We start from the raw sequence: 121,896 nt of genomic DNA on the forward strand, positions 1-121,896 counted from the left end.
CAGGCTGGCGCAGGCTTCCTCTGGCTCTCTGTTCTTCAAGGTTGCTAGCCAGGTTCTGAAAGATAAACGACCTTTCACATAAAATACCCTTGGTTAAATCTGAAAGCAATGCCCTTGAAAACCTCTTCCTTCTCTGTGCACGCTTCTCTTTTGAGTCTAGTTTCATCCCTGAGTGACTCCTGGGTCCTCAGACTTGGGAGCGGGAGTCAGGAGTCGTGGTGACCAATTCAGCTCTGCCGGCCAGCCTAATCTCCAGCCATCACCCAGATTCCTCACTATTTTCACTTAAAAAAAAAGTTGTCAGAAAACTTCAAATCCAAAATCTGAAACCCTGCACTTCATAAATTCAAAATGATATTCTATTTTGTAAAAACTATAGCCCCCCTCACTTTTTCTCCAGAACAGGTATAATAAACAAGATAGTTTGGTTGTAATTTTCTCCCTTTCTTACCAATTCAGAGCTCTACTTTGAATTTTCAAAGGGGATGAGTTACTTGGACACAGAGTTATTATAGTGGATAGCAAAATAAAATATCTGAAGGTCAGGGGCTTGACTTTTTGCTTCACTCAGTAACATACAGGGTCAGGCAAAAGTATATTTATGGTTGTTTGTATGAAAAACAAAATAATTAATAAAAATGATACAAGAAAAAACTCTGTGTTGCATGTACTCACAACTATAAACCTCCTTTTCCCCACCCTGAATTTTGGAAGAGCACCAGTAATTGGGATATTTACTTATCAGTAGGGATCTGGACTTCACTTGTTGATATCTGAAATCTATTTGGCTCTTGCAGAGCACTATAACCAAGGTGAGAAAGGCTAGAAACAGTTGTAGAATTACAATTACCAAAGGGAGAAGAGTTCACTGTGGATATTTAACCACACTGGCATTTGGCTACCGAACTCTGGGTCTTTCTTCACAGTTCCTGACACATCCATTTGTAAAGGAGGTTAACAATAGCACCATGCCTACAGCCCCACCCCTGGTTACAGCTAACTAATAATTTCCATGATAAGCTTTATTTTTATGTAATTAAGAATTTAAGATAACAATTCTGTCTATAATGTCTAAGCCCCGAATTTATATTTGGCTTTCTCAAAGAAAGTCGTACCCATTTAACTTTATCTGACAATACAAGAGAAACATGTCTTTAGGAGTACAGATTTTAATTAGTTAGGCCCTTTGCCTTTCTCTGAACCATCAAACCCTGGCCATTGTCAAAGGCAGGGAGCCAGATGAAGTCGAACTGTGGTCAGATACAGGAAGGTGATACCAGGGCTTGCAGCAAGCAGCAGTGCCAATAGTTTGCGTTAGTAATATGCACATTATTTTGACCTATTAACATTTGTCATTGAAATAAAAATTGAGTGATTTAAAAAAATATATCTGGGCAACAATTTTTAGAACTTAGAAGGAAAGTGTATTTTTCACCAGTAACTTTTAGAATTGATCTGATGCTTAGATGTTGACCTTCAAGCTACCTCTCCTAGCCCTGGGGCTTTTGCTGGCATTTCTTGGGTAGACCCTCTTACTAGCCTCCCCTGTGCCCTGGGTCGAGCTGAGCTTCAGCTTGTGGAGCCTTTGTCTAGGGTTGGGTGGATGGCAATCAAACCATACTGCAAGGGGGAAACCATTGCCTTATGGCTCAGCTAAGCTTGTTTTTTAGCATCTTTCAGGAACAAAGATTCTCGTGTCTTAAGTCTGGGAAATCTGCCTTCCACCACCTCTTTGGTGAGAAGAGACCTATGTTGGAAATACTTTCACATCAACACATGTTGACCTATTTCCCTTTACTTACTTAATGGTGGCCCTACATTTAGTGGTGAAACTCCCAGGCTCGGTCACTAAAGGACTCACGAATGCATTTGTTTGGAGTTTTACAAATTTATGGAAATTTAGTGGAAAGTCCAAGAATGGCCTCCAAGCTTGGATTGCTGCTTAATAAAAAAATACTTTAAAAAATTTCTATATGTGTACAACAGCACACGTAAAACCAGAAAGTAGACCCCTCTGGCCCCTGAGGATGCTGTGAAGCCATTTTCTACTAAAGGCAAAGGGTAAGGTCCTGTGTCCACCAATATACAGAGAAATGCTCCCAAATGCCTGGGTTTGATACCACTGGGCAATTTTAATAGTCTTCAACATAGCTGCGCCATTTAATTTATTTACCACTTTCTTGACAGTTGATAGTTTCTGATTTGAAGCTTTAATTTTCTTTGTCCTGCCTCCCCAACTAGAGAGTAAGCACCCTGTAAACAACTCATCTCAGCCTTCCTGCCAAGCCTCATAACACCAAAATCAACTTCCTGAATGAAGAATATGCTATTCTACTACTCAAAAATGTCTTCCTCTACGTCCATGTAGCTCCATCTGTGCATATTCTTTTACATGGAAATTCCCTGGGGGAAGACTGGGTTTGGCCAGTCACTCCTAATGTGAATTACTTTGGTCAGATAAGGGATGCTCCCGGAAAGAGAATGAACTGAGGGAGATGGAAGTAACATTTGAACCTGTGGAACACTGAGAGAGGGTGGCCAGCAGGAAGCCTTGGAAAGGGAATTCTCACTGACTCTGTGACTTGGTTTCTGGCTTTTATGACGTGTTCTAAGCATGAATGGATGATTGGGAGCAAGGGTGGGCAAACTATAGCCCGTCGTCTGTTTTTGTTTGGTTCTCAGGCAAAGGGTAGTTTTTACATTTAAATGGTTGAAAAAAAGGCCAAAGAAAAATACGAATTTGGATTTTTAATTGAATTTATTGGGGTGACATATTAATAAAATTATATAGGTTTCAGATGTACAGTTCTATAATACATCACCTGTATATTGAAAATTACTATTTTCTGACACATGGAAATTATATAAATTGAACTTGCAGTGTCTATAAAAAGTTTTGTTGACACACAGCCATGCTGGTTCACTTACAGAGCAGCAGCGGCTGCTTGCTCGCTGAGATGGCAGAGGGCACCAGCTTCAGTGGGGGCCATGTGGCTTGCAGAGCCAAATATTTATTTCCTGCCCCTTTACAAGCAAAGTCTGTAGACCCCTGATTTAGAGTAAAGGGTTTTTTGTTTGTTTGTTTCTTTTAAGCTTTAGTAATTTTGGACTAACAGCTTTTTACTATTCATAAAATTAGCAAACACTATTTCTTGGTTTTAGAAAAATATTAGCACATACGGTTAGTTACAGAGGTGTTTGTCTCAAAATTGTTAAAACACATGCACGTGTGCGCACACACCACGAGGTGTTAATTGAATTCTGTAGAACCATGTATTGGCATAGAAGTATGTCTTCAGTATGAGCTTTTTGTACAGCATAAACCCACAAAAATGTCCCAATCAAAAATATCTTCAAAGATTCATAAAAACAATTAGACATGTTTACCTGAGTGGTGAAATTCCAAGTAATTTTTTTCTTATTTTTGCTTCTTTCTATTTCCTAAATGGTTTTCAGGGAACAAATACTATTTTTATTTTTTATATATATATGTATGTATATATATTTAAATGTATATATACATGCATATGCATACATATATATTTATATATCTATATATTTATATAGAGATATATATGAAATGAAAAACTGTTGTTCCTCTGATACTAGACATGGATAGGGAAATAGAACAAAAGTATAATACATTAGTTATATTTTCATCCTCCCCTAAGGGAAGAAAAGAGAGATTCCCCTGGGAGACAGTGGAACAAAGGCCTCAAAGGGAAACTGCTTATTGGGGTTGGAAACCAAGCTCACCAGGCACTGGTTAGATCACCTGGAGTGAATTTCTTACTCTCCCTGAGCCTCTGTTTTCCATGTTCTCGAGTGAGGAAAAGAACACCCTCTTAGGACTGTTTCAAGCATTAAATAAGGTAATGCATATAAAACAACTAACAACTCATGTGGTGACAGGCATATAAGCATTAAAAAAACTACCAGTTTCCAGTGTATTTTATGAAGAGTACTTGCTATAAAGATGTTCTGCCTTCTGTAGCAATTTCCTTTGTGGAAAAATAGTCTGTAAATGGGAATGGGTGGAGAGAGGAGCAGAGGAAAGGAGTGAGTGAACAGCAGGGCAGTAAGGGGGTGAGAATGCCAACACCCCGAAGGCCAGGGAAATGGAGTGGTTTGTTCATTGGTTTTGTCCTTTGATCGGGAAACTTCCATTACTACTGAAGTGGCTGGGAACAGCTAGGTGGCTGGGGACAGCTAGATTGCTGGGACAGGGCAGTGGGGTGGGCTGGGCAGAATGTCTGTGTATGTGTGATGGCGCGGATCTTAGAAGGAAATTGTTTCAACAGGTCATAATTTAGTTCAACAGTTTTGAGTGCCTGTTGTATGAAAAGTGCTGGGCATCCCAAGTTGCACGAGATGCACTCAGCTCCAGAGTGAGCTACATCCCCACCGGAGGGGTTAGAGCGATGACTTTGGGGAGAGGCACTGTGTGTCTGTCATACTTTCCAGCTTGGGTAATCAGCTTTCACAGAATGCTTGCACACTAAGGGGTGGCAAGAAGGAAGATTATTACTAAAATACTGTTAAAATAATCATGTTTTGAGGAAGTGGTTAGATATGATTGGGCCAGGATAGTCATTAAAAATTCTAAAGATAAGTTAGGGGACTAGGAACTAAGAGCTTAAGAAGAGGGGAAGAAAAGATTCAATGGCTCTTTGTATGTCTTTCAACAAACACCAAGGAGTAGCCAGCCCTTGGGTAGGATAATGCTACGTATAAACTACAGTATGCCATAATCTCTTTTAACTTGTCCTCCAAGTTTTCCAGGGCACACTGCTCTGAAAGTTCGTTTTTCACCTGTACGCTATCCTAGGTCATCTCCATGTTCATACAGTCCCAACCTCCTAGACGTGCTTACTGTTAACACTGGCTGGTGAATACAGTTCAGTACTTGAGATTATGTCCTTGAAGTGTCAATGGCCTGTGTGAGCTGCCGTCTCAAGCTAGATGAGGGGTAAAATAAAACAGAAACCAACCCAAAACACAACCATTTCCTCATGAAGTTCATTATGTCTCCACCCTGGCCCTACCTTGCCACCATCTAATACATTACACAGTCATTACTTTTTCTATGCTATTTATTTCTATGCTGGTTTCTTTACATCAATTTGCATGTGTTATTTATCCTGATTGTAGAATAGATTTGCATAGGCAGGCCTTTGCTACATCAAGCAAGAGAAGTAAGTCATTTCCTCTTAATGTGTTCATGCCTGAAGTGTTTAGTCTGTATAATAACATTGCTCATGTCTCACCCCAAGACATGTACGTTCTATTTGAATATATGTTCCCTTTCTGAATCTCCAGGATGCAGACAGAACATATATAATGTCATAAAAAGCAATACAGCCCTGGCTGGTGTGGCTCTGTGGATTGAGCATCGGCCTATGAACTGAAAGTTTGCTGGTTCATTTCCCAGGCACAGCACATGCCTGGGTTGCAGGCCAGGCCCACAGCTGGGAGTGTGGCACAGTCGATGTTTCTCTCCCTCTCTTTCTCCTTCCTTCCCCTCTCTCTAAAATAAGTAAATAAATAATATCTTTTTTAAAAAAGGACTCCAGTGAGGTGCCATACTTCCACTGGTAGGAAAGGTACCCTGTTACCCAAGACTACAGAATTTACTTTCTATGGGATCTGAGACAGGGTTCTTTCTATAGCTGGACCCCTCTGTAATTGGAGGTGGTACATGGACCTGGCACTGATTGGTAATGTGATGTGGTTTATTTATAATTTTGGAGACCTATTAAAAAGGGAAGGCACCTAGAATCACAAAAGAATTTATTCATCTATAAAGGGAATTAGAGTGGGTGGGTCAGGAGGAGCTAGAACCTCTCAATCTCAGAACTTGTGTTCTTCCCCTTGCTGAAGCTGGGTACTCTAGGATGATTATTAATGAGCCAGTTCTATGCTGTTGTCAGCAGAGGGTCAGATAAATTGGTCTTAATTGAAAATTGGCACTATAGCCAGAATTGAGATGGGCCAGTTGCCACAGGCTAGGGAAAGTGTGTCTTCTCCAGGGTAGCAGCATAAGGACCATCCTCTGCCACATTCTTGATTTATAGTGAGGTGCCTGGAACTCCTCTGCAGAGGAGTCAGAAATGTGGCATCAGGTTTTCAAGTACCTGGCAACACCTCCTTGGGTTCCTGGCTTGAACAAAGAAGATCCTCCCATTCCACACACACACTCACACATACATATGCAGACTCTCACCCAATCAGTAATGCACATATAGAAATATTCACAAATGCACATATACACATTCACAGCCTTATACACATAAAAAATACACGTGTGCACAGATATAAACACACATGCCCACAAAAACACACACATGCACACACCAGCTGGGTACTGTGCAAACCCTTTCCAAAGAACCATCTCTAGCCCCCCGCCCTCTTCTACTGACTTTGCCCCAATGATATGCTGGTTTTGAGCTAATATCTATTTGACCCTGGCTCTCCTGGGCTCGATCCATGAATTATTCCTGTGCCAACAGCTCTAGGATTCAATCTCTGAAAGGAGTGATGAAAACCAGGAAGGCTGCCACTGGAGGAGTTGGGGAGGACAAAGGCAAGGAATGACTTCCCTTTCTTCATCTATAAAATTGTTGGACCAAATCATCTCTTGTCTCTTCTGGCTCAAAACAAATGATGAAACTATCAATGTCTTGTAGGCACCTTGTGATGGGAGGTGTACTATGCATTCGATTTAAAATGGGGAGGGGGGCCAACTGGGGTGTGGTCGTAACGATCAAAGAAGGAATTGGCGCGATCACGGAAGCGCTGATTCTAATCCTGACAGAGAGACAACAGAGTTCCTCTTTCACTTTCTCTTTAAACCTATTTATTTTTATTTGTTCTACTCTTTTTTATTACCTGATAATACATGGTTATCACAGTATTGTGGAAAACGTAGGTTAAGCCAGCGCCCCCCCGCCCCCGCGCATATGGCCTGGCCATCAGGGACGACCTCTGTTAGCAGGGCGTGTATGCTCTTCCAGACTGTAGATGGTCTGGTGGAGTTTTTTCCCAACAGATTTACTATGTGGATTGTCTTACAACTTGCCGTGTTCCCCTGTTCATCATCATATGTCTTCATGGTCTCCTTATTAAGTGATTTTATAAGAAACAAGTCAGTGACCTTCAAGGGAGGCCTTTTCCCATTTCTGCCAAGCGCCACGCTGTGCTTGTGGTTCCATCAGATTCCTGGTCACGGATCCTGCCTTTTCCCCTCTTACAGTTATAGCACTCACCCGGCAGTGTCTCTGGGCTCCCGCCTGTCTGCTGTGGCCACGTGAAGGAAGCAGAGTCGTCTTACTGTAATTATTTGAGGTTCTGGGCATTTTTCTGTGCATCACATCCAGTAACACGAAACAGAGGAAAACTATTATGCCCCAAACCCAGCTATTTACTCTCTCCCACACAGTGTTTTCTGGGAAAAGGAGACTGCGGTAACCTGGGGAAGGGGTTGGTCACGATCCTCAGATAGGTCCAAGAGCTTGATGTGCACAGAGCTCGCCAGGCTGCCAGCGAGGCCAACCCAAGAACGTGGGAATGTTTGCCTAGTGATTAAAACAGCACAGATGTGTTCAGATTTTTTTCTCATATCCTGGTCCCATCACTTACTATCTCTGGAACTTTGGTTCAGATACTTACTATCTGTACACCTTATTCTACTGATCTAGAAAAATGATGTAGTAAAAATTATAGCTATTTTATGAGATGTTTGTTAAGTCCAAGTGAGAGAACACATGAAAAGTCCTTGACACAGTGCCTGGCATGTAGTAATTCCTGAAGAAATATAAACCTCTGGGTGAGCTTTTTCCTCCCCTTCCTTCTCTAAGAATTCTTCTTGGTGGCTCCACCCCCTTGTGTTTACCCAGAGAGCCACCCTTTCCTGGCTCAGGCAAGCTTGCAATAGATGGGGACCTGCCTGCTGCCCCAGCCTGTCTTTTCCTGAACAGGTGCTCCCTGGGATTTGTCCTCACTCCTTTTTTCTATGAACCTCAGAGCTAGTTATTACAGAGCTTCCTCTTTACCCCAGGCTCAACTGAAGCTTACCTTCAGTCATTCATGTATTCGTCATTCATTCTTTCACTACAGATGCATGCCAGTGCCTGCTATGTGCCAAGCACTGTGATAGGTGCTGGGGTAGAAAGAGACACAGTCCCATCTTTAAAGGAGCCCAGCCTGTTGGGGGTCAGAGATTGGTGACCTGGCTATTACAATGCAGGGTGACAAAGATGTGCACTGGTGAGACGGCACGTCCAGGATGCTTCAAGGAGGGACATGCACACCAGCCTGGCAGTGGTTTCTCTATTTTCTAGATTTCTCTAACTCTCTCTTCCAAACCTCCTATTGATTTTTAATGTCGTCAATTACATTTTTCATTTCTAAGCCACCTTTCGAATTCTGATTCTTCTTTTTTTTTTATAGTGGTTCTTAAAAAGTATTTAGAAATCAGCCAGGAAGGTACTACCTTTGGACCAGGACAGATTATAACAACCTGAGCAGGAAACCTACACATGAACATCCCAGCCTCTCAGGGGCAGATTCACTGTAAGATCTAGGGATGACTGGCCGAGCTAATAAACAGTCGTTCATCCTCTCACTCGTGACATCAGCATTATTATTGTCTACTGTTACAGGTTATGGTTTGGGGTGGTGAGGGGCATGGCCTGAACTTTCAGGGTTTCACTGATGCATGGAAGAAAACAGCACATGAACGATGAATGACAACACCAAGGAGTAAGCTCCACTAACATCGATGTATGGAGTGATCAGAAAACCACTGAGGAAGAAACTGCAAAGAAGAAAGGAAAAATGGTACCATAGAAAAGGTTATTCTATGACTGAGTCTTTAAGGATAAGAGGTAATTTCCCAGGCAGAGAAGGGGCCAAGAAAGTGGCAAAGGGAATAGCATTCCTGGCAGAGAGAAAGGCGTGTATTAAATCAAAGAGGTATTAAAAGGCTTACGGCGTGTTTGAGACTGGTGAGAAGTTCCGTGACTGGAACTTAGAGCTGGCTGAGCAGGGAGGCTGGGGAGAGGCTGCTGGCAGGAGGCGGGGCTCCGGAGAGGCGGATTAGTCTGGATGGCGCAGGGCCTCACCTGTCATGTTGAGGATTAAGACTTTGTGTTTGTGATTCTTAAACACTTAACATGGACCCTTTTGAAAATATGATGAACATGATGGCCCTTCTCACCCCTCACCCCCGGAATGCACAAACATGTGAAGTTTTAGGGCTTAAAGGATCTGAAGCCCATTCCTCTTCCTCGAGCAAGGCAGTGGAGAAGGCCCTGAGAGTTTTAAGCAGGAATGTCACGTTCAGACGGAAAGCTGAGTTCTGGCTCATCCATGTCCTGATGTATGTGGCTATAGCATCACCTCTGGTGCCACCTTCACATCCCCACAGCCCATCCCGGATTTCAGTGGCAGTGGAGGTGGACAGTGCTGTGCACGCCCTGACACATCTCACGTTGGCGGTCACATGCTCCATGGCCTGCACACAGGCTCTGTCCCAGGGCGGCCCCCCACCTAGGGACCAGGGGAGAGGGTGTCAGTGCACAAATGCCCCAGCCTCCCCTTCTCCAGGTCACTCTTTCTCTAACCACTGTCTGTCTTCTAGAAAATTTCAGAATCTGTCTGAAGATAGCTGATATAAGCTGATAGCCCCCATCTCATTCTCTTTTTATATACCATTATTTTTTTTAATCTTTAATCTGAAGTGGCTGTCAAGAGGAAAAAGAGGTTAGTGCTTGTACTAGTTGGCAATTACTAGCAGCACACCTGCTTAAATTTTTTGTACTGAGAGTAAAAAGTTTAAAATATAAATTTTCGAAACAAATTTTAAGTTATTACACCAATTGTGGTGATCACTTTTTTACTTTTTAAAAATTTAATCCTTATTGTATTTTTTTCCCATTCCCTTTACTTCCCTTATACCCCCTCCCTCCAGCAATCACCACACTGTTGTCCATGTGCATGAGTGGTTTTTCTTTTTTGCTTAACCCCTCCACCTCCTAACCTCCCCCTGCATTAGCTATCATCTGCTCTCTATGAGTATGCCTGTTTTGCCTGTTAGTTAAGTTTGTTCATTAGGTTCCACATATGAGTGAAATCATATAGTATTTGCCTGTCTTATTGTTTTCCTCTTTTTTTGTTTTTTCCTTTTCTTCTTCTTCTTCTTCTTCTTCTTCAAGCAAGCCCTTTAACATTTGTTGCAGTACTGGTTTGGTGTTAAACTCCTTCAGCTTTTTCTCATCTGGGGAAGCTCCTTATTTCTCCTTTGGTTTTATTTTTTATTTTTTTTATTTTATTTTAATTGTTGTTGCATGGTGATCACTTTTAAGGTACATAAATGTTGAATCACTTGTTGTACACCTGAAACCAATATAATATTGTTTAACTATAACTAAAAGTAATAAAATAAAATATTGTAAATTTTAAAACAAACATTAAATTGGGGTTAAATATTGAAAGAAATTAGAAACAGAATGGCTAAAGTCCCTAAAGCTAGGATTAAAGATTAAAAAATTTTAAAATCACTTTTAATTAATCAGGTGTAATGCCATGTGCCCAGTGCTCCACTATAACATTATGTCCAAAGGTCAAAATATTCAGAGTATGTGCTGTGATCCTAGTTTATGTAAAAAAGGGAAACAAGTGTCGAGTCCTACTTTTGAAAAAGTGTAACTCCTTCTGGTCCCAGGTTTGAAAATGGTTAAATGTTCTGTAGGACTAGGAGACCAAAGGCCTCCAAGTTAACTCAGGTGTTTATTTTTCAAGTGGTTAATTCTTTTTTTAATTTAAATGTATTGGGGTGACCTTGGTTAATAAGATTATATAGGTTTGACGTGTATATTTCCATGATACATAATGCATTGTGTTCCCACCACCCAAGGTCAAATCATCTTCCATCAGCATGTATTTGGCTCCCTTTGCCCTTTAATTAAGTGCTTAATTCACTGAAAAGAAAATTAGGAAAAACAATGCATGGCTATGACTTCAGCTTTTCGGTCAACCTACGGTTGTGATATTGTATAGATAGAGCCAGGGTTTCAAAATCCATGGACCTGCTTAAATACAGGCATATAACAGAAATTAAATTTAGGGCTTGAAAGTAGGAGAATGTGCCAAGACAAATAAAATTATTGAGAAGAAATCTAGTATTCTTTCTATTGCTTTTTGACTCTGTGATACGAGAAACCCACTTTTTGTGGTCTCTGCACATCTCCAGAGAGTATCACAGCCAGGAATATCTTGGGGGAGGGGGAAAATGGAGAAGGAGGTCAGGGAGGGGCAGAAAGGAAAAAGCAAATGGAACATTTAAAGAAATTTTTTAATTTAAATTTTTTAAAAAGCATTGTTGGATCTTATTTTGTTTTCATAGTTGTTGTTCTGTTTTTCTTTTGTTTTGTCTTATTTTATGAGACTTTTTCATACACATTTATACAATGACTTTGTAAAAAGAACTCCAGCGCCAGAGAGAAAGGCTGCATAAACAAACATCTAATCAGTTTGTGGCAGGGACCCAGTTCCTTTGTTTGTGGCTTTTGAGCACATTGGAATCACGAGGGCGGTGCTGTAAAAGATTGATTCTTTTACTTATAGGAGGGAGGGAGGGTCTCCCTCCTATAGATTCTGTCTTAGTCTTGAGCGTAACTTGGAAATCAGGGCATAGGTGGCAAACACTAGGCCCTGGGCTGAATCCGGCCCTCCACCTTGTTTTATCCAGCCCGGCACCTTGTTTCTACCTGGCGGCAGCACGGAGCTCCTTGCCCCTAGTTATGGAGAAGTTACATTTATACAGTCCTAAAATTACATTCAGTCCTTTGAAGGCAACCTCAAGGCTGATGTGGCCCCTGGAGAAAATGAGTTTGACACCCTTGGCATAGGACATATAGTCAATAATATTGTAATGACCTTGATAGTTATTACAATATTATTGACTGTATATGTGTGAGTACTAGACTTATGTGGATGACTACTTAATAAGTTATAAAATGTCTGTTCACTGGGTTGTACATCTGAAATTAATATAATATTCTATGTCAACTGTAATTGAAAAAATTATTTAAGGTAAAAAAATGTCATCTTTGTGTGTGTTAAATAACTCAGGGAGCACATCAGATTGTAAGTAGTCATGGGATACAAGGGAAAGATGGGTAGGCCAAGTACAAGGAGACTGGAATTCTTGTCTAAACTTGCCAGGTAATGAACTATGTGACCTTGGGCACATTACTTAAATTCTCTGAGGCCTCAGTTTTCTTTTGTAAAATGGGTAATAATAGAAATGCCTACTTTATAGGTCATCATGAAGAATGAAATGAGATAACAGGCACTAAACCTGTGATAACCCATGTAACCTCTAAAGGTTTTGACTTGCTCATCAAGGAATTAGAGAGTTGTCTAGAATGGAGGGCCCCAACCTCCAAGGCCACAGCCCAGTACCGGTCCTGACCTGTTAGCAGTGGGGCTGCACAGCAGGACATGAGCTTGAGTACAATGTGCTGAAATCATCCCCCAACCCCAGCCCATGGAAAAATTGTCTTCCACAAAACTAGTCCCTGGTGCCAAAATGGTTGGGGACTGCTGGTCTAGAAGATCTCTAAGAAGCCTTCAAACTCTAACTTGTGAGGTTAGAGAACTGTACTTTTTAGAAGATTTCTTAGAATTTCTCTGAATATCAAATAAGGTTTTATTGTACCAGGCAACCAGGACAATAACTAAAAAACTCAGAGGAGGTGACTGTCAAATAATTCAATAAAGTGTGATATGCACCATAATGGAGACATACACAAAGTGCTATGAAAGTGCAAAAGTGGATGTAGTAGAGATAGTGATAATGTGGGTCTTGAGAGGGAGGAGAGAACAAGGCACTCAGGCAGAGGGAAGCCCATATGTAAACACTTGGAGGTAGGAAGGAAGAGGAAAGAAGACTGTATGTCCAGTGTGGCTGAGGTGTATGGGGTTGGGGGGAATATAGTGGACATAAAACCTGGGCCGAGACAGTTGAGGGAGGACCATTTTGGCTATAATGAGAATTTTATGATATAATCTTTGAACAAGGGAGTAATATAATCAGATTTGGATTTTAAAATTAACTCTGACAGCAGAGAGGAAGATGATCTGGAGGAAGGGAGGTGAGGTGAGAGGTTATGACAATAATCCAGGCAGTGGTGACAAAGAACACAAAAAAAGGGCGTATTAGAAAGACTGATAGGCCTTAATGACTGTTTGTGTGTGTGGGCATGGGCAAGGAATGAGGAGAGGAGGAATTCAAAGATGTGCGTGACCCAGATAGAACATGCAGGAGGAGCAGGTTGGTGTAAGAAGTGTTCATACACTCAGGGTTTAGATGCAGCATCCAGGAAGAGAGTACAGATTCATAGATATGCGGACCTTTGAGGCCAGAGGAGAGAGATTACAGAATGTGTGTCAGGGATGAAGGGATGGGTGGGTCACTGCTTGTCTCCGAAAACACCAGCAATGTTAGAGGTTTCCACAGCAGCATGTGAGCCAAGGACAGCTTTACCTGTACCAGAGCCCCTGGTGCTGGCTTCTGTCCAATACCCTTGGAGACAGAATTTGAAAGTGTGAGAGATGAGCAAGTCCCTCTTTGCCCTAAGAAAAAGAGCCCTTTGAAAAACTGGTGAAAGCTATGGATGCATTTCCGTCTGATAGACCTACACTGTGGTTTTAGCTTTTCTAGTAGCCATATTTAAAAAATAAATAAAAAGAGGCTAATGGGATTGATTTTAACAATATATTTTATTTAATCTAATACATACAAAATACTACCATTTCAACATTAATCAATATAATAATTATAAATGTAGCATTTTTCATTCTTCATTTTTCATTAATTTTCATTAATCACTCCAAGTCTTCAAATTCCAGGGAAAATTTTACACTTACAACTACATATCTAGCATGTTACTCTGTGTGGCCATAGATGCTTCTCACTCCCCTGCCCTGAAAAACGTGCATCCACATAAAATTTCCTGATAATTTCTGGGGATGGTCATAGCTCCTGAAGCATATAGACTTGGTTAAAAACTCTTTGGGTTTTTGAGACTGATTCTGAAAATAGATGGCTTTCTTCAATATTATTAGGTTTAATTGTAAATATTCTAGTCACATAGGATATGAAGTAATATACATCGCAGAGTGATAGGAATTTATTTTTGCAAATAGAAGAATTAAATAATTTTGTTTTATAATTCTACAGTAAACTGTCTACTCTAAGAGATGGATTTTTATGTTCTCTGTCGGTTGCAGACTTGGTTTATTAACTCTGTGGATATTGTTTCTAGGCCAGACAGAAGCAAGGGGTTCTATACAGTATTTTCCAGGTGGATAATTTTAAACACAGTTATTAATTTAGTGAGCTTTTTTCTTTTTTAAAAAATATTATTTATTTATTTATGAGTTTTTAAAATTGGTTTTGGTGGCTTTCTTTTCCCTTATCATGGTTACATACCTATTTCAAACACATGGCCTGAGGCACTAGTCCCTTTTCAAACGCCTATGTGTTGTTGCTTTAAAGCATCACCCTTATAAAGGGTACTTCTCTCTGAATCTCAGACAGGATTATTTTTAGAGGCAGAATCAAGTTGTATTTGAAAGAATGACCCTTCCTGTAATTGGCCGCGGGATGATTTGGTTGTGGTCTCACGTAATTACAGACCTGTGCCAACGGTCTAAGGGCCAACAGCGTATTCCAAGGCCTCTAAATCAAGGGTAGTTGGTTAATTGATCACAGGTGTTTTCCTGTGTTTACGAATACATGCAGTCTATGAATTATACAAAAATTGGCAAGAAGGAAGGGCCATGCTGCTGAGGAGTTTCTTAGATTTATCAGTTAATTAATCAGGTAGGGTAGGGATTTTGCTACTCTCTTAAGGGAGCTTAGCATTGGGAGTATGAGGAGAGACCTGTACCTTTGAAGGAGAGTTTAAGAGAAAATAGAAGGAAACAGAAAAACTTGAATAAGCTGCTGCTGCTAATAGCTCAGTGTAGCGGCCCAGCCTCTTCTAAATGCTTTGAAGAGTTAAGGCATCTGTGCCTCTGCAAAAAAAAAAAAAAAATGGTGCTAGATTCTAAAATAAAGTAGGCTGCATTGGGGTATTAATTTTAACTTCTAAAACTGTAGATAAAGTACAAGCCACATGATTGGTTGTTCGGATTAGTAACGATAGTTATGTTGAGGCAATGGCCTTGGAAATTATGAAAATGCTGATGAGAAGATCCCTGTATGGGATTTGTTTAAAAATGCATCCTAAACAAATTAACATGACATTACTCTGTGGCATAACATAAAATCCAAAAGAATGTCCCAGTAATTGCCCCCATATAATGTCTATGGCAATTATTCATGGGAATAAAAGCATGGGGGACTGGTTAAATGAAAGTCACCCACAGCAAGTTAGACCACATCATTCTGCCCAAGAAGCTAGGTGGAAAACTGTTTTGCGATTCAGTGCAACAAGCACAGGTGAAAGCCTACAGAAAGACAGGCATTAATGTTAAAAAGATGAAAATGACATAGTTCCTGCCCTCGAGGAGTTTAAATTTGAGAGAAAATAAAAACAAATAGACAATATCAATCAATGTACTAAATGCTATATATGAGTCTTGGTCCAGCCAGTGCATCTGGGAACATACGGTGGAAGGTGTAGCAACTGAGCCCAGTTATGAAAAATTAGTAAGAGTTCATGAAGGCAAGAAAGCTTGGTGTTCAGGGACAGAGAACTAAATGGAGAGTGGATGGGTAGGAGTCTGGAAACAGAGAAGACGAGCTCCAGGGATACTTTTCAAAGATGGGGGAGTCTTAATCTTGCTTATAATTTGAAGGGAAGGATCCAATAGAGATTAGAAATAAAAGCAGGTCTTAGAAGACCTTGGGAAACATAGGTATGAGGGACAGAGTTTGATATGTCGTCCTGAAGAGAGGGATGCCTCAAACTCTGAGCCTGGAGGGAAAGACGACAGACAGGGTAAGGGTGCATGGAGAAAAGCCTGTGAGCGGGTAGGAATTTGAGATATTTGTGCTTTACCACTTCCCATTTTCTGGTGAAATAGGAGTCAAGTTATTAGCTTAAAAGCAATGGTTCTAACCCTTGGCTTTACACTGGAATCACCTGGAGAGCTTTACGAAAATACTTGGATCCACTTACCAGAGAATCTAATGTAATTGGTCTGGGATGCAGCCTAGGCACTGGAATTTTTTAAAGATCCTGAGGTGATTCTAGTGGGTTGCCAAGGTTGAGAGAACTACCGGCTTAAACTAGAGTAAGGGGACTGAAAAAAGTAGTGAAGAGGTTTGAAATAGCTGCTGAGGGGAGTGGAAAAGACAGCTAAGGATGAGCAAAATAAGGTGAGGCAGTCTTAAAGACCAGGTGAGCCTTAACATCCTAAATGTATGACAGCCCAGGTCTGAAAGAGCTGATCCCCCCCTACCGACCCCCCCTCAGCAGTGTTCTACCAGTGAAGGAGGCTGGCTGTGGGACCGGTCCTGAGGTGGGGGTTACACAGGATCAGAGGAACTGAGGTGTGGCGTCATTTCCCTGCAGTCTAGGCTGCGTTTGGAAGGAAGTGAGGCAAGGAGCAGCCCAGTCCAATTCCACCATAATCCTCTATATGGGCCAAAAAACAAACAAGTAAACAAACCATGGCAAGAAGCAAGGAGGCCACATACTCTGACACTTACAAAACTAATTGCTGAATAGCCTAGAGTTAATTGTACATGCCTGCTATAAATACGTATGGCATTACATGTCAAGAACTCATTTTGTGCCTACCCCTTTTTGAAAAATCACCTTTCATGCCCATGAAATAAAAAGCCAGGACAAGGTTTATGATGGGCATGGCTTTCCCATGTGTCATAGGAAGCTTCTCCCAACTCATGGGAGTGCTGTGGGCTAGCCCCCTTATTTTCCATGGGGTGGGAGGCTTTGCTCTTGCTAGGGTAGTGACTTATGATTGAACCAGCTACATGTTTAGAGTGAGTCATTGTTCTGGCAGCATTCCCCGCTCTCCACACACATTTTTGCCTGCCTTTGGAATGTGGGGACACTGGCCTTGTCTATGATCACCTGGCAGAAAAGTGGCTTCCTCAGAGGTTTTACTACCAAACTGCTAGGGGGAAAGTGAGGAACAAGAGAAGGGAAGGAAAGATGGCCGGTGGGTAGAGCAGTGGCAGGGGATATAGAGAGAAGAAAGAGAATGGTGACCAAGAGGAACCAAAAACCTTTCTCCCACCTGCAATATTCCCCAGTATGGGAATCCTGATTGGGTAAAGCTAAATATGGTAGAACAGTATTTCAGCAAGAACACCAACATGAACACACACTTATTATATAAAAAATGTTTAATATAATGTGTTGTATGTTTGATACCTTGGGCAAGGTACCTAAACTCTATGTCTTTAAAAACCTCATAGACTTGTGATAGGAACTAAATGAGTTAATACAGTTGGAACACTTCTAGCACATTATAAGAGCAATAAATGTTAACTGTTATTATTATTTTTATAGAATTATTTTTATTGACATTAGGCAACTCTGAACTTGAGGAACTTAAACTACCTTTTCTAACTTACTTTTCTTCTTTAACCTGCTTTACTCTCTGTAAAAGGAGGATAAAATCATCTGGTCAGCATGTACATAAATTTAAGGGAATTAGAACACTCATGCCCTTTAAACTAAATAAAACATGCAAAGTACAAATTCATTACAATGATGATTCATTCATTCATGAGTATTTTTTTAATGTGTATCATATGCCCGCACTGAACCAGTATATACTGTCCTCATAGAACTTATATTCTGTGGAAGTGAGGCATTTATGTAGCACATTAATAGATTATTATACTATAATAAATATTAAAAATCACAATTGTGGCAAGGATTTTGAAAAGGAAGAACCAGTTGTTATGTTTGAGAATAACAATGGGAACTACATTAGTTTGGGTAAAAAACTTTTCTGAGAATTGATGTTCTGTTAAGACCTCCTTGAGGGTGAAAAGATAATCAATGTCTGGGGAAGGGGCAGGTGGAGAGGGAAAGGGGGAAATCTCCCAGGTGGTTTTACATGCCAAAAAGAAGAAGACAGAGTTTAGGGAGCTAAGGAAAAAGCAGCAGATGTTGACCCATGTTAAGGGATTTTGGACAACAGCATGACTTGCTCATATTCACTTCTTTGAAAGGTCACTGTAAGCAGACTAGAGTGAAGAGAGTCAAATGCGGAAGAAGAGAGACCAGGTGAGAAGTTATTAGTGAGTGGTCTGGCAAAGAAATGAAGGTGACTTGGGAAGACAGGGGTAAATGAGGATGGGAAGAAAAATAGGCAGAGCCAAAATTTATTGTGGAAGTGAAATTCACAGGACTTGGTGATGAGTTGAATGTGAAGTGGGAAGGCTGAGAGTTGTCTGAAACGATTTCCAAATTTCTAGCCTGAGATGCCAGGGAGATGGCATAGCCACTGATAACAATGCAGTCTGTAAGAGGAACAGGTTTGATAGGGAAAATGATGACTTCTCATTTGTTTTCCAAATCATTTAATTGAAATGTAAATTATTTCAATCTATTGCAGTCAGTAATTATTATAATACAATTATAAGTGTATACTTTTTGAAGAACTGACAAAAGTTTCATCAGATGCAGATAAATACATTTACATCATCCAGGAAGTCCAGATGATCCTTGGACTCCCTATGTTTATACAATTTTAAATAATTGGTTGAGGCCAAAATAAATATAATAAATCATCCACTGGTTTAGTACCCCCTGGACTGCTATTTTGGTATCATTTAAATGTAAGGTTATGGCTCTGTGCACAAGACAGAAATTTCTCCTGACAGAAATTCTGTACTAAAACTTTCTGGTCTTGATTCTGTAAAACAAAGAGTTTTGTTGTTTTTATTTTACAACACAAATATTTCACAGTATCTATATGAAGGTTGAGCAATATGAAGGAGCACACACTCTTAGTAAATGCACAGGAGGCCAGGGATCCACGAGTGTCCAACTGCTAAGTAGCCCTCCATGAGCATTTACTGTGCACAACTGTTTATTAAATAGCACAGCTGGGCTTTGTGGTGTGAAGGAGGAGGAAAAGAAGAAGAGAATAACGAAGACAAGAAGGGCAAAGAAGAGGGCAAGGGTAAGGGAGAGAGGGAGGAAGAAGAGAAGGGGGAAGGAGGGAGAAGGGAAAGGAGAAAAAAAAGATAATCTTGACTTTTACTTCTCCTGAATTTGAGGCCAATACATAAAGAAAAAAATACCACTTGAGAGAGCTGTCATAAACATGACAAGAAAGATTTCTTCTCAAATACTCCATTAAACAATCCTCCCTCCCATCACCACCTCACAGAACTTTCCCTAACTACTGATAAAGTGCCAGAGACAGATGGGAGATCAGAGAATATTCCAGACTCAAGGCATAAAGGTTTATAGCTAATGGACAATTTATGACTAGAACCTAGGACACAGGTCAGTCCAGATGTTTGGGGAACTTCGTACTTTGCAACAGCTGGTCCACTGCACCTACCAAAATTACGTCAGCTACTTTGTATACTTTTTGAAACATCTGAAATAATCTCGGCAGCTGGATTGCCATGTGTTTCCTTTAGGGATATAACATAACTCCATGAAAAAAAAGTTAGGAGGTGAAAAGAAAGATGAACTTGAGAAAAAGAGACCAGGCCTTTTCTTATGACAACGCTATTCAAGTTGACCCCAGAGGGATTTCCCCTGTAGTCGAGAGTATCGCCACATCCTTTTCACTTTCACAGGTAACCAGTAAATAGCTATGTGAGGAGGCAGGTTAATTCACCTTGATGGGCCCAGGGTCCCTCAGTTGTAAAGTGAAGTGACTGAACTAAATGGTCTCCCAGAGACTTCCAGGTCTGTCACTTATTTGACTTGGACTCACCTCCCTGGGAACTCCGTGTTCAGACCCCATGGGAATTGGCTTGACCTGCTCTGTGGAGGTCATCCAAACCTGATTTCCACTCAGCTTGTTCTGTGAATTCTACTTTTAAGTTGGCCTGGGAACAGCTTCTCTAAAATTTACAACTAGATGAAATAAACCTAACAAGGGCAGCTAATTAGCATGAACAGAGTTTGCCAGCAATAACTTATGAAGGAAGTTCTGTAAGAATAAAGGAAAATGATTCTCCCCAGACACATGGTTGTGGATAGGGTGCCAGGGTGTAGGGCAGAGGGCTGATTACCAGGTCTTTTTCCCTGAGAAAGATATGATTCCTAAGTGGGAATGAATGAGTCCTTCTGTTTAGGACAAAGTTAGACTCCACTGGTCAGATATTTTCCTGGATCCATTAAAGCAGGGCTTCTGGAACCAGCAGCTTGAGTCATCATCTCTTCCTTCCTTGGGACATCACCCTTCCCAGGGAGCCTTGCCCACTCCACTAGCCTTTCTCTGGCTGAACTTCTCTGCTTTGCTGAGCAGTGGCTGTTCAGCCCCAGCAGGATCGGGCAAGACAGGGTAATGTAAAAGTCTAGGCCACTGCCCACCCCTATGGGCCTCAGCTATTTTCCAAGGGCTCCCATTGAACATGAGTGACCACAGCTGCTACGGGCCAAGGTCCCCCAGCCATCTTACAGGCATATTGTTGGCTGCAAGCTGGCACCAGCCTTAAAGAGCTGGGCAGTGCACTCAAAATTGTCCTCAAGCTCTGACTTCTCTAGAGGCAGTTTACAAGTAGGAAGTAGTAAATTCAGGGAGAAGCTGACTTGCCCAAGTTTGCTGATAGAATCAACTTTGTTTGCTGCAATGGGGCTTTCACATCACCACATTCCAGGGTTGAAGTATAATTACTTTAAACACAGAGTGGCATTTAACCACGCCGCTGTTTATGTGCCCAAATCAGCACTCAGAGGAAACTGCCTTTTAAACTTTAACTTTTTGATGTTGCCTCGACATTGCATGTGACTTTGGCAGGGAAAATAAGCCTGGTTATTTGTGCTTGCTGTATGACTCAGAGGCTCTGAAGTGGTGTGTTGGATCCGGTAGCCTGCCCTCAGCGGAGCCGTCTTGTGCTCTCTGGTCCCGCCTGCTAACCAGCTTCACATGGGGGTGAAGCTTTTCCGCCTTGCTTCCCTGCTTGTTTTTCTCTGATAGTAATGAACTGACACGGTGTGACCCACCAAGGCCAGGCTATTGCCCAATAACACTTCCTTGGCTTCATAGCACATTTGGATGTGATGTTTCACCTAAAGGACAGGCACTCAGGTGATCATGTTAACTAGGCCTGAATGCCCTGTTGCTCCACCCTGTAGGTGGTTTGAGCTGGGTGGGTCTTCATGACAGCTTAAGAGAAAGGACTAAATCTACTGGATTACTTATAGATTCTTGGATCTCTAAATGAAAGAAGATTTCCACACCAAAACAGTGACGCTTCGAAAGATAAAAAAACATACAACAAGAGCCTTCCTTGCAACCCAGTCTAAGTAGGTCAGTGTGATTAACCCGCACTTTAGGATTGGGAAACAGAGATTCTGCCATGTTCAGCCAGGTCAGAAAGGCAATGGAGATTCTAAGACTGGAAAGCCTCCCACCTGGACCCGGCCTGTATGGTCACAGAGGTGAACAGAAATAGGGTGACCATATCATTTATCATGCTAATCAGGACTGTTGTTTTTAGAATGAAAAGGGAGTTATTAAAATTTAAACAAGAGTAATAGGCACAACATCGAACTTTCTGGCAAACCAGGAAGTCATTCTCCAGCTTCATCAGTGGCAGCACATCTGCATGAACCGCGAAGCCAATGAAGCATAAGCTTCACGTCCGTGCTGCGCAGGTCCCTGCAAGTGCTGGGAGTGGCTGGCACTTAGCGTTGTAGGTGTGGAGCGAAAGACAGATTGCAATCAGGAAGCTTTGGGGTTTTTTGTAAGAATCACTGGTAACTCCCCTTAAGACATTTTAGGTAAAGTCCCAAATCTGCAAGGCTTCGGTTACCAGTTGATTTCTCTCCTAAATATTCATTTTTGTATTTAATTTTCCATACATAGTTTGTATTACTTTTTCTTAAAGAGCATTCTTCTCCTCACCCACTAACCCTCACCCAAATTAAGCCTCAGATGCCACAGCTTGTTCTGAGGGCACCTGCTTAGGTGCACAGCCTGGGGAGAGAGGCAAGGGTCAACGTGATTCCAACGGGGTGCAAATCAGGCCACTCTTAGCCTCACCACATTTCTATCAAGGAAATTAGGATAAAATGGTCATAAAGGACAGCTCTAGAGAAGAAAGTCGATCTCCCAGCTGGAGCTGAGGGTCATAGGTGAGAGAAAAAGGGCAGCAGTAGTCCTGACCCTCAACCTTGGTTACAGGAAGAAAAACAGCACAAGATGGTCCATTGTATGTTTATAAGCTTCAGTCCTCTTAGACTTTCCACTGGTAGAGTTATTTCCTGCCCTGGAGCTTCACTCTGAGTCAATCCGTGATCCAGCTTCTGCTGTTGCTGCCCATCCTCCAACTCACACACACTCTGCTCATGTTCCAGGGTGTTTGCTCCTAATCACAGTGCCCTAAGGATTCATGCACACCAGGCTCTGGGAGTCCTCCAATCTAATTTTTTCTCTGCACTGACTCATTTTTTTTTTTGTGGTTTTGTCATTTGATTCTTGGTTTTCTTGGATCTACAATGAAAATATAAATAGTACCTACACCTAAACCCCCGCCCCCCAGGAGATCAAATTTTAAAATCAGCTGACCTCTACGAACCTGTGAAAGCAACACCTTAGGTATGTGGAATGTGAGGAAAGAATAGGTGCTTGTTAAAACAAAACAGCACCAAAATGGTCTTGGTGGAATTCCTGATCATACTCCAAGAAATGAAATGAGAGGCTCTTGTTTTATCACCAGCTGGATACACTGCAGAATCTCTGCCTCAAGGAGTAGTACATTTTGAACCTGTCTGCTGTCATGGTTCCTGACTGTCAATCAAGAAAATGCCCTTTGAAATGGGCTCCTGAATTCCACAGGCCCAACACTCATTCATTAGACTGCGAAAACTAGAACCCCAGCTGGTTACTCGGAAAGCTCTATTTCTGCAAATCACGCAGCCCTCTTTCAGCTCTGTCACCTTTCATATTTTTGCAAAAGTTACACATGTTTCCTCCTGCTTCTGGACATGCTGCTTCTCTGATTAGAATGCTTCTTTACATCTTCTCCACCCCAACTACTCCTTGTTATCATCCTTCAAAGTTTCCCCAGCTCTCGGTTTCCTGAAAGACTTCCTGACCATTGACTGCTGTCCTCGCCCATCACTATAGCACCGCGCTCCTTACCACATCATAGTATTCTGCACTGTACTGTCAAGTTTTATCAACTTATCCATCTCCCTCACTGAACTATAAGCAATCCGAATGTAAGGGCTGTGTTTAGTATGGCTGTAGTACACATTCAACAAATGCTGAGTAAGTGAACAAATGAATGAAAGCAAGAAGGCATTGGAGAGCGCTTCTGAGGCAAGAAATGTGGGTTAGTTGTACTGTGAACATTATTTTGGTGTTTGTCATCATAAAAACTGCAGCCCTCATTGGGAACACCATACAGGCAATACTGATCACAGATTCAAATAAGAGAAATTTCAGGGTCTGGAACCCTTGATTGATAGGCAAAAGGGTAAATTGGACTTTCCAGTTTCTCAACCCTCCCTTTCAGCCTCTTTCATTCCTGGCTTTTCCTATTGTTGCCTTCCTGAAAGCAAGATGAATCTGTAAGGTGATGTGGGATATAAATCCCCTTAATCTGGGGTCCTCTGGGAGGCTCTGCTCAGCCAGTGGGTGCAAGTATCACCCGTTGATGCTTCAGTCCAGCCCCAGAAGCCCAGAGGGATGTTTTTCACTCCTCCTTCTAAACTGTAGCACTGAGATAGCTAAATCTTTTATGCTCAGTAAGTTAGTAAAATGATTTTTTAAGTCTAAATTAGAGCTGAGGGAACATGGGAACATTTCTCTGGAAGGCTAACTTGCCTTCTTAAAACTCACTAAAATAATTGCTCACCCCAGTCTTGCACAAATTAAAAAGTGTATAATTAAACACATTGGAAAATTTTCAAGTTTTCCAGGTAGCAAGAAAATTGTAATTTAAAAATTACACTGTCTCTAGAAACCATGCTTGAATACTATGAAGACAGTTAACATTCTCCTAAAAGAGGTCAACATTGTCATAACTTTTAACAACATTTATGCCCATCCTGTCTCCAGCATAGTATGCTCTAGAAGGGAGTGAAACTGGACAGTTTGAGAGCACTTCCCATAACAAAAAATCAGTATTTTGAACTCTTGGTATCTTACTTCTAACGTTCTGCATATTTAGAATGGGATGAATTTGTGTCTGTTGGGTGTGGGGGTGATTACCTATATATTAGTATACCTTATATCAGAAACTCAGAAGAATTTTGATCATTTCTACTGTTGCATTTTTAGACAATAAATGACTGAATCTGAAAAGGAAACCCAGAAATTCTTATTCCTACGCCTATATTTGTCCCATAGCCCTTCTGGGACTCTCCTTACTTTTTTTTTCCTCATGATGGCAAAAATAGACATACTTCTACCCATGACGGAGAGCCGTACCTGGATAGCTATTTCCTGGACCCTCACTAGAACGTATTTTCTTTAAGGGCATGATGAGGTGCCACTCAAATCTTTTTGCTCCCTAGCATATACCCCATTGCATCCATCATTCTTCAATGCAACTTGTCCATTCCTAGTTCCAGGTCTGTGTAGAATGCTTCCCTCTCTTGCCTGCTTACCCAAGCCATGCCTTCTATCAGGGTCATCCAGGCCTCACTTCATTTGAGGAGGCTTCCCCCATTCTCAACAACAGCCTGTGATCACATCCTTCTCTAAGTTCCCCTAGTACTTATGGTTCTTAAGGGAATCATTGTCCTTAGAATTTAACTCATTCCTCCTTTCCTCTTTACTGAATTATGAGCTCCTGAAGAACAAGGTTTGCATCTTATTTTGGAGGGGTTGTCACATTCCAGGTTCATGTTAGGCATTAAATAGGCAACTGATAAATGTTCATTCAAGCTGCCAAAAACGTCATCTAATTCTCTGTGATTACTCCAAGGTTTGATGAAGAGAAAGATAGCATGATGAAAAGCATGGGAATTTCAAGTCGGACAGAATTTTCTAATCTCCTTTGGTTCTGCTTTTGTTTTTGGTCTCCCTGTATATAGGAATAAACAGGCCTAATTTGCCTAGCTGTCAGGATTAGAAACAATAAATGCTAAATACCAAGTACAGTGCCTTCTCTATAGCAGGCTCTCAATGAGTGGGCATTGTTATTGGTTATGTACCAAGGCCTGGGAAATGATTATTCTATTTTGTATTAGATTGTCAAACAGATTAAAGGGTTTTGAGATTTCTCTTATTGAAGGAAAATAAAACTATTATTTGATCGGATAACTCTAGAGGGGAAATGGGAAGGGTTGCAGCATGTTACAGGCTTGCTTGTGTGACTTTATCTTTGCTTATCATCAGCAGGATCAGGGCTGGGGTTTCCTGCACAGTAAATACAGCAGCAGCCACATCTTCATAATGAAAAGTTTTAGAGCATATTCTTCTGTAAATCATTCATTCCATTCTGCAGGGTTTGTGAGTGTTCTCTACTCTGCTGGCCTGAGGTCAGATGAAGAAGATAAATAATTCTGAGACATACCAAAGAGAGATTTTTAAAGGAATTTGGTACATAATGATTTACCTTGAGTCAAAGGACTAGTTTTAGTCACTTAAAATATGCACATTATGTCCACCATGTGATAATGTTCTTAAGCCATAACCTCTTGTCTTTTCTTCAGTGGAACGAATGCCAAAACCTTTGCATTAAATGTAAACCAAACCAAGTTGCTAGTTAGTTAGTTCTAACCAAAACACAAACAATCCTTTTATTTTCAGCTACTCCAGTGATTTCCAGCAAATGAAGAGTCTGAAATGTTCCGTCTGCCTACAGGACCTATAGCCAGGATTCAGGTGAGTGCCCTATACAAGAAGAGAGTTCTCTTCAAGTCTTATAATAACCTAGGAACAATTTATTCTATAAAGCATTGAGGAGGAGACCCATATGGCCCAAGGACAGAAATCTACAAAGAACCAACTAGTAGACCTATTCTTGAATGAGTCACATGCACTTGAACCCTTGCAGCTTCCCCATTTGTAAAAATGAGGGTGACAATTTTTACATTATCATGAGGTCTATTTAAATACAGAATGTAGTGACTGAGGGTACTGGGTTTGGAGTCAGGAAGACACTGTCTATGTACCACTTGATAGACATCAGAATTGTTTCCAATCTTTGCTATTATAAGTAATGCTGCTATAAAAATGCACATACATCTTTGTGTGGATATATTTTCATTTCCACATGGGTAGATTCCTAAGAGCAAAATTGCTGGGTGGATGGTAGATTTAACTTCTTAAGCAACTGCCCAATTATTTTTCAAAGCAAAAAATATTTTACATTCCCACTGGCAATGATAGAGGGTTCCAGTTTCTCCATGTCTTTGCCAATGCTCACCATTGTCTTTTTAATTATACCCATTCAATCATTCTACATTGACCAGAGTCCACTTACCAACCTGAAATAGTTCCTTTGAGGTCTGCACAAGCAGAAAAGGAATGCTTAGCTGCTATTTCTTGTTTTGGTTTATTAGAATAAGTAAAAATAAATAATAATTACCTAGTACTTAATGTAGGCAGGGGTAGAGGCTTGGTCTTTTCCCTCCAGCTAACTGGCCAGCTGTTCTCCTGCACAACTCCTCCTCCACTCCAGCAAATTAAAGTGGGTCCCTTTAGGAAAAGTCTCTCATGACCCATGAGGTTATTTCAAAGAAAACAAGTAAAGTCAGGGAAGTTGTCTATTTTTTATTGTTTTCTCAAAACAATGAGATTGAGGGATAGGTAATTCAGGTAGAGGAGAAGAGAAAAAAAGTGAAAAACAGCTTTTGTCAACCCTTCACATCCTTGGTATGAGATAAGCACTTTCATGTTTTTCATATCATAAAATTCTCACAATCCTTAAGAAAGTTTTAAAGTCATCATTTCATAGGTGAAGAAGTAAGGCTCAGAGAGGTTAGGGAAATTGCATAAGGTCATGTAGACAGTAAATGAAGCTGAGATTCAAGCCCACATCATCTAGTTCCAAGCCAATCTTTTTAAAAATTTATTTTACTGAGAGGGGAAGGGGGGATAGAAGGAGAGACAGACAGACAGACAGACATCAACTTGTTGTTCTACTTATTTATGCATCATTAGTTGATTCTTGTACCTGACTGGGATCGAACCTGCACCCTTGGTGTATTGGGAGATGCTTTAACTAACTGAGCTACCCAGCCAGGGCCTAAGCCAATTTTATTTCACTATTCTATCTGAGAAGAAATAAACAAAGGAGGAAAATTCTAATGAATGGGGAGGGTGGGGAGTGTTAATGTAAATGTTAACTAATGAGAAAATATAATAAGATTTTATAATGGTCAATTATTATACCAAAATCATACTGCCGACATTTATCTGTGGTCAGGCCTTCTATTATTCCCACACTTCGGTGCCATATGCATATACAAAATTCAAACCCTGGACTAAGAATCAGACTGGCAGCATTAGAAGTAATGATGAGTCATATTTCTGCTTGTTGAGATGGCATTTTGATTTTCTCTCAGCTGAGAAAAAATTGTTCCTTCTGAGTACTTGCCCAGATAGCACAGAGAAAATCCAGACTTTTTTTTTACCACCCAGGGTGAGCAACTGAGAAGTTCCAAAATTAATCTGGTACATTTTTTGAGTAATCATTCTGCTTCCCTTGGGTAAGCGGCATCTTTACTGATGTCATCCCATACACCACCTCCTAGCGTCCCTGCATGGCGGCGGTAATAGCAATGTATAGACAGAGCACAGCATCTATAAAGAGTTAAAGGACATTTGGAGAAACTGTCTCAAAAAAAAAAAGACAACAAAAAATGCCTTTGCAGATCCCAGAGTAGAGGCCTCTGTAATCTCTGTCTTTAGGAATATTTGATCTGTATGTCTCTTACTCCATTCCCCCCCCCCCAAATGTTTATATGGTTATCATGAAAGAAAAAATGATAACTCATGTTTAGGATATCTGGTTTCATGGGAAATGACAATATTTCCCTTTAGTTGTTTTTATATCTTAAAGCATTAAGTTAGAGGTTGTGGTTAAGAGAGATGGGGGATAGGCGATGAGAATATGATTAATATACTGAGAAATTATTTTTTCTCTAACAACAGCCAACACAAATTCTGATAATTGGGGATTTTTGGATTTTTACCAATTAAATCTTCAAATTTTAGGGCTTTAAATTAAATCCTGTCTCTGGCAGTAACTTGTTACTCAGCTTATATTATGTACTTAATAGCACTTATTTTTGAATGGGAATAAAAATACCAGTTTTAAATCACAGATCTAAGAGTGATAGAAAATGGCAAAAGTGATTACAAGGTATTTGCCAGAACAAATTCTTACTGGTGTACTTACTAAAATCAGAATAAATAGCATGCATCAATACACTTCCCAAACTATGTCCCAACAGATATTAATATGTGATGTATGATGGGGGAAAAAACCCAACTTCATAACTTTGGAAAACAGTGAAATTTGTGCAACACCAAAGAGCCTTCAATACTATTAAACGTGTATTATGAGCTTCCAAGAGGGGAATGCTGTATGGGATATTTCCCAAGTTAATTGAAAAGAAAAACTTTTGATCACAGGAATGTTTTGTAACACGTTATGGGGAAAGATGCTCAGAAAATTTGCAGTTGCTTTGGGAGGATGGTTTGTCATCTATACAAAGTTCACGTACCCAGGCAGCTCTTTCCATCTCACTCACATTCTGTCTTTCTTGTATCTCCAGTAAGGACCCAGACTGGTAAGCCCATACAACACAGAAGCATACTGAAAGAGGAATGATACCTATGACCCATTCTAAGTCTGAGTTGCCTTCTCAAAGTCTAAAGGGCCAGCATGATTGAGGGGCCCACTGGTTAATGGTAGTTCCATGTGAAAGGGGAATTCTTTATTAAAAAAAAAAAGCTAAACTAACTTTAAAAAAGAACAAAAACTAACTTGTATAATAACTAAATATAATCTGTGGAGTGTGTTTGGACCTGGATTCCAATAGATCATTTCAGAGTGAGTGGAGAGTTTGAAGGCTAAGGGGTAATTTTTCATTGGCTTAGGTGTGACACTGCTATCTGGTTATATCACAAAATGCCTGTTTTCATTTAAGGATGCACATCGAGTGTTTAGTGTAAAACATCATGATGCTTAGGATCTGCTTCAAATACTTCAAAAAATAGATGAAGCAAATATGGCAAAATATTAATAACTATTCAATCTAAGTAATGGGATATATGGGCATTTTTTAATAATATTTTCCCATAGGTTTGAGTATTTTTATAATGAAAGTTATTTTTAAATGCATTCTTCAGTCCCAAATCTACCAAATCAAACTCTCTGGAGATTGGGTTTGGGAATCTGCTATTGTTTCCCTCTTCCTCTCCCTTGCTCTCTCTTTCTCTTTTTTTTAAAAATCACACTACTGGAGTATTTTAGCTGGAATAACTGAAGTACTAGCTTTCTCTTGCCTGTTATAGCCTTTACACCTTGCCCAGTCTTCATAGCCTGGTATTTGGTTTTTTAGAAAGGCTTGACAAAGCAGTGATGTAGGTGTGAGAGGTAGTTTTAATATAGCAAAAAATCTATTATCCAGATATACAGGATGAGGCTGCAGAGGCAAACTAAAAGCTCAACCATCTCATTAAACAGATAAGTTCATCATGACTTGTTTTTACTGATGAGTTTTGATATTTACTGTTATAATACAAACACAGTTGTACATCTTTGAAGTAAAAACAGAAAAGTGAATAATTAGTTGCCATTAGAAGATAACTAACTATAAATTATAATTAAAAAGCAATACTATATTTCACAAACATTTTAAAGCAAACAATATAGATAACAATATTAATCAATTTCTAATATGTGTACCAAAAAACAAATTACTTCAAATGGCATTATGCATGCTTAGCATAATAAAGTTATGCATTATTCTTCACATACTGAATGACTGCCAACCTTCAAGATCTTTTTTAAAAGTGTCATTGTAACATTTTTATGATAACATTTTTACATGGAAGGTTCACCGAACATGCCTGAGCATCAGGCCTGTAGTTCACATGGTCTGCATAAAGTGGGTCACTAGCATTAGCCATGTCTTAAGCCATAATATGTGTCAAATATGGGCTTGTGAGTTGTTCTGGTTTTCCTAAAATACATTGAACAGAACACATACCTCTTTTTAAAAAATGTTGATCTGATTCCATCTAAAATCATGTGGTACCACAAGCAGTACTCTTAATACATCTTGAAAGACAACCACCTAATTTAAGAGCAGCAAGAATATATCAGATCCTTTGCTAGTAGAAAAGAAAGGAGAAAATTATTCCTAAAGGGAAAGAAGTATGCTGTAATTATACTTGGATGACCCTTACCTAGCATGGTGCCTAAAACACAATAGGCATGCAGTCGACTTCTGTTTTGATAAATGGATAAATGCTTATCTCAGGATTATCTCTATCCCTTATTCTCAAAATCAAGTATTTGTTGATGTAAAGGCTTTAATCAGAGTTCTTAGGCCATGAAAATTAAGTTGTTGAGCCTGATCCCTCTGTAGGAAATGTAAAACTCATGAAACTCAAATACTCTTGGGAAACCCAAACACATTTTTTCATTTACCAATGCCTGTAGTAGAGGCAAGAATAAACTGAGGTAAATTTATTTAGATACATGGGTATTAGCTCTGACATTTCTTAAAACATTGAAAGAGTAAATGGAAATTCTCTCTCATGAATTTGAAGACAGCTTAGTGTGACTGAAAGAAAGCAGACAGAAAGCCTGGACTCGACTCTGGCTCTGCCACTAGCTGTGACTGCTCCGTGTGACCTGGTAGTCACTGAATTCTCTGAGCTTCAGTTTCCTCACTAAAAATGAAATGGTCAGATTAAATTGTCTATAAGTTTCCTTCTAGCTCTAAAATTCTGAGTCTAGTTTCCAGTGATTATTCTCCAGAGGCTCCTGAGCAGTGTTTGAGGTTAAGGTCAGGTCTTTTCCAGTACTGAGCTGGTGTCTGGCATGGCCCTGTGCATGGAACCAATGCCATTCCGAATTGCATGGGCCCAGGGACTGGCGAACAAAATCTTTGGCATATAAGTGAAAGCTCTCGGTTATTCAATTTTTAAACAAACTTATTTTAAATGCTCACACTTTCTTTAATATTTTGGTGAATTTTTTCACAAGGCATCGTATTTTATTGTCAAAAACATTTGGGTTGTGTAAACACCGGGTTGTAGTTGTTCATATGGAAAATAATACAATAATTAATAAATAATAACACAAGAATAAACTGTTGTACTCACAACTATAAACCAACTTTTGCCCCACGCTGCATTCTCTGAAGATAGTTTTTGAGTCCTGGCTTTAGAACTTAGACAGAGATAGATGTGTTAACTAATCTTATTGTGGTAAACATTTTTTGTTTATTATTTTAAAAAAATTTAGCCCTGGCTGGTGTAGCTCAGTGGATTGAGCATGGGCCTGCGAACCAAAGGGTTGCCAGTTCTATTCCCAGTCAGGACACATGCCTGGGTTGCGGGCCAGGTCCCCAGCTGGAGACATGTGAGGGGCAACCACACATTGATATTTCTCTCCTTCTCTTTCTCCTTCCCTTTCCTTCTCTATAAATAAATAAATATCTTTACAAAAGATTTATTGTTATTTTTTCCATTATAATTTCCCTTATACCCCCTGGTCCTTGCAATCACCACACTGTTGTCCATGTTCATGAGTCCTTTTTCCTCAATCCCTCCACTCCCTAATTTCCCCCGACCCTTAGCTGTCATCCTGCTATCAATGAGTCTGTCTCTATTTTGCTTGTGAGTTCAGTTTGTTCATTAGATTCACATATGAATGAAATCATATGGTAAACGTCTTTCTCTTGACTGGCTTATTTCACTTAGCATAATGTTCTCCAGGTTCATCCACACTGTCGCAGAGGGTGAAGTTTTTTCTTTTTTTATGACTGAGTAGTATTCCATTGTGTAAATATCCCATAGTTGTTTTATCCACTCACCTACTGATGGACATTTGGGCTGCTTCCATATCTTGGTGATTGTAAAAAACATTTACTATATGTATCAAATCAATACACAGTACACTTTAACCTTATACGATGTTATCTGTCAATTATATCCCAATAAAGTTGGGCATAAAGAAAGATCTTAGGACAAGAAACTTTTCCGTATTACTCAGTCACCTCATCTTTTCTAAGTAACTACAAATAAATAAATAAATAAATAAATAAATAATGCTACTGGCTTCACGGGTGTGTGGGAGGCACAAAAATTTAATGAAAAAATACTTGCAAGGCACTTAGGAGAGTGCGTCAAACATAGTTAACTACTTAATAAAGCAGCTACATATAATCAAATACATTATCTAGGAAAACATTCTTTTCCTAGTATAAAACACAATAAAAAGGTTAATTTGGTATATATACCTACCTCTTTACTCTGACCTATTTACGTTCCCATTTGCAGAATTAGGTGAGGGCAGCAGGCAGCGGTCATTACCTGACTGCTTCTGTTCACTTCTTCCCCAGAGTTCTATTCAGCTCCAACAGTAACTAAATTGCTTTAATTCATCAAACTTGCCTCGGGTTCACTGTTCTTCTGTCTGGCTATGTGCCGTTGGCCTATTCTAGGCAGCTGTGAAGAAGTAGCCATGTGAAATGCTGACTTGTGTTGAAGATATTTCAGGAAGTCCCTGTACTGTTTTTGTGAAGCAAAAGAGATAATGTTGTGGTTTAAAAACTGCAAAAAAATGTGGTTCAAATACAAATGTCCAATTTTAAGATAAAATCTGGAGGGAAAAGGCCAGAATGTGGCACTTGACACAAGTGCCACATTATAGTTACAAGACACAGTGCTCATTTTCCATGGGTCATGGAGCACAGTATGAATTGTCCCATACCGCTTTGTATACCGTCTTCCTCATTATCCGCAGGTGTTGGTTCTAGGACACCCTGCAGATGCTACATACTATGTCTGCTCAAGTCCCTTACTGAAGTTTTAGGGGAATCATAAGCTAAGCACAGACTTTTCAAATGTCAGAGGGTTGGCACCATTAACCCCGAAGTTGTTCAAGGGTCAACTGTAGCTTTTATGTTATGATTCTGCACCAGAGAAGGATGGCCTGAGGGGAAAGGAGAGCTCCTTCCCCAAAGGGCTAAGAAAGACACGACTGAGGCAACTGTAAGCAAGAAAAGGCCAGATTCAGCCTGAGCTATTTCTCACATTCATATGCATGTTCAATAAATATAACTGTATTTCACATTAAAAATTTCGTTTTTCTTTAAGATGATTAGCAGAAAATTTTATTTATATGACTATTTCTTCTATTTAAGGGCAAGGATAACCTTTTAAATAACAGCCATTAAACCAGGAGCCTTTAAAAACTGTTTTTACTCTATAATTAATGTGTCCCCATTTAATATGTAAATGAATTATGTTAAATATATGTGTCGTTCCTTAATTTTAGAAACATACTTTTGCAGATTTTTTTTTTGGAAGTGTAACACGTAAGAGTGATACCACTGGCTAGAAATAGTTGTGGGGGGAAAAAACTGACATAAAGCAAATGGCATGTTATCAGCACAGAATAGCACAATTAGTAGAAACATTCTGCTCTACCACACACACTTGCAATGCTGTGTCTAAAAAAAATAACTTCCCAAAAGAGAAATGGAGAACATGGAAAACAATTTTTTTCTTGTTAATTAGCATAACAAGTCACAAAAGCTAAAGGGGGTTTATTTTGAAGTAGGATTTACTAATAGTGGGGGCAATCTCAGGTGAGAATAAAGATTAAATTCACAAGGCAAGTTGATATCTTTATATCTTCATGACTGTAATCCACAAATCCAGCTAAAAGTTTTTTTTAAATCATTCCAATTTAATTCATCTCTCCCCAAATCTTCTAAAATATGTTAATGGCTGGCTTTCCTTGAAACTCAAGGACATTTACTTAAGAATTCTCTAAATTGGAAAAGTAATAGGGAACTCTTTGATTTAAGAAATGCAAAGTTTGCCAGATTCTTTCTTGGGTGAGGGGCTGAGTGAGACAGTGTAGTGTCCAATCTCTGGTGTCAGTGGGAGCAGTAATGAGTGAGGTCCCTGCCACCCCACTCAGCCTGGGAGCCTCCAGCTGTGGGTGGTTCTGCATTGTTCAAATTCCTCGTGGAGGCTCTCATGGCTGGCAGCCACTGCTCTGGGAGCCAAAACTGACATAAGAGGAGGCTCTTGTCACATGCTGGATTTTACAACTTGGCTCTAGCAATGATAAACAAAAACATAGAGACTAAAGGCTAAGGTGGTTCCAGGGACTGCCAGTCAGTTCTCCATAAATAACCTGAACTGCCTGACTTTCTCCTTTATGCCATGTGTGTGGCTCAGATGAAATAACTGGATGCTTGAAGGGAAAAAGCTGATTTGCTGACAGATGCAGAGGGATGCAGCAACTTACCTGAGAATGTTGGTCATTCTTCCTTGAGTGTGATCAACATAAAACACAGGCCAGCTTAAGCTGTTAGAGTGGAGTGGGTGTCATCAAGCACTGCCCTATTGATACCTTCTTGACAAATAACCTCATGTAATTCTTTATCATTATTTTTAAACACATCAATCCACTGGAAATGGCTGAGAATTTTGCCTCCAGCCCATCCTGTCCCATATACAAACACAGGTTTGAATCAGTTTGAATGGGCACATATTGTGGATACTTCTCAAAGTACTCTTCTGATACCAGACCCTGCTGCATGAAAACCAGACACTCTGCTAAAAAAGTAGACACATTAATGTCAGATTTAAAAAAAAAACTTTATTACATTTCAGTGTTTCCATTATTTTTATGTGGCTTTTCTATTTTGTTAAGTTATCTCTGCCGTGCTTTCTTTGTAAGAATAAGAATTATGACGGAACCTACCTCACAGGAGGGCTACTATGGTTGAATAAGATACTACACTGAAAACACATGGCACAGTGGCTAAAACAGTTAATGATCAGTAAACAATCAACTGTCATTACTTTAAGCTAAGCACTCTGTATTCCTTGAAACCACTCTTCTGAAGTCATCTGTCATCCATAGAACAAAATAGTGCCTATCCATGCCACCTTGTACTTACCTACTAGATGTCACTTTCCAAAGCCTGGAATAGGTCAGGGCAGTGGGATGACACAGAGGTTTATTAGGCAGCATCTGAAAGGCAAAGCTATGAAATGGGAAGAAAAACTGGGATTGGGTTTACATATCCTATTTGGTCCATATTCCATTTCCTCAATGCTGCCCTTCCACATATTTATGGAAATATTAAGACTGTGACTCACTTATACACAGATTGATGTGGCAGTTTCTGAGACTAGATGCAATAATGTTATTCACAAAGACTGGTAGGCACCATTGCTTTATATTTAGTTGAATAGCTTATTGACCAAATTAATAATCACAGTTTTAGTTACTCCATTCATAACACAGAAAATTAAAAATAAGCAACTCTTCCCTAATTGGAATTGGATGTACTGACATCAATGTCCTATTGTGATAAAAAGAGTACTAATCACATCTTAACACATTCTGCCCCCATCTTTATTCATTGGGAGGACATGGTAGAGTCACAGTACCATTTTTGGGTTTTGAATTAAACATTTCAAAAGTACATTTATCTGGCCTCTTCATTTATATCTTACTTTAGCATAAGCATTAATAGAGCAACTACCCACATGGTCATAACTGGGTTTCAGAATCATTTGGAGAGTTTGTTTCTGTTATTTCAATTTGAGATTCCCCTCTTTATCACCAGTTCTTAAATGGTTCTGATCCGTTTACATATTTGGAAGCAACCATCTAATAAATCAGCTCATAAGTCTAAGTGGAAATCAGGCAATATTTGAAAAAGGTGCCAAATGATGTACTTTTTATAGCTGTTCTTCCTGGGTTTTGCTTTCTTGAGAACTTGTATATATTTGAATACATACATATATATTCTTTATCTTAAGTGCTAGTGATATAAAGAATAATGGAAGTATAAAGATAAAGAAATGGCTTTAGTCAATATGAATGGGATCAATATGATTTATACAAATAATTTTTGATAGTCCTAACAATCCTTTCAAAATTTATTTCTGTATGTTTGGCAGTAGCTTAAAACACACATTGTTTAATGTATTAAATGTATTTCTACTACACTACTTAAAGTAAAATTTAGCAAATTTTTTAAGTAATTATAATTCTCATTCATTGTGAGAGCTAATGACTGGTTATACAGTTGATACTTTATTAACATAACTCTTCTTTAAGACTAATCTTAGTTTGATAAGTTGATTCTTCACTGACTTAGTGAGAAGCTTTAGCATTTATAACTTTTTTCTTTGACTTCACTATAATTTAATTTGTACTGACATAAATGTTGCCATACCTTTGTTGACAAAGAGGGCGTGTTCTACCACATTAGCAATTTTACAGCCAGGGACAGGACTTATACTAATGCAAAAAGTGCTTTTGTCAGATAAAGGAACTATTCTATTTATTCCCACCCCCACCCCCATACAGGAAGACATAAACTGTGCATCAAGCATCTTGGGGCCAAAAAGAGATCCACATAAACTTAAGGGAAGAGTAGATTGAGAAAGTGAGCCCAGTTGCCTCACTTCACAGGTCCCATAGATCCTTCGCCTTCAGCAACTCCTATCAACAGACCTTCAGCAGGTTCAGCCAGGATCCCCAGATGAGATTCTTCCTTCAACCCAACTCATAGGGCACCTCAGTGTGCCAGTCAATTTCTCCCTTTAGATCAGTGGTTCTCAACTAGTGCCAATAACTCTTTGTTATGAGATGCCCTGCACACTAGGATTTTTAGCAGCATCCCAAGACTCTATCCACTAGACATCAGTAGCATTGTGTGGCTCCCACTCCTTCCCCAGCCAGTTGTGACAACAAGCATGTCTCCAGACAGGGCCAAATGTTCCTTTGGGGACAAAAATCACCCTCCCTTTGAGAACCACTAGGTTAGAAGCAGCAAAATATGTGTTTGAAAAGTACCTTGTCTCACAAATATCTTCCCCCTTAAAAATGCTGAAATTCCTTTAATAAGGCTGTGTGTTTTTCTTTCTACAATCATAGATTACAAGGTTTAAAGTATAGGTACCAGTTTGAGGTAACTTTGCTGGGAATACATTTCAGCTAAAGTGAACTAGTCAGTCAATAATGGCAAAGGGCTGGTTTTCAGAACCATTCCAGGTCTGCTCAGATGAAAATGTGTAAGAGCTAAAGCCCAGCTGAAGTAGCTACTTTTCAGAAAGAGAACTAAGGACAAATTTCCAAACCTTGATTACTTTATCTGAAATAATTTATCTGTCTGTCAAACACATACCTGGTACTATTTCAGGGCTGGTGCTAGAGGTAGTGTGAAATGTAGGGTGACTTCAATATTCTGTAGCTACAAAGAAGAGTCTAGGAGATTGCTACATATTGGATATTTAAGAGGGAAACTAGATCATTAGAATTTAAGCTCCAGGATGGGGGATTAGGTCTTGTTTACCTGTGTCCCCAATACCTGGGACACAATAGGTACTTAATAACCATTTGCTAAATGAATAAATAAACGATGGAACAGCCAGTGGGGCTTGGGATACAGAGCTTTGGGAGGAGGAAGTTGACTGAGAAGAGTCAGGAGAGAATGGTCTAAGAGGAAGATACACAGAAGTTTAGAGATGGAGAGGACTAGAGCCCTAGTGAGGAGACCGGAAGAAAGACAGTGTAGGGAGAAAGAGTATGAGGCTGAAGTCAGATTTCCTGATCCACACACCACCACTTACATTCTTGAAGATCTTGAGCATCCGTAAACCAGGAATAACGCCAGTGCCTCCCTCAAAACACTGGTGTGAGGATTCAAAGGGGTAATACTGATAAACTTTAGACCAGCAACCATGAAAGAAGCTAGGATTCAGAGTGGCAGGGCTGGAGCTAATGAGGGTCTTGAAGAGTGCCATAGAAATCTGAACAGTCTTTGCAGTGAAGGGGAAAGGGAGCCAACCAGGCACAAACCTTGGTTGAAGGAGCAACTGTGAGTGAGTGAGTACTCGACTGCTGCAACTGTTGCCTTGGAGATGTGACTAATCAACTGGTTTATTTGATTTTCTTTAGTCGTTATTAGTGACTTTAAAGCAAAATGCAATAAAATGTCCACTGCTTTGACCTGAATTTTGAGATTGTTAAGAAATTATTAGAAGAATATATTCAAAATGGTGAGCCCAGGTATTAAGTGCAAAAGGAAATAAGTGAAGCCGAAAACAGCTAATAAACTGAAAGAACTGAAGGGGTTTGGTGACTGGAAGTCTCAAGGTCAAAAAGCAGCTCTGGAGGGAAAGGTAGAAGGGCTGGATGGGTAGACAGAGCAGTTTCCGGTCCAAGTGTTCTGAGGTAGGGCAGCTCCAGAGGACACAAGGTTCAGCTCAACGTCATGTGGGGGCTGGGGGCCTGGACAAATGGAAGCACGGCTACTGATTTTCCTCTCGATCAATTCAAACCACTCTGTTCCCAAGGGTATTTCATCAAAATGTTTTGTTGGCAAGGAATTCTATAATTGATTAATTGTTCTAGTAAAATCCCTCTAACAATCTTCTTAGTATCTCAAAAGGCTATAGGGTGGGTAGTTAAAGGAGGGGGAAGGCTGAAATAAATAAATAAAATATACATTAAAGAATAGCAATAGATACAGACTGTTGACAATTATATCACATATTTATACTTCAAGCATAAATATTGTATGAACTGGCTGATATATGGTGCCCCATTGAAATGAACCAAAAGTCTTCTTAAGGGATAGACCCTTTCTTGTCATCACCTGGGATATCTGTTCAAGAAACACCTCAAAAAATGTTCATCTTTTCCCATTGTCACCTCCGTCCCTTCTCTCTTTTCCCCACCCCACCCTCAATGCACCTGTGCACATACACTTCTCATCCCTACATATAATTTATGGGATTAATTCATTTAAAAACTATGTACCAGACGCTGTCCTAGATGCTGAGGAACACAGTTAAAGAGATTGGTTCCATGTTCACATGAAGCTAAACTCTAAAGGGAAAGACAGGGAACGTTTGAGATCTGCTTCCTAGCATGAGTTATCAGTTTGGCTCAGATAAACTCTTAGAAAAATTCAAAAAATAAAAAAATAAAAATAAACAAAGGGAGAGACAGTTGACAAACAGGTGAACACATTCAAAAACAATTGCAGAGAGTGAAAAGTGCTATAAAAATAAGAAATGTGATAACATAGTTTATATTGATTTATGTATTATATTAAGCGTATATCTACATAAAATTATCATATAGGTATATATCTCTATTATCCTTTAAGGAATTAGGGTATAAGTGACAAAAATTATCATCCAATCCAATGTAGAACTATTGACTGAACAGAAAATAATGGATTCGCTGATTCCGTATTTCTGCTTAAGAGATTACACAGGATGTTTGGCTCAATCATATAAGAATCACAAATCACAACATTTTTTAAAAGCAAGCAGGGTTAAGGCGGCCTCACCTCCCACCAGCCCCCTGTATATCTTCAAAGCTAGATGTAGAGGGCGCCCACCCAGCACTTCTCCAGGCCTGTCAAAACTAAGCATCTGGGGCTGAGGTCCTTTGACGACAATCTCTGCAGTCCTTGACTTCTAACTCAGACTCCATGGTCTACTTACCAGGGTTCTTTCTTCAAAGAAGTAGAGTGTAAGAATTCTGTTTAGGCTAATCGAATAATATATTAGGCTAATTGAATGATACATTAGGCTACCCTTGAAAAAGAAAAAATGTAACCACTGCCTTGCCTGTAGAAGAATTTCTTAAGATTTTCTGGGATTTGGTTCCACATCAAGTCAAACAGGAGCAAATGTAGATTTTGTTTCTCACCTAGCATCAGGTGAGAGCAAAACAGGGATCTCATGTGGGTGTTCATATTTTTCCCTTTTATCCAAGCAGTTAATATATCCAGCACGACAGGACCTGGTGTTATAACTAAAATCCCAACCACCAGAGAGGGGTGGAGGGTCCCTTTGAGACCCCACCAAAAGAGTCCTATAGCCTCTGTGAACTTCCTGTGAAATTCCAGAACTAGCACTTCTTATTTGCACTTTTATTCATCATTGTTTTTTAAGCAACTAAGAAGTTTAAGTGCATGTTTGTTATGCTTACTATTTACTCAAGGTAACCAAATTAAAACAGAATGAACAGTTTTCATAAACTCTCTTTATAAATGAAACTTTTGTTGTTATTCTCAAGAAAGCCATTAACTGCCAGTCTGTAAGCTTGTATTCCGGAGGATGGACATTCACATCTTTCCCTGTTCTACTTCAGGATATCGCAGGTACAGATGGATAAGATGTCATACAATACTGAAGAGAATTTCAGTGACATCCATGTTACCATTTGTTTGGAAAAGTGACTCCTTCTAGAACATTAGCATCAGATAAAGACAATCAGAGTGTTCCTAAAGCATTACTCAGACTAACCAGTTTATCACCAGATTCCTACTTCCTTTCCTTTCCTGTCTATCTCTGCAAGGAATCTGAGCTGGAAAAACCGCTCTGGGACCTTTGTGGCCCATTGTATAAACACACAAAGGGCAAATGTTCTGAAGTTTTATACTCTCGGCCTTCTACCACTTGCCTGGTCCCTTTTACTAGCCATTTTCTGGTAGGAGGACCCTTCTCCCTGTCCTCCATCTTCTTTCCTATAATGTGAAGCCTCATGCAAAAGGCAGCCGCGTTATTTCCACACTAAATTCCTCACTACATTTTAGTTAACAGCAGTATCCCTCAACCTGGCACTTACCTTTGAGACCATTCTTTTTAGCCCCGAGACCTCAGTGTGCTTCTCCATGCTGGATTATCCCACCTTGCGCAGCTAACTCCTCAGGAGGGCCATTTGGAATTGTCTCTCCTTTTCACAAGTGAAGGGCCAGGCCTGGCCCACCCAGCCCTGTTAAACTTTTTGTCTGGAGTGTTCAAGTAGTCAAGCCCTAGGGGAACTGGAATGTGATGACTGTGGAGACCCTAAAATGAGAGACTGGAAATAAAGTAGCTCTTCAAAGATGTCTGGTAAACTTTTACATGCTGTATTAAAGCCAGACCTTGTCCCGGAAAATCAACTTATCCCATTTTCAAATATTTTCTCAAAATTTGATGGCAAGAAAGCAGAGTTTCGTTTTTTTAACTTTGTGTCCTTAATTTGGGGAAAGATAGATGTTCTGGAGTTAGATTGCTACAGAGTATTAATCCTGTGCTGTGCTGGCTCTACAAAATAATTATTTGTATTCCTGGTTAGGGGCTTGTGGTGCACCACACCATAATAAGACAGCTGGATTAAAGGACTGATAATCAAATCTCCTGACTTTTCTGAAGCATTTAAAATCCCTTTTTGTGTTTTTATTTTGCAGAACACAGTACTATACCAACTGAGAATAATAAAATGTGCACTTTAAATGTTAGGCAATGAAAAACCAGGAGTTCCTCACTGCACTATTAAGTTTCCGCATGCGATTATTTTGTCTTTCAAAGTACTATACATTAGCTACATGGACATTTAAGACCTTAGAACAGGACTTATTTATTTTGATTGCTTTAAAATGCATTTTGTTTTGCTTTTTAAATGAATTTCAGTAATTACCAAAAAGAAAATGAACCTAATTTCTTTATTATGTTCTTCAGCCAAAATGATGCACAGTGTTTAATTTTGGGAAAGTATTCTTTTTTTTTTTTAAGATTTTATTTATTTTTAGAGAGGGAAGGGAGGGAGCTAGAGAGAGAGAGAGAAACATTAATGTGTGGCTGCTGGGGGTTATGGCCTGCCACCCAGGCATGTACCCTGGCTAGGAATCGAACCTGCGATACTTTGGTTCCCAGCCCACGCTCAATCCACTGAGCTACGCCAGCCAGGGAGAAAGTATTCTTTAAAAACCAGTATGTCAAATAACTAACTTCTCTAACTAGAACTTGTATTTCAGCATTAACACATAATCCAAATAACCTTGAATTACATGTAAAAGATGAAAAAGAACTCAAGTTTTTCTTCTAATACACTGAAGTAATTTTAATTCTCAATATACTGTTCTAGTCTTTGGAAAAATACTTGTAAAGGAATGTGAATCATAGCAGTTCACATCTCTTCATTTCCTATATAATTGTGTTCCTTACACCAAAATGCTTACTTACCGCCCACCAAAGGTTAAGCATCTTGAATTACAAAATGAGTTTATGGCCATTGTACTTTAAAATTGCCTCCATGCACTTGCTCATTCTGTGCCTTCTACCTGAAATACCTTAACCCATAGTTCCCATCTGTGTCTCCACTTAGAATAATCTGGGGGTTTTGAAAATATACCCAAACCCAAGCCACATCCCAGACCAATTAACTCACATGCCTAGGATACAGGCATCAAGTTTCTGAAAGTCCCCAGGTGATTCCAATGTAGAGATGAGCTTGAGAACCACCATCTCAACCAACTTTTCCCTAGCACTCTTCTGTTCACCCTTCCCATCTAGCTGACAGGGGATGTCCTATACCCTCCCTGACATTCCTGAACCTTCCCTCTACTTCTCCTGCGTATCTCTACCATACCCAGCATTAAAGGATATTGTAACTGTTTACTTCCAAGCCTGGTCCCTCAAACTACTATGATTCAGGCATATTCTTGTCTTTGAATCCCAGAGTCTAACGCTATACCTAGTGTATGGGTGTATTCAATACATTCATGGAATGAATAACTTCTTAAGAAAACCCAAAGCAAAATTATTGTTATGATAATATTTATATGCTGTGGGAAAAGTAATAGTTTAAGATGTGTTTAGGATGATGTTTCACTGATGGGCATTGTCTCATATTTAGGAAAACATCTCATACCAATGAAAATAAAACACTATCTCAACATCGAAAAAATCAAAATATAACTGATTGCCTACAAAATTACATTCTTTCCCTAATAAGCACAGAAAAACATTTACTATGATAAATATCCAAAATAGCCCATTCTTTCTCAGCTCCACTTTTATCTTAAATAGATTATGTCTTTTCTTTTCTCTCTCTGCCATTGAGTGACAGCTGCCACAGGCACAGTCACAGGTGAAGGATGCAATCAAGGGTTTTCTTTCAGCACCAGCTACCAAATCCTGGCCCCGCTGCCTGGGGGAGGACCTGTGAAAGTGCTAGTGTGTGTTGTTTTCCAAAGCAGTCCTTTCAGAGTTTCATGATACTTCAGGGGTTCATAAAACTGATTTTTAAGAGTTTTAAAGCACTTAATTTACTAAATATTATGTAAGAACCTATGTTTATTGTAACATTCACACTGTTCTACAATTAATTGGGTAATGTCTTTCTCAGGTCCTCCTCTGCTTTCTTGCCTCCATACGATCATTATGATTCAAAAAATATTCACATAATAAATTTTGCTACAATCTAATTCTAGACAATAAACCCAATCTTAAACATATGTTTAAAAAAGCTGTCTAAAAATATTTTGCTACTTGAGTTACCCAATTACTTTATATTGCAGTAATGTTTCACAATCTAACAAAATGTTGTTCTTTATTCACTAGATTGTTATGTACAGAACCTGAAATCAGATTAAGAACTGTTTTCCAAAGTAATATGTTAGTCATTTTTCTAATTTATATTTATATATGAAATGCTCGATTATCTCATTAGACATCAAATTAATTTAAGACTTTCCCAAATAGTGTTCAATATATGCTCATTTTGAATTCATATAACAGATAAATATGAGAAAAAGTTCAATCCTCTACTTTTAAATGCCTGCATTGTAATAAACTGTTAACCAATTTTTAATTTATTCTATTAACTATGACTAATTTTAAAAGCAGTCATTGAAACATAGTTCTTGTCCTTTCCATAATGGAGTTATGATTCTAAATCCTAAGTGCAATATCCTTAGAAACTGCTCTACTTTATCAGAAACAAGCTCTGAATGTATTGTCAATTGTGAAGACAAAAGATCACCGTTCATGAGGCTTGGTTCTAATGTCAGTTTCCAAAATGTAGAAGCTGCGAATGAGACTATTCCAAGTGAGCTTCAGTTGTAATAAACACAAAACTGAATTTCTTTTGCCACGCAAACAGGGCACAGACTGGAATGCTTTAAGCCAGCGATTTTCCACTGGTGTGTCACAAGAGGCATACTGGTGCACTGCATGAGTTTTATAAAATATGCAACTGACTAGTCAGGGGCACTGACTTTTTTTCCTTTAGATTGCAGAGTGAAAAAATAATAGCCAACACACCAACAGCCATCCGGTACAAATGAATCAAAATTATACTCATTGGGGGGGGGGGGGAGGTCAGGGCAGCAAAATAATGACTTCATTTAGTGTGTTGCAGAATTTTAGTAAGTTTATATGTGCCATGAGGTGAAAAAGGCTGAAAAATAGCTGCTTTAAACCAGTAACGGCCAGCCTTACATATTTATGTTTGGATCAAAAGAGCGGGGCAGTTTAAAGTTGGTTTCTATCAGCATGTTTGATTTTTGGATGGTGTCCTTTCTCAGGTCCTCTTCTGCCGCCTTATTTCTCACCCAACTGTCATACCCTGAACGTACAACCCATCACTCCTTTCGCGAGGGGCCCTGTGGGGCTTTACTGCCTCCCACCCTTCTGGCCAGGCATTACAGGCTCAGGAGTCAGCCTAAGACCTAGAAGGGAAAAGCCCAGGAGGTTGGAGCGCCATGGGGCTCTGTGCGTCGCGGGCCAGGGGGCCAGGAAGATCGTCGGTCTCTCTCCCATGGTCTCCAGTTCCTAGGTGCCGGTCACAGTGGCCACAGCCTCACGGGAGAGGAACAGCTCGCCACTTTCCCAGACCCAACAGCTACCGAAGGCAAAAAATCCTCGATTCCAGTGCCTTAAGAATATCTTCCATTGGCTCTTTCCATTATCTGTCTTCCTCTCTCCAGACACCATCTGGATCGGACAAATATAATTTCGGGGGGGGGGGTGGTCACAGCACTAAACTACAGCAGACTGGGGCTGTGTCTACCTGAAGAACTCTAGAGGCAGAGCTAGCGGGGGAGGCTTGGCTTCCTCGGCGGCCCCCCACCCTCCATCCAGAATAAAACTCTCGAGGGCGCGACATCCCGAGTAATGGGTGGGCAGGTGGGTGCGGGACAGGCGGGAAGCTAGGAGTCACGAAGCCTCCTCCGCTGGAAACGCCTTCTCTCTGAGTGGCCTCCCCTTCCCCGTTCCGAATTAGTAAAACGGTGCTCTGGCCAAAGAACCACCCCCAGCCTGCCTGACGGGAGCGTTCCCGGGGAACAGGGGCCGGGAATCGCACAGGGCCACTGGACCGTGAGGGAGAGGCACTGGCAATGTCCCCTCCCGCCTCTCTCTCCTTCGCGCGAGGAAAGGGCCAGATCACAGGGGTCCAAACACAGCGTCTTTCTGCGGCTCGCCTCCCTCCCCTAGGATCCCAGAGGGGTGGTTTCTTTCGCTTTTTCCCGACCCCACCTCGTGGCGCCCCTTCGCGGAACGCTTGGTTGGGTCCGAGGCGGGGCCGGCAGGAGCCGCACGTGAAGTCGCGAGCTCTGCGCTCCGCTCCCGCGGCTCTGTAATCTCCCCCTCCACTGCTGGACGGGGAAGAAGGCGGAGCCTCAGGGGGCTGGGCGGGAGGCGTGGGCGGGGGGCGGGGGGCGGGGCCGACGCGGAGCGCTCCCCTGGCAGTTCAGGCCGGAGAGCTGAGAGGAGCCGGGCGGTCGCGGCGCGAGCAGGAAGCGACGGAGTGCAGATGTGAGTCCAACGCCTGGTGCTCCAGACTTTACTTCGAGGTACGAGGAGGAACCCAGAGTCTTGGGGCCTTCCAGCCCTCCCCCTAGCCCGGCTACTGCGCCCCGGCCGCCCGCTGTGCTCCCTGCCGGCTGGGCGGCGACGGTGGCGGCTGGACCGGGCTTTCAGGGGGTTTTAGGAAAGTCGTGAGCTCCAGCGAAAGCTGTATCCCCTTCTCCGCCTCTTTCTTCGCCTTCTCCTCGCTCCCTCGGCCCTGGGCATCCGGCACCGGGCTGGTAGGCTGCCTCCGGTGAGTCGAAGCTCGCCCACGCTGGGGCGGGAGGACGGGGCCCGGGGGCCCCGGGGCAACCCAGCTGGGCAGGACGGGAGACGCGGAGCTTCGGGGCTGCCTGGGCGGCGAGGGCGGGAGGCCGCCCGGGCTGCTGGCAGAGCCCCTGAGCTCGGCGCGTGGCGCTAGGCTCTCTGGTGGTCCCTGGCGCTCAATTCTGGGGGCGCCTGACCGTCGCGCCCCGCTGCTGTGCCTGGGCGCCAGGGCCAGCCCCTAAGCCCTGCATTCCTGGGTGCGGTGCGTGCCGCCTGTTGTGTGCGCCTTGGGGCCGGGCTGCTGGGCTGTGGGGAAGGGACCCGCGCGCCGCGTCTGCCCCATCGTCCCTGAAAGTGCCTAGTCGGGGGAGTTGGAGATTGAGTTTGAGCTCCGCGGCGCCAGAAGGGGGCCTCGGTGGAATGCTGAGTTGGGGTCGCAGAGTGCAGAATTTGGGTTCCTGGAGGAGCTTGCAGCGCGCAGGCCCGGCCCCAGGCAGAGGAGACCACCAGCCTCAGCTCCAGGATGGCCAGGAACTGTCAGGTGTGGACAGCTTGGGGCCACCAGTGTGAGGTCCACAGGGGTCGTAGCAGCACCTCGAGGCCCGGACGGCATAACCAAATGGTGAGGGCGTCTTCTTAAAGGCATGAATAAATGGAAAGCTGTCAAAATAAGCATATTTTAAAGTTTGAGGGGAAGCTGGCAGATTTTTCAGGCTATGCAATTAGATGTCCAGAGAAACGTTAGCTTCTTAAGCCCTTTTTGTTTTTATTTTTTGGCACAAATCTGTTTTGCCAGTATTTTCCCCAGGAGCTGTGTATTGCCCACAGCAGGGAAAGAAAACTTAAGCAATGTTCTCGGGATGCTTTTGACTTCAAGCCTGTGCTCTCCAGTTTTTTAATTTTTGAATGTGCAGAAAAAGTATGTCTTGCTGGAGTTTCAGTGTATAATTTCGTCTCTTCTTCTCTGGAATCCGGCGATGTTTGTTTATTGGTTTTATAAGCATCTATTTAAATTTAGTTTTTGCAGGAAATACTCCCCGTTGCCACAGGGTGTAGTTTACGGATTAGAAAATACTGCTGGAGAAAGCTGCTAGTGGCTTCATTTTCCAAGAATGTAAGTCATTTCCTTTCTGTGATTTCAGGGAGTTGATATTTCACAGCATCAAAACTTTGTGGGGAAAATTTTCCGTAATACATCTGTCATTAAAAAGGCTTTTTTTGACTTTTTCTTCTTTAGAGCAGCGCATAAATTTAGGTTCAGCAATGTTAAAGGATAAGAAGTTTCTCAGAATCTATAGTGTTTTTAGACCATTGTAGAGAGTAATTTTAACAACCACCAAGACCTACAAACAGCCTGCAGGATGGAGAGTGGGGGAGGGGAGGCGAGAAGCCAGAGGCAGGAAAACAGATGCGTTTGCTGCTGTTCTTTGTAGTATAAAACTTCTATCACTTAATCATTTTCCTTGGATGTGGCTTTGAGAAATAAAAGTATTATGTTAAAAATGAAAATACTCCACAATATGAGACAACTGACATTTGAGATTTCTTTTAGTATGTTTGTAAACATACTGGGTTTATATTTCATAATAAAATGGGCCTTTGGGGTTATTAGATGAGAAGGGTCCTCCAGGAGATACCTACTATCCAGTTATCTGCAGGGTATCTTCTCCAGAAAGCAGACTGACTGTAATATGAACTAACTTTCCCCTCTTGGAATTGCTTATAAGAATGCCTGAGATCAGGCACTTATGGGCCACAGTTATCAGCAGCTCTTGCAGTGCTCAAAACGTTTTAAGAGACAGGAAATATTTCTCTATTTTCACCCCCACCTTTTAGGGGAGCAACAGGGTAAACTACTAGCTTCAGATACATAATTCAAACTGGAAGATTTAAGATGCTCCTCCTAGCTTTACAGGAAAACAATACAGGCCAGGGTAAGATTGCATTTGAAAGCAGAATATTGGTGTTAGGTAATAATTCTTCGCTACAGGTTCTTCAAAAGCTGCATTGGGGGGGTGGCTGTAGAGCTTTTCTAGTTTCTGTACTTTGTTTCCTGTTTCAACTTCACTTATAAAGTTTTTGGCTTTCTGAACCAATGACATAATAGACTGTAGCCTTTTGTGGCAGATGCTTGAAATGGAAGTTTCAAACAGAATTGCTTTTGACTGAGCTGTCAAGTTCAGAGTTTAGTGAAATTGAGTCCTGTCTCACAACTAACTTTTTTGATAAGGGATTCTTTGTAGTTTTCAACTTCTATGTTGCCCATTCTGATTCCTAAGGCTATGGGTTTACAAAAAACCATAAAACCTGCAAACAATTATTTTATTACATGAAAGCCAGTACCAAGAAAAGATTAATTTAGTCCAGATGTAAAAATGTATGTGAATTTTAGATTTGGATGATCTCAACAAGTTTTCCCTTTTGTTGATGAGGCTGCCTGGATTGCAGATGGCATGCACAAATTATCCTTTCGGTGGTGTTCTGAGTTCAGAGCTGAATTTAACGGGCTTTTTCTAAAGTCATTTTAATATTGTTTCAGGCCTTCTAAAGAACAGAAAGTTTTCTGCATTTATGCAGAGATGTGTTTTTCCTACTAATTAAGACAGACCTCATAAATGACCTGGTTTGGTAGATGAAGCCTATTTCGTAAGTGGGGAACGAGGTGTTCAGATATGTGTATCCTTATGGGCAAAGCATTGAAGCTTTGGCTTTCAATTATGCCAATTTCAGCTCTCTTCTTTTAAAGAAAAAATAGTTTTAAGTGTGTTTACAGTCTTTAGTAGAATCCTGTTGGAACACAATTTGTGTTTTCTGATAGAGCATTTGGTAATTGTATAATGATCCTCTGACCTCCTCTTCCCTCAACCAAAAAAAAAAATACACACAACTTATAAATAAGAAAACTCCAGTATTTTTTCTTTTTTTTTTAAGATTTTATTTATTATTTATTTTTAGAGAGGGAAGGGGGAGAGAAAGAGAGAGAGAGAGAGAGAGACATCAATGCATGGTTGCTGGGGGCCATGGCCTGCAACCTAGGCATGTGCCCTGACTGGGAATCGAACCTGCGGTGCCTGGTTCGCAGCCCTAGCTCAATCCACTGAGCTACACCAGCCAGGGCTGTTTTTTTTCTTGATAATTTTTTAAGTTGAATTTATTGGGGTAACATTGGTTAATAAAATCACATAGGTTGCAGATGTGTAATTCTTTCATACATCATCTGTATATTGTGTATTCACCAAAAGTTCAGTATTTTTTCAACCTCCTCCCAACACCAAAGTTATAAAGGGTGTGTGTTGCACACTTAAAATGATATATATTTTAGGAAGTTTTTATATCATTACATAATTATACATTTTGGGAGTTTGATTACATTATGATTGTGTATAAAGCAATTGAGTGTCGGCGGGGATAGGAAGCCTTTAGTGAAAGAATTTTATGAGTGGTGAAATTTCAGTTAAAATGTATCTTTCCTAAAACTCAAACAGGAAAAATGGTATTGTTGGCCTCTGTAGTTAAACTTTGATTTAGGGGTTAGTTTTGAGAGGGCTTTTGAATTGCACATTATCCTGAGGAAGAGGCTTTGGGGACCAGTAAAAATAAGTAGAAATAAGTTAAAGGGGTAATTTGAGAGGAAGGAGGAAGTAGAATACTGGGCATTGAATTGCAAGGAAAATCTAAACTTAGAAGGATGACTATTTAAAACAAGGCTAAAGTAGGGAGAACTTTCTATTTAAAAGTGGGAATTAAAGAATAAGATCTTTTTAGCTGAGAAAAAAGGATTCGAGTTAAGGTGCCCTGTAAGGTCTGTGTACAACATGAAATAGTACTAAGTAATGTTTATCATGGGTATCTTGCCTGCATTTGTGTTGAAATAGTGTTCAGGGACTGGATGCTTATGATGGGGCCCCCCCCACCCCCACCCCACTTACCGTTTCAAAGACTGGAAACATTTTTTTTGTCTTAGCTCTAATGATTCTACAAATATTTAATGAGTCTCCTAGCATTTAGGGGAACTGCAACTGCCCACCCGAATGCACTGGGACCAGAGGACCTCTACAGAAGTAGTTGCTGGAGTTATCACAGTTTTGAGTGAAAACAAGCAAGCCGTACTTCCAGTTATGCTACATGCATTAGTGGTATAATTACTTCTAATGCAAGTTTGTGTACTATCACTTTTTTATGTATTACATGTTGTAAGCTTGCAGTATACCACATTGATCAAGGAGGGATTTTTGAACACTGGAAAGGGGTAAGAAATCACAGATCTGATAGACAGCTGGTTGTATTACCAGAGGAGGAGAAAAAGGTGATGCTGAAACACATGCACAGATGACCCAAAAATGCAGGCCAGAGGAGAAGCAGGGTCTGCTGGTGCTGTCCTGAAGTTGTCTGTAGTACAGCATTTTCTTGAATGCCTTTCCCTACCTGTGTGACCTTACCTAGTGGAGATTGATTTATAAAGCAGGAAACTAGTGGAGATTGGGGCATTATCTAGGTGATTTCATTAATGTGATAATTGGGATAATTCTCACCAAAAGTATCTATTTAGAACCTCAATATTCATTATCCTGGGGTATTTTGAGATGTTTCAAACATCTCAAACATCTTGTCTTGGTACGTACATATTATAGAACTTTGAGCAGCAGTGTTTTACTGGTATATGAAGACGGGGAAAGCAATATTTTATATTAACTAATAGCCACAGTTTCATGTGAAGGGGGAAGTCATAATAAAAGTCAAATTAATGAGGTATCTCACTTGGCTTCTCAGGTGGTTCTCTGTCTAGCTAACATTAAATGAAATGTAATTGTTTCTCTCCTGACATGTGACACCACTTGTGCTGTCCAGTTTTAGTAGACTGCTTTTCTGAGGGGGGAGTGGGGTCCCTATGGCTTAATTTCTTTGAGTGAACTTGTTGAATAATTATATGCAACCAGAAAAATGCACAGATCAGAAGTGTATAACAATAAGTGATCATACTCAGGGAACCAGCATCCAAACCAAGAAACAATGTTGCTAGCCCCCTAGGAGCCTCCCTTCATAGTCAGAATCCCTGCTCCGTGGGCAACCACTATTCCTTTGTTGCCAGTGGTTGGTTTTAACCTGTCCTTAGACTGCATTTAAATAAAATCAAATATGAGCTATAAGTTCTGTTTTGTGTCTTCCTTGTCTAAACATATTGTCATGTCCAAATTGATGCAGGTAGCAGTAGTTCCTTTTTTTTATTTCTGTGAATGAATGTACCCAGTTTATTTATCCATTCTATTGATGGACATTTGGGTAGTTTGGGCCTGATATAGTTGGATGTGACTTGGATGTGAACTTTTGATGGCTCAAGAAAAAAATAAGCACTTTGGAGTTTATTTGGAGTTTGAAGGAAGAATATAGTCTTAAGATTAAAAGAGCAAAAATACTGCGGAAATGTGTGAGAGAAAAATGCAATATCATGAAAACACTACAGGGTCAACTCAATCCACAGAATCCTACTGTTTCAGAAACACAGTTTGGAATATACCAGCCCGATGTGGCCAGATTTCAATCGAGAATTGGGAAGAAGGAAGGGATCTTCAGTGACAGCTAGCCCCATCACTTTTTAGAGGTAGAGGGATTGAGGTCCCTTGAGATTGAGTGACTCATACGGAGTCTTACAGCAGGTGACAGTGCTGAGAGTAGAAGCTGCTTCTGACTCTGTTCAGTCTAGGCTAGTGCCATCTGTGGGCTGAAACCCAGCCCCCTGAGTCCACTGGCCTGGAGGATAGGGTACCCTTTTCTGACTCACACAAAGGTGTCCGGGGGACAGATAGAGTCAGACCTGCCCAGAGAAAATGGAGGTGTAGTCCAGTAAGGCACAGTTTTACTTTCTCAAGCCTGTCCTACCTCTGCCCTTATAGAGAGCCCTTGGGACTTCTCTTTTCCTCTTTTCTCCCTCTCTTGTAGGGCTCTCCAGTGCAACCTTGGTTTATGAGTGCCAAGTAGGTGATATCTTGAGGTCCCTCCTGATTTATTTTTTCATTGGTTGATAAATGATCTAGGATGTGGACATTAATTTCAAAGGCCTGCTTTCTAAGTAGTTTTAAAATAGTTCATTCTGAAGAAAATGTTGCAAAAAAGATACTTTGTTTGCCTCTTCCTGACATTATACCTCCCCACACCTTTACAGCACACTTCCTCCCATATCTTTTCCCCAAGTTATTTTAATTCTTAAATATCCCTGGAAACATCCCGTGTCTACCTAAAACAACAGCAGAATTCTGATGCTGAAGTCTGTGGCAGTCCCCAGGAAGCATTTATTGTAAAACATAGGATTATGTTTTCACTGAGAAAGCTAATAGATAAAGCAATGTGCTTGCAAAGGTAAACTATTGATATGGATAGTGTCTTTCATATTTCCCTAACAAGAAAAAGCATTTTCATATGATATGGTTCAAGAAAAGGCTCAGAATTTCAACCTAGGCTCATTAGAAAGGTTAAAAAAAAAGGGTAAAATCACAGATGTTTTACAAATGGGTAGTAAATATATCCTGCTTGAATGAGATACAGCTTATAACAGCAAAAACTTACCATGTTTAATCTTAGGAAACAAAAAATGTGCTTACTATTGGGCCACAGTTCTGACAAGTTGCTCACTGAAATGACTACAGAAAAGAGTAATGTGCTATGAAGACAACACAGAAGAGAGGCAGTGCAGTACCATGGGAAGAATGAGATCTTTCAGATCGGTCGTCTGGGGTCCACATCCAGGCCCTACTCCAGTGTGGAATGTCGGGGAAGTCACTTACCCTCTCTGAACCTTTTTCCCTTATCTGTTAAATGGAAGTCCAACAGGGTGGTTTGGATAATTGTGTGAAATAGTACAGGTAAAGCAACTAGCATGGTCTGACACATAGTAGAAAAGTAATGTTAGCTCTTATTAAGGCAGACAGAAATGATGTATAGAAGGACTTAAAGTTTTCTTGGACTTCCCTTAGGCTTTTGTTTATAAGCACTTGTTCACAAGATTTTATTCTATAGTGTGGGTCAAAAGTAGGTTTACAGTTGTGAGCACACAAAACACAATTTATTCTTTTATTATTATTTATTTATTTATTATTGGATTATTTTTCACACGAACAACTGTAGACCTACTCTTGCCCCACCATGTATTTTGTTTATTGATGGCAGTAAGTATGCAACAAAACTTAGTATTTCTCAGTGTCAAGTAATGAGCAATCTGTATTGCAGCATCAAGAACAGCTGGCCTATTTCACTGATCACTAATTGATTGAGTTATTTTTCCTAATTCTCTTCTAATTCCTAGCTATCTCAGTCTCCCAGCTTCTGCCTGCTGGATAGTTATTTCTTTCCAGAGGCTAAAAAGTAAATCTACAGATTTAGAAATTCTCTTTATGATGATTAATGTTGTGCAAAGTACTTTTAAAATTAAAGAGTACCAGTGGCTCATGTCTTCTGCTCCTGTGCCCTGCAGAGTTCATGAGTCCTTTTAAAAACAGCCACTATTATTGGTATAAGGCAATTGTTGTTTATTTCTCCCAGCCCCAGCCCCTACCACTGGCACAGTTTATGTAATGTGGGTCAGACCCCTTTATAATTTTCTGTTATGGGGCCTAGAGCTTAAGATTTTAAATCATTCCTTCAAAGGAAATTAATAGCCTGAAAGTTTCAAAGGAAGTGTTTAAGAAAAACAAACTTAAAAACACATTAGAAAGACACATTTACATCTAAACAGAATAATTATAAGCCTAGTCACAATAGGCACAGGATCTTCCAGCACAATCATGATGTAGCATTGTGATCTGTTCATTAAAAGGGGGACTTACCCCAGATAACCTGCTCCCTGTTGTGTGTTGTGTAATACCTTGAACTCTGTAAACTTAATGCTTTAAAAATGTTTACTAAGTCCATCAAAAAACAGGTTTTACATCTTTATGAAGTATCTATGTCTATGTCAAATACTTTGCCTAAGTCCTACCAAAGCATTTTTTTGTCTCGGTGGGAGAACAAAATGCATGTGTGTAGAAGGCATTAGGTGTTTCAGATAAGTACTAAATGGAGCCCTGGTTTTAGGGAGCAGAATCAGTGAGGGTGCTCCTAGCTTCCCTGGGGCTGCTGGATTTGTGTTGGGCCATGGGATCAGGCTGCGAACTTTCTATTTTTCAAGTACAAATGAGCTTTTCTAAGAACAACAGAAGTTCAGGATTTGCTAAACGTCTCAGATATGAAAAATAAACCTATGAAATTGGGATTATTAAATGTTTAATTAAATTTATTTATTCAATGTAATATATACCTGTGTGTACTGTGCCGTAATATACTATGTGCTAGGAAGTGTTATAGGCTCCAGAGATATGCCAGTGAACAAAACAGAGCTTTGCCTTCGTGGAGCTTATAGTCTATTAGAAGGCAAACAGTAAACATAATAAACATTTTGTGGGAGTCCAGGAGGTAGGAAGCGGGAGCATTGGCAATTGGAAGTACAGCAGGTCTTTGACTAATATCATTTTGTTCAATGTCATTTTGGTATAACGTTTATGAGATGCCATAGAAACTTAACTCATTTATATCACTTACCCTATGATAAAGTTGGTTTCATCATGTCTCCTGCTTAAAGTGACAGACAGAACCTATCGATGATGTTAAGTGAGGACTTACTATATAGTGTGGTCAACGATGGCCTCACTGAGATGACTTGAGGGAGGAAGGTAGCCACACAGAGCCACCTGGGAAAGTGTGTTCCAGCAGAGGGACTTCAAAGGCCTCAGGTGAAAGTGTGCCTGGTGTGTTCCAGGAACAGTTAGAAAGCCCACGAAGTAGTAGTAGGTGAGGTCAGTGAGGCTTGGACAGCAGATTGTGTAGGGCCTACGTGGTGGGTTATTTTAAGAACTTTTTTTTTTAATGTTTCCATTTCAATTCTTTCCTTGTTTTTTCATTACATTTTGACTTTTTTTTTTAAGATTTTTATTTATTTATTTTTAGGGAGAGAAGGGAGTGGGGGAGAGAAAGAGAGAGAGAGACATCAATGTGCGGTTGCTGGGGGTTATGGCCTGCAACCCAGGAATGTACCCTGGCTGGGAATCGAACCTGTGACACTTTGGTTCACAAGCCCACGCTCAATCCACTGAGCTACACCAGCCAGGGGGGTTATTTTAAGAACTTTGACAGTTACTCTGGGTGAAATGTGGACTCAGTGGAGAGTTTTGACCAGAGGACTAAGGTGCTTTGACTTTCATTTTAATAGAATCACTGGCTGTGTTGAGACAGAAAAATGGAGCAGGGTGGTCCAAGGTGGAAGCAGGGATACAGCTGTTGCAGTGATGAAATTGAGAGATGCTCATAGCCGTGAAAGAGGGGGTGAGAACTGACCATAATTTACCTTGTAGGTTGAACCAATAGCATTTCCTGGCCAACTGTTTGAGGAGTATGAGAAAGAGATCAGAGGAAGGAGAACATCAAGGCTTTCTGCCTAATTATGGAGTTGCCATAAACAGATCGGGATCTCACTGAGGAGCTGTTTTAACCACGTTATGTTTGCCTTCCAAGTGGAGAAGTTGAACAGATTGTTGGATATAGGAATCTGGAGTTTAAAGAATAGGTCTAGGCTGCAGATATAAATTTGGAAGTCACCAACAGAATTCGGGTGAGGTAACTCAGGGAATGTGTGTAGGCAGAGATAGTAGTAGTCCACACATCAAGCTTTGGGTCATATCAGTATTTGTAGTTTCTGCAGAAAAGATCTCATAAGATAATATCTTAAGCTAAAGAATTAGGCACAGTTTCTACCATAGTCAGTGTAATTAGGTGTTATTTTTAGAAGATGATGTTAATTCTGTTGACCCACACCATGGGAGGAAGGAACTAGGAGCTATTTATCTGTGATGAGATACTTGGGCTGAGCGTGAGGTGCTTCAGGCTTTAGAGGTGAGATGATAAGGTGGAACCAGTAAAGGAAACTGAGAAGGAGCAGCCAGAAGGATAGGAGGGAAACGTCAAGAATACCCTCGAAGTCAGAGTCTCAGTGAAGGGAGAGTGAATCAGTGGTTTCATGGGTTGCTTAGAGGTTGAATTAGGATGAAGACCGAGAGATGCTCATTGGTTTTAGGACCAAAACCTGATTGGAATGGGCTCAAGACAGAATGAAAAGCTTATAAAAGATAATTTTGATTTTCAGTTCAGTTCTTATAAATATTCAATATTGGATGTGAGGACATTTTAATATGTCTGATAGAATGTGGGGTGGGTCTTTGGCATGCTGGGGGCCATGAGGGTCTTCCACAGGCTCTGATAGGGATGAGGAGCCTTTGAGCTTCCCCTGAGTTACTACTGGTAAAGCTCTAGTATGTGGATTATAGTCTGTTTCTTTGAAATAGAAAAAAGTTCTAATGTAGTTTATTTTTTCATTGCATCCCTTTGGATAAGAACTTTATCTTGGAAGCACTGTCACTTTTTTAAGACTTTTCTTGTTTATTTTGTTTTCTAGTCCCACCCATTGATCTTTTATTTGAAAAGGACACAACAGAGCCCCAGTGAGACAAATGGTTTGAGTTGGCTTCTTTTTCCGGAGCCGTGATAGGTTTGAGCTAAGGGACCCTCGCACACACCGTAGTGCCCCACAGGCCTGGAAGCCTTCATTCACAGAGCGGATGGCTCAGGGTTGGGGTTCTCAGAGGCCAGCTAATGAAGTCATAGAAACATTGCTTGTTTAATACTTCTTTTTCACTTTGTTGATGGCTTTCACTGTGAATATTATTTCAAAGTATGAGATTAAGCAATTTTCACAGCTCTGTACTTTATGTCATAATCATGGACCCAGAATTTTCTCTTGTGGGAATTACCTTTGAATTATAATGCTAACTTTCTATAGTACTATCATCAAAACGAATCAACAAGTCTCTGATACTAATTACCTTTTCTTTCCATAAGCTGATTAAAATGCTAACACATAGGCCTTTAATGCTTAAATATTGTTTTTGGATAGTTAAAAGCTTACAGTGATTGTAGAATTAAAACCTTGTTACATGAGTTTGAGTGTTGTTTGGTAATAGAGTACAGTAGTAGTTTTTAGAAAGTTGCCAATTCTGGGAAAATGCTGGAAAGAGCAAGGATTGTTATTTGCAGTGGAGCATGGCGTGTGTTTTTTGAGAAGTGGAGCTCCAGTGATGTGTGTTTCCAGTGGGTTGTGGCATAATTGTGTCAGCATTCTCTTAGGTACTGCTCTGTCAACACTGTTTTATTAGTACCACTTTGAATGTTTTTTCAGCTGAAACTTATAAGTCACTCTACAGTTAGTTAACTGAATGTAATTGGCTTATAACAGAAATATGCAAGGCCAAGGTGAAATAATTTGGCAGGACTAAGCATTTTGCATGGTAAATACTGGAGTGTGTGGAGGCGCAAAACTAAGCAAAATTTGAAATAAATGTTAAGTCTCTTAAGTCTGTGACTACAGGATGAACTCCAGATCTTTCAGTGTGGAATTTAGCACTGCAAACCAAGTTGCAAGCCTGTGGTCCACCAGCAAGGGTGCCTGCAGATGTGTTTTGGTTTTCAACAGTGTTAAAAACATTTATTTGCCAACATTTAAAATTGACATTAAAAATTTTTGACTTTACACCTTCTTTTGAAAAACTGGAAGGTGTGACAGCGATCTTTTGGAGCAACATATACCAGCTTCCTCCTTTATATGGAGCAGGTTCTGCCAGCACCTGTGGTCCCCAGCAGAGATCCTCTTGCCCCCGACATTGAAACCAAGTGGCTGTTGGCATTTTTACCCTGCAGCCTTCACTCCTTTGTTACCTCCCCCTGCAGGCTCATGTTTGCTCTCCTGCGTTGGAGCTACTTGACTTATTTTCCAGTGTCATTGCAAAGCTCCTGAGTCTAGCCCAGTCGCTCTCCCCATTGTCCCGTCAGGCACGTACACACTTAGTCTGGATCATGCTTCCTCTCCTTCCACGGAACTGAGCTGCATATGGCCTGTATCACTTCATTGGAATGTGGCACATGCTCCTTTATACACATCTTTTTGTGTATTTTTTCTAGCTTTCCAACTGTATTATAAATTTCATGAGGGCAATGACTATATCTTATAATTTATGAGTGCCTAGCAAGTTTATTTTAAATTACTAGATTGACTATTGTTTAGGTTTAGCTTCCACTAGATGGTAATCTGTGGTTATAATGATGCTGTAGAAGATTTCAAAACTCAAAAGTCTTGTGTAAAATCCACTTCTGCAGTAGGGTTTCCTCTCTCCCTCCTTCCTTCCCTCATCCTTACCCAAGGATATGTTTATTGATTTTCAAGAGAAAGGAGGGGCAGGGAGAGAGAGAGAGGGAGAGAAGGAGAAAAAAAAACACATCAATGTGAGAGAGAAACGTTGATCAGCTGACTCCCATATGTACCCCGACTGGCAATCAGACTGGTAACCTAGGTAAATCCCCTGATTGGGAATTGAACTGCAACCTTTTGGTGTACAAGATAATGCTCCAACCAACTGAGCCACCCAGCCAGGGCTCAGAGAGGGCTCTCTTAATTTACTGTATCCATTCCTTTGTAGCTTTGTAGTAACATTTATGTAATCTATTCGAGCAGTGATTTTCAACCTTTTTCATCTCACAACACACATAAACTAATTAACAAAATTCTGCAGCACACCAAAAAGTGTATTTTTTGCTGATCTGATAAAAAAGAATAATTTTTTTTCAAAAGATTTTATTTATTTATTTTCAGAGAGGGAAGGGAGGGAGAAAGAGAGAGAGAGAAACATCAATGTGTGGTTTCTGGGGGTCATGGCCTGCAACCCAGGCATGTACCCTGACTGGGAATCGAACCTGCGACACTTTGGTTCGCAGCCCGCGCTCAATCCACTGAGCTACGCCAGCCAGGGCCAGAAAAAATAATTTTGATTCATTCACACTGGATGGTTATCGTTGTGTTGACTATTGTCATTTTTTTAAATTTGACAATGTAAGGGAAAAGACATCAGTTCCCCTGACTAAATAGTCAGATATTGCATGTTTTAAAAATTCTCATTTTGCCCTGACTAATGTGGCTTAGTGGATTGAGCGTCAGCCTGAGAACCAAAAGGTCACTAGTTTGATTCCCGGTCAGGGCACATGCCCGGGTTGCAAGCCAGGTCCGCAGTTGGGAGCCTGCAGGAGGCAACCAGTCGATGTTTTCCTCACACATTGATGTTCTCTCCCTCTCTTTCTCCCTCCCCCCTTCTCTCTAAGAATAAATAAAAAAAATCTTAAAAAAAATCATTGTAGCACAACAGTTGAAAATCACTATATTTGAGTATTCATTTACTAAACACCTCATTTATTGCCAATTCTCTGATTCTGTTATGTAGGTGGGCGAAATTTCCAAATAAATGAGTCACTACTACATACCATTTTATTATTTTAGATATGCTTCTTTCTAATGACTAATACTGTTTTAAATATCTTACGTTTTTTATCATTCATTTGACAAATAGTGTGTACAGAAGACCCTGGAGAAAGTATGAACTTGATAGACATGATGGTACCTGCTTTCCTGAAGCTGTTACCATACTGCTGGAGAGGCGGATGATAATGGGGTATATAATTGTTCAATTTCAAGAAGTATTACTAAAAAGTAGGTGGTGTTCTGAGACCTTATAAAGGAGCACTCTGGTTGGGAGGGGGGTGCTATAGTAGGGAGTATAACATAACTGAATTTCAAACTCCTTGACTTTCTTATAATTCCACAGCAATTTTTAAAATATTCTGAATGTAAAAATCGGCTGTAATCATTGCATTAATGATAAAGAATTATAATTTATAGTTTTAGAGCGGGGGTGTCAAACTCATTTTCATCGGGGCCACATCAGCCTAGTGGTTGCCTTCAAAGGACCGAATGTAATTTTAGGACTGTGTGAATGTAACTACTCCTTAACAGTTAAGGGAGAGCTCAGCACTGCCACTGGGTAGAAACAAGGTGCGGGCCAGATAAAACAAGGTGGAGGTCCGGATTCCATTCATAGGCCTAGTGTTTGCCACCTGTGCTCTAGAGTTTACTATCATTTGCTTGGTACCTGAGTTGCACTCTGTTTAAATAAGTAAACAAAGGGGAAATTGGGCTAGAAATTTCAGATATGGCTAACTTGCAAAACAACTTTTATTTTATGAAATTAATTTTTTCAAGGATGTTTTCAGTATGATTTCTCTTATGGCTCTCAAGTAGGTTATAAAAAGTAAGTTGATTTATTTCTTGAAGAGGAACTAATGGATAGTACTGTTATTTTATACTTCCAAGCCCATGACTGAAAATGATTAGTTCACCAGTCTGATCTTGGAGTGATGTAAATATGGTGTCATAAGAAAACTTTACTCAGCAGTAAAGTTGGCGGCATGTGAGGGAGCCAAAAAACAGTAGAATTTTGTGTGGCTACATATATTTTATCACAACAATCCGAAATGCTCTAAGTAGTTTTTCCAAAGAAAGTAGAACTCTGTACTTAATTAAACCCCTCTAAAGATAGTGGTGGAGTTAATTTTTTGCATAGTTTAGTGTCAAACTGAAACAAAGATCAGCTGTGGTGGTGCCATTTCTGAAAATTCTGTTGAGAAGTTCGTGTTACTTGTAATTATAAAAGGAAATTTAAAAAATTAACATATTAAGTAAGTTTTCAAATAAACTCAATATTTCGAAATGCAATCTTAAGGAAATAAAATAAGAGAACAGTTTTTAAGAAATGTCAAATGTCATGTAGAATTTAAAGCAAATTCCAAAACAAGTTTTTTTAACCTCATATATTTATTCCACTGAGCCCACATTCATTTTAAATCTGCAAAAAGGTTGATTTAAATCTGCAAAAAAAATGCTGAACTAATCATTTGTAATATACTAAATTGTTTTATTGATGCCTAGAGAAATAGAAAGGGAAATTTTCATGAATTTCAGATGTTGAGTAAAACCTAGCAGGAAAAGCTAGTAGAAGTTATTTAATTTATAACATAAAATAATTGCCTTCAGGATTCTTGAATTAGACTTGTGTTTCTGACCAAAAAGTTTTCAGGAAATTTATAATCAGTTTATTATAGATTTAGGATCTAAAATTAATGCATTTTAATGTATGAGGCCTGTGCAGAAAAAGTCTAGCCATTGTTAATATAACGAGAACAGTTTTTATGACATCAGTGTAACCTGGTGGCCAAGAAGAGTGGGTTGGAATGTGTGTGAGTGAACAATGACCACTTCACTGTACTAGTTGGTGGGGTGGTAGATGCCATTGAGTGGGCATGTGTAGCCATCACATTCAAAATGACTGAGCAAGTAGAGCAATGAATCTGTGTCAAATTTTGCATTAAGCTTGAACATTCATCTGCAGAAACTATTCAGATGATTCAGAAGGCTGCAGCTGGGGGCAACTGGTGATTGGCAGGTCCATCATGACAACATGCCTGCTCATGCATCACATCTCCTGCAGAATTTTTTTGCGAAACTTCAAATCTCCCAGGTGACTCAGCCCCTCTACAGCCCAGATTCTGTGCCCTGCAACTTCTGGGTTTTCCCAAAACTAAAAGCACCTTTGAAAGGGAAGAGATTTCAGACAGTCACTGAGATTCAGGAAAATATAACGGGGCAGTTGATGGCAATTAGGAGAACTGTGTGAGGTTCCAAGGTGCCTACTTTGATGGGGACTGAGGTGTCCTTGCTCTATGTACAATGTTTCTTGTATCTTCTGTTTTCTTCAGTAAATGTCTCTGTTTTTCATATTGCATGGCTGGTTATCTTCTAGATGGACTTTGTACAATCTATTTTCTACTTAGGAGGATTTGAAATATATTCTCAATTGCCAAGGGAATGGGCCAGGGTCTCAAATTTTGTTTGGGTTTGGGTAGGCTGGTTAGGAGTCAACTGAATTCCATTTTCTGGTGCTGGAATCTGACATGTTGTAGTGGCGACTCTTGTTTATCTATCTTTTTCTGGTGTGAAGCTATATTGTATGTGTTAACGGAGATCAGTCACACCTTCCCAAGTAGGCAGTAAGCTGTCTGAGGACACACAAAATGTTACATTTCTTCCATAGCTCCTAGGAAACTGTTGGCTCTTGACCTAAGCCCGACAGTATTACAGCTTTATCTTTTCTGACCTGAGGTGGCAGAATCGTCATTTAGAGTTAAACCTAGAGCAAGTCGGAGAGGCACTTGACCCATAAAAAAGTAGCAGAAGTGTGTTTATTAAAACTTATATACCTATCTCCCAAGTCTAACATATAAGTAAAATACAGTTCTTCCCATAACAGTAATATGTATTCAGATTTGCTAGCATAAAAAAAATACATTTTGTTACTTAAATGTTCAAAATGTTATGAAAAATAACAAATTTTGTTCCTTAAACTTTCCAAAGACCCTAATTAGAGATTGGGTTTTAAATATTAACATAGAATGCAGAAATAGAAATTATCTGTGATTTCTTAAAGCAGGAAGGCAAGGGTCTCTTGAAATGCCTTAGTTTGTTGGGGTTTCTTTCCAGCCTGCATAAGAACAGTGTTTCTTGTTTTCTCATGCCATGAGCTTTTGGTTAGTGTAATAATGAAGGTACATGTTTCCTCTGCTGTCCTGGGGTTGATGAAGTTATAAGCTTAATGTATTGCAAACACCTACTTAACCTTTGCCACAGTTTTCTGTCCTTGGCGTGACATCTGGTGTTGTCCACTCCTGTTGTGATCAGGTTGTCCATGAAGAGGTAATCTTAACATGACATGGACCACTGGACCACTGGCTATTTGAGTTGATAGGCTTGGCCCTGTGACCTAGGAATGAGATGATATGGGTTTATAGTGGTCTTGCCTTTATTTCAGATTGGGGTGGGGGAAGACCCACAAGTTGGGATTATTTCTATTTTTTTAATCTTTATTGTATTTTTTTCTGTTACCATTTAGTCCCCTTACACACCCCTCCCCCCAGCAATCACTACACTGTTGTCCATGTCCATGTGTCCTTTTTTGCGGATTATTTCTAAATGAAACTTTTATATTACTGTGCCATCCGTCTCATCTGCTATCACCTTTACCTCCTTTAAGATAGGAGTTTTAGCTTCCCCAGACTTCTCTTTCTCCAGCCTGCTTCTGTTTTCTGTTCTGCTTTGTCTGACCACCTGTGTGTTCTCCATTATTATTTAAAAAAATTCATATGGTATGTTCTATATTAGGATGAAAAGGCTAGTAGAAAAAAAATTACACTTACAAATAGAGATTCTACTCCTTTCTGGTATATTTTGCCCAGATGTGTGTGTATGTGTATTTATGTTTTCCCCCAAGGATATTAATAGCTACTTTGTAAGTACCTTCATGAAATTATTTAAAACTTGCACAAGCCAGGGAGCAGCTTGACCCATAAAACAAACTAAAAACTATATTTATGAAAACCCATGTATATATCTTCCAAGTCTGACATATGAGTGAAATATATAACTTATAAAAGTAGTTAGATTTAATGTAGCCTTGACAAATAAATTTTGTTCAACTGGCTGGGAAGGAGCTGCAGGCAATTACCGCCTGAATCACCCTGAGGCTGGCCTCAGAGGACAGCTTTCTGTCCCCTCTGGCAGGTGCCCGGGCCTAGGTGAGAGCAATGATGAATGGAGGAGTGGGGCAGAACACCCAGATGCCTGGGTGTGATGGCATGGGCTGGACGGAAAGGCCCTGGAGAGAGTGCTGGAGAACAAGAGAAAGCTTTAAGGAAATGATCCAATGGGAGACACGCAAAAACCCAGTAGTATCCATAGCTTGACTGGGCATGGCAGCCACCCTTACCAGGGTCAGAGCCAGCCATGCACACCTGGATCACTGCCCAGGGCTTCACGGTGGCAGCAATCTCTTCACAGCCTGGCTGCATCCTCGACCCTGAGCCCTCCTGCAGCCTGGCCTTGAAACCTCCCTGGAGCTCATTCTCAGCCCCAGGAGCAACCACTTGCTCTACCACTGGACTTACTCCCTCATCTTCCCTCACAAGTCCCTGTGTCAGTGGGGAGGAAGTGGGAAGGAATTTTTTCTCACAAAAAATGTGAGAAATAGACACATTTTTTTCAGGAATCTCAGGTTTGGTTCTGATTGGGTGTTACATACTTCTATTTCTGCCTCACCTTTTCCACTTCCTAGTAAATAAAATCTGATGCATTTAAAATAAATTCTGTTTAAATTTTCAAAAACTGTAAGTAAAGATTGAATTTTGAAGATAACCAGTAGCTTATAAAATAAAACATTTCCCTCAAAGAAACAAGTCAAGATGTCATTGATTAAGGTCCTTTGGTAATTTTTTAAAAATCATATATTTTCAAATGTTTGGTAATGAGAATAATTTAGGTAATCATAGTAATTCCAAATGGTGTTCTTTCAATTCTCTGAGATGCTAAGATGCAAAATGAAATAGGTTTTCATAAATTTGTATACATCTTAATTGGTGAGGTTTTCTGCCTAAATGTAGATAGCAATAGAGCCATACTATATGATTAAGAATTTTAACCATCATTAAGAGTTTAATTTTATAAAAAATCACCATGCAGAAGTTGAATTATAGCTGATATTGGAGTGAGGTCATACATCTTAAAGCCTTTTTAGAAAATGAAAGATACTACTGTGATGAAATATTACTTGAAAGTGCTTTTGTAAATGTGATACCCTGTACGGACATACCTCGAGGTCTTATCACGTATTTGGATAGTCATTATTACTGACAGGAGTCAGCAGGACAAAGAAGAGTGTAGAAACGATCATAGTGTACATGGGCCAGCCACAGCAAGGTCGCTTAACCTAGGCTGCAGATCGTGCGAGGGAGACTCAGACTCTAAAATTAAACATAAATGTGTGTGTGTGCATGGACATATAAATGTTAAACAAGGATATAAGATATTTGTCAGATTATCTAAGAACCATGATTTGTATATATTACCTCTTTCTTAAAAAGCTGGTGAGCATTTATTACCCTCTATTGGATTTTCTTGCCTCATAATAGTTCATATGTGTGTAACATTTTGTAACTTTAAAGGGAATTTAAGAGACATTTTTATTGGATCCTCAAAGTAATAGTCTGTTTTATAGATAAGAAGGTTAAATGACTTGTATGATTTGACACCTTCACCTGACACAGTTTGTGACAAAACCAGAGCATGATACTCCTCTAATTCTGAGGACTGTGCTTTTTTTCCTTGCACCACAGCCACAGCTGCCCTGTTGGTAAAATATTTCTATAGAGTATTTGCACAATATGGTACAATGCTTTGAATTCTTTTTTTTATTCTGCCTTTTTAAGTCTATTTTAGTTTTTGACAGTTGCTAAATCAGCTTTTCAAACAGTCTACTTCCCATGATGATGCATTTGACTTGGCACAAAATTCTAGATCATTAGATTTTATCTGAAAGATATCTGTAAAATTTCACACTGTTAATCCTTTGTTCAGAGCAGCTGTTACCTTGAGAAAGTCTCTTAATTCATAGGCTTGGTTAGTGAAATTAAAATAAAGGTGTTTTGAATGTTTTCACATTATACATTTAAAGATGAAACATTAAATACAGTTAACTTGATTTCTCTTTAGAACTTTATAATTTTTTAATTGGAATAAAGAAGGCTATGAAGTTGTAATAAATTATGCTAGTGTTTTATGGAAGCATATCTACCAGAAGCTTTTATGTAGGAAGTTTTACTTACATATGGATCTTGCAAATGAAACCAAGTTTAGCATGAGAACATCTGCAATTCATTCTTTCATTCAACAATCATTAATGTGCCCAGCTGAACAAGGCATGGATCTGTCCCTCGAGGTCAGAACCTGGTTGATGAGGGGAGATAGACAGACAAATGAACAATTATACCATGGGACAGGTACAGTACTACTTATTTAAAACTTTGCTATTCAGTGTTTTGTTTTTTGTTTTGTTTTTAAGTAAGAATTTTCTCCAGAATTCTTGCTGGGATGATACCTTTGATAAACATGAAAGGCCAACCTTTGTTTTTACTTATGTAGTATCCTTTAAAATTATAGTCTATTTCTAAATCACCATGAATTCTTACATTTTAATTCTTAGGTCTGGTTTAAACTTTCTGAAGCCATGAATTTAGTCAGTTTAGCTGATATTTATCACTTGTGTTTATACCCTGCACATGAAGCAAGGGGGCTTAGGGTAATGTATTAATATATAAGGCACTTTAATGATCATGTAGATTCATTAAAGCTTTTTTGTATCAGTTTTATATAAATTACATACAATATAAATAAAGTTCATAAATTTTAATTAGATAATTTGGTGACTTTTGACAAATGTACATAATCATGTAAGCAGTGTTAGAGTCAAGATACAGAACATGTCACATCAAAAATTTTTTGACAGCCCTGGCTGGTATGGCCAATGGTTTGAGTGCCGGCCTGTGAACCAAAGGGTCACAGGTTTGATTCCCAGTCAGGGCACATGCCTGGGTTGTAGGCCAGGTCTCCAGTTGGGAGCATGCAAGAGGCAACCACACATTGATGTTTCTCTCCCTCTCTTTCTCCCTTCCTTCCCCTCTCCCTAAAAATAAATATAACCTTTTAAAAAAATTTTTTTTAAATTTCTGCAGCCACTTTTTGGACAAACCTCTTCTCCACATTTGATTTCTCCTTTCCCCCTTACAGCCCACTCAATCCCTGACCACCACTGATCCTCAGTTTTGCCTGTTACAGAATTTCATTTAAATAGAATCATATAACATGTAGTCTTTTGTGCCTTGCTTTTGAATCTGGCTTTTTTCCCTTAGCATGGTGCTTTTTTTTTTTCTTTTTCTTTGTATTCATGCATTTTGTGGCATATATCAGTAGTTCCTTTATATTAATGGGTATTCTTCAGTTGTTACTGTTACTTACTCATTTACCTATTATTAGTGGATATTTGGATTGTTTTGAGTTTGAAGATACTATGAATGAAATTACTATGAACATTTATGTTTTAAGTCTTTGGTAGACATACCTTTTCATTTATCCTGAGCAAATACATAAGGATGAGATATCTGAATTATATGATAAATGAATGTTCGACTTCATAAGACCCTGTCAAATTGTTTTCCAAAGTGGCTATATCATAGAACTTTCCCACCAGCAGTGTTTAAGAGTTCTAGTTGCTCCAAACTCTCACGAAGACTTGTTATTACCGGTCTTTTTATTTTAACCACTCTAGTGGGTATGTAATGGTACCTCAGTGTAGTGTTTTGCATTTTCCTAATGTCTGATAATGTTGAGCATAATTTCAAATGATTATTTGCCATTTGTATATCTTCGATGAAGCGACTATTTATTTAAATTTTTCATATTTTTAAGAGAGTTGTCTTCTGTTAGTTGGTCTTAAGAGCTATCTGTGTATTCTGAGTTGGAGTCTTTAATCAGATCAATGTTTTTAAATTTTGTTCTCAGCCCGAGGATTGCAGTGTCATTTTTTCCAGTGAATTTCAAAGAGCAGAATTTTTAATTCTAAAGAAGTCCAAGTTTTTTTTTAATGTTTAATGTTTTCTGTGCCCCGAGAAACCCAATATCACACAAGTCTTCATTAGAGGTTTTCTGTAACTTTTATAGTTTTAATTTTTACATTTAGATCTGTAACTCATTTCAAGTTAATTTTTATGTTAGGGTTGAGGTCAGTTTTTTCCATATGGATATCTAATTGTTCCAGCACCTTTTGTTGCAGGTTTATTCCCTTTCTGTTTTACTTTGGCACTTTTGTCAAAATCAAATGGATATGTGTGGTTCTGTTTCTGGACTTTCTATTCCACTGGCCTATGTATCTGTCTTCAGTACAACATTTTACTATTATGACTACTGTGTGTACTTTTTAGGGTAAGACTGAAAATCAGATAGTGAGTCCTCCAAGTCTGAACTTGAGTAGTGAGAGCAGACATCCTTGCCTTGTTACATTAGGGGGAAACCATTCAGTCTTTCAGCATTAAGTTTAAGGTTTTTCATAAACTGTCATGACTTCCTAGACTTTTAGAGCAAATAATTTCCAAATTGTAGACAGATAACTCCAATTGGAAGATGTGTTTGAAATACTCTATAGAGGAAATTTTAGGAGTTTATCTCCTAATCACCTAGACGTGTCTTGAAGATGAAAACCTAATAGATAACTTAAAACTTGCCAAATCTTTTCTGAAAAAACTTTGTTACCCAGCTTTCCTTTGAAAGTCCATGGCTAGACTCAATGCCATGTTTTCTTAATTTACTCTTCCAAATGTGAAAGTCATGATTGAGAATTGGCACTCCTCTCAATGAGTACTTTTTGAACACTTGAATAGTTTCACCTTTGGTTCCAAGATGATACGATTGCAAGGCAAATGTCAGCAGGATGTAGCCTTTTTTGTGGTGGGAGTCAGGGAGTAAAGTGGCAGTGCTGCACCATTGGCGTTGGGCAGTGGTCCTGCCACAAGGGATGGTCGACCTTGGAATTAGGCTGTTCATCTGATTTCTCCAGGAAAAAAGTCTTTAGGTCAGCCTCTAGACTAGGTGCCTTTCTAGCATGATGAGAGCCACCTAAAAAAGCAGTGCTGAGCAGAGGTAGGGTGGTTTCTGTTTTTTTGTTTGATTGGTTGGTTTGTTTTTAACTCTAACCTTCAAGGTTGAGCTGTGGTTTCATTTTTCATGGAGGATTAACCTTGTTAGCATAGGGTAAGGTGTGATTCTGATTTCCTTCCTCCACACCCTTTAAAAACTAGACTTCAAGTCTCTCTCAAAGCATTAGAAGATGATTACTGTATGAAGGAATGCTCTCTTTTAGCAATATATTGTGTTGGGGGCAGGGGATGGTGTACATCAGAGAACCAGAAAACCCAATGAACAGGTAGGTCAAAAGGAGACAACTAGACTGGGCTGTTCTGTGACTCAGGATTGGATTTTGTTTATGTGACAACTTTGTCTCTAATTTAGAGACAACTTTTGCTGTGAATATTCACAGCAAAACCCCAAAAATGTGTAAATAAGGACTTTTATGGCAATGTAAAGCCTTGTTAGAATGTCTGGAGGAATCTTTTACTTTGAAGTTTGTAGATTGTGCTTTTGATCTTATTTTACTGTAAAGAGTGCCTGCACCCATGAGTGTCACTTCACCCCATTCTGCACATTTGGCACATGCACAGTGTGTGTGTGTGTGTGTGTGTGTGTGTGTGTGTGTGTGTGTGAGAGAGAGAGAGAGAGAGAGAGAGAGAGAGAGAGAAGGTGTGTCCCGCCGCAAATGCTGCTTTTTGGGGTGTGTCCAGCTAACAAAATAATTTCAGCCCATAATTTATGTGTGTGAGGGTAAAAATCGGATTCCTTACACCTCAAAGTCTTTTCCTGGTTTCATAAACTTTTTTCTAACATATAATTTTGCAACTACCAAAGTAGGAGGCAGGTTTTATTAGCATCTGGGTATGTTTACTTTAGTAAATCATTTTAGCATTTTTAAAAATTGATTTTAGAGAAAGGAAGGGGGAGAGAGAAACATTGACTTATTGTTCTATTTATTTATACATTTCACTGATTGACTCTCATATTTGTTCAGACCAGGATCAAACCTGCAGCCCTGGTGTGTGTACAGGGATGATGCTTTAACCATCTGAGCTACCTGGCCAGAGCTAGCATGTTTCTTGACTTTCTATTTAAATACATAAAACATGAACTTCCTGAAAAGAGACTAGATTCAACAAAGTTGTTTCCTACCTGTGGGAATTTTTAAATAGAATTTAGAGAAGAAAAACTCAGGAAGAAATAGCACTTGGTACTGCCTAAAACTGACTGGTATCATCTTGCCAGGTCATTTGCTCAAAGGGTCCTTTTCTTCACCTATAAAATTAAGGGGTTGGACTAGATCATCTCTAAGATCTTATACAGTGGTCAAGTTTTCATTCAATATTACTTTATTACATTATTTTTCTATCTAGTAGTAGATAGGAAGCCAGAAATTAATATATACACATGCCATTGAATAGTAAAAGCTCTTATAAGAATTCATTAACAACACTAGAATATCTAAGGCTTGCTTGCTTACTTTTTTTTTTCTGGTTTCAGGGCCATAGAAACAATTTTGTATAGGCAAAATTATATTTTATAAAGATTATTTTAATGTGTTGCAGTTGATTTTATATTTTTAAGTATCTTTTTAAAGTTTAATCACTATTCTGAGGTTAGTCAGCATTTTCAGCATCAATAACTATGATTTATTTTACTTTTTTCAAATTGTGAAATACACACATAGAAGAATGTTTATAATGTCTATATACATTTTAAATAATAATAGTAATAAAAGGACACCCTTGTATTCACTACCAAGCTTAAGAAAAAAAATATTTCTTTAGCATGTTTGATGCTCCTGCCCATTTCTTAAGACCCCAAACCCCCTGCTGGCACCCCCAGCACCACTACTACAGGTTTGAGGTTAATCATTCCTTTGCCTTTCTTTATAGTCTTTATATACAGGGTCTGGCAAAAGTAACACCGCCTGAATGTGGTTGGTAGGGTAATAATATGGGAATAAAAATTTATGGTTTTAATTTGAACATTTCACCTAAAATGTCATATGGTGTGCTTGAGTGTGTTACAGAATTACATGCTTATGATTTTATAATAAAAAAGGGGACATGATTTGTGCTGGACTGTGTGTGTGTGTGTGTGTGTGTGTGTGTGTGTGTATCCCTAGTTGACATATGGCTTATAGTTGCCTATTTTTGAACTCCTGTTCATATAAAAGAATCATACTGTACCTATATTCTTCTGCAACTTGCTTTCTTTGCTCAGCATTGTTATTGAGACTCATACTTGTTAACGTGTAGCTTGTTAATGTACCATATTTTAATTATATATTCTGTCAGTGGACTTTCACATTTCCAGTCTGTACATCACATCTCATCGTTGTTGTTGTTAAGAACCATTTATAACATAGAAAAATCATTGTGCAATGTTACAAGAAAGCTAGCAACTTTCTAAATGTTTAAATCAATCTTTGTTAAAGGCATTATACTCTCCTTGGAAAAGCATGTTTCATGGAAACATAAGTAAATATTAGTATTTTAGATATTACTACTAGATAATGAGAATTTCACAGCACAATCTTTATCTAGAAAACTGGAGTTTCTATGTTAGAAAGTTGAGTGCAAGTGCCATGAATGAAGGAGTCAAAGATTTCATTGTGGAAATTAGAAGCAGATGCTTCCAAGTTCAGCGATTTTCCCTGAGAACGGCACTTTTGGTTGGCGGTGTTGTGCTAGAAATTCATCTTGGTTGAAATAAATTTTGTTCCTGGTTTCTAAATCTAATATGACTTTTAAATACAGATGCCTGTAAAAAAATACTTTTTCTGGTTTATTTTTATTTAAAAACTATACTATGAATTATATTTATTTTTTATTTTTAAATAATTATGTTTTGTTTTTCAAGTACAGTTGACATACATTATTATATTAGTTTCAGGAGTCCATCCCAGTGATTAGACATTACATAACTTACTAAGTGATCATCCTGATAAATCTCATACCCATCTGACACCATACACTGTTATTAGAATATTATTGACACTATTCCCTGTGCAGTACTTTACATCCTCTTGACTATTTTGTAACAACCAATTTGGACTTCTTAATCCTTTCACATTTTTAACCCATTCTCACCAGCCTCCTTCCCATTTCTTGTTTGGGACTCTGTGCTTCCTGGACTTGTATGTCTATTTCCTTTACCAGGTTAGGAAAGTTTTCTGTCATTTTTTCACATAGGTTTTTAATTCCTTGCTCTCTCTCTTCTCCTTGCACCCCCATGATGCAAATATTGGTACTCTTGAAGGTGTTCCTCGCTTTTTTCTTGATTCTTTTTTTCTTTTTGCTCTTCTACTTGGATGTTTTCTGTTTCCTTATCTTCCAAATGTCTGATTTGATCCTCTCCTTCATCTTTTCCACTGTTGATTCTGTAAAGAGTCTTCATTTCTGACAGGTTCTTTTTTATGTTTCTCCTTTTGTTTTTGTTTCTTGTTTCTTTGTGGAAGTTTTCACTAAGTTCATCTACTTTCCCCATAAGTTTAGGGAGCATCTTTATAGCCAGTGTTTTGAACTCTGCATCTAGTAGATTGTTTGTCTCCATTTTATTTAGCTCTTTTTCTGGAGTTTTCTTTCATTTGGGCATGTTTTTTTGTCTTCTCATTTGGTAGCCTTTCTGTGTTTGTTTCTATATAATAGGTAGAGCTCCTACATATCCCAGACTTGGTAGAATGGACTAATACAGTAGATGTTCTGTAGGTTTCAGTGGCACAGCATCCGCCATGATCCAAGCTGGGTGTTCAAAGTGTACCCCTGTGTGGCCTGTGCACATCCTCCTCTTGTAGTTGAGCCTTGTTTGCTATTGGCACATCAATGGAAAGGATTTACCCCCAGGCCTGTCAGCTGCAAGTACTGGCTGTTACCACCAAGCACTGACCTCTGGCCACTGACTTTGAACCATCATGGAGGATCAGCTATTCGGGGGCTTACCTTATAGAGCAGGGCTTACTTCAGTGAGGTTCTGGTGCTTGCTGAGTTCGGCCCTCGAGTGTGTCATTTGTGGAGGTGGTTGGGTGGTGGTGCTCTAATGTTGGTCTGTAGCTGTCCTCTGGGTGCACTGGCTTTGGGGCCTCTCAGGTTGTGCAGGCTGAGGTCAGTCACTGCCCATGTTCTACCTAGGGTCACACAGTGTAAGCTACAAAGTAGTCCACAGATGGCTGCTACCTGTGCTGGCCTTGGAGGTACCCATGTGAGGCCAAGCTGTGAACCAAGGCCAGCTGTTGTTAGTGCCAGGCGTGGGGCCACTAAGAGAGAGAGGTATGGGGCTTGCTCAGGCCAGAAGCTGCCTGTTTGAGAAATTGTGGGAAAAATATGAAGCAAGAGCCATTTGTATGGAACAGCCACTGGAAATGGCTTGGGTGGGTCTGAAAGTTGGGTGGGGTGGGGCCTCAGGGAATCATCAGGGTGGGGCAAATAGTGTGAGCCAAATTGATGGAGCCTCAGATATGATTCCTGCCTGCCAGCTCTGTGGCTCTTGGAGGGGAGGGCTCATCAAAGGAACAATGGCCTCCACCAGCATTTCTATTTGGAAGAAAGCTGCCCCCCAGCTCTCACCTTGATACCAGACACTTCAGTTCTTTTTTGTATGCTGCTGGTGCCTTTCAGGCTGCTGTTGCCCTAACTCTGCAGCTCAGAGGGAGGAATCCGAGTAAGTCTGTGTGAAGTCTCTTTAGGAGGAACTGCTAGGACTCCAGGAGCCCTCCATCTCCCTCAGCCTCAATCTCTGCTGGTTTTTACAGCCAGAAGTTATACTATTCTCTTCCTGGCACTGGAATCCAGGGCTGGGGGTGCCTGGTATGGGACTGGGACCCCTGGCTCCTCAGGAGGGATCTCTGCAGCTGAGATATCCCTGCAATTTTTATCCGTCTCATGTGAGTGTGGGAGCAGCCCATTGGGTGTATCCACCTACCTACCAGTCTGATGTGGCTAGTTCTTTAATACCCTGGTTGTAGGACTTCCATTCAGCCAGATTTCAGATGGTTCTGCATGATGGTAGTTCTATAGTTGTAATTTTGATGTGATTGTGGGAGGAGGAGAGTTTTGTGTTTACTTACCTGCCATCTTGACCGGAAGCAATTGTCCCACTTTTTTCCCCGTTGTTCTCCCCCGCCCTGCCCACCCCCTGCTCCCACGGTCAATTTTCACCTCATTGTCCATGCCCATGGGTCCTTATATACATGTTTCTTGACTTGGCCCTTCCCCTTCTTTCCCCCATTACCCCCTCCTTCCTCCCCTGTGGTCGCTGTCAGCTTGTTCTTTATTTCCATACCTCTGGTTCTATTTTTTTATTTGTTTGTTGTGTTGATTAGGTGAGATTATATGCCTGGTTTATTTCACTTACTGTAATACTGTCCAAGTTCCATCCATGCTGTAGCAAAAGGTAGGAGTTCCGTCTTTCTGCTGAACTGTATTCCATTCAGTAAATAAACCACTGTTTTTTGACCTACTCATTCACTGATGGCTTAGACTGTTTCCAGTACTTGGCTATTGTACATAATGCTGCTATGAACATTGGAGTGCATAGGTTCTTTGGAATTGGTGTTTCAGGGCTCTTAAGGTATAATCCCAGCAGTGAGATCACTGGATCAAAAGGCAGTTCCAGTTTTAGTTTTCTGAAGAAATTCCATACTGTTTTCCACAGTGGCTGCACCAGTCTGCTTTCCCACCACAGTGCACTAGGGTTTCCTTTTTTTTTTCCACAACCTCCCCAGTACTTGTTGTTTGTTGATTTGTTAACGATGGCCATTCTGACCAGTGTGAAGTGGTATCTCTTTGTGGTTTTAATTTCCATCTATGATGGCTGGTGATGCTGAGCATCCTTTCATATGCCTATGAGCCCTCTATATGTCCTCCGGAAGCAATTTCTTTATATTTATGAGTTTTATCATTGCACGTGCTCTTCTTGTTGTCTACCTAGCATCTCCCCTCATCTCCCAACTTCCTAAAAGTACCCAGGCTTTTGTTTTGATGCCATGTACTTCAGGGAAGTTAATCCCAAGTCCAGCTATGGCTCTAGAGGTGGCCATGTGTGGCTGTAGTTGATCTAACTATTCCCTCCCCCAGCGATGGGCAGTGTGATCTAAGGCACCCAGTCAGGTTGATTATCAGTACTCTTGTTTACCTCCACACTGCGCTTGGTGTACCCACTCTGAGGAATGCCAGCCTTATTTTTTTTAAGATTTTATTTATTTTTAGAGAGAAGGAAGGAAGGGAGAAAGAGAAGGAGGCAAACATTAATGTGCTAGAGATACATTGATCATTGCCTCTTGTAAGCCCCCAACTGGGGACCTGGTCTGCAACCCAGGCATGTGCCCTGACTGGGAATCAGACTGGCGACATTTGGGTTCGCAGGCCAGCACTCAATCCACTGAGCCACACTAGCCAATGTGGTATTAGTTCTGATGCACTGATTTACTAATCTATTCTTGTTGTTAGACTACTTAGATTTTTTTCCCAGTTTTTACTCTGATAGATAGTGATTCAGTGAGTACTTTTGTTCAAAAGTGTGGTTGGCTTTGGTCGAATTATTTCCTCATATATTCCTTAGAAGTCAGATTATTTGATCCTATCCAGTAGGACCAAAAGGTGTGAATGTCTTCATTATTCTTACTACAGGCCATGTCGTATTGGTTGCAGTGATTTACAGTGCTAACTACAGCTTATGCATGCATCGATTTCATTGATTTTTCTCCTCATCTCAATAGAAAGCTCCTTTATCTGTCTTTCTTGTATTTCCCCTTTGCCATAGCCAAGGACTAGCTGTCTAATTTTATTTATTAGAGTATGATAAGCATTATTTGTCACCAACTCAAGTCCACTTGAATTATAAGGTTTTCTTCCCATCCGAGCCCCAAGCTATACCAAATCTCATTGGTTAAATGCAGAAATGAAATGATCTGTTAGCTACTAACTGGAGAAAAATGCCATTTCTCTTAGAACTCAAGATATGATTAATGACAGGATAGATGGATTATGACCACCACATATTACCAAAAAGCAGTTCTTAACACTTGCCTTCCATGATGTGAAGTTAATGTTACTTGGTAGAACGTGAGAAACCTGTTAAATAATCTTAACAGTCTCATTTCAGAGGTGAGAAAAATGGACACAGAGATAAAGAGAGTTGCCCAGGAGCACCCAGGTGGCGGGTGTCGCAGCTGGGGCTCCAGTCTGGGCAGTCTGGCTCTGGAGTGCGCGCTCCGAGGCTGTAGCCCATCTCTCCAAACTCAGCTTTCTGTGGGGTCAGTCACTGCATTGTAAGTGTAGGTATTATTTATAGGTTTACTCAGATACATATTCATACACATTTTATACATGTAAAATATACACATGTTTACATAGTTATCTGCTTATATTACATACAATAGCATGTTACAATAACTATTTCAAGTAACATATGCATCCATTTACAGTTGTGTAGTGTGGTAATGTTACAATCTATGCTGGGTTGCATCTGGTAATTAGCTTAATGATTTCCCCTTACCAAATATATAAAAGAGACCCAAAATTAAAGCTATTTTTACTGAAATTGCTTTAGTTCAAGATTGTCCTTTAAACTGATCAGTGGCCAAATATATATCAAATGTACTTAGCAGTACTTTGTTTGCAAAAATGAGCATTTTTTGGCAGCTATTGTAATTTATTACAAATGAACAACACAGTAAAAGCACATTCAGCACAACTCTGTAATAGCACATTGTGGTCTTTTATAAGACAGGACTGTTCACCATCAAATTAGTATTCAGGATGAGATTTTCTGTTATGAATAATTGCCCTGTACTTTGTTTGCGTTAAAGGAATTTATGCATTTTCCCACAAACCATTTGCTGTGTGTGGTGCTCTTAGAGAGTAGTGGTGTCTGAACAGCAACGTAACCACCTAAATTTTTCAGTTACTCAGATTTTTTTCCACCTTCTAAGTCTTTGGTAATGAAATATATTTATCATAGTGAATATTCTACTTTGTTTTATTTTTTTATATATATATTTTATTTATTTATTTTTTTTAGAGAGGGAAGGGAGGGAGATAGAGAGAGAGAGAGAAACATCAATGTGTGGTTGCTGGGGGTTATGGCCTGCAACCCAGGAATGTACCCTGGCTGGGAATCGAACCTGGGACACTTTGGTTCCCAGCCCGCGCTCAATCCACTGAGCTACGCCAGCCAGGGGTGAATATTCTACTTTGTTTTAGAATAGAGAGAAATTTTAAACCTTAGAGCATTGCTTTTTTCCCCCTAGTAAATACAGTCTTCATAGCCAGTGATAGTAAACTGAATAAATGAATAAGTGGGTCAAGCAGTAAATCAGCTTTTTGTTTGAATAGGCTGTATTAGAGAGGACTTAGTTGCAAGTGGCAGAATTAGCTTAAGAGGGAAAAAATATATTGGCTCACTATATGGGAATTCCCAGGAATGGTTTCTGGCTTCAGACACAGCTAGAAACAACAGTTAAAATGATGTAATTGGGTTTCTTTCTGAGCTTCACTTTCCTCTGTGATGTCTTCCTTCTTCAGGCAAATTCTTACCATGTAAAGATGATTGTCAGCAACTCCAGGTTCACATCATTCGCTCAAATACTGATCCTAAAAGAGGAGCAGCCCTCTCCGTCCCAACATTTGTGTGCCAAATTTCATGGAGGAATCCTGACTTTGCTTGGGTTATGTGTCCGCCCTTTAGACCAAGCACTGTGGCTTGAGAATAGGGTACCTGTTTGGCCAGCCCTGGGTCACATCTTTACCTTTCATCCCCTTTCCACCTGTCCAGAGTAGAGAACACACACTGTGACTGATAGCCGTCTGGAAACCTTGGGGATGGAGAGGGGAACTCTTCAGTGGAAAGATGGTGCCAAGTAAATTAAAACAGGTGTCATCCACATTCCAGCACACGTTTGAACCTGTACACTCATACACACTTTCTATTTTTCATAAATTTCATAAATAAAATTTCAAAGGATTCACCACCTAACATAATGCAACTATTCCATTTACAACACACAGTATATTTTACTTCCTGACCCCAAAGTAGACCTCCCAAAGTCTAGTCCAGTTGCTGCATCTGGCTCTCAGCTCTAGAACTCTAGGTTATATGTATTCTTGTTGATTATTTGTAGACGTGCCTTCTCATGACTGTTATTTTAATGACTCCTCCCTCAACAACCTGATAGCTAGTGTTTTATATCCATTATGTCATTTAATCTTTCCAATATTCCTAGGAGGCCAATATTATAGATTTTACAGATGAAGAATCAGGCTCAGAGATTAGGTTACTTGCCCAAGGATATATAGCAAATATTGTATAATCCAGATTAGAACCCAGGTTTGACTAATTGGGGTGGTTAAGTCTGTCTTCTTGATTAATGTCCTATTCATATTCCCCCTAAACACCTGAGGTTCAGTCAAAGGGGAGGTGATCTTTAGCTTTCGACAGTCCCTTGTTTACTTACTAGAGCAATGGCTGGAATGTAAGATGAGACAGTAACAGAGTCTGATGTTCTTTCCAGAAGGCTTGGTTCCAGAAGGTTCATAGATGTCAATTACTTCATTTGGAGCGGGGAGACAGTAACTGCAAAACAGGCCATAAAGTAGAAAGTGTTCGATTTACTTACTCTAAAGAAACATAATTCTGTGGTTCAAAAAAAATAGCTCTTATGAGCAAATGACCCTTAAGAAGAAAAGGAAATTCTCGTAACACAGAGCATACAGACAAAATGAAAATCAAGTATTAGTTTCCAGGTTAATTTTTTAATTTCGCGGTGCTAGAATCAAAATATAGGCTCTCTAGGAACAAGTGCCTGGTAATAATAGATGTGTACTTATGTGAGAAGTTTGGCAGTACACTACATTAAAAACTCAAGTTTCAAGGAGGCTAATGTTCAAAGCTTTTCTGAAGCCAGAGGCATTAGACATTCAAGAGATTAAAAAATTTAACTTCAAGGTTCAAGCCAGATATCTGAGTTTGGAACTCAATTGATGACTTTTACTTGGGAAATTTGTGTTTAATAACAGTTGTACTGTTACATAAAGTTCTCACTTAACATCATCAATAGATTCTTGGAGACTGCAACTTTAAGCAAAACAATGTATAATGAAACTATTTTTGCATTGGCTAATTGATATAAACAAGAGTTAAATTCCTGCAGCTTATTTCTGGTCATAAAAGCATCACCAAACTTATAAATAAAGATCCAAAACACTTCTAATGTTAAACATTGAAATAAATGTGAGTTATAATACATTGAAGAAAGGTTAATAAAAACAAGTAAGATCATTATTTTCCAAGCCGCTTTTGGAGCCTGTCCTGGCAGCTCAGGGCACAAGGCAGGCACCAGCCATGCGCAGGGTGCCCTTCCATCACAGGGCCGCTCACACTCACTCAGACTGGGACAGTGTGGAATGCCAGTGCACATCTTTGGGATGTGACATAGTCAGAGAAAATCCACGCAAAAAAAACCCTTGGGGAGAATGTCCAAATTTCACACAGACAGTGGCCCCCTGGGAATCAATTTTTTTCCTCTCATCAGTGTGGTAACAAAACATCAAATGAAACATTATTTGAGGATCAGCTGTACTTAAAAAAAACAGCTGGATGGTAAAAAGTAGCCATAATGACTCTATAAAGAAACCTGCAGGGTGTCCCACACTTGGCAACTCTGGGCCACACTGGAAGAAGAGCTATCTTGGCCACACATTAAATACACAAACATGAAAACTGATGACCAAAAAAAGTATATAAGATTTTAAGTAAATTTACTATTTTGTGTTGGGCCACATTTATAACCATCCTGGGCTGCAGGTTGGACACCCCTGCTAGAGAATTGGTTCACAACAGTGGGTGGTTTTGCCTCCAGGAAACATTGGGCAATGTCTGGGGTATTTCGGGTTGCCTTATAATAATCTTCTTATCAAACACCTGTCTTTTCACCTTTTTAGGGTGACACTCTCAAAATTGAAACCTCCCCTTTGCCTCCACTGAAAGTGAGACTGTTATGTGGGTAGGAAATTGCTAGTGACTTCATTTTTTAAAAATAGACTTTTTATTGTAGAATACTTTTAGGTATACAGGAATTGCAAAGGTAGTACAGAGAGTTCCCATGTACCCACGTTCCCCTATTGTTAACTCTTAAACAACTGTGGTACATTTATCACAATTAGTGAACAAATATTGCTGTATTACAGGTGGGGAAAAGTAGGTTTACCATTGTTTGTATGGAAAATAATATACTAACTAATAAATAATAATACAAGAATACACTGTGTTTCATGTACTCGAACTGTAAATCTACTTTTGCCATACCCTGTATATTGAACTAAAGTCCATGCTTTTATTTCAAGGTGACCCAGTTTTAAAGGTTATTTCCAATAATTCCTTTTTTTTCTTTCTCCCACCAAATTATGCTTTAATTATTTTGTTTATTTGTTTGTAGAGAGATAAGGAGGGAGGGAGAAAGAGAGGAAGAGAAACATCAATGTGTGGTTGCCTCTCACGCTTCTCCAACTGGGGACCTGGCCCACAACCCAGGCATGTGCCCTGACTGGGAATTGAACCCAGTGACCTTTTAGTCCACAGGCCAGCGCTCAATCCACTGAGCCACACCAGCCAGGGCTATTTCCAATAATTTCTAAAAAATGGAAATCAGTGTAGAATGTTCACACCAGGTAATGGTTCCTTGATCCTTAAAAGAAATGAAGTAATTTTGTAGCCAGTGGCACTTATCAGGAAATAAGGATTTAAAATAATACGGGTTTAAAATCCAATTGTGGGAATCTTACAGGTTAACTTTTTATGTGTAAGTTGGGTATTAATAAAAATGGCAAGGTGGAGTTTGATCAGTAGTACAGCTGTGTTGTTGTTGCCTAGAAAATATGATATTAAGACATGGTTTGTTCTTTGTAGATAATCCAGCCTAAGATCGCTGGGCAGGAAACAGTCTGCCCTGGAACAGTCTGCCCTGAGTGCCCTGCTGGGACTCAGTTGAAACTTCAGGACACAGAATAAGTAGCCAGGGGATACAAGGCTAATTTCTACAATTCAGATTGGTACCAATTTAGTCTAATTCTTTTTCCCAGGACTGTCCAATTTAAGATTAAATTGTATACTGGAGCATATTTTAGAGAGATATAGTTATTTGCTATTTCAGCTAAACCTTTTAATCAGTTTTAATGCAGTCTTGAGTAAAGTAAAAATTGAATACTATTTCTCTTTTAGGGCTTTTTTAGTTTCCTACATTCAAAGCTTTCTAGAAAAAGCAACAACGAACCATTACTGCTTCTTAAAAACTCTGTTTTTATTAAATTTTCTTCAGTAATCCTCTTTTAGTCTTTTTTTCACTGCATTACTTGAAACATGAAATAAATAAAAATTGTACTCAAATGAAATTTTAAAATTAATGAAGCTTTGGAAACATCCCAAACCTCAGAACATATTTTTCCCTAGGTTTTTTTTTTAATTCTAGAAAGTAGGTCAGTAAAAATATCCTTCTTTAATTGGTTTAATTAGAGATGGAAAATTATAAGAGTAACTGAATTTGAAATGTAGATTTAAATAAGAAAAAACATACTGGGATTAATATCACTTAAATGTTTGAATTTAAATAAGATGCATTTGAGCATAGCTTATCATTTTTGTAAGAGTTGAATAGCAGAGAGGAGGACTGAGTGTTGGAAAATATCGATATATAGGTGAAATTTTGCCATGAAATACAATCTTTGACAAGGAAATCATTTTAGAACTGTGTTTCTTAAATGGTATGCCTAAGTATTTTATTATGCTGGACCTTAATTAATATGTAGTGGGTGGAGGAATATTCTCTGCCCAAGAAAATTTGAGAACTATTAAGTCAAACAAACTCAGAGCCTTTAACATTTTCTAAATGTCTACGAGAGGGCATATTTAGGGTACCCTGTGTCCCCAATTTATTTATCCCTAGATCACCTGGTAACATTTTTCAGGAAGATGTTCTGAGTATATACATATAACCTATTTTAGGAATTTTTACCTTCAAAAATACTGAGGACTTTTTTCCCCAGTTACAGTTATGATGTGATATCATTTACATATGTTGCTTCCCCAATTCTGTACCTTTGTTTTCCCAGTGTGTACTGTGAAGGTGTTACATCCTCACCAGTGCTCAGCACCTTCCTTCCATTAACTAAAGTGTGAATTCCAAACGTGACTGCATATCACAAATAGCTGAGGAGCTTTTTTAAAAGATTGAGGTTCCCAGGCCCTGACCCTAGAGATTCTGATTGAGCAGACGTGTCACTGTGTTCAGTATCTTGTGTTTATTACAAACACCCAAGGGATTCTGGTGCAGTCAACACTGGTCCTGCAGCTGGTGCTTTGAACTGTTGCACTGAAATTGTGCATGTTTTAGGCAGGGGCTTGGACTGGGGCATGGTGAGTTCATAGTCATAGATAACACACGGGTCAACCATCTGTCCTGGAGAGAACTGCAACATTTACCTGCAGTGACCCTTTAGGGTGAAGTGCTGACTATGACCTAATCTGAAACAATTGTTATTATCTTTTAAGAAAAGCAGTGTACTCCTAAGGGAGTTTTTGGTTACCTTCCTGAGGAGGAAATACTGTATGTAAGATTACCATTTGTTTTTACTTAGTTTGAGTAGCTCCCTTGTGGATAGTATATTATTTATATTCAATACTTTAGAAAGAAATAGTAGTTTATATTTACTCATGATGTCATCTAAGAGTATATTCTCTCCCACCCTCCTGCTGTTGACAGATGGGCATTTAACCTTAAGAAACAAATAGGCCAAAATTCTATCTTATTTATGTGAACACCGATAAGAGCTTTTCTATTAAAACTACAGGGTTACAACTCTCTGCTTGGTAAAATAGTTCCATATTCCTGGAAATTCTCCTTTGGGTCCCACTAATATAGGAACACTGTAAATATAACAATATAAAGGAACAATATAAATATTGTTAATGGTTCGAGAGGCAAAGAGTCTTAATATCTTGGTTGAATAACGTATTAGCAGTAAGGTATGAAATAGTAGACATACTTCTCAAAAGTAACAAATATCCACTGTTGTTTTAAAATTACTAAGCAAGGCCTTGCCAATGCAATGAGACATGCAGTGAGACATGAAACAAATAAAAGGTGTAATTATTAAAAGTTGGAGACAGACTTTTCATTTCTTGCAAACAAAATAAAATTAATATGTTTAAAAAACTGATTAGATATCAGAGGTATCCAAAATCCACATTTCTTTTGAATACAAACATGGTTTTGTATATACAGTCTTTTGTTATTCCTATGCATTTTATTGGTTGGTGAAATAACATAGAAAAATTGTTTGCACTGTTGGATTAGAGAATCAGGAGAGAGATCAGTTCCAAAAAACTGAGGGACAAAAGGGTTGTAAGGAGGGTGTAACAACCATGGTAAATGTCCTAGAGACATCCGTTGAAGTGACTCCTGTGGATACTGCTCTCGGTCTGGCAGTCACTGGCATCCTTTGTCTGAGCCTTGTGGGTGACGTGAAGGAAGTGAAAGCCAGACCAAAGTGGTTGAAGAAGGAATGTAATGATAGAGCCAAGACATGTATTTGAGTTTGTAATGGAAGAGGGAAGAGTTGGAGAATTTTGTTATTGTTGCTATTTTGTCATTTTGCTTATTTTCAGAGCCGTGTGTTCTCTCTCGTGTGAGGCTGGCTCTTCTCCTGTGAGCCCTGCAATGCATGGTACCACCTCGAGTGTGAGGGGCACTCATCTTTATGTTTAATTCACGATGGTGAATGAAAGTTTTTAAAATGGTTGTTAGTGAGCAAAGCACAGAATAAATTTCGGAGAGTTCTCATTTCTTCTACTAGGCAGCCCTGGCTCTGAGACGTGCTGTCTCTGTGCCGACGAGAGCAGTTGTGTTGCTGCTCATCCCCCTGTCTCTCCTCACCAATCTCGCCTCCTTCATTCATGGCCTCTTTGGGGTTTTTGGTTTTTTTTTACAGCTATGAAACCTACATAGTGGAACAGCATGATGCTTCTCCTGTAGAGCGTGTGATGAGGAGCAGAGTTTGGCTTTGGAGTTCTCGGAACCAGAGGAATTGCCGAGGACTCGGAGCCCAGTCCTGACCACTAGAGAGCCCACACACAATGAACAAACTGAACTTTCATAACAACAGAGTCATGCAAGACCGCCGGAGTGTGTGTATTTTCCTTCCCAATGATGAGTCTCTGAACATCATCATAAATGTGAGTAGATCCCACTTAAGAAATGTTGAAATAATTGTGTTCCCACCAGTGACCACGTTCAAGTTGTGACTTGATCCATTAAGGGTGAAATTATTACAGAATGAGACCATTAATAATGTTGCAGGTCGGGGTGTTAAAGTAGTCTGCACAGGTATGAACTTTGAGTTATGGCTTAAGCGCTGCTGCCTTCAACATTCTCTTGCCTAGGGTAAAAGTAGAGATTTTTGGTTACTATACTATAGAAAAATAAAAACTTTGCTATTTTTAAATTTTTTATTGAAATACAATTTTTATGGATATATAATATGAATTTGCTTTTTAAATACTTTTGTACTTACCCATGTGAAATGGTAATAATTACTAGCTTTTTAGTGTGTTTTGATCATTGTTTTAATAGTAGCCCAAGTTTAGCTAATTGTAAGAATAGTCTGTGTTTTGAACATTAATCCATTGCTTATGCTTCATGAGTCAACATTAATTCTCTTTAGCTTACCTGAACATTAAGGAATATGACAGTTTTTTAACTTTTAAAACTGAGTTATAATTTATATGCAGCAAAGTATTATATAAGAATCTTAAGTGTGCAGCTCAGCAAATATTTACAAATACATACATCCATGTAATCATCATCCAACTGGAGGTACAGCACATTCCTAGCACCCCAGAGCAATCTTTTGTTTCTCTTCCTAGTTAATAATCTCCACCCAAAGGGTAGCAACTATTCCTACCTCTGTCACCAGAGAGTAGTTTTGCTTGTTTCTGCACTTCACACCTCTGGAAGTATGTGTTATTCTTGTGTTCAGAAAAATAGCTGATGTCCGTAGAGTTGTAGTGTAACAAATAAACTGTAACAAAAACTATTTTATTCATGGCCTATTTTTTTCTTCATTTCTAAATTGGTTTTTAAGCAAATAAATTTACTTCCTGAAAGTGTATTGATAGAATGTTATCTTTCTGCATGTGGGGTAAATTTAGTGTTTTGGTCATTCCAAATTCTCTGTGAGTTTCACTAATAGGGGCTGCTTTAAATGATTTAATCATCAGATAAATATCAAATGTGGAAATTTGGAAATTTTTATAAATAAAATCATGGTAAATATAAGAGCCAAAAATTTATGAGTGACATAAATTGTGACCAAGAGCTTATACCTCTTAACTGAGACTAGAGGGGACATTTTTTTTTGTTTTGGGTTTTTTGTTTTGTTTTGTTTTGTTTTTATCCCCTGGACCATATTTTAAATATCTGTACCCAAAAACCATTGATATTTAGGATCAAATGCTGTTTTTGTTAAAAATTTCCATGTAGAGTATATTTTTAGATAATGTCTTAATTCTTATTCCATACCTCATACTCTATAGCACTTTTTAAAGTTCCCATTTCTCCCAAAGATTAAAGAATGAAACATTTCACAACAGCTAAAATGTAGCCTCAAAAGGTTTATAGTATGCCAATACAAAAAACTCAAGCTTGTTTTCACAGCAGGTAAGACTTCAGAGCCACAGCCTTAGTTAATTGCAGTTTTTAAACAAGAACACTGTACTTACCTGGTAGTTGTTAAAGAGCTTTATCAGTAGGCTGCAAATACTTGATTTTAACTTACAGAATAATAATAATAATTACATGGGATGTATGAAGGAAATGTGCAGCATTATTTGAACACGAGTTACACAAGACAGCATAGTTTATTTTTATGTACAGTTTGTGGTTTAAGAATTCTTATGTTAAAAACTTTTCATCACATTTTATCCCAAGTGCTTTGTATATGACATTTTTAAATACAGTCAAAACTAAGGATTAAAGGTGCCCCAAACTGTATGACATTCTAAGTCTCAAATTTGTAGTATATAGTTTAATTTTATATAACATGTGATACTTTTTCCTTTCTCATTCTGTTTATGTAAGCTTATTTGTAAAGTGGAATTATGGTAATATAGAACTCAAAACCCAAGGTATTTTTAATAAATGAAAAAGATAATGATTTCCTACTGGCGAGTGTAATTTCTCAGTGTTGTTGATGGGTTTGCATTAACACACTTTCCCTAAATTCTTGTATGGCACATTTATTAAATGATCTCATTCTGTAGGTCAGAGAGTAGTCTGTAGTGGTAGAACAGAACAAAAGGAGCCCACAGGGAAATCAGACTCCTAGCTTTCATTCATCAAATATTTACTGAGTGCCTACTATATATCTTGAATATAAAATAAGACACCATTCCAGCTACACTGAGTTCCTGGTGCTCCTAGGAAGCTGAATTTGTGCTACTCTGGCCTTACCTAAAGACCTTTTGCACTTTCCAGCAGATAAGGTGCTTCAGATTAGTTGCCATTTAATAATGAATGTGGAGAAGAGCAGTAAACTTATTTTTCTTAACTCCACTTGTCACTCACCATTCTGAATTTTTGCCTGTTAACTATCAAGGAATCTCAGCATGTTTTTATTTTCTGAATCTGAGTTACATACTAAGGAATGATAAAAAGTTGTTAACTCGGAATTAACTGATTTAGATTTTATAATTATTAAAACTGTAAATTGGCATCACTATCATTAAAGATAGCATTTGCAAGTGATAGTACAAATGAGAGGTGAAATGCCACATATTAGAGAGGTGTTGCACATATTTTAATATACACATATAAAAATGTTATAGTACACAAATGAGCAAAATTGTGAGTTACCACCTTTGGCACTTTAAGCTTTCTGGGTTTTATTTTTTACTTCTACAAAATGAAGAAATTGACTGCTTTGGTCTCTGAAAGTCAATTACAACTCTAAGTTCTAGTGATTCTGAATTCAACAAAGGTAGGCTCAGCACAGTTACAATCCCCCAGAATACTTCATTAAACATTTGATAAGTCTTAAAACTGTCTTTTAAGGACTATTTTATCATTTAACATGTGACTTTTCAGAATAATGTATTCCCAGAGTTTTAAATTAATGTGGTTTTATGATATTTGAATTATATAAGAATTCAGAAAGGGAACCTGGTTTAGGTACCTAAAAGGTACAAGACAATAAAATCATTAATTAAGATAAATAAAAGCTAGGAGTTCATATATCATACAGTATATGAGTATTTTGCTTAGACCATCAAGAGGAAAACATTCCTTATAAAAATGCTGCCAAATTTAAACTTTTGATAACCTGAGTAGGCTGTTTTGAGTTTTCTTCTGAAATATTTATCATGCACCTTGGGTTAAGACTGAGGCCTTGCCTGTGTATCATGAGATTTTTGAGTCTTCTATAAGCTTGCCTTGGTACTTTGTTTCCATGTTGTTGGAATCTGTCCTGGGATCATCATTGTTGAAACACAGCCTCAGATCAGCTCTGCTGTCCTTGCAGCAAACCAACGGTCGTTTCGCTGGTGTCAGCCTGTCCTTTCAAGGCCTCCATTTAGGATGCATTCAGTTGCCCATTGTGGTTCATTGTGTGGACTTGGTTGAATTATTATCTCAAGTTGTGTTTTTTTCCCTCCTCCAGGTTAAAATTCTGTGTCACCAGTTGCTGGTCCAGGTGTGTGACCTGCTCAGGCTAAAGGACTGCCACCTCTTTGGACTCAGTGTGATACAGAGTAAGTCTTATTCTCATCTCTGCTGGACCTAGCCAACTGTCCTAAGGAAATGACATTTTATAGCTGTAACTTAAATCATTATTTTTATTCTAGTATTCATTTTTTAAACTTAACTCTTGTGTATTTTTTACAAGATTTAGAATCTTAGATCATGTATTTATTATAGTTTGAACTTAAAAATTGTTTCCTCTTTAGGAGTCTGGATTTTATGTGTTTGCTTTTCTATGTTTTAATGAACCAAGCTTCAATTTTGTTTTCTTGAACAGAGGGAGCAGCTGGAGCTAGTAGGAAATTACCTTCAATGTTTTGTAATTCAATTTGTTTTATAATTTTTGGCATGAAATGTAGACGTAATAGAACTGACTAATTCAGTTGACTATATAACAGTGATCAATTAATTTACTCTTATTTTCTGTTTTTCCCTTCTTACCCTTCTCTTTTTTCCAGTCAGAATACATGACTTTGAGATGTGAGGTTAGTTTCCTCTGTATACTTTATATGGGGAAGATTTTTAAGTAAAGGACTCATCTCCCCCTAACACTTCAGTTAGAGTTAAGTTCCCAGGGTTTACCTGGGATGGCTATTCCTTATAAGCTTTCTTCTTTCAATTTATATTTTAAAATGTTTCTAATTTAATCTATCTTTGTTCAGTTTTTCAAGAAGAATTTTTTATGAAACATTTTTATGTTTAATACTTGGATATGAGTTATTTTCTACTATTGGAATTGGTTTAAATTTAAAGGCTTATGATATCTTGACTCTGGTTAGTACCATAAAATGCTTAGGTCTGTCAGGTGGAAAAGCATATCACAATTAGCCAGTAAACAAGGCCCTTCTCCAAAATGTGAGCTGTTTCCAGTAGTATTTTCACATGAGACCAGACCAGGGAACACACACCAGGAATCAGTGAATCAACCATTTGCTCTTAAGTTGCTTCCTTTGGGAAGGCAATAAAAACACAAATGCTTACTTAGCTCATCCTTGTATTAGCACATACCTACCTCAGTTGTTCTTTCAGAAAAGAGTCTGGGAGGAAATAAGTTGCCCTATAGATCCTGAGTAAATTCACTTTTACTTTATACTCGAAATTCATTCTTACTACAACTACAGCCAGACTGTTTATCTTTGTTGTTCAAAAGTGAGTCTAATAAAACTAGTTTACAGCTTCCTTAAGTTTCTATTTTTTTTAAATTTTTAATATTTTTTATTTATTTTTAGACAGAGGGGAAGGGAAGAAGGGAGAGAAATATCAATGTGTGGTCGCCTCTCACATGATCCCCTCTGGGGACCCAGCCCGTAACCCAGGCTCATGCCCTGACTGAAAATCGAACCTGTGATCCTTTGGTTCACAAGGCCGGCACTCAGTCCACTGAACCAACCTAGCCAGGGCCTTAAATTTAAAAAGTAAGGGTTTTTAAGATGTTCTTTTTAAAAGAGAGTTTGTAATATGGTGAAAGAACATTGGAATAGAAATCCAATGACCTGGTTCTGATTCTGACTCTACAACTAGCTAGCTGTGTAGCTTTAGATATGTCACTTGACTTCCTCAGTTTCAGTTTCCTCACATGTCAAATGGAAATTACTGTGCCACCCTCTTTGCAAGATTGATGTGTGCTTGAGAATTTGTAAAGAAGAACGCTCCAGTCAAACTGTCAGATGGCAGAGACAGTGGTACTTTAAAAATATGTATGTTCTGTTATGGTGAACAGTCTCAGTTCTCTTCATGATGTTGCTTCTTCACACGGGAACTCAAGCCAAAAACACATCAGATTCAAGGGGAAGGTTGTCTGGTCTTGTCCATTTCATGTTTAATCAGTAGCACATGAGAGATGGGAGGTGGTGTAAATTGGTCTGATAAGTGGGTTGAAGAAGCCTTTTATTGTTCCTCCTGTGGGACTTTTTCTTATCCCTTTCATTCAAATTGGTTGACTTAACATTGTCATTTATAGACAAAGAGTGGCTTTACCCTTCCTCTTTTATGGCATTCTCCAGTCGAACCCCAGCATTTAGTCAGGAGTGACAGCGTGGTCAAATATGTTGTCATTGGGGTGGTCAGACAGACTTTCCTTCCAGAATGAGTACATTTTTATGTATCACTGTCCATGAGCCTGCCCCCTTAGTGAGATTAGAGGAAAAGAAATAAACTTTAAAAAAAATAAAGATTAAAAACTTTGTACAAGATAGGAATGCTGAAGGCTTTTCTTAGGAAATAAATCTTAAAAGATTCTCTTTGGGAAGTCTGAAAATTTTTAATGTTTTTTACTAGCTTGTTTTCACACGTGTAGATCATTTTTACATGGGTTTTTAAGCAGTCTTATTTTCTGTTCATCTTGAACTATTTTGGCATTCATTCTTGTTTTGCATAAGATTCTTCTCCTCTTCCCACAAAATCAATCCCAAAGGCCGTATGAGTAATGGCTTATCATTTTGTCATGCTGTATTTTACATGAACACTTAAGGACTGTTCTTCACAAAGCATGGGTCAGGCTCCTCACTTGAAAATATGCTATTATCATCAGTGTTTTCTAATTTCTTAAATAGCAGTTGAGATGGTGTTTCTGCATTGTTTCATTATTTTGTACTTGTGAGACCAGTTTTCTGTGAGCCAAACAAAAGCACATGTTGATAAAAAGCCCAAGTAACTCCCACAGTGTTGGAAGTTAGACCATAAGCTGTAATGACCCTAGAAACTAAGTAAAAGTAAGAGTAGGAAATTAATATTTCTTCTATTACATGTTTTAATAGTATGTGTTCTGTATTACAAAAGCAAAATAATTCATGAAGAACCTTGTTAATGTCTGGGCCACAGAGCTTATGTCCTAGCATCTTGGTGCATTTTCTCGGTAGTATGTGAATTCAGAGTACATTCACAGATCTTGAGACTTTTTAAAAATCTGTTTCTGTATATATTCTTTTTTTAAAAAATCTAACCTTTTTTATCATCTTGTCTCCTTTTTTGAATTAATGTGCAGATAATGAACATGTGTATATGGAGTTGTCACAAAAGCTTTATAAATATTGTCCAAAAGAATGGAAGAAAGAGGCCAGCAAGGTACGACAATACGAAGTCACTTGGGTGAGATTACATTTATGAGCAAAATTATCTTGATTTTTTAAAGGTTTATTTTAGCTATTATACATTAAAAATACCAGAAACATTTTATACAGCAGAGAAAATGGAAAAGGGAAATGAGTTTTCTAAGTTCTAAAATGTTTCTTTAATGAAATATTAATAGCTTATAGCATATAACTAGATTTTGTACATCTGCTGACATAATGTTGGATAACTTTTCAGTAATCATGAGGTAATGCTTTGAAATTGAGAAGCATGAAAGAAGTACATGTTCCTCTTCCATGGCTATCTAGTTGTCAAGACTAACATTCTTAGTATTATTAGCAATTTTTGAATCTGCTTTTACTACCCTTACATTTGATACTTTGTTATTTTATTGTTCTGGTTGCCTTTCTTTAATAAACATCAATTCTGTCTACATGGGGGAGCACTAGTGTTTTCAGGGTCACCCTAGTACATCAAGAATAAATCCCCAGTGTCTAATCCTAGACCCTCCAATTTGTATTTAAGAATTCATGGAATAAAGTGGAAGGCTACTTCAAAGCTAACTACAAAGTAAGGAGCATGAATGTCTAAATAAACAAACAGCATATTAGAATTTGGTATGTGGAATGTCAGAGGAACAAGAGAACATTTGTAATGAGGAGCAAATGGTCACCACAGGGGACAGAGCTGAGAAAGGAGCTGGAAGGCAGCTAGAAATTTCCACTGGCATTTATTTTTATCTTCCCTTATGTTGTCATTGGCATTATAGTGAATGAGTATCAAATACAGTAAAGATGCTTTTTAACTTCCTGGTTGTGCATGAACCTGGCATCCGTACAGGACAACTGTCTTTCCACTGCAAGGCCACACTCGTGAGAAGTAAATAAAACCTTTCAGTGTTTAAAAAGTATCTTGTAAAGAATGGTATTTTATTACTTTTGAAATCCATTGTTGGCATAACTAACAAGAGCTCGATTTTTCTGTGTCCTTGTTTTAGGGTATAGACCAGTTTGGGCCCCCTATGATCATCCACTTCCGTGTGCAGTACTACGTGGAAAATGGCAGGCTGATCAGGTGTGTGGACAGGGAGGGATTCCAAACCTTCGTTTCCCATAGCACTCATCTTCCAATATTAAATAAACCAAGTAAAGTGCTTATAAAACTGAGTAAAGTACTCATGCTTGTTCATCTCCGCCTGCTAGACTATAAATTCTATGAGAGCAGGAATTTTTTATTTTTTTTTAATCTTTTTACATACACATATCCTCAGGTCCTACAACAGAGGTACAGTGCGCATTCAGTAAATACTTGTTGAGTGAATGACCATGTTAGGCTGTCGATGAAAATGTTAGCAATGTCACTGGCTCATATTTTCTGTGTTCCACATTTTCCATAACACATCATTCACCAAAAAGATACTTCATTCAAGAAAGAACTAGCACTTTTGTGTAGTGTGGAGAAATTGATGACAGAACTGAACTCTCTTCCGGTGGCGGCAGGGGAGTGGGACAGCAGGAAGGACCATCTCCCGTACAAATGCTTGGGTGTTGTTACTCAGTCTGGTCTTCTTTTCACTTTGGGGGTCTTGCTTCTGCTCTTGGCAGTAACTTTAAAGGTAAGATTACACCCATTGGAGTCATCCTGGGAGAATCTTTGATGCAGTTTAGTGAGAGAGGGCAATTGATTCTCTTTTTGGAGGTGGCTGCGTGAACAACACTTTGCTCACGATACAAACTCAGAATTCACTATTTCCAATGCAGGTTTATCAGTTGAAACTTTCAGAGGTGATTTTGTTGGCTGATAGAAAATACTAAAAATGTGAACTTGGTGCTTTACTTATTTATAATTAAACTTTGAGAAACCCCATGTACCCCATGTAAGAGACAAAGATACATTTGGCTAGTATCTTCACTCTTAAAATTTATATCATTGCTGCTTGTACATTAAAATATAAAATATATTAACCCATGCAGAATTTTTTAAAGAGTTGAGAAACTTCTTAGCTATTCCCAGTTTATATAAAATTTTTATTCAGCTTACCTACTAAGTATGGAATGCACTAGAAAGAAAGAAAATATGTTATTTAGCCACTAATTAACCCCCTAGGGCTAATGAATGTTTAATTTATGCCAATACTTCTGCCCTTTTCCCTTGGGATGAACTAGTCCAAACACTGAGTGGTCAGCACTATAAAAAGAATTGCTCCAAAAAGTACCTTGTCCCAAGGGGAAAAAAATTACATAAATGCTTTATTTTTATTCTTTTTGTTTGTTTTTATTGTGCTTCTGTTAAATGCTTTATTTTTAAACCCTTTATACTTAAACATGGTCTTGGTTAAAATAAACCCATATGTTATTATCATCAGCTAATGAGCTGTGAATGTCAGGTAAACATTCAACCTAAATAATAGGGAGGCAAATAAGTGCATTAAATAGACACGTGCATTTCTTTTTTCATTTTTACTTGGATCACAAAGGCGTCCTGTATGCCTCTGACATCTTTTGAAGCTTGACCATGTTTTTCCCAGTCAGCACTTCTTACTCAGCATGTTTAATGGGGACTATACTTATTTCTGACCTCAGCAGATGGTAATGAGCACACTAGTAGTTTTTCCGTTTTTGAGGAGTAGCATGATTGTCATAACATGTGCCTATTAAAACACACCCGTAAAGTAACATACACTTAATAAAAAAAGATTTAAGGTAAGCATTTTTCAGTTTGTTCATTCTGAGAGAGGAAAAAAACACACCATTTATAGTTCATTTTTTTCTGGACAGTCATATAAACAAACATTTTTAAAAGGACCTGAGAGTATTTGTAATGTACTCAGCTGAAAAACAAAAAAGAGTAGCAAAACATTAAAGCCAAGATTGTCCCCTCAGATTTGTCTTTATGTTATGCGTATAGCATTAGTGTAACAAAATTATTTTAATACAACAAATGCTTAGGTTTCTGTTGTCATACTTGTTTCATGAAATGTTTACCATATTAGAGTGGAATGATTCAGACCTTTTTTCTAGTCTCTGAATGAATCATATGTTACAGATCTTAAGAAATGTTACTTTTTTCAGTGAGGGTAGTCTGACTTAGAATGCAGGGAGGCGGCAGCCAGGTGTTCCCTACAGGCGCCCCTTTTTTCAGTGAGTGGGGAGGGAGGGCAGAGGAGGGAACAGAAACAGAAGAGCCCTTGTCAGCAGATGGGTAGCAGGATTTGGGTTCTGTTTACATGCCATTGGATTGTACCATCAAAATGTGCGTTCTGTTTTCTTTTATTTTCCTAGTGACAGAGCAGCAAGATACTATTATTACTGGCACCTGAGAAAACAAGTTCTTCATTCTCAGTGTGTGCTCCGAGAGGAGGCCTATTTCCTGCTGGCAGCCTTTGCCCTGCAGGCTGATCTTGGGAACTTCAAAAGGAATAAACACTATGGAAAATACTTTGAGCCGGAGGCTTACTTCCCATCTTGGGTAGGCACTGTTTTCAAATTCTAGTGTTTTCTCTAGCACGTTCCTAGTTGATTATGCTGCTACTCTTGTTGGCTCAAGAAATGGGAACCCAGATGTTTTATGGCTAGTGAAACCCTTTGTGATGCCTAAATATAAATTTAACACTTGGGAGCATGGTACCCGCAATCTCTTGATATACTCTCAGCTGATAGTTAATGCAGAAGGTGATTGCTGTCCATTCTAAAGATGGTGAAACTTGGAATTTGCCAGCTTTCTTTTGACATTTACATGGCCTTGATCTTCTTCCTTACTCTTCATTTTATCAGCATTTTTCTCCTCCCCAATAAACCCCATTGTAATTTGAAAATATCGTAAGTTGAGACACATTCTACATACCTAACCTACCAAACATCATAGCTTAGCTTTGCCTCCCTTAAACATGCTCAGAACACTTACACCCACCTACAGTTAGGCAAAATCATCCAACACAAAGCATGTTTTATAGTAAAGTGCTGAATATCTCATGTAATTTATTGAGTACTATACTGAAAATGAAAGTCAGAATGGTTGTCTGGGCACCCAGTGTGGACAAACCCAGCAGAAAGCTTGAAAACAGCCTGAAGCATGTTTGAAGCCTTGAACTAAAACAAAAACTGCTGGTAAATCAGTTATTTAACTTCATGGTCCTGTTGCTCACTGCCACTGCCCAGCATCACAAGAGAGGACCGATCATTCAAAATTTGATGTATGGCTTCTACTGAATGGGTATTGCTTTCACACCATCGTAAGTCAAACCATCGTACATCAAATCATCGTAAGTCAGGGCCCCTCTGTGTAAGTAAACTGCGTGTTTTGACCACCGCCTCCTTCACTTCAACAAGGACATTTAGGGTTATTTCAGCATGAACTGTCTCAGCCGTCCTTTCTCTACCTGCCCCTTCTGTACCTGTTCCCATCTTTCTTCCAGGTCTCTGCTCTAACTTCTCTCTCTTCTGTACCTGTAGCCTCTGCTCAGACTAACTCTCCTTCACTCAGAACACACATGACATGTTTGGTTCACACTGCCCTGTCCTCAGGCGAGAAAGAAGGGAAAGAAATACTGCCTCTCCGGCCTTCCGTTCTCAGTAAAGCTTCTGGGAAAAGTAATGTATATTTGATTTTCTAGCTTCTTTACTTCCCACATGTACTCCTCGACCCACTTCCATCTGCCTTTCCCCACCGCCCCACTCATAGTGCTGACCCTGAGGTCACTGATGAACACTTTTCACTTCTTTTCCTGAATTTCTCAGCTGCATCTGACACTTAACCCATCCCAACCTTGGGAGAGTTCATCCAGTAGAATGTTTTTAATAACCACCTCTCCTCTGTGTCCATGAGACAGCTGTTTACCCAAAGGTTTCTCTTCTCAAATTCAAAATGTGCCAAGTGAGATTCATCTTCCCACCACCTCAATTCTGTGTATCCCTACCTCTGAGTTCCTAACTGCAGCTACTGGCACTGCCACCCACTGGTTACCCGGAAACCAGAGTCATTCAGAACTCTCCCTTATCTCATCTTTCTCCCCATCTCATCCAGTCAACCAGCGCATCGTCTTATACAGACACTTGATAACCCGTCACCCAGCTTACAAAGAAAAGTTCTCTTGTATTTTTGTCAACTTCCTAAATGTCTATTGCATCCTTTCCCCGTTGTCGTTCCTCCCATCTCCCAGGTTCTGGCTCTCATCAGCACTGATTCTGCTTCTGACTCAAACCTTCAAAGGCTTCTCCGCCACCTGCAGAGTGAAGCCCAGGCTCCCAAGCATGACTGAGGAGCTTTGCAGGATGTGGTCTCTGCCAGCCTTTCCAGATCCCATTCTGTTGTTCTGCTCCTTGAATTTTGTGCTGTAGCATCACCCAGTAATTCCTGTGTCTCCACACCTGTGGTGGTTCACAGTCTGACTTTCCTTCCTCCGATTCTCTTAGCCTGTGAAGCCCTTCTCCCTGTTTCCCCCAACTACTGTTCATCTTCCACAACTCAGTTCAGGTGTAGTTTTCTGTGATAGACTGTCCAGGTGCCCAGCACCCCTCCTCTGGGCTCGGCAGAACCCTGGGTTTTACATCTTATTTTGCCCGCTCTCTTCCGTACCCACAGCACACTTGGTGTTTCTTGGTATGTTCTTAAGGACAGGCATAAACCTAAGCTTTTCTCTTTCTTCAGCACTTAACAGTATGGTGCTCAATATATGTTTTTATTGACTAATTGACATTTGACAGTGCTTCAGTTATTGGAAGAGAAACTGCAGAAGGTGTCAAGCTGGACCAAAATTAGCCTGTTTTTACATTCCCTAATTATCATCAGGTACTCACTGAACCTTGGTCACTTAAATCAGGGCTTCCCAATCAGTGTGCCATGGCACCTGGGGCACCCAGGTACCAGTGTCCTCAACCCTTTGGATCTGCAAAGCCACTCCTTCACTGCCCTACCAAATACTATTTTCTCCGTGTCCTTTGACCTGAGAAAGGTTGACAAGCACAGATAGAGATGATCTCCATGTAAAAGGCATCTAGAAAGAAAAATCTGTAATTTGAATTCTCAGCAGAACTTGATAATTGGCTGGTAATTTATCATATTTAATTCAGTAGAAACAAATTGTCAGTATTTATAAAAACATTTGAAAACTAAAAATTCTCTAATTTTTTATTCTGATGACTTTAAACACCACTCTTATTTTGTGTAATTCTTTCCTCATTGTATAATCCTTATGAAATCAGGTAGGCCCTTTAACTAATCAACACCTTTTTCTAAGCCAGCAGCTGCTAGTTACTATGTATTTTTGACATCTAAAAGCTCGGGCTACTGGCTGATGAAAATACAGGCACAATGAATTGCAATGAATGTATGAAAGAAATTGTTTTTTTCGTAAGTATTCAAATAGACTGTTCATATCAGGCTGTTAGGCAAAAACCACACATTTCAGAGAATTTCTCACGGTCTCCTGCTTTCTTTGGATTAACATTTAGAACCTCCCACTCTGTGGCTGTAATTTTAGAAGAGTTAAGTAGGATCCAGAACCTGAAGATGTGCTGACAGGAGATGTATTTCATGGTACCAGTAATTTGCGAGTATAAGCAATGATGTGTACAAAAATTTTGCAAGGTTGCATGGTTTTGTTTTTGGCTTGGGGGGGGCGGTGGTTCTTGGTGAGTTTAAAGCCAAGGGAACATATTTTTGCCATTTCTTGTGATTTCTTAGATATGCAGTACTACAGCTAAACTGACTTTGTAGTGTTTGGTATTAGCTGATTCAGCCTAGTAACATAACCAATGGTGAAAACAGAGTAAAAGTAGGAATTTTCTAATAGGCATTAGCTAGTTTATATGACTTATTTTACGTCCTTGTCCTTTCATTATTTGTGGATGAGGGTACTTACATCCCTCCAACACATGCTGCATTGCACACCCATTGTATTCCAACAGGTTGTTTCCAAGAGAGGGAAGGACTACATCCTGAAGCACATTCCAAACATGCACAAAGATCAGTTTGCACTGACAGCTTCTGAGGCTCATCTTAAATATATCAAAGAGGCCGTCCGACTGGATGATGTCGCCGTTCACTACTACAGACTATATAAGGTACAAAGCTGCAGTGCATCTGCAGCTTCTGAGAAGAACTTCCTTCTCCTTCCCAAGAAGCTTTTTTTTTTAATTTCTCACTTCACATTTTAATGAGCTTTTACCAGAGCTTCATGGAGCCCACTGTTTGTCATCATAGGTCAGTCTTGGGGTTGGTGATGCTTTTCCTCTGGCTTGGGATGGAGGCTTCCATGGTTCAATGCTGAGATAACACTGGCTGCAAATTGTGAATCTGGCTTTTCAGTGATAGGAAATAGTTCTTTTTCTCCTTTCCAAATCTGCGTTTCTGCCTAGGGGAGTAACTCTGGCAACTTGTTTAATCAGTAGTTTTTAATGCTCCTCAAAGTGAAGTCATGCCTGCATCGTATCCATTACCGACAAGAGCATCACCGTGTCAGCTGGTGTTTACTGAGCCCTGTGTTTGTGAGGCACACTGTATGTTTATCCTTTTAAAAAAAATCCTCACAGCTCTGTAAGATAGGAACTATAATCTTCAATTTTACAGACGAGGAAACAGACTAAAGACCACAACCCGAGTAAGTGGCAGAGCCAGGATTCAACCAGGGTCTGTTTGCAAACAGCCTGTGTGCTTCCCTCAGCCTCTGATGTTTGCTACCCTCTTTTGTGTCCTGTGTATCCCTAGCCTCATTTCTTCAGAGGTCAAAGGTCACACACCCAAATAACAATTGGGGCCAATCACTCACACTACTGTTGATCATCGTCTGTCTTCTCTTCCCTTATGCCTCCTCCTCCCCACTCCTCTCCTATTTCATTAAGTGTCACATCTTTGGTAAGAACTCTGAAATCCCCACTTAGGAATACAGAGGTATATTCTCAAACCAAATGGGATGAAGTGGTTCAGAGTGTGGTCTGTTGCACCTAACTTCTGGGATTGACTCCCAACTTCACCTTTTATCATGTGACCTTAGGCAAGTTATTTAACCTCTCTGCTTCAGTTTCCCCATAGTTAAATGGGGATGGTAACACCTCTGAGGTTTACTGAAGACCTAAAGGATAATGGATGAAAAGTGCTTCAAGCACTTGTTACCATTGTCATTGTTATGCTTATTATCGCCACTATACCCCTCTTAGTAAGATTAGCATAACTGGAGTTTTGGAGACTGGGATGTAGTTTGGAAATACTGCTGGTGATGATCCTTCCTGGTTCAGAAAACTTACTAAGGGACCAAAGGATGGCATTTTTTTCCTCTCTTTCATGCCCAAGGGGTGTGTTGTTAATGCCCTGTCATCCTTGACAGGCATAATTGAATTCCATAAAATCTTGGCTAAATTCCTAAAGGACTGAGTTGGTATTTTTTTCTTTAAGATATTTTACTTGTGACACTTAATTTATAGGAAAAATGCAAATAAATAACAATTTTAACAGTTAGTTTAGAATTTTAAAATGTATTGGAAGTATCAGTGATGCATTGAAAAGAGTGTGGCTTTGGAATCAAATATCAGTTAGAAACTCTGTATTACCACTGATTATCACTGGGGGCCCCAACCAAATATAATCCTGGGCCATCTATTAAGTGGGAATGACTCCAAAGCTGAGAAAATTCTACGAGATAATGAATCTGAAATAACCAGGTGGTGTGCCTGGTACAGTAGTGATTCTTATTTGATAAGAAAGTTTAGTATTTAAAAAAATTCCTATTAAGAATCATTTGGTGAAGTAGATATCCTCACTTCATCTTTTGTATAAAAATCTGTCAAATTTACTGAAAGTGTAATACCTCTACTTGCTAGAGAAAATTACTCTTGTCTTCTTAAAAGGAGATAATAACAATGGAACTGAGTGGAATGGGGAAACAGATATTGCTGCCTCGTGAGCAGAGTTTTCATTCTTTGGAGAAGTCAAGCGGCAGCTATGAAAACTGCTTCATTTAAGGCCTGGTTATAGGGTTGAAATAAGGTAGATGAAGGACAGGAAACTTTCTGAGAAAAGGAATTCTGTGCTCCTCCTCGAATATTGCACACTCGTACACACACAACCAGCGTTTTTATGAGCACAGTCTCATTTCAAGAAGCAACAGAACAGCCTTGAAAGGATGATTGGCCTAAACTCATAGTGATGGATTGGTTTCTTTTACTGTATGAGCCTTTGTTGGTGTAAAAATATATTGTTGGGGAAAAAACAGCCCAAAAAGCAAAAACAGGCCATGTCTTCTCTTTTCTATGCCTGGTGAGGATACATTTCTCAAAAATATTTTTTTAACCATGTTCATGGGAAAACTGGACAAAAGATAATACATATCTGTACATATTCATTTATTGCTTGTACTGAGAAATCTCATAGCAAAAATAGTTACTTAGTAATTTTATGTATCTTTTATTTTAAACTTTATATTTTATATCCACTTATTACAGATAAGCACTTAAAAGACATGGCCAAATTTCTGAGTGCATTCTTAATTGCCGAATTTTTTTCCTAGATAGTTGTACATTATAGTTTATAGTTTATAGTTTAGCTGATAGAATATATATCATTTTGGCAAGTAATAATTGAACATTTTAAAAATAAGTATTTTTTAAAAAACATGGAATATAAAGCTTTTACAGCTTTTATTACCTGTCCTCATTGGAGACCCTTAAATATTTAGGCTTGCCTCCAATTTTAGCTTCTGAGCTGGAAGTGTACCCAGGTTGAAACATATGAAGTTTAGTGCATCTCACAATTTAACTGTGACATGTTTAAAATGCTAACATTTAAGAAAAGGTTAAGTATAAGGTGGAAGGTAAAAAAAAATGATGCAAAAGCTGCAAAAATAGGCTTATTTACTGGAGTTCTTGAAAACATAAGTATTTAGAATATTGTCAGATATGAAAACAGATTTAACAGTGAAAAACACTTTTAAATCTCAAGGACTTAAAAATACAGAGTATACCATTATTGATTTACCACGTGCTTATGAATTTCTTAAAGCTTATAGAAAACTAGGGATGCAAAGGACGAGCAGAGTTATTTCAAGTCAAACACTTTCCAGTTCTGAAATTTCTTTCTTTTCTTTGGTACTGAATTGTTTATTGTTGAAGAAAAATATACTTTTTTATAAAATTCCTACAGGATAAAAGGGAAATTGAAGCTTCTTTGACCCTTGGATTGACCATGCGGGGAATACAGATTTTCCAGGTTAGTAAATGAGAGAAGTAAGTGTCAAATAGTATCTACTCTTTCTTTTTCTTTATTATTTTTAAATTTTTTTAAATATATTTTATTGATTATGCTATTACAGTTGTCCCATTTTTCCCTCTTTATTCTCCTCTGCCCTGCATCCCCCACTCTCACCCATACTCCTTCCCTCCTTAGTTCATGTCCATGGGTCATACATGTAAGTTCTTTGGCTTCTCCATTTCCCATACTGTTTTTAACTTCCCCTTGTCTATTTTGTACCTACCAATTATGCTTCTTATTCCCTGTACCTTTTCCCCCATCTACTCTGTCTTAATTGACACTGTCCCTGTGTGGTCCTGTGATGGGCTCACCGGTCCATTTGTGGCCATGGATTGTTCATTACTTCTGTTTGTCTACCACAGATGTGGACACTGTGGGATAGACAAAGTGATGCACTCTAAACTTTGTTAGTAGTAACTCCTCTAGAACAGAAAACAAAAAACCAAAGGTTGGCCCATGTTTGTAACTGATAGATGTCCATTTTGTGTGTGACTTAAAATCTACTCTTTTATCCTGGGGCATTTATAACTGTGTAAAGATGACATGAATACAGTACCTGACCAGATGTTTTAACTTCCGTTATACTTTCCGATAAAGCTTATCCCTGGAATAAGTAGGTGGGATGGTGCCATCCCACAGCCATCAACAAGGGGGATAAAATAACCTCTATCTGTGAGCCTAGGAGAATATAAGGATATCTTATATTTAGTGTAGGCAAAATATCCAGCTATGAAGGTCTGAGTACCTTATCTCATCTCTTGAATGCCTGAGTCTTTTGGACTTTTATTTAAAGTTAGGAATAGGCCAAAAGAGGAAAGTTTGCCTTAAAAGGGCCAGTTAATGCAGACACTCACAAACCAGAAGCTACAGAATTACATCACTAATCTTTTAATTACTGTCTGCAGATCTCCAAAGAGAGTTGAAGACCTCTTTCAGATTTTAATTAATGTATTTTAGTTTTCTGGGAGATAAATGGGAGCCATTTTAGTGTCTGTCAGTTTCATCAGTAACTCTATATGCAGTATAATTCTTTCCACAGAATTTAGATGAAGAGAAACAGTTACTTTATGATTTCCCCTGGACAAATGTTGGAAAGTTGGTGTTTGTGGTAAGTTTAAAATTACTGACTAAAATAAATTAGTCACTTGTTTGTTTTTATGGATTTTTGTTGTTACTTGTTTTTTAAAACAATATTATCCCAGACACAAAAGTTAATGTTTTTTAAAAGTTCACAATGAAGATAGCTTTTTTATATTCTTATACATGTACTATATAATCCTTGTCACTCATCAGTGGTGAACCTAAAATTAAACCATCTTATAGCAAAATAAATTACTAATTTTATTTTGTGTGCCTGGTCTTCACCACGCTGCCCTAAGTTATTCTACTTGCAGCAGAAATATAGTGAGAAAAGTACAAGATTGGGTCATTAAATAGAATTACTTTAAAAACGTACAGCTGAAGGATTAGAAAACAGAAAACTAATCCTGGGGTGAGTTACTCTTCATGTGGGGGCTGGCCAGTTCTTTTGGAAGTTACTTCTTTTGAACAAAGGATAAAGAGTGATATAAAAAGATGTTTCTATTAATACCTGATTCATTCAAACTCATTATTATAAAGAAACATCTAGAGTTCTTAACAGGAAAAATACTTTTATTTTTAGAATATTGAGACTAGTATACTTGTTTGTTGGCTAGAGCAAATTCATGATTTTTCCAGCTGTTTCTTTACTTTGTCAGCTATCTACATTTTTTAGTAGGGTTCAAAGAATTACAGTTAATAGTGCGTTTATCCAGCAGTCATTAAAATACATAATTTGTTAAAAAATTATTGAAAAAATACACAAAGAAAGGAGGAAGGTACAAATGGGCTTCTCTCCCGTGTGGAAGATGGTCTGTATAAACAAAGGACTAAATTGCCGGATAGAATTTGGGTACCGATTGCACACTGCTCTGTTAGTCAAGAGACCTGTTCCTGACTTTACAGTACTGTAATTACTTGGGCACAGTTCAATCTGGTTTCACTTTACTCATACATTAAATGGGGTCTGACCTGCCTCCTCCTCAGGGGGTCTCTTTTGTTCCAGCTCTTTGTGAAAGGATCTGAGCTGTTTGAAAATGAGGAAATTATTACCATATTTGCCCCTTTCATATCCCAAATTAAGTAGTAGTAAAATGCATTTATAAAATTGAGTGTTTTACAGGTCCTAGACAAGGGGTTCCTGAATCTAATTCTGCATCAGACTCATCTGAGGAGCTTTTTGAAGACAGATTTTTGTGCCTCATTCTCCTACCCTAGGATATTTTTGCTTCAGTGGCTGTGGGTTGGAAGAGTGGAAATCTAATTTGACAGACTTCCCAGATGAGTCTTCTTGCAGCCAGCCCAGCCCTGATGTTGAGCAAATTACTTAACCTCTCTGTGCCTTAGATTCTTCATTTAAAAATGGGGATATTTAGCTCTCCTCCATAGACTTATTGTGAGGATGAATGAGATAATATCTGCTTAGTGCTCATTAAGTATCAGTTATTACCTTTCTAGCATTGGGATCCACTGGTGGTTTTTTTAAAAGTCCAGAGGTGAAAAATTCCATCCCTGTCTGAGTTACAGAAACCCGTATTGCTTTGTACTGACTCCAAGTTAGAATATGCCTCCCTCTTTGCTGTACTTCTCCCCTCTGGCTGAGAAGAATCATCGAGTCTGGAATATTCCTTTTTGTCATTCTGCTGCACTATTCATTGATGGGAAAGTGAAAGAAATTCATAATATTCCATAACTATAAGGAGCTCTGCCAAACTCTCACCCTTGACCTCAACTTTATGTAAATGATCCTAGACCTAAAGGATGAGATTCTTTATATCTCTCTTGATAGATACTTACTCTGCCTATATCTCTTCTTTCACTTTCCTGTCCCATCCCTCCCACTGTCTCTCTAGCTTCCAACCCCTTTTATCCAGCTAGAGAAGTTTTACATATTTTTCTAAACCCTAAAGAGGTACCCTGTATTTTTCACTATCATAATTCTATTTATTTCCTTCCCAGATTTTATCATAAACTATAATTATTTTATGTGTTAATTTACCATCTGCCCCACTCAAATGTGTCTCCAAGGGGGTATAGGGGCCTTGTCTGTCCTATTCACTGTTATTTTCTCAGTGTCTAGCGCAGTGTTCGGTGCGTGGCAAGTGTTTAACAAGCATCTGAATGTCTTACACTTCCAGAATTTGTTGGAATTGCATTTGATGGTACTGTCAGGATGGACCCTTCTCTTCTCCGTCATGTACGATAAGTGGCCTGACCAGCCAGAGAAACCCAGTCAGTGGTTTCCAGAAGACCCTTGCTAGACCCTAGACCCTTCCCTGAGGGTCTTTCCCAGAGGGTTTTTGGTAATCCTCTGTCTGTGGTGTATTTGATAGGGAACATAGTAATTTATATCTCAGCAAATTTTGAATGGAGCTTTATATGGTTAAGTCGTCACTTAAAGTCATCAGTAGATCCAGTAACTTTAAGCAAAAGGACAGATCATGAAACCTGTTTTACATAGGCTAATTTCCATAAATAAGAGTTAAGTTTCTACAGCAGCTCATCAATGTTATAACAAAGCAACATTATTTGAGGATCCGCTGCACTTCTATTTGAGTCTGTAGTTTTCCTTACTAAATAGAAAATGAAGGAGACCTTGGCAAATCAAAGGCTTTTCTTCCCAATTGTGATTTATGCTTTCCCTCCACAGGGAAAGAAATTTGAGATCTTGCCAGATGGCTTGCCCTCAGCCAGGAAGCTCATATACTACACGGGGTGCCCCATGCGCTCCAGACACCTCCTGCAGCTGCTGAGCAACAGCCACCGCCTCTACATGAATCTACAGCCTGTCCTGCGCCACATCCGGAAGCTGGAGGAAAATGAAGGTATCCCAGGGTCTCAAATGGGGAAGCAAATGATGCCTTTGCCACTCATGACCCCTTACTCTATAGCTGCCATCAGTTGGGGCTTTGGACTCCTGAGGAGTGGGATTTGGGGACTGGGCCTCTCCAGATTTAATGCAGCATTCCTATTCCCATCGCAGCTCTATTTCAGAAGGCAAGGGATAGCCACCAACCATACCTATCCCAAATAGCTGAGGTTATCCCATTCAGTTAGCTAACCCTTGAGCACAATCTCTTTAAATTATCCCACGCTTAGCTTGAAAATCCTTGCAAAAAGCCACCACGTTAGGGTTCATGTCAAGTTTATCTGCATCTCAGAGCTCAGTGTGTACCCTGATCCACCATGGTTCTGTTATCTTCGGGCAATCTGAAATTCCTTCCAATAAGGTGTGCCACAGAAATGTCTCTTGTCTCTCTTATTGACTGCAAGGGAAGCCCCCAAGGCTGCCTTAGGAAGAATGACAAAGGAGAGAGAAATTCTTATTTGAGGATTTTATCAGCCCGTCCTTTGGGGGCTTTGCCAAGACAGAGACAGAATCAAGCGGTCTATTGGGGGCCCCAGAACCCTGGGCCCTGAAAAGGGGACACATGGAGAAGAGGAAGGCAGGGATGGGCACTCTAATAGCAGGCTTCAGCTTTACAATATTAAGCTCATGGTCCACCCTTTACCTTGAGTCATGGCACCCTGGAGTTTGTCCATTTAACACTCCAACTTCTGATCCCCCAAAATACTACTTTGCATATTTTGTTTGGGGTTCTTTTTTTAATGTCTTCAATTTGTTTTGCAAGTTCATGTTGTGCTAATTCTGGGTAATTCAATTGGATTAGTAGATTTTAGGCATTTGTATGACCATTAGGATGCAGATTCATATCTTAGGTCCATGTCTGAAGCAGATTTTGACCTCTCAGTCCCCACCTTTCCTACAGAAACAAGGCAAATTCTCGTAACAAGCAAAAACCCTTACAGAGTTTTGCACATCTGATTGATATGTTTCAAAAGCTGTCTCTGTCTAAATGAGACCCAGTTTGGAGATGTCACTGTAGTGTGAGTAGTGATTAGAGCATGAGTCAGTTCCCACTGTCTGCCACCAAACTGTGTCTTTGGAGAGGATGGGTGAAATTGTCGGGTGCTTTGGCTTCCTCCCTGCCAGACTGCCAGTTCTTCCCTGTGATGACTCATTGTTATAACAAATACGTCTCTCCGATGCTGACATGAATATTAAAGGAATTCAGATGGGACAGAGTGCCAGGGAGGCTTGGGAGAATAGGTAGGTGTCTTATTTAGGTGCAGAGCCCATCATTTGCCAAGTCAGCCTCATTCCTAATTGGTGCCTTGAGAAGTTCATTTATTCGGTCAGCTCTCTGCCAGCAGCATTTTAGTAAATTCTTGTTTAGGTGACTTGAGGGGGTGCTTTTTAGAGCCTGTGAGAAGTGATGAACCATACAGTCTGAGGTAAACTACCAAGCATAGTACCAAGTGCATATATGGGGGCGTACATGTATAGGACAATAAAGGAATGGGTGAAAAAGTTATAAATTGAATTTTTTTATTTGGGCAAGTACAGATAAATTTGGAGGGAACATCTTTTTTTTTTCTTTTTCCAAAGAAATCATACTTAACAACTTCTGTTTAGAGATCCCTCCAGGTCCGAAGAAAACCTGAAATTAAGTTTCGCTGGACCAGCCTTGGTCTAATCCTGTTATCTCACCCACACTGTGGGCTCCGTCTTTTTTGTTTTGTTTTGTTTTGTTTTTTGTTTTTAAGAAAGCCCTTTCTCTGCACTCGCTCAGCAAAACATCACAAAAAGAATCTTGTTTTTCTTAATTAAATTTAATTTAGAGTTAGCTTGTCTGAAATACTTTTTTAGCATTTTATAGTAGAAAATGATCACAGGAATTCTTCCACAGTGTTTAGAAGAGAAGAAATGCCTTTGTCTTTAAAAAAATTTTAACCCAACTTTATTCAGTAGCTAGAGCTTATTCTTAGGTCATCTACCCAGAAGTCATGCCAACTATGTTACATACTAAAATAACGTATGGAAAACTCTGGGGTCTCCGGGCTTTTACCTCAGAGGGAATAAAGGAACACTGACATGTTGACCAGCTGTGTTGTTGGCACTGGTGACTGGTAGGCTGCATTTTGCATTTATTATACTAAATTTCTGAATTACTTCAGCATTTCCCTCAGTTTGTAACTGAATGGTGTGAAACTTCTTAAATGTTTGCAGAGGGTCAGTCAGAAGTGTCCAACCTTTTGGCATCTCTGGGCCACACTGGGAAAAGAAGAGTTGTCTTGGGCCCACACATTAATTACACAAACACTAATGAAAACTGATGAACAAAAAAAAAGGTTTTAAGTAAATTTACGATTTTGTGTAGGGCCGCATTCATAGCCATCCTGGGTCACATGTGTTGGACACCCACGAGTGATGTAGTTCTCACTCGGAAGGAAACAGAGCCAGCCACTGAGGGCTTGTCTGCCAGTGGGTGTGCTAGCGAATGCGGAAGAACCAGGACTGGCTCTAAACCTACCAGAAAGTTAGGACTAAAAGGACTGTAAAGAGGTAGAAAAGCTTTTATTACACCTACAGTTCCCAATTGTCTTAGAATTCCAACACCCTATAGAAACTTTCTTTTCTTTTTTTTTTTTTTCTTACTTCTCCCCCCCTTCACTTGCTACCCTTCCAAGGGTCATATGGCTATCTATTATTTGAAACTATTAAGTAGAAACTGTAGAATTTTGTAAACACTTTTAGCTCTCATCTTCATCTCAACCCCACTTGCCTTCAGAGAATGGGAATCATTAGAATCCAGTCTGGCCCTAAAAAATGGGATGGATGCTCTTTTGTCTCAGTGATGTGTGTGTTGGGCTGTGATGTCCAGTTCTAGTCTGCTTTCTCAGTGGCCACACACACATGCCTTTGTGCTTTAGCCTGACTCCTTAGAATGGACGTGAATGGGCCAGAGCCCAGAAGTGTACCCCTAGCCTGCTCCGAGCATTTTTTCTATTATGCACCCTGAAAAACATAGCCTGTCTTTCTTCTGATGCTCATTCCCTCTCTGGGGAGCCTGTGGCAATTATGCTTCAGAGCTGGATTCAGACATCAACAGTGGACGTGTTTTTTACTTAACTAAGAAACAAGACGATTAAATTCATTATCACCCCCTAAGAATCTAGTTAGTCTACTAGTTAGCAGTTTCTGAGATAATGTCAACTTAACATTCTCCAAATACCCTTTCCATTTTTCATCATTGTTCTAATCTGTTACTTTTATCAGTATTAAAAATATAAGGAAGTTAAACTGTTTTTTTGTTGTTTTCAGTTTCTGACGTGAAGCACACAATGGTATTTTTGTGTCAGTTATAACTTTGTGCATTAGTGTAATAATGGCTAGTTCGGCACTTGATAAAAGGGACTTCCCTGTATAGTGTTTGCATTAAAGAGCAGCACTGGCCTGTTAAAGAACGTCTTTACCAGTCAGAGGCCACATGGTAAACCAGTGGTGATTACTATGTTTTCTAAATAGATGACTGAGCCTCACTAATTCAGCCTAATGGAGAAAAGCAGTCTTCATTAATGAACATCTAAATTTTAGAATTATTTGAAAGAAATTCTCAGAAGACTAGTTTTACTCTACATTGTGTTCGACAGTTAGAACTAAACAAACGATGGGCTCAATTGAACAAATGAAAAAATAAAATCAATGGCAGTTAGCATAATTATATTTATTAAAGTCTCCTGTAGCAGTGCTTCTAAAATTATCTGTGGGGAAAGACAACATTTTTTAAATTTCTAATCTCCTGTGGACCGATACTTTTGCAAAATACAAAATCATATTGGCTGTCATGACAATGTCACATTGCTCTAAAACTTTCTAAATGCTTATTCTCACTTGCTGAACTTATGTCACTGTGGACCAATAACAGATTGCTGACAAGAGGTGGTCGGTCAAGTAGCACTCTTCAACAGTGTTTGAAGCTTTAAAACTCTTTAAGTAGTTTAAGTAGTCCCCTCAAATGTGTTGTCCTGGTTTTTATTCGTTTTGCAGTGTTCTTAAGTGAAGAGCCTATCAGAATTAGGACCACTTTCCAGGCACTAGATTCTGAGTGTGAAATTGTGCTTGTTCTTGGCCTGACGACTCACTTAAGCTCACCAACCGCTCCTTCTGTCTTGGTTGAGTATAATGACGGGTGTTCCTTACCGCACAGAGAAGAAGCAGTACCGGGAATCTTACATCAGCGACAACCTGGACCTTGACATGGACCAGCTGGAAAAGCGCTCCCGGGCCAGCGGGAGCAGTGCAGGCAGCATGAAGCATAAGCGCCTGTCTCGTCACTCCACCGCCAGCCACAGCAGTTCCCACACGTCGGGCATTGAGGCCGACACCAAGCCCCGGGACGTGGGGCCGGAGGACAGCTACTCCGGCAGTGCCATCCACCGCAAGCTGAAGACCTGCAGCTCGATGACCAGCCACGGCAGCTCCCACACCTCAGGGGTAGAAAGCGGTGGCAAGGACCGGCTGGAGGAGGACTCGCAGGACGATGGTAACCTTTCCCTCAGGCCCTCCAAGCCAACAGTGCTGATTCGTCCTCACTGGCTCTCTTCTTTTTCTCGCATAGTGTTTTTTCAAGTATTAGTTCTATAGAATCAATATCTGGAGAACAACTAAGTAGTCATAATAGAGAGTCTTCTTGCCATCTCCCCCAACAGCTTGGTTGAGGTGTTTGTGTTTTACTATGAACAAAACATCCTTGTAGTCACGATCCTTTGCCACCACAGGGCTGAATGGTTGTGGATTCTAAGTTTCAGCAGTTTATATGAAGTGAGTGGAAGTTAGTCCTGTAGCCCCCTGGGTCTTCATTTCTGATTTCCAGATGAAATAAGCATTGGTTCAGACACAGACTAGATTTAACGATAGTGGCATAAATGTTCTGAATTTGTACCAGAAAAAAAGAAAGAAATATATTGGAGCCCAGGCCACTTGCTTAATTAGGATTTCTTAAATACTGCTCATGTCACCGGAATGCTGGGGAGTATAAAGGGTACATGGCACCTGGCTGCCCAACTCTGTGCTAAGGAAGTCAGGGGAGACCTACAGCCCGTATCAGCCACACTTAGCATTTATGTACATCTTTTTTTTATTCTTTTTCTTTCCTAACTAATTGCTATAGCATTCAGGTTCAGGGAAAAGATACTGACTCTGTTAAGGAAAACTACAGAATGTGTATTTGGTTACTGTAGGATTCATGTGGATCTCAGATGAGTCACTGAATGCCTTGAGAGCAGGCAGCTGTGGGCAGTGGGGAGCTTCATGAACTGCTCGTTCTCTCTGTGTCAGCGATCTGCCTTGGCACTAGGCAAGTGGCCCATCGGTCTCAGTTTGCCCTGTCGTTGCAGCATGGCAATACAGCTTTTCTTCTCTCTTAAAGAGGAAACAGTAACTGAGTCAGACTGTGTCGTTTAGAAGACTTATACATAACACGTCAGTCCCATGAGAAAGAGAACAAGTGGCATCTAATTGAGAATTGTTCCCTAGAGTGGACTGTTGTACAGTCTCATTAGCCAATTTATTTTAAAATATGAATGATTACATGGTCTCCCTCAGAATGTGGCTATGAATTATGATGGCCATTTCCCTTCATGTCATAAATGTCCTTTCCTTTTTCTGTGTCAGAAATAGAGATGTTGGTGGATGACCCCAGGGACCTGGAGCAGATGAACGACGAGTCTCTGGAAGTCAGCCCGGACATGTGCATCTACATCACGGAGGACATGCTCCTGTCGCGGAAGCTGAATGGACACTCTGGTGAGCTCGCGGGCAGTTCTCCTTAACTAGCCGGTCGTTCTGGACTGAGAAGCAGGTGCCTCTGAAAATAGAAGGGGTGGGACTGGATCAGAGACAGGACTGGAATTGGAGCCTTTCCAAGTCAGTGTTATCAGCTGTAGGATCGAGTGCCTTCTGTGGAGGGAAGGGAAAGGGGAGAGAAGCTCCCAGGATTGGGAAGTGGCTTCTTCTACCCCTTGCTCTGGACAAAGTTAGGGTTTTCTCTCTTTCTCTTTTGCTTTTAAATGATATTCAGAAAATCATAATACATCTGGAGGGTCCTCTAAGACCCTTTAGGCCAGCCTCCTCCTTTTTCTAGTTGAGAAAACCTGTAGATTAGAGAAGACAAATGCTACATGGCTAGAAAGAGAAGTAGCGTCTCCGGGTTTGTTTGTTTGTTTTGTTTCCCCCCAGCATTATACTAGTACAGGGATCTGGAGGGGAAAGTATCAGAAAAGACAGACATAAAAAGGCACTTTTAAATTTTGCATTTGATCAATTCTTCTAGAAAACATGCATTCACCATACCCCTATTATAGGGTTCTATAATATTACATAATATATATTTCTATCAAATGAAAGATGTTATCTTTAAAAAATAGGAGCAAGATGGGTTTCATTTTTAAACCTCAGTTACTTCTGTGTCTGCCACATGTCATGAATTAGTCTCTATTCTTCAGAGGAATATGCCTTAGGAAGCAGTACTGTTGAAGTGGCCTCGGTGCTCATCATTAGGCCCCTCTGAGCTCTGATGGAGTAAGGGACCCTGTTAGGACCGGAGCGGCTGCCGTCACCCTGTCAGTTCTGGTGGTGAGCCTCTCCGTGCGCACGGGCAGGCAGAGGTGAATAAGGCCAACACCCAGTCCCCACCCTCCTGGCACTTACTCTGCAAGAGCACCAGGAACCTTTTATTACAGAATTCCATCTGTTAGCCTAGCAGAACCTTGACTTTTGGATGCACCACCAGAAACAGACCTGCCAATGGTTGCAGAGAATCACTCTGCCTGACCAACAGAGATTCAGCAGACTGGTGGCTCTGCATATACTTGAGGAGTTCTTACACCCAGTTTCCCCCCCTTTTTTTGCCCATTGCTTTATTGTATTGAATTTTTCCTTACAAATGTATTTAAATATATATTAAATATAAATTTATAATTATATGCACATTATAGATGCACAGACAGCACGCCGTTGCTCGTGTGTGTGTATGTGTGTGTGTGTGTGTGTGTGAATGTGCCTGAAACAATGTCCGCTAAAGTGCCTTTGGGAAGGGGGTATAAGGGAAGCATTTAACACAAGAAGTTATTCCTATAGGTTACTAGCAGTGGCTGAATAAATATCTCATGACAGTTTGTTGGGCGGGGGGTTGTTTGTTTGTTTTTTTAATAAAATGGTAAGGTACTTAAGCCATTTGGCCTTAAGGACCTGCAACTTGACATATTCACTTTCTCCAATTATTTGCGAGAGCTTCCCTTATGCCTCCAGTTGTTGTTGGCAGTTACACCTTCTGAAGCCTTTTGTGGGTGCTTCACTCACATGCCACAGTCTCATGAGACAGTGTCAGCCCTGGATTTGTTTCAAAATATTAGCAGGTTGCCCCTGCGCACCAGGGTGATTGGGACCCTGTTGATCTCAGAGATCTAGAATTGACTCTTCACTGTGGCCTCCCATTTTGGTCTCTGTGACCAGTGAGTGGAACTGACTGCAGAAGAGATGGGCCAGTGTCCCCGTTGGCCCGGAAGAGCTCCCACGAACCACCCATGTTCCACATGCAGGCTCTGCACCTTGTGCTTTTCATGCATGTGCACTTTGATCATCATCAACTCATGGATCAGTGCTGTCACCAGCTCCCTTGTGTAAAAGGAGGAGACTGAGACAGAGGGTGGCTAAAAAACTGGCCAGCACACTCAGCTAATTACTTGTCTGGGCTGAGTTCCAGTCCAGATCCGTGTGACTCCAGAGGCCAGAGCCCTCGCACTCACCCACTGCGCGTGCAGGTGGGACCGGAGCTGGAGGGCTGTGTCACTGTGCCGCTGGGGTTAAATTCAAAGTCACCGTTATGTGGGAAGTGGGAAAACTTTAGGAGCTATCATAAAGAGACTGCTTTACACCTACAGCCTTTGTTTGTACTACTAACCTCGTCATAAATAGATTAATTAGAAGTTCATGTTAGAAAATTGAGGCTCTAAACTCCTTTCTCCACTCAGATCCCACATTCATCTCACCCCCACCCCACGTACTGTAAGATATAAGATAAAATGTGTTCTGTTCTAGTTATCCGCCACCAGAGTCATAGTGAGATTTTCCAATAATGGTTAATATTTGGTCTTTCTTTTTAGTAGTGGTAGACATGTGGCAAGAGGTAGGAACAATATGAAGTCTTCATTTTTTTTTTCTGTTTTGTTTAGGGTTGATTGTGAAAGAAATTGGTTCTTCCACCTCTAGCTCCTCAGAAACAGTCGTAAAACTTCGTGGCCAGAGTACCGATTCTCTTCCACAGGTATGAAAGGAATTGAAAATTTTAAATAGGGACTTAACATTTATATTTATATAAAGAGGTGAAATAAAAAATCCTGAAGAAATTATTCTTACCAGATACCTACATTATAGTTTTATTCTGAACTCACTTCCATTTTCTTTGCTAGTTCCATTTATCTTTGAGTTGATTTTGTACTTAAAATATGTACTTAATTTTACACTTTATGTAGATGAGGAGCCTCTAACATTCAGACTTCAGGTTGACTCTGTGTGTGTGTGTGTGAGAGAGTGTGTATGTGTGTTGATAAACCACAACAACTCATCTGCTGTGCTATGGCAGAAAGGTTTCCACACACTGATTCTTCCATTCAGAGTAAACTTTCAAAGTATACTAAGGGAGAGTATTTGATAACCTGTGTTCACTGGTTAGGCTCTTAAAATGTCAAAGATACAGAAAAATTAACATACTCTAATACTCATGGTTGCAGCATTTGGATATAATGTACAACTTATATTTGCCTCTATTTTCTGAGTACTCTCTCCTATGTCCGTTTTCTTGGATTCTCTCTCTCTCTCTCTCTCTCTCTCTCCCCCCCCCCCGTGTGTTTCTTTTATTTCTTTTTTTGTCCTCTTGCATTCTGGCAGTCTTTACCTCTTACATTTTTCTCTCATTTTTCCCATTTGCACTTTTTCCTCTTCCATTTAACTAGTAATGTGAAATGACATTTTACTAAATATTTTCTGAAAATTCCAGTGAGTGTTTTTTATTTTTTTTTAAGATTTTATTTATTTTTAGAGAGGGGAATTAAGGAAGAAAGGAAGAGAAACATCAATGTGTGGTTGCCTTTCACACGCCCCCTACTGGGAGCCTGACCTGGCCCGTAAACCAGGCACGTGCCCTGACTGGGAATCGAACCGGTGACCCCTTGGTTTGCAGGCCAGCATTCAATCCATTGAGACACACCAGCCAGGGAAGTGAGTGGATTTTAAAGCTGTGTGTATAGCATGATGATTAAATGAACAAGCTCCAGGGTCACACTGGCTGGGTTTGCCCCACTGCTGGGCCACTAAGCGTGAGTTCTTGTTGTACACAGCTGTGTGTGGGGCACAGCTAAGGATCACAGTCCTCACCTACAAAGTGGGGAAAGCACCCGGGCGCCTGCCCTGAGGATTTGTGGTGATGACCTAATGAATTCTCTGTGAAAACACATCAGTGCCCAGGAAGATGACTTCAGTACGAGGGATTGTCATCTTCCGGGAGTGCTCAGATGTGACACTGCCTAGTAGAATATTGCTGGGCTCAGACCCTGTTCTCTCCTCCTAGTACTTTGCCTCTTAATGTGACATTCAGCAGCAAAAGTTAGAGATAGAATGCCTCATTTCCATAAGTAACCCATTTAGTATCTTCTATTACTATAATTATCTGAGCCGTTTTCAACCTGTTTATATATGTTCAGCCAGTACTACCTCTTGGGATAATGAGTTCCAACGGTCTGCTACCTGCGCGGCGGGAAGCATTTGGCAGAACATGGCCTCGAGCGATGTTCAGGAGCTGCCTTTAATCCTGGCACTTGCCTCCAACCCTCTCTGCACCAGCAACGTCTCAGGTCATCTTTCCACCCAAGAATTCTGGCTTTTTAAAAAATAGTTTTTCACTCTGTGTTTCTTAAGTAATATTGGTTTGTGTTCCCATTTCTTACTAACATAATAACAGAACTCAGCATAAAGTGTTGGCCACACTGAATTGCCATATCGTAGTGGGGAAAAAACAAAGAAACAGTATTTTTACATATACAGTCTTACTTTAAGACAGTTGCTTGATCTCTGAGATGCTGGAGATAGTTGGATTCCTGTCGCATTTGCTTCTCTGTGCCTTGGATCAGTCACCTGTAAAATGGGGAAAATAATAGCACCCACCTCATAGGGCTAATAGGAAGATTAAATGTGTTGATAATACCTGTAGTGTGTGCGTATCAGGGCCAGCCACATAATAAAGTCTCAGTAAATATTAGCTGCTATTATTGTTATTGGGAGCTCAGATACCTCAGATTGGAAACCTCCCTGACATAGGATTCCTTAACCCTTTATAAATGTTGCAGTCCTCTGTTTACAGGGCAAATATTGCTAACCTTTCTCTTTAGCCTATACTCTTGAAGTTTTTTCAACCTTCCTTTGTTTTGCAGACTATATGTCGAAAACCAAAGACTTCCACCGATCGACATAGCTTGAGCCTTGATGACATCAGACTTTACCAGAAAGACTTCTTGCGCATTGCTGGTCTGTGTCAGGACACTGCTCAGAGTTACACTTTTGGATGTGGCCATGAACTGGATGAGGAAGGCCTCTATTGTAACAGCTGCTTGGCTCAGCAGTGTGTCAACATCCAGGATGCTTTTCCAGTCAAAAGAACCAGCAAATACTTTTCTCTGGATCTCACTCATGACGAAGTTCCAGAATTTGTTGTATAAAGTGTGTCTGTGTGCAGCTATACGGCAGCCTGCTGTTTGCCAGAGGCTGTGAAAGCCATGAGCTCTTTCTCATTTCTTGTGCCATATCGTCTTCACCCAGAACACAGCTCTTTTTGAAATTTGCGATGGAAATAAAAGCCTGAGACAACTGCACTTTAAGTATTACACAGAGGGAAAAGAGAATGTACAGCAAGACAAGTGCCTGGAAGTTCACGATCCTTTGGAAGGAATTGTGCTTTACTGCTTACTAAGCCTTTAGAATATTGAACCGTGGTGTGTTTGCTCACTGTTCTGTTTTTTAGTTCAGTCACATATAACATCACGTTTTGTTATCATGTGAACAATAGTTAGATTTTTTGCCTGTCAATTTTTTTTATCACTCCCTCATGAAATGTTCATGTTTTGAGGGAGGAGAGAGAAAAGAATCTCTTCTTTTCATGGAGAGACCATCTCCTAGTCCCTAGCCATTGCCACCTCACTGGGGCTGTCCCAAAGAGAACACTGACGAAGCGGTCAGAATCCCATGCTTCCAGCAAGCCAAAGAGATGGATGTAACAGAAGTGCAGCCCGGGGTCAGACAGCCGTGAACCACGCAATAAGCAGAAGAGTGTGCATAAGCACTGCGATGCCAGTGACTCCTCCACGCCCAGTGCCCTGGCTGCCTCCTGCTCTCCCAGAGAGCTCTGGGACTCAGTCAGGTTCCTCATCCAAGTAACAGATCAATTGTATTCATGTCATAATGCATTCTATTGGAGTTTCTAACACTGGTTTTTGTTAAAACTATGAAAATGTCTTAGAAAATGTTTATGCTTCATGTTTTTTTTAAATCAAGAACAAATTAGGGTAATGCTAGTTTCTACTTAACCAAAAATACCCTAACTATACACATATGTTATTATACATATATAAATACATGAAGTTGTATGTGTTTATATGTTTAAACCTTCCGTGACTGTTTTGTATACGTGGTCTTTCTTGTTTAATATGGAGGATGTGTCATTGAACGATTGATACCTACAGACAATCAGTTGACATGTGTAGTTAAAAATGACTATTTTCTCATGTGTCTTTAGCTGTGATTCTCAACCCTGGTTGCATCATAGAATTATTTTGGAAGGTCTTAAAAAAAAAAGTCTGGTCCCACCTCCAATGAGTTAAATAAGTCTCTTGTGGTGGGACCTAAATGGAATTGCTCTTCTTTTGAGATACTCCAAATGGAGCCCATGTGCAGCAGAGTTGAAAACCACTGATCAGGAGGCCGCCTTTTCATTCATTTTTAAGTAAAAGCATATAGAAAATGTTAGTGTTTGAGAAAGGGCCATTTTTAAGATAGTTACTGCCACTACTGTTAGGATGTATAATGAAACCAAATCAGGAGAGTGAACTCGTTAACCTTCAGATGTACAATAGCGATGTTACTCACACTTCAAGAGAGAACTCTCAGCACAATGTCTTTCTATGAGATGTTTTTAATGATTTCATATTTAAAACATTTGTTTACCATATTTTGATATACCATTTTTTTCTACCTACCAGGTTTTATTAAAAAGAACTATATATTATTTTCTAAAGAAACAGTCATATTTTTATACAAAATTAAGTTTTCAGGTAACAAAGAAATAGATTTAGGGTAGAGCAGTGTTACCCATGGATGGGAGTCAGTATTATAAACACGCAGAAAACGTGAACAAGCTCCACCCACGCTGTCCCCCACGTGTCCCCACACAGACGTGGCCGGGCAGCATGCACGCAACCAGCCTGGTCAGATCAGTCCAACTTGACACTTTAAAAGGAAAAGAGTTCTGTAGAATTCTGTCGTCTTGTAACTGTTTTACTCTTATTAAATGTTTTGAAAGAACCAAAGTTTTCAGATATCAGAATGTATAAAAGTATCTCAGTCTCTGTATAAAAGGATGAAGTATGAAAAGATCATCTAGTGACTATTTTACTTAAAAGTCATTAAATAATCTACCATTTCTTATAGATGCTTAAAGGACAAATCCTGGTGAATTTTGACTATAAAGAGTCCAAATCATAATGTGCTACATTTCCTTAGCTCTTAGTGTTTCTTGCAAACATCAAGAAAAAAAACAAATTTATTAACTAGGTAGTGCTTTATACTTTATTTTCTCCCTACTTTAACCAGAATCAAGTCTTCAGGGTTTTGCCAGCACTGTTGGTGGTTTTGCACACCTTCTTTCTAATTGGATTGATGAATAGTCTTGTAGGTTTTCAAAAATGAAACATGCTAAGGACGTTTTTGCTTTTTGATCCACTGTTTGCAGCAGAATTATATATATGTATATGAAAATCCATTTTGAATACCTACATTTTTGTATTTGAAATTTGTTTAAAAAAATAAAAAGAAAAGTCTAAAGCTGTTATTTATTCTGCATTTGTTAATGTCCATTGCTAGTTAGTATACCAGTTGGGTATATATTGCTTCCACTTCTACATTTGTATTTGCAGCAGTGAGCTTTATATCTGCATAAACTCTAAGTAATCCTTTCTGTGAAAGGATCGTCATATCGGGATGATACCAAAAGCGTGTAAAAAAAAACTTCATTATTTTGTAATTATTATAGGCATTTCATGGCAAGATTAACAGTCAATAAAGTTACTTTTTATTTGCCTTTGAGTGCTTTTTTTGTTACTAGGGTTCTCAATTAAACAAAAAGTGTTAAAGAGTGAATGTTTTCTTTGTGTTCTTCTTTCCTGTAATAAAACAATAAAGGACAACCTGAAGTTCCAGGGTGACAGAACGCCGGGCCCTGCTGTGTGCCAGACCTGCTCCACGTGTGTTAGAAGTCCACTTGTCAACTCACCTCTTCCTCACATTTCCAGAAGACAGGCACCAGTACTGTGCCTGAGTTAGAGACGAAGGAACCGAGGCTCCAAGAGGCTAAGTCCACTCGGAGAGGTTGTTGACAATCGGCCACTATTCAGTTCCATATTGTGGGGCTGAAAGGACCTACTTATTTAAATATAATTTTTTACTTTTTAAAATTAAATAACTACTGTACTATAAATTTGCCCTTAACACAGTCATCATTGGACTGTTGGGTTTAATTTTCAAAAAACTAAGTGGCTGCATTTGAAAGTGTGCGTTCACAGACTGAACGGGGGACACAGGGCGTGGAGTGGACAGAGCCCAGAGCTTTGGGCCCACACCCAGGATCCTGAAATGTCTGGGCTCTCCTGAAAGAAAATCCATCACCTTCTCTTTGCTCTTGTTTTCTTGGCTATAAAAATGGGAATAATAATTCAAAGGGCTGTTGGGGATTAAATAAAACAATAGGTATAACATGCCCCAGGTGACTACAGTGAAAGGAAAGTTTTTAAATCTGACAAACATTGAACATTTATAGAACTGAGCCATTTGGTCGTTGGGACACACAAAATTCAAAAGCTTTCTAGTGGGGTGTTGCTCATGAATTTTGCAGAGTATTTGGTAAATTGTAAGTAAATTAGAGGCAAGGGAAAAATACCTGCCTGTTGTGTGTCTGATGTTACATCATGTGTGACCCTCATAACCCTTCAAGGAGTTGTCACCCTCATTTTGTAGCTGAGGGAACTTCAACTTGCCCAAGATCCTACAGCTAGTAAATGATAGAGGGGAGTTTTAAACGCAAACTGGTCTGCAAAAGTTTTGCTTTTTCTATTTCATATCCTGTGTTACCCACTGTCCTTAGCAAAAGCTCAGAATCTAATAGGGAAGACACTTAAAATTTTGATAGTGTGATAAATTTATTTCATGCACTGTTTTCTTTGAGCACCCACTGCCAGACATACGTGAGACACATGTGTTGCTTTGGCACAGGCAGTGAAGGCCTAGGGGTTGGGAACAGGAGCTGGGGAGATCGGAGAAGCGTTTATTTGGAAGAGCCTTGAATGGGGCCTTCTGGCAGGATGGGGTGAGGTACGAGCTATCCAGGCAAAGGCTTAGAAGCTGCAAACAACTGCTCACTAAGGAACCTGCAAGGGCCCACAAGGGACCTTTGACTCGATGAGCCTCTCTCCAGCCTCATCATGAAAGGTCTTAGATGCCCAGATGAGGACACAGATTTTTGTGGACAGCAAGGACCCATTGAAGAGAGTGTGAGGAAAGATTTGTTTGAGGTTTGGGAGAAATTGTGGGAGCAATGCTAGTTGAAGGTGGGGAGAGGGGCAGCTAGACTAGAGAGATGAACCGAAGACGAGGCAGATGGGAGGAAAGGGAAAAATTCAGAAGCTTACGCAGGGAACAGAATAATAGGACTGCAACACACACACATACACACACACACACACACACATACACACACAGGGTTGTCACCTATGCTAAATACTGGAGACGGACAGTTTTGCCATACTTGGAAATGTCCTTGGGCAGACTAAAGAGTTAATTACTGCTTTATATTACAAATTGAAAGTCTACCCTGCATGAATACTTGGATTATTGGCACGATGGCCACCAGCACTCTAGTCTGGCAGTGGTTCTCACCCCCGCTATACGTTAGAACAACCTGGAGAACGAGAAATGGCAGAGCCTGGGCCCCAGAACAGAGCTTCTGACTCATTTGTTCTGGGGTGGGCACGGTACTGTAAAAGCTTTGCAAGTGATACTAGCGTGCATCACGGTTGCAAGCCTTGGTCTGTAGGTAAGCCCAAGCCATACACAACAATCCGGTTCCCTGCTCCTGAACTAGCATGATCCACACTTGGGATGAGTTGCAACTCCAGGGTGCCCAGGTATACTGCATTTTGTGAGAGGAACATTTTTTTTCCTGCCGATATAGCTGTCAGAGAGTGGATCAGAGTTCAAGTGAGGCACCGAACTCGCTGTTTCAGAAAGTCTGAATACACCCGCATTCTAGAGCCTTGGGTGTTACAAGCATATGTCTGTTTGGCTAAGTAAAAGGGTGGGGGTTGGGTGAGTATAGTAAAATACTTTAAAATCTCCCTGCCACTGTTTTATTTGCCTCACCATTACTCTGATGCTTCATATAAGCTGATCCACACACAGGGGTATAATGAAAATAAGCTAAACTCCACCCCACCCTTTGATTTTTAAGACATGTATTCTGAGTTAATGGAGGAGGCTGACCTCTAAAAAGTTCTGCTCAGAAGCTGTGAGCCACTGTAGGTGATGGATTTATATACTCTCAAGAGATTAATCAGAGAGCTACAGACATGACACAGCTGTAATTAACCAACTCATTGCTTCGCATGAGAGTTTACCCATCTAGTGTGAACTGTAGTCAGTCAAGGTCTCCTCAGTTTATTGCTGTCATTACAGCAAGAGATGGATTTCATAACAATAGACAGTTCCCAGTTTAGGAAGGAATTTCTTTCCTTCTAAATTTGTTTGATACTTAGAACACACAGCCCCAGCTTCCCTAAGTAGCTCATGAATGACTTTATCCCAGAAAGGTTATCAGAGGCAGTTCTTTTTTCTGTGTGCTAGTAACCATCTGTCACAGAGACCTGGGGTACAGATAAGGTAGATGGAGGGACCTCACAATCAGATAGAGAGGGCAGCACCCCCAGTAGACCAGTACTGCAGTCTGTAGGGTTTACTTCTCAGAGTTCACCCATGCCAAACCATAAATGAAAGTGGGAGCGTGGTGAAGCTTCAAACCAGCCATGCCAAACTGAAAACACCGTAAGCCAGTTCCTATCACCTTGAGGGGCTGTGAAGGGTGTTTCCAGTGTCTTCTCACCCAGACTGCAGACCGCAGTCCCGCTGCTCGGCCCTGCTCTGCCACCACGAAAGGGTGATCAGGAACTGAGCCAGCAGTTCAGACCAGGTCTCAGCCCCTGTACAGTCACATGGCTGTAATCCAATAAAAGTGCACATTTACCGAACAGGAGGCTGGATTTAGCCCACAGGTTGTGGTTTGCCATTTCTTGCTTTAGAGCAATGTAACAAACCAGGGGCAGACCAGTCTATAAAAGGGAACTTAGTACATGAAATAGGTGACATTTCAAAGCACAGGGGAAGGATGGATTATTCAATAGCTAGTGCCAGAAAAATGAGCTGTACTTTTGAAAAATAAAATTATATCTCAACTTTGTACCATTCACAAATGTAAGTTAAAGAGCTAAACATTAAAAATTAAAACTCAAAGTATTGTAGGTCAATAAAAATATGTGTATAAACTTGGGGTGGGGAAACTTTCCTAAAATAAACAATACAAGCCACAAAAAAATGTAGTTGATAAATTTGAGTACAAATTTTTTTTAACTACCCTGTGTGGTATCTAAAAATAGATGTCCCTAAAGATAGGCAAGGTTTAGGGAGAAAATATCTGCAACTTTTTAAACAAACAAACAATTGCCATCA

General features: G+C 39.5%; 1 protein-coding gene and 1 non-coding gene across 4 annotated transcripts; one reads left to right on the top strand and one right to left on the bottom strand.

Annotated features, from left to right (window-relative positions):
* Window positions 1-43,255: 43,255 nt before the first annotated feature.
* On the bottom strand, window positions 43,256-43,384 carry LOC123809040. Its single transcript, XR_006783916.1, has one exon. It is a non-coding gene; the product is annotated as a small nucleolar RNA SNORA30/SNORA37 family (small nucleolar RNA).
* Window positions 43,385-45,873: 2,489 nt separating this feature from the next.
* FRMD6 (FERM domain containing 6) lies at window positions 45,874-118,204 on the top strand. 3 transcript variants are annotated; one of them, XM_045823279.1, is made up of 14 exons: window positions 45,874-46,004; window positions 83,767-84,010; window positions 87,490-87,580; window positions 90,553-90,656; window positions 91,636-91,712; window positions 93,920-94,106; window positions 97,544-97,699; window positions 100,770-100,835; window positions 101,917-101,985; window positions 104,608-104,782; window positions 109,010-109,345; window positions 110,476-110,607; window positions 113,034-113,125; window positions 115,287-118,204. In XM_045823279.1, the coding sequence occupies exons 2-14, from the start codon at window positions 83,912-83,914 to the stop codon at window positions 115,569-115,571; spliced, it is 1,869 nt and encodes a 622-aa protein (XP_045679235.1). In that variant the 5' UTR covers window positions 45,874-46,004; window positions 83,767-83,911; the 3' UTR covers window positions 115,572-118,204. The 3 variants fall into 3 exon arrangements, with proteins under 3 accessions (XP_045679235.1, XP_045679234.1, XP_045679236.1); XM_045823278.1 differs by lacking the exon at window positions 45,874-46,004 and adding an exon at window positions 46,023-46,252; XM_045823280.1 differs by lacking the exon at window positions 45,874-46,004 and adding an exon at window positions 46,024-46,252 and having other exon boundaries at window positions 90,553-90,632.
* Window positions 118,205-121,896: the final 3,692 nt, after the last annotated feature.

This window comes from Phyllostomus hastatus, unplaced genomic scaffold, assembly GCF_019186645.2.
Source record: "Phyllostomus hastatus isolate PE091 unplaced genomic scaffold, TTU_PhHast_1.1 phas_scaffold_501, whole genome shotgun sequence".
Taxonomy (NCBI): Eukaryota; Metazoa; Chordata; class Mammalia; order Chiroptera; family Phyllostomidae; genus Phyllostomus; species Phyllostomus hastatus.

What these genes read in the sequence shown, in the direction of transcription:
- FRMD6 (XM_045823279.1), top strand. Translation starts at nt 83,912, where the DNA reads ATGAACAAACTGAACTTTCATAACAACAGAGTCATGCAAGACCGCCGG. An exon ending in GAAAATGGCAGGCTGATCAG is followed by an intron (nt 91,713 to 93,919) that starts GTGTGTGGACAG and finishes TTATTTTCCTAG; the next exon opens with TGACAGAGCAGCAAGATACT. An exon ending in ACTACTACAGACTATATAAG is followed by an intron (nt 97,700 to 100,769) that starts GTACAAAGCTGC and finishes AAATTCCTACAG; the next exon opens with GATAAAAGGGAAATTGAAGC.